At 47.5% G+C, this 144,179-nt stretch overlaps 1 protein-coding gene across 1 annotated transcript; it reads right to left on the bottom strand.

The window, feature by feature from the left end:
- Positions 1-106,581: 106,581 nt before the first annotated feature.
- LOC119405308 (pre-mRNA-splicing factor 38A) lies at positions 106,582-142,235 on the bottom strand. Its single transcript, XM_037672135.1, has 6 exons — positions 142,076-142,235; positions 141,849-142,008; positions 139,763-139,884; positions 122,856-122,941; positions 117,432-117,542; positions 106,582-107,286 (listed from the first exon to the last, which is right to left on the bottom strand). The coding sequence occupies exons 1-6, from the start codon at positions 142,203-142,205 to the stop codon at positions 106,657-106,659; spliced, it is 1,239 nt and encodes a 412-aa protein (XP_037528063.1). The 5' UTR covers positions 142,206-142,235; the 3' UTR covers positions 106,582-106,656.
- Positions 142,236-144,179: the final 1,944 nt, after the last annotated feature.

Below are 144,179 nucleotides of genomic sequence, written 5' to 3'. Positions count from 1 at the left end.
GTGTGTGGAGAGGGTATGCGCACGCGCAGTAAGGGTGGTCACGCCGCACACCACCACCACCACCACCACCACCGGATTGAGCTCCGCCTTAAGATACTTCGCATCTAAAATATCAGGCATGGCGTGGTTGGTCGTCTGTAACAGATTCATGTCTAATACGTGGACGCTTCCCCTGTATTTCTCATTTTACGTTTAGCTATAATTCCTGGGGCTCAATCTATAGAATGCAGAATGTACAATACTATTCGCCTGGCGCATTCAAACCCTATCGAGTCGCGGCTATATTTACACGATGCTTTCACGTAGATGATGGGGCGTCATGTGTCGAACAATGTTAGTCACGCTGCTTTCCCGCTGTACAAGTGGACAGTTTAAGGCTGTTGGTGTTCTTGATCCGATTTCACTCGACGTAGTGTCTACCGCTTCTCTAAATACAAAAGCTTCGTCTAAAAGATTTGGTGTCCGATATCTAGCGCTGCTGCGTTGCCATGTGTGACCTAGTTAGGAGTGGAAACTATTTCGTGCCTGTTTCGATCCTGTTAAAGAAATCCTGAATTTTGATGATGTCGGGTTGATGGTGCCACGTTAATTAAAAGTAGTCCTATTTTTACGCATTCATCAACTTATCATGGCATCATTGCACTGGCATGAGAAGTTCCCCATAACTACCAGGCGTATCGGTATCAACTTTTTTCGTGTTTTATGGCTCACCAAATCGCCTCATATCTGATAACACCAGATTTCCACCATTGAAAAAAAAAACGTCGCCCGAAATTAAAATGTACGCAGTCTGATAGACCACTGGGCTACTCAACGAAGGTACGCATGCGCATTTTCTAGAAGCTGAAGGATAACAGGAAAAAGCAGAAGCAGTCTAAAATACTTACGCATTCTAAAGTCAATGGATTCACTGCGCTTGAGAAATAGGCGTTTATATGAATCGGATAATGGCGCGATGCAATGAACGCCACGTAGGTTGTAGTTATACCGACTCTATGTACAGTTCTGTCAAAACTCGCAGTGACGATTGATTCTGTATTCGTGATGCGGACGGTGTACTGCAGCAGTGTCCCGTTGGGCAGGCTTCCGTGGCTGAACTGTAGTGAATATACCTTTTCCGAATAGTCAGGGCTTAGGTAGATTACATTTCTGAAAGAAAGAAAAAAAACGGTGAGTATTTTGTATCGGCTTGAATAAAATATGATTACTGTGGTGTGCCACGACTGCGGTGAATGCCGACTCACTCGGTAATAGATCTTACTGTTCATTGCGAAAAAAGTATTCATGACTACATATTTTTCCGCAAGCCAATTTAGCTTCGATATATGACGCGTTGTGCCAAGGTTTCGACCTGGGCCTACTGGTGCATGAGTAGCACGCGTAACATGGCGCCTAAAACTCGCGGACAGATTATAACACGAACATACGTATCCAGCCCTAGCTATCGGCAGTGTTTTTACACCGGAGCTGTTATGCTTTTCGTTATGCTGCGTGACGAAAGCAGAAAATTATCATCATCATGAACCGGCACGCGCTGTCTTCGACCTCTACTTTGTCTTGTGCTTTGCTCTCAGAACACGTGCGCTGATGTTATCTGCGTGTGATGCAATAACTCTGACCGGCGACAGAAGGAGTACGGAGTGAGGGAGAGAAACAAGGAGAAAGAGAAAAATGGAAAGCCAAAAAGGAAAGTAAGAGAGGAAAAGACAGAAAGTGAGAGAATGATCGCAGAGAGAGAGCGAGAAGGAAGGAGAGAGGGAGAAATAGAGAGAAAGAGAAGAAACAGAGAAAAAGTTAGGAACGCAAAGAAAGAAATGGTCACAGAGAGAAAGAGATAGAAAGAAACGAACACAAAGAAGCGCAGATATAGTTATGTATAGCACAGCATAAAAAAGAGTAGAAAAGGAAGCTCAGCATGAGGATGAGGGACAGTAGGAGGTGAGAGGGTAAAGCATAGCATAGTCTTGTATAGTAATGTATAGCAAGAGGTGGGAAAGGAAAGTGAGGTGAGGAGCGGTGATAGGTGGAGGGTGCCGCCACCAGCTCCTCTGCTTCGTCAGTATTTGCACCACTAGTTGTCGCCGCCCCTATTTTTTTTGCAAAAGCGTCGTTTCATGTTCGTACTTTGCCGTTAATCTTATACATTCACTGTTAAAAGTCTTTCCGTACTATGGCCTGTTCGTGTGCCATTGGTGCGCGCAAATTTGCGCGTAAATTTCACGGATGCATGTACCAAACAAGGGGAATCGTTCGGGGGTCTTCGTTTCATTGTTAGAGCCAACCAATGAAACCAACAAACAATTCAGCCAAGGAATGTGCAGGGGATGTCGGAAGTTGCGCGCGGCGCGGACAGAAAGACGAATAAGAGGGGTAGTGGAGTGCTGGCTGGACTGGGCTTTTTAACGGTTCGATATCAACTTTAATTGTGTGAATAAATTTTGAAGTTTGATCGCAATACTCATTATTATGTGTACGCCTACGACACACTGCTCTTTGGGCAGCCCCTATACGTTCTTGCAGGATCAACCATTCGGAAGAATGGAAAAGCTGCGCCTCTACTTACGCTGGTATATTTAGTGACGTTCGGCCTAGCATATTATCACTGGGCCAATAAGCAAACTAAATGATGTAATATTGGAATCAACGGAAACACATGAGGTCTGCACTGCTGTGCGCGTTGAAACGATTTCAGTCTATTCTTTTTTAATTATTGTTATCACCATCATTCTCAGTCTATTTATGTACACTGCTGGACGGAGGCTTCTCCCAATCATCTGTAGTTTACCCCCTCACATGCGAGCTTATTCCATTTTATCCCTGCGAACACATGGGACTCTTAATTTCGTCACTCCATCTGTCTCTCTGCCTCCCTCGACTGCATTTCCCATCCCTTTGTAACCATTCTGTTGCTCTTACTGTCCACCCTTTGTCTGTGGTACGCATTACGTAGCGAGCCCAGGTCCATTTTTTTTTGCTTGATGTCAGCTAGGATATTGTCACGAGGTCATGACGCCGACGAAGCCCGCAGTCGGCGTATCCAAGATGAAACCCTTTATTTGGCCGATCTTGTGGCCAGGAAACGGAAAGTCAAACTACAACAATACATATTGTACAGTGATCGCGGCGAACAGAGCGTCGGCCATCGATAAAAACTGAACTGCGGCAAGGCCTGTCGGCATTTATACATGCGGCATCGATCATTCGAGCCTTATCGCTGGTGCCGCGTAAGTTCGAGAATGAACCCATCTGTTCGCGGTTGCGCGCTCAAGCATAATAGACGATCCTAATACAATGTCGAATGTTCTCAGACATTCTGGCGCAGTTTGCGCAAGACAGCAGCTACACGTGCCGTTGGCCGGATGCATAAAACATACAAAGAAAGGGGCATGTGTGGCAATATACGCTACACCTGTTCGTTCGCTGACCCATAGAGTTTCCTACAATACTTACTAGAGGGAACTCTGGCGCTAGTGTCTATGGGAGCTGCAATGCATCGCGCTTCAGCCAGCATGGGAATCATGGGTAGTACACGGATTTGTCTAAACTTCGTTCTTTCGGCTCCGTTTGGCTCCGCGTCGCCTGCATCCGCTTTGTCGCAAAACGAAGTTTAGCAAAAATCAGCAGTTTCACTTCACCACTTTAACTTCTTTAGGCTCACCGATTCAAATCTGGTCACGAAGTTCACAACGATCCATTCTTTTATCCGAAAGAAAACCAAAACATAGCAATAAACAAAGCCACAAGTGCGTTCGAAGCCCACAAGCACGAAGACTAGGCAAATCCGTGTACTACCCATCATTCCCATGGTGGCTGAACGATCGCAGCGCCAGAGTTCCCTCTAGGTCATTTTAGGAAACTCTATGCGCTGACCCGTAGTGGCGTCATCTTGTTTCTTCATGTTACTCCTATATTTTTTTTTATTCCATTGCACGCTGTTTGGACTTCAACTTTTTCACCATTTGCTTTGTTTTCCTCCATGCTTCAGTCCCATGTGTTAAAACTGGCAGTTTGCAGTGAAAGCAGACATTTTGCTTTAATGGAAGTGGCGGATTTCGTGACATCATTTGGGAGTATGCGCCGAATGCACAATAGCCCATTCTTATTCCTCAGTGAGTTTGGTTTTCGTGTTTAGTCTTTTCCGTGAATACTTGACCTAGGTATACATATCCTTGTTTACACCCAAATACATGGTTTTCAATGAACTTTCTTTCGCCAGACTATTCGGCCTTCTCTCTGTCTTCACCATATTCATATTTAGTGGACTTCAATGCTTTCTCGGTTTAATTCCACAATCATTTTTTTTTTCAATTTGTCACCTTCATTAGTGAAGAGTACAACGTCACCTGCAGATCGTAGGTTGCTGAGATTTTGTCTGTTAACTTTAAGTCCTAATTTTTCCCAGTCTTGCTGTTTATATACTTCCTTTAAACATGCAGTGAATAACATTATGGATATTTTATCTCTTTGACTACTCCTTTTCAATCGTAATTGTGTCGTTTCTTTGTGGAGAAGTAACCTAGCTGTGGAGTCTGTAGATGTCGGCTTAGGTATAAGTTTTAGCTACTCCTTGTCCACTTAGTGCTTTAAGACCGGTCGTATCTCTTTTGAGTCGAATGCCATTTCGTAGTTTACGAAAACTAAATAAAGGGGTATGTTGTATTAACCTCTCTCCATTACCTGATTGATGACACGAATGTAATCCATCGTAGAGTGCCCTTTCCTGAAACCGGTTTGTTCTTTAGCTTGGTTGTAGTCAAGTGTTTCTCTTACCCTATTTGACATTACCTTTGAAAATATTTTGTATGTCGGCGAAATTAAGCTGGTGGGCCTGTAATTATTTAAGTCTTGTATGTCTTCTTTCTTGTGTATTAGCCTAATGTCGGCATTTCTCCAGCTCACACGAAATGTTTTGTTCAGGCAGTGAGTGTAAAGGGTGGCGAGTTTCTTCCAAATAAATTCTCCTTCGTTATTAAACAAAGCGGCTGCTATTCCGCCATCGCCAGCCACTTTTCCTATTGCACATCACGTATGGCCTTTAAAACTTTATTGTAGTTATACATGGCTCTTCTGTATCGTCGTAACTATCGCTCGAGGATAAAGGTTATATTTTCGAACTATACAGTCCAGCGTAGAATTTTTCTGCCATCCGAGCCATGACATTGAGATTATTTATTCTTTTTCCCTGCTTATCTTATTATAGCGTGTATTTTATTACTTCCTAAACACTTTCCTTTGCGCTGTTCTGATGTTACATCCTTTGTTTGGTGCTACCTCTATCGGTATGAAGCTGTCGTTCCTTATGTCTTGAATATGAACGGCGATGTAGACGAGTTACCTAATGTGCATTTTAAAGAGCTTGCACAAAAGCAGGTTAGTGCTGAAAGAAAAGCGACCCAGTGAGCTAAGGAAGGCAAAGACGGATGAACACGACCACTGCGTGCATCCCGCTTTGCTTTCCTTACTTCACTGTGTCGCTGTTCTTTCAGAATTTACGTGCTTGCGTTGCAAACTCTTCAAAACGTTCCTTGTGTCACTGACTTGCTTCTCGTTGATCAACTTTGTTAGCTCAGCGATCTCTATTTTAGATCTTCTGTCAGTCTCCTTCATGTGTTGCCATTTCTTCATAAATTTTTCCGTCGATTGCGGTACCTTTCCTACTTCTTGCCTAGGCGTTTTACCTCCGGCTATGTTTCCTGCTTCAGCGATAAGTCTAGTTACTGCTAGGTTCATTTCCTCAATGCCAGTACTCACCTTTATTCCTGAAAGACTGCCTACTTGTTCTCGATCGTAATCCTAAAATAGTTTATTCTCGCTACGTCAACGGTGGGTTTCACTTTGGTGGTCAATTTTCCTCGAGACCTCCTTAGGTTAGGCGCCATCCTCGCCCTCCCTCACCTATGGTCACTGCACTTTACCTTGCTTATAACATCAACGTACTGTACTATACCGGGGTTGCCGCGCAAAATAAAAATATCTTTCGCTCTTTGTTTGTCCGTTAGGGCTCTTCCAGGCCCACTTCTTATTTCTACGCTTGCGGAAGAAGGTGTTCATTATGCGGAGCCTACTCCGCGCAGTTAAATCTGCTAACATTATTTTCTGTTATTTTGAGAGTCACCATTATGGTTCCCACTTGCTTCTTCCCCTGTTTTTGTTTCTACTTTTTAATCGAAGTCTGTCATGGTTATGGTGTACTCGGTACTTCCTTTTAAAGACGATAGTGTTTCTTGGAATGCTTGAATGCAGAAATTTTGATCTGTCCTTGTCTGTCTGTCTGTCTGTCTGTCTGTCTGTCTGTCTGTCTGTCTGTCTGTCTGTCTGTCTGTCTGTCTGTCTGTCTGTCTGTCTGTCTTTCTGTCTGTCTGTCTGTCTGTCTGTCTGTCTGTCTGTCTGTCTGTCTGTCTGTCTGTCTGTCTGTCTGTCTGTCTGTCTGTCTGTCTGTCTGTCTGTCACATGATTCAGCCACCCGGCCAAAGTTTAAGCACTTGCTGAACGCCCAGAAATCTTGAACTGGTAGCTGCGTTCATACTTGTGCACATTCTCGATCAAAGCTGTTATCGAACAGCTTGCCTCGTTTCTTGGTGAACACGTCTGCACCTACGCTAAATAGGCGCTCGACGGACACGCTTAGTGGTGCTCCTGTATTCACTTTAAGAAAAAGCTGGTGAACGCGCGGGTTTTCCTTGAACCCACTCAGCGCGATGTAACCATGCACCAGAGGTACCGAAACAGTCGTTCATCTACAGTAGGCGATGTTGTTGGAATGCATTTTCGAAGATGTCATCGTTGAGCTACGGTAGGCCGCTATAGCCAAGTCGAGAAAATCTCGACAGCTCGCATTTGACGGTTACGAGGACCGCATTTCTCTTCGATTCATCGACGATCAACGAAACTTGAATCTCGATAGCACGGTAGCCGAAACTAACAGATCCATTAGAAAAATTTCGAAAATTTGCTGTCAAATGCAATCTTCCCCGCGCATCGAAGGACTCCGCGCGTTGTCGCTTTGTCAACGGTTTGCGGGCCAAACAGTCCGCCACTGCCATCAAATAACATTGTGGAGAGCTCTGGTTAAGTAGCTCCTACGAGACGAAAAAATTTTGTGTAAAGGTTTTGCGATCAGTGCAATAAAAGTAACGAGTAAGGTCACACCTCGCTTTACCGAAAAATGGTAACTAAGTACGTTACCCGTTACAGTTCCGAAATAGTAACGAGTACGTTACTAAGCTACTGGAAAAAGTAACGCGTTACCGTTAACGTCGTTCCTTGTAACGCGTTACCGCCAACACTGCATATAACCTACCTACCTAAAGGTAAACTCGTCGATGGGGCGCGTCAGGGAGCAGCGTCGCAGCTGCTTCCGGCGGCCATAATGCAACCATATTACATATTATCCACGTAAATCATTGGCCACAGTTATACCAGATCATCACTCATGGTGATCTTTGGCCAAACCTGACCTTTGCACCGCTAAAAACTAAGCCATCACCATAATCAGAATTCTTCAACGTTATTTGCAAGGTCTTCGTGAATTAAAAAAACCACGCCACATTATTTCCGATCAGCGAGTCCTCAAAAGCAGAGGACGTGACCGTTAGTTAGCACTGTATGTACTTCTGCGGCTCTTCTTATCTCACTAAGGCAACTAATATACCAGTTAGCTTTTCTAACTCCTCAAGTAACTCTGCTTGTCTAGCTTCGTTTGAGAAGGTAGAAATAGAGGTTCAGGGGAAGGCAGAGGCTTGGAGCGAGGACATTTTTTTTTTTTTTTTTAACACGGAATGTCGCTAAAGCCAACGTTTGGACAAGTGGACTTGTAATTTGTTAGGGTAGAAACTGCCTTCCTTAGTATTGTGCATGTGTACGCCTAGTAACCTCGTTTCCTAATCGAAAAAGTGGAGGAGGAGAGAACAAGTGCCAAAAAAGGAGAATAGAAGGGAAATAAACTGCAGTAGACTATTGAGATAGGTCGCCTCCTTGACAAAGACAAGTCCACTAATCAAAACGCTGGCTCCAACCATATTGCCTGTCCAACGAATTCACACTGACGTATAGACCAGAACACAGCGAATTCCATGCGCATCGCCATATTTGCATCGCGCGTCTCGCCATCTATCGCACACACGACGAAACAACATGCGCGGGCTGCCACGCCAGCAGACGCTACACAGAGCAAACGTGAAACTCCCGAAACTCAGCCCGTCGGAGAGCGTGTTTCGCGTCTTTTCTAGCCTGGACATTTTCGCTGATTTTATTGGAACATCAAGAACAACTTGCTCATGCAAGTCCGCAATGTATACAGTAAGTGCTGAGTGGGCTGCGGAAGCAACCTCGTCAGATACGTACGCTGTTACAATTGTAAAAAAAACGTTGTGGCTGTAGAACGCGTGAATCGTAATTGCAGTGCAGCTCGCGAAAGAGTGAAACGATGTTTTGTTGCCCCATATTACAAGTTGTGCACAAAGTTTTGTGAAAGCTCATTATTTCAGCATGCATCGCGTAATAATTAGAGTACGCTTTACGGGTAGTTTCGCGGAACGTAATTTTTGTTTCACGAGCGCTCTTACAACAATGCGTCCTGCTCACAAAAGCGGGCTATCAGAGAGTATAACTTGCAGTATCGTTCAGCGATCCCTTTTGGAAGCTACCTGCGCGATTTTATTCTTGTAAGGATGGTGCTTTACAAGCGAAACTGTGCTACTCTTAGTTAAGCCGGTTAGGTACGCCTGCGACGTAAAGGACACTGGCTCCAGTACTGCTTACTTACGTGCCAATATATGTATTATGTGCAGCTGAATGCCTCGTGTCCAGATAAATTCGGGGACATCAAACATTGAAATGAAAGCGCGAAATTATGGCCAGCTGTTGAGGAGCACCGTGCCATTTATTACCTTTTGAAGACGAAATCTCGAAGGCGTGGATGCCATCAAAAGCACTAAAGTTTAATACTACGTTGAAAATGGCAAAGCATGCTGATTGCTTGTGCATGAAAGCGCTACCTTGCACTAGATTCTCGTCAAAGGAAACGCTCAAAGGTATGAAGTGCACCCCCACACAAAGCTCGCGGCTGCCTTCAACCCAGCTGCGTGTCACGCAAATTAGATTCGCAAAATAAAATAGGTGGGCATCACACTGCAGAATACACGCAGTTAGTGTACTTACTCGCGCATTTTTACTCGGCTCCTAGTTTTTTTTTTTTTTGCTTGAATCGCAGTAATCCACTCCCGGCGAAGCTGAAAACACCGCACCGGCACTATTTCCGTGGCACGTCGTAATCGTCGCAGACAACGCTAATATCCTCTTGTTGCGCTGCTTGTTTTGGCATCCAAAGACGACGCAGTAGTGCCCAGACGAGCTCTTACACGCTGAAGCGGCGTGAACGAGTACTTTTTCGCACTTTAAAGCCTCAGAACTGCAGCTTGCCCTATTTACTTGGTGCAGCCCGCGCGCGCCTTGGCAGCCCCGTCAGCCCGGCGTCTGGGTGCGAGAGTATCCGCTCGGCTCACCAGCAGCCTGGGTGCGAGACAGGCGTGCTCTGGTGTACAGTAATAAACAACCCTATTGAAAATCCTGGATTCGCGGATGCCGGTTTTCTTTTTTATTGCTATAGCAATTATATGGACAGTCTCGGCTGAGTTTTGCCGTCGCCGCCGGCATGCACCGTATATGTATATGTCTCTCTCTTTATATATATATATATATATATATATATATATATATATATATATATATTGTAGAGAAGCCTTGGGACATGGTAATGGGTTACCCTCTCCAGCGCCTTCTAGTGGGTCGTCCTCTGGTTGCTTGAAGAAGAACGCCGCTCGCGCAGGGAGTTCGTGCCTTGCCGTGACTGTCGCCATTACTCATTGTCGTTGAGTGCTGTCTATTAAACACCTTAACAATTTGGTGGAGAGTGCTCTGCTCTCATTCAATGCCCCTGGAGCTCCGATCCCGTACCCTGCCATCTACCATGCCTCAAGACGCCGCCCAGCAAACGCCTCCTCTCGCAACGAGCACATGTCCCGGTGTCCCCCGTATACGCGATCCACCTATCTTCACTGGCGCCAATAGCACCGACGTGGAGGACTGGCTCGCAATTTACGAGCGCGTCAGCATCCCCAACAAATGGGACGAGGAAGGCAAGTTAAGCAACTTGGTATTCTACCTCGCGGGCGTAGCAAGCTTGTGGTACAACAACCACGCGTCCGATTTTGCGACTTGGTCCGATTTCAAGACCGCCGTCATCAGCGTTTTTGGCCGCCCAGCAGTTCGTAAGCTGCAAGCCGAACAGCGCTTACGTGAACGATCTCAGCAGGCCGGTGAATCGTTCACAAGTTATATGGAAGACGTCTTAGACTTGTGTAAGAAGGCCAACGGAACCATGTCTGAGTCTGACAAGATCCGGAACGTGATGAAAGGCATTGACGACGATGCCTTCACCATGCTGCTCGCCAAAAACCCTGGCACAGTGGCCGAGGTCATAACGCTATGCCAGAGCTACGAGGAGCTCCGCCGGCAGCGTTCGATGACCCGTCGCTCCCCATCACGCGACGCAGAGCTTGCTGGCTTGTCGGCATTATCTGACCAGGCCGCGTTGCTGGCAGAAGTCAAGTCGTTCGTGCGCGAGGAAATTGCACGCCAGGTCTCTCTCCTCGCCTTTGCCCACCCGCCGCACGTTCAACAGTCGTCGACCACCCTTCTTCCTCCTCTCCGCCGAGCAATTGAACAGGAAATTGCGGAGGTCATGCCTGAGTACCACCCGCAACCTCCGGCTCCTGCGCCCCAGAGTTACGCTCAAGTTGTCGCCAGGACGCCCCAAGTAATTCCTGCGGCTGCCCCAATGAGTTACGCCGAAGCCGCCGCTAGACCACCGTTCTTTGAGGCGGGTGTGCCGGCTACATATGCTGACGCCATCCCTCGGCCCCGACTGCAGCCCGCCATGCAGTCATTTCAGCAGCCGACCAGTCAATCGCGTCCTGCGACATGAGCGGGACCTACCCCGACGAACCGATGGCGCACCCCCGACAACCGGCCCATCTGCTTTGCTTGCGGTTACGCCGGTCACGTGGCACGTTATTGTCAACGCGTGCAGCCGCCTCGAGTCGCGTCACCTGTCACCAGCCAGTCAAGCCGCGCATTCTACGACCCACCTCCACCTATGTCGCCGACGTCACGCCCACCGCCAGCTACTCGCCGCTCTCCGTCTCCACGACGTCGATCACTGTCACCCATGCGGCCACGTTCGGTCGCACGAGAGCAGGAAAACTAGTCGTCGCAGTCCAGGAGGCAAGGGCTGCGACGCTATCGAACTGTGAAAGCCCTCAGCGAAGTCCATCGAATGTAATCGACGTGCTTGTGGACGGTGTTCGCGCATCAGCCCTTATCGATACTGGAGCCGCTGTATCCGTTATGGACGCAAAACTTTGCCGCTTACTTCGAAAAGTGATGACGCCACTTTCTGGGATGTCCCTCCGTACCGCGAGCTCCCAGAGTATCCATCCTACAGCAGTATGCACTGCTCGCGTCGTCATTCAGGACGTTCTGTACGACGTCGAGTTCATCGTAATTGCGGCATGCTCTCATGACGTCATCCTGGGATGGGATTTCCTCTCCCGCCACGACGCCGTAATTCGTTGCGCACAAGCCGAAATCGAACTCTCACCATTCTCACATTTGACGCCGACAGACAGTCCATCGGCAGTGAGCAAGATCCTCGTCAAAGACGATACGAAAGTGCCTCCAAACTCGTCAACGGCTGTGTCGGTCTACTGCGCCGGTCTCTCCGACACCATTGCACTCCTTTCGCCGTCTGCCCGCGTCTGCACTAGGAAAGGGTTGCTGGTACCTTTCGCGACCGTACGAGTCACTCAGGGCAGCACCGCTATTTTTGTTACCAACCCATCCCCGTGCATTGTTACGTTGGTTCGAGGGGAATGTCTCGGCAAAGTGGAACCCGTTGAAGACGCACAAGTTCTGAACGCACCCGATGACTCGCACTGTACCAGTTCCCGCACCATCAGTGCTGTTTCCACGTCTGATTCGTCACCTACTGATGTATTTGGTTCCTCAATTGCTGACAACCTTACGTCGGTCCAGCGTTCGCAGCTTCTGTGCTTGTTGGATGAATTTCGTCATTCTTTCGATGTCGGGCAACCATCCCTCGGCCGCACGTCCGCTGTTACGCATCGCATCGACACTGGCGCCCAACCACCACTGCGGCAACGTCCATATCGCGTGTCTCCTACAGAACGCCGGGTAATTAACGAGCAAGTGGACGATATGCTTCGACGCGATGTAATTCGGCCCTCCGACAGCCCATGGGCGTCTCCTGTTGTTCTCGTTGCGAAGAAGGACGGTTCTGTGCGGTTCTGTGTGGACTACCGACGGCTCAACAAGGTCACCCGCAAGGATGTTTATCCACTGCCGCGAATCGACGACGCGATTGACAGCCTCCAAGGAGCAGAATTCTTTTCATCTCTCGATTTGCGCTCGGGGTACTGGCAAGTACCCATGGCTGATGACGCTCGACCAAAGACAGCCTTTGTCACGCCCGACGGCTTGTACGAGTTCAACGTCATGCCGTTCGGTCTGTGTAATGCGCCCGTGACCTTCGAGCGCATGATGGACACCGTTCTGCGCAACTTGAAATGGCACACGTGCCTGTGTTACCTGGACGACGTCGTCGTCTTCGCTCCGGACTTCTCCACGCACCTCCAACGTTTGCGGCATGTCTTGACCCGTTTGAGCAACGCCGGCCTCCAACTGAATCTGAAGAAGTGCCGATTTGCGGCACGGCAGCTGACAATCCTCGGCTACGTCGTGTCCAAAGACGGAATCCTTCCCGATCCGGCCAAGCTTCGGGCCGTGGCCGAATTTCCCAAACCTACGTCCGTCAAAGAACTGCGCAGTTTCGTCGGACTGTGTTCATACTTTCGACGCTTCATACGAAACTTTGCCGCCATCATATCGCCGCTGACGAAGCTCCTTGGAAGTAACGGACCCCTAAATTCGTGGTCGTCCGAGTGTGACGACGCGTTCGCAAAGCTCCGTCGTTTGTTGACGTCTCCTCCCATACTACGCCACTACGACCCTACGGCCCCAACGGAGGTACACACGGACGCCAGCGGTGTAGGCCTCGGCGCTGTCCTCGCGCAACGCAAACCAGGGTTCCCCGAATATGTCGTGGCATACGCAAGCCGTACGCTTACCAGAGCCGAGACCAATTACTCAGTCACGGAAAAAGAGTGCCTGGCGATCATATGGGCCCTTACAAAGTTTCGACCTTATTTGTATGGTCGCCCATTTGATGTCGTCACCGACCATCATGCACTATGCTGGCTGTCGTCATTGAAGGATCCCTCAGGCCGTCTCGCCCGCTGGGCACTTCGCCTGCAGGACTACGACATCCGCGTGCTGTACCGCAACGGACGCCAGCATGCTGACGCCGACGCCCTCTCGCGCTCTCCCTTGCCTGACGACAATGCCCCCTGCTCAGTATCTCACATAGCTGTTGCTTCGATCAGCGTTCACACTATCGCTACCGAACAGCGCAAGGATAAATGGATCACCTCGCTGATCGACTTGCTCACTGATCCGACGGCAACACCATCCACTCGCGCGTTGCGTCGTCAAGCCCACCATTTCGCCGTTCGTGACGACCTCCTGCACCGACGCAATTACAACGCCGACGGCCGCCAGTGGCTACTAGTGATACCCCGCAGTCTGCGTTCTGAAATATGCGAGGCCTTCCACTCTGACCCGCAATGCGCGCACTCTGGGGTATCCAAAACTTACCACCGCATTCGACAACGATACTTCTGGCGTGGGATGTACCGCTACGTGCAGAAGTTCGTTCGCTCCTGCCTCGATTGCCAACGCCGAAAACCTGCAACGCACGTGTCGCCAGCAGGTCTACAGCCATTACCTTGCCCTAACCGTCCGTTCGGGCGCGTGGGCATCGATTTGTATGGACCACTTCCTCTGACTTCGGCTGGTAACCGCTGGGTCATCGTCGCTGTTGACCATCTAACGCGATACGCCGAAACCGCCGCCCTCCCAGCGGCTACTGCGCGCGACGTTGCCTCCTTCCTACTACGCCGATTCATCCTGCGTCACGGTCCACCCCAAGAGCTTCTCAGCGATCGAGGCCGTGTCTTCTTATCGGAAGTCGTGGAAGCCATTCTGAAAGAGTGCCATGCTGTTCACCGCAAAACTACTGCTTACCACCCGCAGACGAATGGCCTAACCGAACGCTTTAACCGAACGCTCGGCGACATGCTGTCAATGTACGTCGCCGCCGATCACACCAATTGGGATGCCATTCTGCCCTTCGTCACCTACGCCTATAACACCGCCCCTCAGAGCACTACTGGTTTTTCACCGTTCTTCTTACTGTACGGAAGGCACCCGTCGCACACCATCGACACGATACTTCCATACAAGCCGGATCCATCTGAGTGTGCGCCTATTTCTGACACAGCCAGGCTCGCTGAAGAGTGTCGCGAGCTTGCCAAGACATTTACGACGCAGGAACAAGAGCTGCAGAAGAGCATTCGCGATGGCACGACTACTTCTGAACCCACGTTCGTCCCTGGAGCGCTCGTATGGCTCTCGGTCCCTACCACTGCAAGTGGCCTTTCTTCAAAACTACTGCCGAAATACGAAGGCCCATACCGGGTCGTCGAGCGCACATCCCCGGTCAACTACTTGATCGAACCCATCGAACCAGCTTCGGACATGCGCCGTCGAGGGCGCGACATTGTCAACGTGGAGCGCCTCAAGGCCTACTATGACCCACTCATAGTGACGAGTTGTTAGGTCGCCGGACGGCTCCCTTTTCGTACCCGGGGTAATTGTAGAGAAGCCTTGGGACATGGTAATGGGTTACCCTCTCCAGCGCCTTCTAGTGGGTCGTCCTCTGGTTGCTTGAAGAAGAACGCCGCTCGCGCAGGGAGTTCGTGCCTTGCCGTGACTGTCGCCATTACTCATTGTCGTTGAGTGCTGTCTATTAAACACCTTAACAATATATATATATATATATATATATATATATATATATATATTGTTAAGGTATATATATATATATATATATATATATATATATATATATATATATATATATATATTGTAAGGAAGAAGAGACACAGAAACAAGAGACAACGCCCCGTTCGTAGGCCGGTTGTTCTTATTCTGCCCTTCGTTCTTCTCTTCCTCGCACTCGTTGGGCATGCGCCCGTGCCCGAGCGCCGCTGTCTTCATTACACTCGGCCACGCTGCGAGCATCGAGTCCTGTCCAAAAGAGGCCCTTCTCTGGAATTGGTCATTTCCTCGCTGGTGAAAACATTCAGAGGTCCTGGGTGCTGTACCACCATAGGTAGCACTAATGCTTCTGGCGGGCGGCATTGGCTGCCTCGCAGAGGCTGGTCAAGGCCACGCTGCGACACTGCATGGACAGCTGCTGAAACTATCTCTGGCGGTCGGCATTGACTGTACCGCGGTGGTTGGTCTTGCGAACGTCGCGACTTGTCTTGCAGAGCTGCCGAACATTCTGGGGGGCGATGCTGGCTGTGTCGGGGGGGGGGGGGGGGGGGGGGTGTCGCAGAAGGCATCGGTCGCGATGTGGCCTAACTTGGTGAGCGGCGGAAGACGACCCGAGCGGCTGGCAGTTTGATCGAAGTGGCATGCCATCGATGTCTGCAGCCGTGTTGGTCTCTCCGGCCTCCATCAGAGTGACATCCTTGAAAGGGATGGGAACGTCCCTGCAAGCACTTCCCTGTGCGCGTCTGCGATGTGGTAGAAGCGTCGGCTGCAGAGTCATGGATGTGACAGCATCGCTGCGGACGCCATCGGCGCACACGGGCTGTACTGGTCGGTCTCTTTTACCAGCGGCTTGGCCCTTACTCAGGGAAAGGTGACTATCTGCGCACTCGGCCAATGACTGCGCTGAACTTCGCGTACGCAGCTCCGGTGGGTCTGAGAGCACATTAATATCGACTGCTGGAATTGGCTCGTCCAGCTTGTCAACGGGTATCGTGTTGACAAATCGAGGAGCCGGCTTCTCCACGTGCCAAGGTGAAGATAAGCCTGGGGCTCGCGTAATCGACTTCTGTGACTTGGACGCAATCTTGGTCACGAGAAAGGAAGGTCGTGAGGAGGGTCGCGACAATGAGTTTGAGTTCTCCACCACGAAGTGTACCTGGCAGCCTGTGTCGGTGTCTGTCACCGACACAGACAACGCCCCGTTCGTAGGGTGGTTGTTCTTATTCTGCCCTTCGTTCTTCTCTTCCTCGCACTCGCTGGGCATGCGCCCGTGCCCGAGCGCCGCTGTCTTCATTACAATATATATATATATATATATATATATATATATATATATATATATATATATATATATATATATATATATATATATATATATATATATATATATCAATACCACATGAAAAAATAATTCAGATAAACTTTCCGATGCACGGAATCCAACGGGCGAACTCCTGCTTTCAAGCGCGCGGCGTTAGACGGTTAGGCCACCAAGAGCACCGTCTTTCAGCCTGTTAACGGCGAGCTATTTATATACACCACTTACATCAGCTTGTTTTCTTAGTTACCACATAGATGGCGCGATGTGCACGCGTGGCGCGCTTTAGAGATCGTCGCCCCGTTCCCGCGAATGCCGTTGCTCTTCGACCTACAGGGCATGGTCGCCTTCGTGCACTTATCTTGAGGAAAGAAGGGGGCGGCTGGCGGGGGCGGGGAGAGCGGGGGGTTGTATGTCTTGTGCTTTCCCCGCGATGTCCGCGCTGAAGTCACAGAACGTACGAAGCTCGTTTCGCTCGCTGCAGCGGCCGCGTTTGCAAAAGGAGCGCGCTGTTCAAACAGAAATAAGTAACAACTGGGACAGTTAGTTCGCGCTCATCCCGTGTATACCTCTTCGTTCGTTTCGTGCGTCCTGCTTTATGTTTGAGCAGTGCGCTTCCAGTGTCGAGCTGTGACGCATGATAGTTCGCGCTCGTCCTGTGTGCGTTATTTTCGTGCGTCCTTTGGGCTCGAGCAACACGCTGGCAATTTCGAGCTGCTTTCCGTTCTTCGCGTTACATTCCAATTTATTGTTATCGCATTCATTGCTTCGCCGTTACGGCGAAACTCTGACTTTTTTTCATACGATTTTTTCTTTAATCTTGTAAAATGCTTTATACGTCGTCTTCTATACACATATTTCTGTGTGGGAGCTAAACACAATGATTTTGATGCTAAGAGGTCTTTTGCACTCCGTCGGCATTCTTCAGCATGCATCATATGCCAGCACACTACAGCATGCACAATATGCCACCGTCCATTACCATAATCTATATTAATGATGACTGTCGAGTCCAGCATTCAGCATGATGAACGCACTGTAAACAGGGAAAGATACTCTTATTTAAAATTGCTCAGTACAAGGACACTCACTGTACTGTGTTGTCTACCAACTTCACGGTGTAAACGCCAATCGTTCCAATGGGCAAATATATATGTTTGACATAGAACTTGCTGCCCTGTAATAGATGCGAAATAACAAATGAGTGTATGTCCCTTAACACTGGCACTGCCAAGTCACGAACCGGATATATGCATATGTGACACCTGTTCTCAAGCCTGACGACAGCTGGTGACAAGTTTCTTTGGCAGTACAGCCATAGCTACTTGGCCGGATATTCAGCACCTGTGTTACAAGGCCAATTCGTCCGTTGGCATGCGGTGTTGCTTTTGGTCTTGCACACGTAGCACGTCTTTCTTTAGGTGCGCGCGTTTATATGAATACCTTCGGGTCGCGATGCTATTTATCAGCGTTACAGTGTTAAAGGAAATTAGTTTTCCATAACAATAATCAAAAGTCACCACAAGCACTGATATATTTACGGATGCAGCAGTCAAGTAAGATATAGCTGGAATTATTACTCAGCCCTTCTGCAAAAAAAAAATGTTACGCCACCTCCTAAAGGGCCAGAAATCAGCCCGCCGGTCCAAAATTTGTGGTGAATTTGTGATGAAGTGCGCAATTGTACGATGTGGAGATGCTGCCAGAATAATTTTTGCGAGTAAGCGCTGTAATAAACAGTTGCAGCACAGAACACTTATGCCCACTTTAGAGCATGGCAGGGGCGGGTAGCGAGCTCTAGTACTCGAAGGAACGTGAGGCTCCGAGTATTGCCATCATCATTTTAGAAAAATTACAGCGCGAAAACGGGTGGGTTGTAAAAGAGGATATAAAAGACGCCTCGTCCGTTTCTTACATCCCGTGCGTTTGACTCCTGTATTTTCCGACAGTGCTTTACCAGCTCGCCAAACTTTCAGTGTCTAGCATTGATAAGGAAAGCGCATTCTTGATATTTCGCGTACGTCTTGCGACTCCTTTACTCTGAATAATTCGTTTATGCTTGTCAGTTTCCTGCAAGCTTGCGGGCGCTTGCCAGGTCGTGTTGATGTTGAGGCGGGTGCGCGGTGTGCAATTGAGAACCTGGGCAACGCTGACGCGCATATATGGTACGGTAACAGCAATGTCGTTTTGTTAAGCTTGCTACCTAGATCACCGTAGATGCGCACGATGCTACATCGCTACAATGCTAATGTTTTTATCAATACATTAAAAAGAAACAATACTGCACTGGTTCGGCAGGATCAACAGGATAGGCACAAATTGTAATTGTTATGGACGAGCCCATGTTCTAGGTGTGTAGATGATATGTGAAAAAATAAAGTTAGCAGCCTTTGCCCTCTAGGGAGAATTGGGGGCGAAGGTTGGCATGTACGTACCTGACGCACTACTTCTCTTCCTTTCTTTTTTCTTTCTTTCTCCCTTTCTTCCTTCCTTTCTATCTCAATGCGCAATGATTCCTCCTACACTCTAAGAAAAAAAAGAGTATGCGTGACTCTTTTCGGAGAGTTCTGACTTGCCACGTATACGACTCTCTTTAAATAGTCACGGTGACTCTCTTGGTGGGTCAGGGTCGGCTCGCTCTAGGAGAGTCCCCTGACCCTCTAGGAAGAGTGCAAAGACTCTCATCGGGAGGATCACGTTATCACTCATAGGGAGTCAGACGACTCTTGCCGGTAACGCTCCTAGGGGGGTCAAGGGACCCACACCAAAGCATCAAGCGACTCCACAAGTATTTTAAGCTACTCATTTGATCCTTGCTCTATTTTTGCGCGACTACTGTTGAAAATAGTGGAGTATTCATTTTAAGCAAGTCCAATAATACTTGCCGTTCTGCCCAGCGACTGTAAAAAAAGAATAGTTCAGTTTTATAATTATTTTTAAAAAACTCGTCAAACAACACATATTTTCCAACAAAGTTATATAGAAAGCGCGAAAAGATGGTCTGTGATTTCCAATTAAGAAGTTTGGGTATTCCTCATTTACATGCTTCTATGAGTATAGCCAAATAAATGTGTGACTGTGATGTGCACAGTGTCATATGGTGCTAAATGAACAGCAGAAATCGCCATCATGTTTCCATATTTATTCCTTGTGATTAAGAATAAATCAAAAAGTGGTGACGGCTGGAAGCATCAGACTTGTGGCTTGCTAGGTTGTCGCTCCTGTCCAGCGTGAGCACCATGAAAAACGGTATCTGAAAAGCAGAACGTGATATTATGATGAGAAAATGAAATTGCAGTAAACGTTTGCACAACCTACACAATATAAGTGGTTCACACAGACATATAAAGGCTAACAACAAAACAACAAAGCACATCCTCCGGCAGCCAGAGGCATGCCGTGAGCGGTTATTGACCGCACGTTTTACAAACGTAACCCATCCTTAAATACTCAGATAAACAGATGCGAGTACTAGGGCCCGAACGACACCCAGCGCGTGCGTACGCCGTCTACGTCGAGATCAGACATGTCATATGCTAGAATTAGCGCACATAACTCCCACAATCACGTACACTCACTCGATTCTGTTATAGCGCCCAACGTCATCGCACTGTATGCAAACCACGAAAACAGCAAACAGAAACGAGGGAAAAGAGTGCACGCCGGCGGCCGCAACAACGCGCGCCGTCGAAAGTCTAGAGCTTTTTCACTTTCACCGGCGAGGCGTGTCCAACTTTAATGACTACCGCATACTTTCTGGAAGCCACCGTACTATATCTGCACCTCAAACTACCGTCTTTAAGCCAACAAAAACCATTACATATAGTGCGTCTAAGGGTTCTGTACACAGGCTCTTTTTTTTCACGTTCCCACGCGTGGAAGCACGCTGCACACTCAAGGTAGATAGAAATGTTATGATGAAGTAGACTTAAGTGCTTCTCAAAACGACATCTTGCACCTTCAGTAGTGCAGACACGACGTGCGATCAGCAAGAAATGACTCTCGATTATTGTTTGCATCGCTCACTTTATGGGAGCTTGTACAGCAACGCGCATAACGGTGGGAACTCGTTAACTGACAGCTATAGTTGGCCATCCGCAACAGCCCCGCGGGCACAGGCTGCTGTTGGAAATGGCTGGCAGATAACTTCCGCAGAGCTGCTGCAGACGCCCAGCTAAAGCTGTATAATTAGTGCCTACGAAAGCAGTACACTCACCGTTAACTGGCGCCCGTTGTCCGTATCCACAGCTCCATGAATATTCCGCCCTCCAAGCGTCACTTCGTGCACGGAGCCGGCGTCAATACCACCGAAGACGCGCAACCAACTCATCCACGCAACGCATTCCAATAGACCAGGAGACTGAGACGACTGAGAGAGGAGAGCGGCGCGCCACCCCGGCGCCAACCCCGTCTGCGTCGCCGAGCAATGCGCCACAACGGCGCCAAAGGGCGAGCGTGCGATATGTATGGCGTATACGGCGGCTCTTCCGTATACCGAAGCCAATCGAAACGCGCTTCAGGAGGGTCCAGTGACTCCTTCCCAAATGCGAACTCTTTTTTTCTGCCTGTACCTTCCAAAAGGGGTCAGATGGACACCCGAGGAGAGTCACGGTTCCATGACCCTCTTTTGACTCTCTTTTTTCTTAGAGTGTAACAGCTTCATTCCTCCACACTTGGAATCGAACCTTCATCATCGTGCTCAGCAGCGCAACACTTTAGCTGCTGCAGGCAACAGAAAATGTCATGCGTTCATATCCAGGCAACAATGAAATGTGGTTAATGTGCAAACACAAGTAACCACCATAAAATATCAGGCTGCCACATCAGAAACGGCCGACCGCCCACAAGCCCGCGATCGACAGAGAATCAATAAGGGATATTCAAACTGTAAAGCGCCACATGTCGCCAAGCCCGTAAACTCATGTACTAATAATAATATTACGTGGGTTTTACTTTCCCGACACCATGGTATGACGGGCGCCGTAGTGCAGCGTTCCGGAAGTTTCGACCATCAGGAGTTCTTTAACTGTACAGCTAAATGTAAGCAAGCGGGCGTCTCTTATTTCGCCTCCATCAAGCCCGCCAGCTCGATTCGCCATGCTTTTATGGGCGCAGAAATTAAACCAGTAGCATATCACAGCATTTTACGTGCTACCTGCTGGTTTGCCGTCTTCGTTCTGCGATGACTGCCGAACGCTTCGTGCTCCGTGCAAGCAACGAGGGAGCCGTTCAGATGTCGGGAACAAGGCAACACTGATTGTAGTCGATTATACTTGGTTACCTGAACGAAGAAAAAGAAACAACCGACGCGAACTGGTTTCATCCACAAGATCGTGACCGTTGATGTTCGTAAATGGCTGGCGCGAGCAAAATCGCCTATCATCTCGCTTCTTATTTCACGGTGCAATTCAGTTGCCTTGTCTGCAATATTAGGTAAGTCGGTGACAGCCTAGCAATAAAAAGTAAAATATACCACTGCCCGCGCGTAAAATGAGCGTCCAATGGCGGCCGCTGTTTTCTACGAGGTAAAGGTCAAGAACCAATCAAAACTGCAGCATCGAGTCGGGTACTGAGACGAGAAGCAAGGCACCGCTCCACCGGCAGCCGCCATTCGGATTTTCTTGTCATGTTCGGTACTTCCAAGAGGTCTTTGGCACTGTCATTCGCGCGTACGTCATCGTCACTCTCGCCAGTCGCCATTCAATGCAGTAGAAGCTTGTGATTGTCGCTCTTGAAGTACGCCGAAGGAGCAGGCGCTCGGATTGTTTATCAGGCACCAATGTTTCGGCAGCGGTAAGTTGTAACGCGGCACGTGGTTCTTGTATCACTCGGATACACCATGCATATCGCCTAATGATCACACACCTGCCGATTTTCCTTGAATTTTCCTCGAGATTACGATGACTTGGGCAAGATTTGAGCGACTTAGCGTGGCGCTAGTTGGAATGGGTGATGTGGAGAATTTTTTTTTTTTTTTGCTGACGGAAAAGTGGCACGTATGTGTCCTGCTGTCGCACAAAGATTTACGTTTAACAGCGGTATGTGCTACAATAGTGACATCTTCATATATTCACAGGCAGCAGAAGTAGGTATCTCCACGCATAAATAACAAATTTTCTGCGGCATACGCCCCTCCCCCCCCTGCTACTGTGTCCTATGACTGGAATCTCGCTTATAATGGCAACGCAAAGATGCTTGATGCAACTATCCTGCAAGTAGTGCTCACCACATTTACAATTTGTTGTTTTCAGCAGTTACTACTCCGCAAGATCGCATTCAACATATATACAAAAGGTAATTCAATCGAGTACAGCGTTCTATAGCTGTCGCTTATGTTGTAGGCTTGTAGAATATAAAAAGTCTTATGGCAAAAATGTTCCCATCATACTGTGTATATCGTCTCAAAAGGCATAACAGATTGCAGAAATTGGTTGCAAAGTAACTACTTGCAACTTGCATCCACATTGTACGCAGAAGCAGAAGCAAAGTGCGCAGGAGCATGATTCCACTCTAGGCGTGTGTGTTGGATGAATCACCTAAAAAGATATATATATCTACGTGACGAAGTACCCTGCTAATGACGAGGGCGTAGCTTGAGTGGTAGCAATCGTAAAGTTCTCAACAATAGTTGATAGAGGGAACTACGGCGCTGTGATCGTTACGCTAACGTAGGAATCGCGGAATTGTTCTCGAGTTGGTCCGTTACTTATGCCAGTGGATTCAAACTTTCTCCTGACTGTGTTCTTAGCTGTTTCCTAGCATCAGTGACGCCAGTGTTATTATTAAAGCTGTTCACGTCGCGAACGAAGCGGCGGCTTAACATTAGTAGAGCATCAGAAGCGGCCGTGGATTCACAGCAGGTGGTACCGCTAAGAATTTGGCGCGGGTTCTGTTGCCGGCCACGGCAGCCACATTTCGAGGTGGTCAGAATGCAAGAATCACCTTGTACTTGTTGCTGCGTCTTAACGAACCGCAGGTGGTATAATTTAATCCTCAGTCCACAACTGTGGCACATCTCAGAATCATATCGTGGAAGTAGCACCAAGAATTTCAGAAATTAAATATGCTGATACGCTTCATTATCTGTTAGTATTTTGTACAGTTCCTGGAAGCCGCAATTGTTTGCCACGTTTGGCCAAACTTGACGCATGTTTGCTCACGTTTCAAAAAACTTAGCGGTGGCCCTGGCTCCTCATTTCATTTCTTTTGTCAACGAAAGAGCCCATATGTGGCCTATTTTGTGGGTAATATTCATTCCGTGTACTGAAAACGCTGAAAATTACATTTGGTACTTCATTTTCTCAGGCTATCTGTTTAATTCAACACCAAGCTAGCGCACCTACATAGTTTTTAGAGGGAGATGAGTGCTATCGTCCTGCCTTACACCCTTCTTTAGTGAAATTTTATTTATTTCTTTATGGGGGACTACGGTGGCTGTGGGGCTGTCGTAAATATTGTCACGGTGTCGCGACGGGGACGAAGGCAGCAGTCGGCGTGTCAGAGAAGAAACTTTATTTGGCCGAGAAACGGAAAGTCAAACTACAGCGACACGACTGTACACTGATAGTCGTCTTTTATACATCATGCATCGAACTTTTCAGCCTTCATTGTTTAAACAGCGCAAACAGACGAAGACAAGACAAGGAGGACTACACAGGACAGGAGCTGACTAACAACTGTATAGTCCTCCTTCTCTTGCCTTCGTCTATTTGCGCTGTTTAAACAATGAAGTTAAACCAACTAGCCCTATTTTGCACACTGTTTCCAGCCTTATCACTGGTAGTCGTGCAAACTCTGCAATAATCTTGACTATTCGCGTCATGTGCGCAATCTTAACAAAATGATCTGCTACAATAGCGAAGCTTCTCGAACACTGCGGCTCGGTCTGCGTCGAGCGTTGCTAACCGTCCTTGCGGGTCAAACCCGAATACATCAAAATAAAACAAGAAGCTAGTGTGGCAGTGCCCCCCCCCCCTGAAAAAGCATTGTCCCGATGCATAAAACAGAACGTGGCAGTAAAAAGAATATGCATGTAACTCGAAAGACCAACAATGGAGCTAGCAAAAGCAGTGTCCTCAGGTTCCTCAACGCGCATAAAATGGCTTGGGGCGCACTCCGTGAGCGACTTGACGTCATGCGCTGAGCCGCTGAGAGTTTGCGATGTCGTCCGGTACAACCTCTTAGTCCAGTGCACCGAGACGTCGTAGCTCCCTCTATGGCCCGAAGTATCGCCGAAAAAGCTTTTCATTGAGTTCACGTCGCCGTATCGGTGTCCAGACCCAAACATGGTCACCGGGCTGGTATTCCATGTGGCATCGCCGAAGCGTATAGCGACGGCTGTGGATCCTCTGCTGGCTCTTGATACGCAGCCAGCTTCTTCAGCGCGTTGCAAATCAGTGGTGACATCGACATTGTCTTCGTCGGTGGTAGCTGGGCTCCCTCCGTAGACAAGCTTGTACGGCGACAGCTGCGTCACTTCTTGTACTGCCGTGTTGTATGCGAAGGTCACGTACGGAAGGATGACATCCCACGTCGTGCTAGACGTCGACGTGCATGGCCAGCATGTCGGGGATGGTCTTGTTTAGACGCTCTGTGAGACGATTGGCCTGAGGGTGGTAGGCCGTGGTCCGCGGGTTGCTTGCCTGGCTGTATCTCAAGATTGCCTGAGTTAGCTCCGCAGTAAAGGCCGCACCTCTTTCGGTGATGAGGACCTGTGGAGCGTCATGACGCAGGACGATGTCTTCAACGAAGTACTTCACTACCTCGGCGGCACTGCCTCCAGATAAGGCCCTTGTTTCGGCGTATCGGGTGAAGTAGTCGGTAGCGACGACGATCCATTTATTTCCGCACGACGACGTAGGGAACGGCCCCAGTAGGCCTATACTGATTTGCTGGAATGGTCGGCGAGGTAGTTCGATCGGATGAAGAAAGCCTGCTGGTCTTGTCGGTGGTGTCTTGCGTCGCTGGCAGTCTGGACATGTCCTTACGTAGCGACTGTTGGCGACAAGGCGCGGCCAGTAGTATTTTTCATGTGATCTTGCCAGCGTGTGGGAAACACCGACGTGTCCAGCCGTCGGGTCATCGACGTGTCCAACCGTCGGGCCTGGAGAATTTCTGCTCTCCATGCTGAAGGCGCGAGACGGTAGTTCGTTCGAAGGAGTGATAAGTTCTTCTTTAAGAGAACGCCGTTTCGCAAGAAAAACGACGCCAGTCCTCGCTTCAAAAGCTTCAGAACAACGGCGCTTCTGCCCTCGAAGTATTTCGCAAGGCCCCTGAGTTCTGGGTTCGCTCGCTCTCGTTCGGCAAAGTCGTCGGCACTTATAGTTCCCAAGAAAGTCATCCTCATGGTCGTCCTGCAGTGGCGGGTGGACGGGAGCGCGAGACAGGCAGTCAGCGTCGGAGTGTTTGTTTCCAGACTTCTAGACGGCGCTAATGTCGATTCTTGAAGTCGCAGGCTCCACCGTGCCAGGCGACCTCAAGTGGCCTTCAAGTTAGCTAGCCAACAGAAGGCGTGATGGTCGCTCACAACTTTGAAGGTCCGGCCGTAGAGGTAGGGGCGAAACTGCGATGTGGCCCAGATGATGGCCAGCCACTCCTTTTCTGTTGTGGAATAGTTGCTTTCTGCCTTTGATAGCGACCGGCTAGCATAACTGATGACCCTTGCCAGCCCGGCAGTCTTCTGCACAGCGACGGCGCCGAGTCCCACGCTGCTTGCGTCGGTGTGGATTTGAGTATCGGCGTATTCATCGAAATTTGCTAGTATCAGAGGCATTTGAAGGCGTAGTTTCAGTTCTTGAAATGCTTCAATTTCCGCCGTTTCCCACTTGAATGGTACGTCGTTCTTAGTGAGCTGCGTTAGCGGCTCGCCTATTTGCGAAAATTCCTTCACGAAGCGTCTGCAGTAGGCGCACAAGCCGAGAAAAGAAGGCGTACGGCCTTCCTGTCGGTGCGTGGCGGGAAGGCAGTGATGGCAGCTGTTGTACGCGGGTCTGGACGAACACCATTCGTGCTGATCACGTGACCCAAAAACAAGAGCTCCTCGTACGCGAAGCGGCAGTTTTCAGGCTTCAAGGTCAGTCCGGAGGTCTTGTTTGCCTGAAGTACAGCTTCAAGGCGCCGGAGGTGTTCGTCGAAGCTTGAGGCAAATACAACGACGTCATCCAGGTATATGAGGCACGTCTCCCACTTCAAGCTGGCCAATCCATAGCTATCCATAATCTATCCATAACGCGTTGAAAAGTCGCTGGTGCCGAGCAAAGACAAAGGGCATGACCTTGAAATGGAACAGGCCATCTGGTGGTATAAAGGCTTCATTTTCTCGGTCTCTGTCGTCCACTTCTATTTGCCAGTAGCCGGTCTTGAGGTCCATAGACGAAAAGTACTTCGCGTTGTAGAGTCGATCTAGGGTGTCGTCTATTCGTGGGAGAGGGTACACGTCCTTCTTTGTGACATTGTCCAAACGACGATAGTCGAAGCAGAAACGTAGGAATCCATCCTTCTTCCTCACTGACACCACAGGTGACGCCCACGGACTCTTGGACGGCTGAATGATGTCACGTAACATTTCGTCGACCTGTTTCTTAACGGCCTCGCGTTTTCGCGTCGAAACTCGGTACGGGCACTTAGGGATTGGTCGGGCACATTCTTCTGTTATGATGGGTCTGTCAAATTCTTGACGACGACGAGAAGCAGTCCTTGAATTGCAGGGCTTTAAGCTGGTCTTTCTTCTGTTTTGGGAGGCTCGGGCTGACGTCGAAATCTGGTTGGGGACCTCGATCCATCGAAGCAGGTTCGGTAGCATCGAAGAGGGTGAAAGCACTGCTGGTGTCCACGAATTCGTCGATGTAGGCGACTGTCGTACCAATGTTGCGGTGCCTATATTCGTGGCTGAAATTTGTCAGCACTACCTTTGCTTTGCCATCACGCAGCTCGGCTATGCCTCTAGCGGCGCAAATTTGACGGTTCAGAAGCAGATGCTGATCGCCCTCTATGACGCCTTCAAGGTCCGCTGGTTCTTCGATGCCGACGGAAATGGTGACGCTGGAGAGAGGCGGAATGGTGACGTGCTCTTCTATCACGTTCAAAGTAGGGGCTCCTGGCGTCGTGTGCGGCGGCAGCGCCTTTTCTAAGGTTAGTGTTATTGACTCGGACCTCAGATCAACGACGGCGCCGTGGTGACTTAGGAAGTCCATCCCAAGTATCACATCCCTGGAGCAATGTTGTAAGATTACAAAGCTAGCAGGATTAGGCCGGCTATCGATGGTGACTCTTGTGGTGCAGACTCCAGCTAGCGTTATTAGATCGCCTTCAGCGGTCCAGATTTCGGGGCCTTGCCAAGCAGTCCTAACTTTCTTCACTTTTGTGGCGAACGGTCCACTGACGACGGAATAGTCGGCTCCAGTGTCGACGAGAGCGGTGACGGAATAGTACGTCGAGGTCGCTAGTCCATCGCCTTGCATTCCGGGTAGGTCGCGGCGTCGGATCACGGCTACGTCGGTTTGCTCCGCTGCTTTCACGTTGCGTCGTCAGGTCTTCTTCGGGGCGCGAAGTTTCGACGTCAGGGCTCTGTTTGGCTTCCGGCGTGTTCTTTAGATTTTGTCGCGGTGTCGTCGACGGCGGCGGGTGATCTTCGATGTTTCGTCGTACAGCAACCGCACCTCCATCGGTTGCTTCCCTTAGTTTTCCGGACACGAGCTAAGCGACCGGCCCCGAGTTGGGCCTGTGTACTGGCGACGGCGAACGGGAAGGCTGTCGGGGTGTTCACTTCGCTCCTGCTAAGTAGTCGGCGATGTCACCTGGTCGTTACCCCGCTGTGGACGCGGCGCGTCAATGGCGTAACCACGCAGTCCCATCTGTCAGTACTGGCAACGGCGGTTGGTGTGGCCAGCTTCTCCGCAATGTTGGCATAGTGGGCGGTGGTCGGGGGCGCGCCAAACCTCGGTCTTCCCGGCGTGTATCGCTGGCCGGCTGGCGGGCGGTTTGACGTCTCCGGTGGCGGTGGTGGTGCCTGGCGGCGCGGCGTCTTGACGTGGACGAGGAGCAGGGGCGTTGCGTCGGGCTGCAGTACGTAGCTCATTGCTTGCAGCTGCGGCTGCGCTGACTCGGGGATGCCCAGCGACTGCTGGAATTCCACTCGGACGATGTCTGTGATCGGGTCAGCTTGAGGCTGGCACGACGGGAACATTCGACAAATTTCTTCACGCACTGCGGCCCTTATGGTCTAGCGCAGATCGTCGGAGCCGACGGCTTGAACTGCTGCGCTGTGTCGGATCAAGTGGCGGTTGTACTCGCGGGTTCGCATTTCCAGCGTCTTCTCTATTGTTGTAGCCTCCGAAAGAAATTCCTGGACGGTAATCGGTGCACTCCTCATAGGTATAGAGAAGAGCTGTTCCTTTACTCCACGCATAAGGAAACGAACCTTCTTCGCTTCAGGCATGTTGAGGTCTGCGTGGCGTAAAATACGGGTCATTTCTTCCGTGAAGATCGTGACGCTTTCGTTGAAGAGCTCGACGCGAGTTTCAAGCAGACCTTCGGGCCTCCCTTTGGGACAACGCTTGTGAATGTCGTCAAGAACTTGGTTCGGAAAATGCCCATGATGTTAGAGTGGACTCTTGGGGTGCTATCGCGGACAGGGGTGCTATCGCGGAACGATTCTATTTTTTATTCCAATGCTTTTCGTGCTTTTCGCGCCTGGTCATTGGTCAGAACAACGGTCCGTCCGCGATATCAACGCGATCAGCCAGCCGCGAGTGGTGGATGATAAGAAAAGCATAGAATATGGCATAGAATCGGAAATAGCATCGTTCCGCGATTGCACCCTTGGTTCTCGAACCACGTCCTAGCGGCGTCTTCTAAGCCGGAGTAGACATGCCGCAGCTTGTCTTCATTGCTCCAATAGTTGAAAACGGCGACTCGGTCGTATGTTTTCAGCTATCTTTGAGGGTCCTCTCGCAATGACCGACATAATTTCGGGGGCTTCCTGGGCTGCTGAAGCAGGAGTGGCGTAGGCTGCACAGGTGGTGTCGTCGTGGCCGCTTGCTTGTAATGTCTTGGCTCTTCCAATGTCAGGTAGGGATCAGAACTAGGGTTGTAGTCCTAGCTGCCTGCGGCTAGCTGGACGATCCGAGATGTCTTTTGGGTCTTCTTGTTGACGACGTTGACTTGGACGACGTTGACTTGGTCTTGCGGGGGCGTCCGGAATATGAACGAAGCAGCACCTCCACCAGATGTCACGGGGTTGTGACGGGTACGAAGGCAGCAGTCGGCGTGTCCAAGAAGAAACTCTTTATTTGGCCGAGCTTGTGGCGAGGAAACGGAAAGCCAAACTAACGACAGCGATACACAACGTACACTGATAGCGGTGTCGGCCGTCAAAAACTGATGATCGCTGGGAAGAGCCGTCCTTTATACAGCATGCATCGACCTTTCCAGCCTTATCAATGGTGGTCCTGCAAGCTCTGGAATAATCTTGACTATTCGCGCCATGTGCGCAATCTTAACAAAACGATCTTCTACAATCACGAAGCTTCTCGTACACTGTGGCGCGGTCAGCGTCGAGCGTCGCTAACTGTCCTTGCGGGTGAAACCCGAATACATCAAAATAAAACAACAAGCGGGCGTGGCATTATTGGGGTTATCACTGTAGATATCTTCCACTATTTCTTGTGCGGATTTTCTATACAGCCATTCGGTAATCCCTGCATGACGGTTGAGGTTTCGACTGAATCAAATTATTTCTCTTCACCTCTGAACGTTATATATAAGGCTAACAGAGGCGCCACTAAACGAATGTACGACTGTGCCCAGCTAAGAATGCCGCACGCATCCAGTATTGTCAAAGCACAAAGAATTAGGAACACTCCTCATTGTTCAGCCCGGTCCCTACATAGTTGACGACGTTTCTAAAGATGGAGCAAGCTGTCTTGGGCTGGTTGTGAGGCAGTCTGTTGATTCCCTGCTGCATCATTTGCAGCGACACTGGGCTCACATGTCCAAAGGGGCCCCCGTCTGCAGATCAACACATGCGCTTTACAGGTTGAATACGTGGCAAAAGCCCCTCAAGAGACCTGCTTAATCTTAGTAATGCCGGTATAGCGAAGAAACAAATCAGAGAGAACAGTACGCAAACGTTCATTCGCACTGACGATGCAGCTCTGAGGAAAACTAAGAGAATGCAAAAGCTTCAATGAGTACAAAGTGGGGATGCGATAAACGAAAACAACGGTAAATTTCCCGTTTACATTCGGCTTCATGGTTCTAGCACATCATCGAATAGAAGCAAAAGAACCTTAAGCGTTACAAAAAAAAAATAACGCGGACTCTCCACTTAGATTGCTATTCAAAAGAACCTGCATATTTGAAGTACAAACTAAACAAAAAACTCAATGTTTGTGTGATCCGCGGGACGTTCTTTATACACGTGGTACACATGATTTGGCCCAAGTAGTGAACGGTACTGTCCATTGTCAAGGTAATATACTTTTCTTCTATCGGCATCGAGGAATAATTAATGCTACTCTTTTTTGCTTTCTTGATATGGTAGGGTTCAATCATAGATACGGTCATATCGTCTTCATGTCTTCCGATCATCCTGTTATTGTCGTCCGGCATTCGCCTACGTGTGTGGCAGTTTCAACGGGCACATGCTGTAACGGTTCTGCCATAAAACTCGTGGGCGCACTTGTGCAATAAATGCGACTAAAACGTTTTATTGGACAGCTAAATGACACCAGACCGAGCATGGGAAATAACTGCCATCACGCACTTGATTGGGTCAAAGTCAAGAACAGAAGCCGTTCTTTAGTTGAACTGCGCAACAACGCTTGTATATTTTTAACGTGAGTCTTGCAAGATTACAAAACCGTTGGATAAAACCTCCTTAAGAGAGCTGTTTTTTGTACGAATCCTTTTGTCAGGGCAACCGCACTTGTATCGGCTCTTTCGCGGACGTGTTTAATGGCCCAGAGTAGTAATACATATCATTTCTGAAATAAAATGAAAACTTACCCAGTAGTTGTAAGGGAAAGGCTCCGTTTCACGGGTAATGTGCATGGACAGCGTCGGACAATATCCAGAGACCCCTACATTCCAGGAAGTGTCTGGAATAATGGCAAAATGGTGAGGCTGGTGTAAAGGGAAAGCAACACTGTGTTTGATATCGTAAGGAATACAAAGCTTAGAGCTTGACGCGCTTTCGCGGTGCACGGATTGAAGGGGTACACACAGGACAGAGCAGGGTAAAGCTACCTTTCAGCAAGAACGTGACCCCCTGTAAGCGCGTCACTGCAGGACTGGAGTAAAGGAAGCCGCTGAGAGGGTGGGCATAACGAGTCTTCGGTTTTCCAGTATTGCTGGCCCGGAACTTCGTTAAGGCTATCTTCCCTTAGGAGTGAGCTACTTTACTACCAACACAAATCCCGGCCACATCGCCTGGCGGCGGCGTCTCTGATGGGAATTTCACGAATAAGGAGAAAGAGAACAATTGGTTGTGTGGACAGGAGCAGCGTCCTCAAGAAAGTTGCGACGCTGTTTCCCGATTTTACTTTACGGAATAGCCCACCGACATAGTCACAAAACAAATGGCGCTATGAGGAAGGTGACAATTTACAACGCATGAAAACAAGTCAAAAAGGAAACTACAACCTTATTCCTAGCCTCAAAAATCACCAGAGAATACGACCAGCTCATGTCTTTGTGGACAGAGCATCGCCACGGTGACGCGGCGTAGCATTGACTTGGCAGGGAAGAGTGCAGCCGTTGAATGAATGCTTGTACGGTGTCGGCCGGTAACATAAACCACTGATCCCGAAGCGGCACGCTCTTCCACTCCTAGTCATGGCCCTGACTTAACAGAGAAACATTCGGGAATACTCCCGATTGTGTTACTGGCTGTGCCTGTCTTCCTAGTCTTCCCGGATGGAGATGCTGAAGGCGGAGGCTACTCGAAGTCGTGCGCTTCACCTCGGGGCTCCCGTCCGGTGGAACGACACTCCGGCGTACACCCGAGAGTGTTTCTGCTGAACGGAGAACCATAGGTTCGCCGTCGAAACTTGAGAGCTAGCGCAGCACGTCATTCCGACACTTGATGTCCACCAAACACTCTGGAATACACCCGAGCGTGGCGCTGGCAGCAACGATCTTCATCTTCGACGAGGTCCATCTGTCCGCTCTATGTACAGCGGCTTTGTCGGGACACCTTACAGGACACTGGCGCACTTCTTCATCAGTGTCCAAACGCTCTCGGTTGCTTCAGGATTCTAACTGAACGGCACTACGTTAAAACTACTAGCGAAGGGCGTCAGCTGGCTCCTTCTATACACTAACATCGTTCATCAAATCGCATAGACTTGTAGTCCCGTAGTCTCTCGACATGAGATCCAGTAATCTATCCAATACCCTTTTTTGGTGATGAATCTTAGTGCCATCTTTAGCGGCCACTTGATCATCTGCAAACGTAGGCACTGACCCTTTAAAGACCGTCTCTTCTACGGCACCGCATCCTACACTCCTTGCGACGGTGTGAATTTCGGTTTTGGGTGATTCGTCGTAATGCATATGACCCTGCGGCGACTCTTGGCATCGTTCTGAACCTTTAAATTGTTCGATGTATGGCATTTCCTATTCGAAATTGACGTCAGATTTCATCAGACCCGTCATAGGTGCGGCGATTTGGGAGAAATTTTTCATGAAGAATTCATAAAAGACGCACGAATTATGACACCGGTATATTGTGTTTTTGTCCACAGGTTGAGAGACGTTCACGATGGCAGCAGCCTTCTGGAGGTCTGAGCGATCTCCAAAGTGGATGACGATAAGCTCCAACTAAAGTAGGTCTTCGTATGCGCAATGGCACTTTTTAGGTTTCGGTGCAAACCGGCATAACCTACTGAGCCTGCCTAAAGCCACTCAGGGTGACCTTCAAAGTTTGCTGCAAAGTTTGCAGCACTTTAGACCTGCCCATGGTTGGTTCATTACACGTTGGAATGCCACATGTGCCGAGCAAAACCTAAGCTGCAAGTCCATAAGGTCGAACGGACTGTATGGCGCGATGGACGCGGTTTTTTCTCGATCCTTCTCGTGGGTCGTTGCTCGTCTTCAACTCAATCGATTAAGTCTACCTTAGGTTGCAGAGCCGGTAAGCGTATCGTCTACCCACGGGAGGGGCTACACGTCCTTTGTGATTTTGTTCAAATGGCAATAATTGAAGGAAAAGTGCATAATTGATTCTTCTTCTGCGCTAATGCTACACAGGTGATGCCCATGAACTCTTGAACAGCGTTGCAATTTAATCGCACATAATTTCGTTAACTGGTAGGGTTACGGCTTCACTTTCGCGTGCACAAACTTGATACGGTGTCTGATGGAGTAGACGGGCGTACTCTTCCGTCACAATGCGGCGCATAACAAGAGGGCCTTGCGGAATTCTGGAGGAATAGGAGAAGTAGTCCTTGCATAGCCGAATGGGGTGCTGGAGCTGCTCTTGGATATAACTGAGAAGACTCCAATTGAAGTCTAAAGCTGTTTCCTAAACTCGGATCATCAGTGAATGTTCACTAGTATCTCGGAGGGCAAAATCATTGCGGTCTTCCATGATTTCGTCTCTGTAGGCAACTATCGTGCTTTTATTAGTGCGCTTTTGATCGCGGCTGAATTGTTTCATTACCGCCCTCGCTTCCTCATCCATGCAGCTCAGTTATTGCTCTTGCGACGCAGTCATGACGGTTGAGTAATGGGGGCCCGCCACCGTCGATGACGCCCTCGAAATCTCGAGTTTTTCCGGTACCGATACCAAGAATCTCCTCTCACGAGTATGTTTTTTAGATAACTAATTTGACAGGGTACTAAGTTCATGAACAGTGACTCTTGCCGTGTAGATTCCACTAGATCTTACTGTGTCCTCCAGCTATTTGGATTAGTGGGCCTTAAGAAGCAATCGTAACTTTTTTTATCTTGGCAGCGAAGGATCGACTCATGATGGTGTAGTCGGATGCAACATCCATTACGCTTTAGTCGAACCCGGTGACCATCGTGAGGCACGTGGAAGTCGCTGGTTCATCGACATACTTTACACTTATTTCACAGTGTCGGATCAATCCTGCGTCGGCTTGTCTTGGTGATTTCACCTCGTTGCTTCATCGTAGCATGGAGCAGTCCCTAATTAGTCGCTTTTTCTAGATGTCCTCGAGTCCCAGTTACGGTCTAGATCACGGGTTGGCAACCTTTTAGGCGGAGGGCCAATTTGCATAAGGTAGACACAGTGGAGGTCACAGGAAAAATGCGGGGGGGGGGGGGGGGGGGAGGAGGGAGCTTTGCAGGCAAACAGAAAATTTTGGCGAATTCACAATAATTATGTACAAGTCTAGAAAAAAAATTTGTCTATTTTAACCAGGCGTATCACAAGGTTGCAATTTATCAAAATAGGTAAGAAGCGATAAAAACACTCTTTCAACGCGACTTTTTGTGCTGAACATTCTTTGCCAACTCGCCAATGTCTACATCAAGGTTGCTACCGACAGACGCTGAAAGTTGTGGAGGTGTTCTTCAGTTAGTTAGGGCGGGAGAGGTCCTGACGTCGCGCCGTGGCCGCATAATACTTCCCTGCGGGCCACATGCGGATCTTCACGTTTTCAAAGAAAGAGAGAGAGACACACAACATTTATTTTAAAAAAGTGAATCGCAACCGCACCTACAACAGCTGCTGCGTTTCGTTTTGCGGGTACGGGTTAACTGAGAAGCCCCGGGGTTGGGGCAGTGTAGGGTCGGTACCTGGGACACCGGTAGCTTCTTTCGACGGTGAACCCGAGAGCCTTCGAGTTGTGCACTCAGTTACAGCAGAGTGTATTCTGCGATGTCGTGTGGACGTTCACCGCACTGTCGACGATGTGCGTTGACGGCGAAACCGTGGAGTTATATGTCGTGGTACTGCCGACGGCCGCATTTGTCCTGGGCTTATTCGCAGTGGCAGTAGCGCAGGCGATGGTAGGGGACTCGCCACACGTCGGTGTTCTTTGGCTCGTATTGTCGGCCTACAGGTGGCCCGTAATTCGCGTCCGGTGGGTAATCTTAATGAAATGAGCTAAAACACTCGCGAAGCTTCTGAAACATCGCGGGGCGGTCTGCGCGGAGCGTTGCAAACAGTCTTTGTGGGTGAATCCCGAACACATCGAAACGACATGCGTGGCAATATGTGCTATATAGATATCACAGGAATTACTGGTCTGCGTCACGAAGTGCGCCATAAAGACGAGATACGCCAGGAGAGAATCTTTCGCTCGTTTTTTTTTTTTTGTATTTTCAGAGGCTGACGAGGGGCCCTTTAAGTGACCATTAAAGTCGCCTAAGTTTGTGTGAGGGAAACCCGGCTTCCTGAAAATACAGAGAGCAACGCGCGTGCAATGTGCAATATAATAGTGATGGAATCGCTTCCCGGGGCTGTGAAGCGAACTGCCGCATGTTGTTCAGACTTACTGCACCGACCTTTTAGCATTCTTTTCATATTAGCCAATGAAATAAAAGCGGGAGAAGTATCAACAACGAAGGTGTCAAATCCAAGCAGAGTACAGTACACGCCCATATAGATATCCTACGTTAATTACCCGAACCTGATTACATTCTACAACTAAATCTAAAGTACAGGTTGGAAGGCAAGGATGAAAACACAGTGCGCGATAGAATTTTTCTGAACACAAGGGGCTCATAAAAGGTGGCTGTCGTTTCGATAGGTGGACCGATATTCGTTAAAGGGGAGCTCCGGGGATTTTTCGAAATTCACCAATTTCAATTACACTCTCAACGTATACCCTCCCCCCTCCCCGTTATTTTCTTGTTTTTTAATGCAATACCGCTTCCATTTTTGATTCCCCAATTCGTCACGGCCGCCTCTCCCCGACCGCTTTCGAAGTTGTTCTCTCCTCCGCCGTTGCTTCGATTAAATAGAGGGTATGAATCATATACACAAGCGCTAAGGAAATCAGTTCCAGCCTTGCATAGGACAAGTCCGCTTGTCGAAACAACGGCTCGAGCACCCACCCACTGTTTACGATTTTTTTTTTCAATGTTAAACGAAGTAAACCTGATTTCTGTGGGATCCGATCTCGCGTAACTAAACGAAACGCTGGTTTAAGAGAATACGGCCGCTCTAGGGTGTGACGTGGTTCTTCTGCTCTCAGTTCTCTAAACGCAAAGAAAGCATTGAGAGCACAGCAAGTTTACAAGATGTCTCTTCATGCCCGTCGAGACAGCGTGCGCGCCACGGACCGCGCCCTTCCAGCGACTCCGCTGCCCTCCTCCTCTCCCCGGACGTCCCTTCATGCTCCATACGAAACACGGGCGAGGCGTTTCCCCGCTGCTTGATGAGAAATCGAAGCACGCCTCGCATTCACGGTGATGTTATCGCATGCGCCCTCCGTGCGACGAATACGGCCGGCTGGTTTCCTCTCTTCTTGATGAGTAATCGAGGACCGGCCTCGCACGCGGTCTGATATTATCGCAGGCACCCTCAGTGTGACAGAGACGGCCGGCTAGTTTCATCTGCGTTTCAACGGGGCTTGTCTCCAGCGCTCCAGTAGAACCTACCGTGCACGGGGTGATGTTATCGGTTCGTACTTGATACGGAAAATGACGGTGACGCCGACGGCAAAAACCCGCTGAGAGTGTTCAGATATAATTGCTATCACAACAAATGTTATCCAGGACCAACTGTAAGTTTTCGCGTTCAAAACTCATCAGAACTCACAATCTGCAATGCATTACTTCCAAACTAGGATATGTATTGTCACTCTGGTATGCATGTCGTCCATGATCAACTCGCTTTTTACAAGGACGGTTCGGTTCATTGTGTTTATTTTAAATGCGAAGCATTTCTTAGCGAACCTTTGGCACTTTGAGCGTTTCTATCTATCTATCTATCTATCTATCTATCTATCTATCTATCTATCTATCTATCTATCTATCTATCTATCTATCTATCTATCTATCTATCTATCTATCTATCTATCTATCTATCCGCCTACGTCTGGGTGCTCTCATGATCGCCTCCTTAACTTGCTGTAGACCAACTTTGGCGTGGCAGGGTAAGAGCATTTGACGAATATCGCTGTCGGGTCATGACATGAATAATGTGAAATCCTGTCGCGTACGTCGTCATACCCTTTCCTAATGACACGAGTGGCACATACCCGTTTACCACGGGCCGTGGTGTACGGGTATGTGCCACAGGTGATTGACAGTCTATATCTACCCAGGAACGGCGGGAAGAGATATTGATAATTTAAATGCGTGATCGTTAAGAAAAACCGACATCGGCAGCGTTGACCCGTCGGTTGCAAAGAATAAAACTTTGTAATCCAGCAGCAATCGAACCCAAGCATGCTTCGTGGCATTCAGGTAGTCTACCACAGAGCCACGCCGGGTCTAGAAACTACTTTGCAATAACACCCTGTGCAGGCGTAATGTCGGTGCCACGTCACTTGCGGTTGTGGTGCTGGCTATCTAATTTTACAAGAAAGCAATAAACACTACATATGTACTCCTACGATACAGGCGTCATATCAGAGTAAGGTCTTTGCTTCCAGTGTTGGCTCCCCTTTTATAGCAGTCTAATAAATATTACATTTGCATTCCTATGATTCGGCAAGCTATATGGAAGCGTTGCGCGACCCCGGAGGAATACTTTAACGAAAGTTACGTATGATATTGACATTATTGCACCATAATATGCACTTAGTTTCGATAACACTGACGCATGTACTCTAATGTGACGGCTGACGTTACGTCGCACCGTAAGTTACCCTTTAAACGCCAGTGTTGTCGGCGTGCCTCGTAGGTCCACGATGTGCACACCGCTACTACACTTTCAAACACACGTCGATCCAACTCGTAACGATTGGCTCAAAGCCATGAAATACAGCATAGAAGTACTTGTTGACTGCTTCGCATGAAACCGATCCCCACAACGCGTGGGATTTGCCGAATTTTCTATCTATGTATCTACCTATCTATCTTGCCCCGTACGTCTGGGGCTGTCGTGATGACCTCCTTAACTTCGTGTAGACCAAAACTGGCATAGAAGGGTAACCGGCAAGCTATATTCAAGCGTTGCCCGACCCCGGAGGAATACGCTAACGAATGTTCCGTACGATATTCACATCATCGCACCATAAAGTGCACTTCGTTTGATAATACTGACCTCTGAGCTCTAACGTGAGTGCTGACGTTACGTGAGACAATAACTTACGCTTCAAACGACAGTGTAGTCGACGTTCCTGGTGAGGTCACGATGTGGACAAAAGTACCAAACTTACAAAAACCCGTCAATCCACCTGGTAACGCTTAGCTCAAAGCCAAAACAAAAATGCAGCCTAGACAACTACTCGCATACTGCTTCACATGAAACCGATTCCCGCAAGGCATGGGATCTGCCGATTTTTTTTTACTCGATGAGTTCTCGTGCTGACATCGTCTCTGTAATGAAGTCTTTCCTTTATCCTTACTTGCGTTCCAGAAGAGTATCTACCCGTCTCTGCAATTTAAAAAAAAAAAACATTTCCCTCACGAGTATCTCAAAAACCCTCTTTCAAAGCGGATCTGTTGTGCGCCCCTTCGTGTTTACCGTCGCTTCATGCACAGGAAACGATAAAAGAAGCCAGACAACGCAGGCCGCTGAAAGCAGAGCGAGGGATGCCACACACGTTTTCTTCACTTGCAACATACACCGAACCAGAGATTTACAGGAGAGACAGCATTTAAATGCTATGTCAAAGGGATCAAACGCGATCTGACTGTCCACTAAAAATCTTTCTTCAGTTTTTAGTTTCGAGTGACCTTCTTCTATTATAATTTTGTGCTTCAAATATTTTTTTCGATAGATAAGAAATCAGCTGCGGCTTTATCCCCTTCACTATTATCTTTACCACGTAGGTAAATCGAACTCGTGCACAAGACATCTAGACCTTGCTGGCTACTGCTGTTTTATAAAATATAATTCAATACTTACTGACAGCATCTTTCATCCATGCGAAGTTGAACTCGTACCTATTATAGAACACCTGAAATAATTGTCAGAATATCACCCGCAGTGCAATTACAACAGGGAAACATTAGATTTCCGAAGTGCGTTTGTTTTCACGAGAAATACTTGAAAGCAGCAACACATGGTCATATAATAAAGAGTTGAACGAGAAAGCAATACACTGCAAACCGTTTCACACCCTTATAGGTGTATTTGCGATAAAACACCTATCGTACACCCTTCTTTCCTGTCAACATTATCCGAAAGGGTGTAATGTCTTCTTCGCACACCCTTCGCACACCCTTCGCACACCCTTCGCACACCCTTTTTTCATTTTTGGGTGTACAATGGGTGTATGGTCTGTTAAACACCCATGGGTGTTCTTTGGATTTTACACCTATGGGTCAATTCACGCAGTGAATTGACCCATAGGTGTAAACAGGTATCGTTGTACTGCTGAATGCAATTAACTGAGACATTGAACACCACGGGCAACGCCTCCTGAAACCACGGGTCACCACCCTGCTCGACAGAGCGTCTTGGCACAGGATACTGTTTCACGAGGCACCTGAGTGTGAAGCTACCTGTTCGTGAATCAGTAATGGTTCACCTTGGTCTGCTAATCTTGACACTCAATTTTCATTCTTTTAGTTGTGCATCACAAGTCTGCTGTAATTGCAAATACGCATGAAGTTTGCCTACTTTATTAGGCAAGTGGTAGTGAAAATAAAATATAGCATTGTCGTGCCTGAGGTTCTGAATGCAGTGAGTCAACTGATGTTACTTATTTTCAGCTCACATATATTTAAGCCTTTACATCCAGATTTATTTTTGAGAAATCATTTCCAAAATAATTTCATTTATTGCTTGATTGGATTGACACGCTGAATGAATGCCCGAAATACATTCGGAATAATATATGCATTTGTTTAGCATTCATAAGCATTTGTTCAGTTTAGAGACAGTTGGCTTCACTGCTCTGTGATCATCGCAAACGCCTCTCCTAACGCTTAATCTATAGTATACATATACAGTGAAATCTCGTTGACACGATTCTGCATAATACGTTTTTTAGCCTAATGCGTTTTCGTTTTTATTTCCTGCCAACATCCCTTGAAAATAATGCATTTTCATGAGTTTAATACCATCACATTTTTGCCAAAATTGGATAATACGACCGCGAAAGTGGATCTTGACCGATATATCGAGAAATCCTGCGTTTATTCTTCGCTATGACAGCTCGCACCGCGTTCCAACAAGCCACGATCTGCGCGTAGCAGAGCCGCTGAGACCACAGCAGCATCAGTTTGGCGGCGAAAAGATCGCTGCTAGGCGATCTTTTCTTTGAGATTGTATATATACATATATATTGCCGCTTTGTGAGGGCCTCCCCTCCAGTGAAGGGAGACTTTAAGTCCTGCTTGTAGTCAAGCAGCCCTTACTGTGTCGTCGCAATGCTTACTGCGATTCGAATACACTGTGTAAAGCATAACAAAACATAACACTGCCGCACAAAGAAAGCTGCGCCCATGCGACCCAACAACGGCCGGGGCGCCAGGGGCGCCACCTCCTCGGCCGGCGCAGCCGCCGCGCGTGCGCAGCGCGCGGAACAGCTCTATCACCACGTGACTTAAGCAACGCGCTCAGACACGCCGCCGGACTCCATCGTTTTCTGCGTGTGTTGTGCATCGCCTCCCGATCGGTCGAGTTTTGCAATCGGTGTGTTTCGGTTGTTTGAAGTGTGCGTGCGCTGTGTGCTCGTCCTTTACCTTCTGCCAGTGCTGCTTATTACGAAGATGCACTATACTCAAAGGGAGACCTGCAGCTTCATGTCGTGGAGCACTCGAACTGAAACGGTATGTACCACTATCACGTTGCTACGGCCAGCGCTTTGTTAACTCCGAGAGCGCGATCTAATGCCGTTAACTAAGCTTTTCTTAACTGGTTGACGATCGGTGAGCATTTGTTAACGTAGCGAGCATATGTGAGTGTATTGTTTCATCGGAATGAAGGCAAAGTTGTGTGACATTAGGCGCGGGCAAGCTTTGCTTTGTTTGGTGTTGAAAGCAGTGTGCGCATGCGCGGCTGTGATTCGGAGGGGGATTTGAACGCAGTTGTGGCGGTGCCCTCCTGTTGGCGGTGGTGTTGGAAGGGGGCCCCGCTCTCGATGAACCACTATTTTGATTTAAGAATAGTTGGGTTGTGACGGCGCCTGTTACCTCTAAGTCTCAAGCGTGTCTAAGGCGCGTATGCTTCGGCCTGTTGGTAATTCAAGTGCATTTTTTTTCGCACAAGAAAAAAAAAACAGGACAGAAAACAACGACGTGGTGTCCGCGTTGTTCTTTTCCGTCCGTGTTCGTTTTGTGCGCCAAAACTACCGTGATGCTCGGGTTGTTGCGTGTGGGTCATTTTAACGAAACATGTTGCTTCGTTTTAGGTACGCCGCGCGAAGCTCGCCTAAGTGCTAACACATTCCGTTTCGTTAAATTCGTACCGACGTTTTAATTCATCCGTAACATAGGTTTCCTGATAATGCCGGCACCCGTGCACGGGGAGCCGTTCGTTAAACTTGACTTGTGTTCGAATGAATTTTTCATGTCTGTGTGTGGCCGAATCGCCTTAACTACCTGAACTGTGCAAGCGCTAGTTCGAGTATCAGTGTGCACTTAGACGTGCGCAGGGTTCCCCATCAGGGGGGAGGGAAGTAGGAAGTTTAATCGCTGCCCCCCTCCCCCCGCCTTACTGAAAAGTCAAAGTATGGGGGCAGACTTTGCGCCCCCCCCCCCCTCTGTCTGAATAGGTGGATAGCAAAATGACGTCTTCCGGTTCGATGCCTAGCTCTTCGCTGTTTCAAGGTGTGTGCCGTTCAGTGTAATCGGGGAGAAAACGCGCACTTTCTGCGACGCAGTTGTTACCAGTTACCTTGCCTCCTCCCCGATTACACTGAACCGCACACAACTTGAAGCAGCGACGAGCTGAGACTTGACGGTTCCTAGAACCGGAAGTGCTGTAGCAGACGACGCGCCGTTTTGTTGTCCACCTATTGACTAGGGGGTGCACCCCCCCCCCCTTCGTGCGTACGCCTGAGTGCCCGCGTTCGAGCACAATTTATTTTATTCTATTTGTTTCCATTATGTTTAGTTTCATTATTTTGTTGTGGTTATTAAGAGTTATATGCGCCTCGCCTCGCTTTGGCGTTGCAACTTCGCTAAATACTTTTACGTGTACAAACATTAAAAAGCGCAGTTTGTATGACCACCTCCAATGATATTATTTGGTAAAAGACAAGCCTAATGATTTATAAGACATTTTAAATTCTCCAATCATCTTCAAGGCTGCAAGTTGCAGCCTTGAAGAGAAGTCCTTGTGCAGAGTTTTGTTTTAGATGCTTTTTATCGCTGTGCAGGAGTCCTTCATGCCACTAAAGAATGCTCCTTTTTCTTTAAAAATGCGGATGATATTTGTCAAATATTACTTTCCCAAACAAGCTAATTTCACGTAGAAAAGCTGTTAATTCTCTCCAGTTCCATATGGGCCGTGTTATGAGCTTCATTTTTGGATGGTACTATCGTGAACAATATGAGCTCAAACACGCGAGCGCGTGGCGAACAGCCTTGAACCTTACGTCGGCTGATTCGCAGCGGCGGCTGTCGGAAACAAAGCGGAAAGGGCGCCGCGCTTCCACTAGCTGTTGACCCTCCCGCTTCGATATTGTTGATGCGAAACAGCATCTTAGAGAGTGTCAGTGGCCGCTAGCGGTGATATGAATTCCCATCAACGCGAACAGCCACATCAGACTAGGTAGCTGCTGAGATATCGGCTGTGACGTAGCCTGCCACGACGCGCAGGCCATGCTTGCGCATCGGTATCTCGGTGGTGTCGGCTGAGGATTTTGCTGCGCCTCATTTATTTATTTTGTTATCATTGCTAGCGGTCATTCGCACGCAATCAGCCGACATCTCGCAGCAACGCTAGCGAGGCGGGAGTACCAACAGTCAGCGGAACAGCGCCCCCCCCCCCCCCTCTCCCCTCCACTTTCGGCAGCGCCATCCACGTATCACCCTATCTCAGTTTTAAGGCTATTTTCCACGTGCTCTGATGTTCGAGCTCATATTACTCACGATAGTACACGGTACAGAAACTGTTATTTACTGAAACAAATAATTCAAGTCTGCGTAGCGCTTTCCAGACAATGATCTTTTTATTTTTTATCATGCAGGGAGCGAGCGTTCCAATAACACCTTGCATTGTGTACGATGGCCCCGATCTTCCCTATGCAAGCAAGCTTTTCCTCCATGTGGACAAAGAACTGCTCTTCAGTGGGTCCAATGCCGAAGAATGAGTAGCTGCACTCATGGCAGCACATCGGCTGTTAAATATCGACTGCCATCACAAGGCGTTCAACGTTCTCGTCGCTGTTGAATGGATCCTTCTTGGCCAGTGGGTAATGACTCCGAGGACACAAGTAGTAAAGCTCGTGAACATTTTCAAGAAAGCCTAGAAAATAGGCCTTAGCTTCTGCTTAAAGTATGTCGCCACCTGTGATTAACTCGAGCTTAAGCCATAAAGTTATATTTTCATATGGTAATGAGTAGTTATTTGTTTTACATTGTACAGAAACGAATGCAATGGCGGCACTAGTATTTCATTTCAATTTCTTGCTCATTTTCTTGTCACATTTTAATACAAGCCATATTGTCTCTGCCGATTTCAACATGTTCTCACAGGTCATTCCACTTTGTGGTTATTGGCTTAGTTTTTATATTCAAAGGACTTTGTGACTTTTTTGCAGTAGTTTTATTAATTGAGATCTTTTGCTATTGAAACTTTTGCTTAATAAAACTGCCAGTACTTGTCAGTGAAATCAGTGCATCGAATATTGTTTTAAAATTTATTTTTGAGCTATATGACAAGCTTTAAGTTTTCTCAATATTTTTAAAGGAAATAAATACTCGTTTTATTCAGTTACCAATGATTCTGTTGTCTTTGCTTGGAAAGGGATAATCTTTAAATTTCTCTGAACATGCCCGTGTAAAATTTGATTGAACTGTTGTTATGTAGGTAATGCTTCTGCAGGGCTGCCGTGGTCATAACGTCTCTATTCCCATGCATTTCCTGCATATTACCGCATTCAGCATGCGCTGCATCGTGCGCGTCATGGCCCGATTGCTCACTTTTTTGTGTTGGAGCCACAATCCATTGCTTTTGAGAAAGTGGAAAATATTTCATAATTCCAGCAATGTGCACAGTTTTCTACTTCACTCATATACTTTCCCAGAAAAGAGATAATATGGAGGCCTGCTGTGGAAAACGACATTCTGAGTCCTTAAAATGTTGCATGAGTTGCCACGGAGCATTGATACCCTGCTCGTGTATCAGCTACAGCTGTGTGATGACAGTGTTTACCCTACTAAGAAAGTCGACAACAGGCACAATGGTGTGGGCACTGCTGGAATTTTGAAACTTTATCAATCCACATTCTCATCAAGGAATTGCACATTTCTGAACTATCTCTTTAACAGGAGAACGACCAGACCGTACCTTGTGTGTTCCAGTTGATTTCAAACACATACACTGATGTTATGCAGCCCATTTAAGACGATGGCACCTTATTTTATCAACTGCATAAGTGCAGGTATAAGAAGTGGCACCAATATTTCCCTTCTTGGGAAGGGCAACTACAGCGGGAAAATTCATTCTGGGGTGCGCCCAAAGGGACCAGGTGTCTGTAGGGCCCCAAGGGGGCTGACAGGGTAGAAGGTTCATTTGTGCTTCTCCCTGTAACTGCTACCTTTTCGAGGGCGGTTTCATCTATTACACCCCACTCGCACGGATGTAGCTTGTTCTAAGACCCATACTGCACTATACGCCTGTGTTACAATGAAGCATGTTAAATTTAATTCCTCATTATGAAGTGGAAATAACGCCCTTGCTTCATATTTTGACACAAACGCCTTGGTCATTTGTGCTCCATGTCATTTGTGCTCCTTGTTTGGCGGCATACGCGATGCCGCTCTGCACACTCGAGAAAGGTCATTGAATACCGTAGAATTTGTCTCTGATGTACGAGCTTTGTGTTTATAAAAGCTTGACTTTATTTTGTACTCTTGGGTAACTGTGTGAACATCTTGCAATATGTGTCAACACATTTTAGGTAATGACTTTGTATTCAGTCACGATTGCACTGTATATGTAAGGGTCATATATGCCGTGCTTCATATGCACCATAAGATCAGTGCTGCTGCCAGCATTTTCCTTCTGTGGCAGGAGCCACTATAATAGGTCATGCGCCCTTGAAAGGACTGGCTAAAGGGTAAGCTTTCTAGCGTTTCAATGGGAGCCAACTGGGAGGGGGGAACCACTCGAATTATGGAAATTTTTGCCTGGGTGTTTGGGTGTAATTGTGCATAAGCACCCTAACGCCCTTTTTCTCGTTTGGGTGTAATGTGCTTTTACACCCTACACCCTTTTTTTCATTTGGGTGTAATATGCTTTTACACCCAACCACACCCATTGGGTGAAAGTATGAAATTACACCCATTGTATGGGTGTAATCCTGCTTGGTACACCTATTTTTTGGGGTGTAGGGGTGTGAGTTATAGACACCAAGTTACACCCATACGGGTGTAAAGTGGTTTACAGTGTATCCTGCCCCTAGTGCGCACTTCGAACACCACGAGTGTTTAACAGAATGCGCGCAATAAGGTGTGTGCCTTATGTAATGGGTAGCATGCTTTAAACCAGGAGCAATTATGCACGAGAACCTTTTTCGAAGTTGCGATGCACCCACTACGTGGTCTTAAGGGAATACGCGCAGTAATGTGTGTGCCTTTTGTAATGGGTGGCTGTCTTTAAACCACCAAGTCGTTATGATATTGACGTGGTGTGACGCCCGATGGCAATGAACGCTTGTACCACGCAATATTACTGCCATATTACATCTCGTACTGTGACACCGGTATACAGGACGCGTATTTTTGGGATGCATGAAAGTTACTTTCGGTGCAGCTCCAAGCAGAGGCGTGGCTGTGCGGTAGAACACCTGCTTGACACGCAGACGGCCTGGGTTCGATTTTCACTAGGACCAAACATTTTTATTATTTGTTTTATTTGCAGCTTTTTCGATTTTTCGGTCACGGACAAGATGATGATTTTTCGCTCACAACCAACGGTGCCGACGCCGACGGCGGAATTTCTGCGATACGAGCTCTTTAACGCTATCGCGTTAATACTTGAAAGCAGCAACACATGGTCATATAATAATAATATCTGGGGTTTAACGTCCCAAAACCGCCATATGATTATGAGAGACGCCGTAGTGGAGGGCGCCGGAAATTTCGACCACCTGGGGTTCTTTAACGTGCACCTAAATCTAAGTACACGGGCCTCGAACATTTTCGCCTCCATCGAAAATGCAGCCGCCGTGGCCGGGATTCGATCGCGCGACCTTCGGGTCAGCAGTCGAGCGCCATAACCACTAGACCACCGTGGCGGGGCACACATGGTCATATCAGAACAATTCTTGCCGGCAATCTGTCAAGAAAGACGCCTTCAACGACAGTTTTCATAAAAGAACTAAAGATTAAAATTAAAGCGACGTGGCTACGCAGGTAAAGCATCATTATACCTGATGACAGTGACTGTTACTCTATGAAAGTCATGTTTGCTGCTTTAGTGGCAAAAATTAGGTTTTCTTTATCTGTTTCCCTTTTCAAAGAACTTTTCCACTGAACTAAACGGACCACGTCATCTGCCGTAGAATTTGTTGCTAACCGGGAGTCGATAGTATTCCTTCCTCCACCATAGCTGGACGAGATTATGCAATGTCATACCTAGTCTTCAAACCAGCGATTGCGTCGTGAGAGAATCCCCGTATTATACTTTATTACAATTGCAGAGTATCTTCACGTTGCTACGAAAATTGGCGACCATGTTACATTCCAGAAGATACCTGCACACCATGACTTGATGGGAAATTCTTCACGAGGCGGGATTCGAACCCGCGTACCCTCTATAGGGAGCCATAGAAATTAGTTGTCTAAATTGCGGTACCTTCCAGACAAAGGCATTGTTTCTTTCTTGTTTCGGCCTCTTGGTACTTCAGCTGGCTATGTGCTGCTTGCAACACTTCCTCTTGTTGGAGAATTTACTCGTAAATGTCGCGCTTCTCGCCGGAGTTCCCAAAGAAGTAAAGCCTCTCGCAGCCACCGCTAGCCATCGCAACAATGGTTCTTGCGTGTCATTCGTGAGAACTTCGTGTTCCGTAGCGTGACGCCTGTTGACGGCGCGCGTTAGATCACATAAAAATTTCCAAGTGCACAGCCCGGAATAAATCCGAGACAGCTGTCCCGACTAGCACGCCGTGGGACTCAGGACGGTGTATGAAAAGTCGGGAAAGTGCCGCCAAATTCGGGACGGTTGGCAACCCTATTTGTAGCCCGGCCGCGATTTTTTCGGAGCAAGCGTAAGCGGGGAACGCGATGTTACAGGTGAGCCAGGTATGCGTCGCAGAGCTATGTTTGATATGGATGGATGCCACGAGCGAGGCCGACGCTTGGTCTAAGGTCGCTACCTCGCGGTGTGTTAAGACGTTGACAAAATTGCACTTCTCCTATTGGAAACGCCCCGAATTGGACGGACGCGTAGCAACGACGCGTTGCAGGAGCTAATCGCGAAGCCACGGTCATGATGCATTACTTCACTTCACCTTTCCCAGAGGTCAACACCACCTCGCCGACGAAGAGCACTGTGAGAGGAAAGTGTTATATATAAAACGCGCGTTTAGTAAAGCCTCCAGAGGGTGTGACAGTGCCGCAGTGCATATCGTGCCCGGCATCTGTTGTCGCGGACCGAGAGGTCGTGGGCTCCACTTCCGTTGAGGGACTTTTCTTATTTGCCATTATGTTCATTTTTTATGTGTGCATTTTTTTCGGCGTCACTTCCGTCACGGAAATACGTAACTTCAGTCTTGGTTTATCCGGCATAAAACACTTTCGCGTTAAAAAGAGAGACAGTGGGAACATCAGCGAAAGGGAGAGAAATAAGTAGAGAGAGGAAAAAAAACATGGCTGATCCCTCTGTCATAGGAATCGGTATAACACGAAAGTGAAAAGTGTCTTCACAGATGTAGATGAGCGTTCGTTGTGCATTCTTTCGCCCCAAGGGCGAAAGAGAAAATGCAGCTCGAAAGTAGCAACGCGCTGCTCAAGTAGAAAGGACGCACTAAACGAACAAACACAGGATGAGCGCGAACTAACTGTCACAGTTGTAACTTATTTCTGTGTGAGCAGAGCGCTCCTTTCGCAAAAGCGGCCGCTGCAATGAGCGAAGTGACTCCGTGCTCTCAACGCAAGCATGCGGTGAGAGCACACGACGTAAAAGCCTCTCGCATCACGAGATAAGCGCGCGCACGAGCGACCATGCCCTGTAGAGCGCGCTCATCGCAACGCGTGGGGCGACGACCTTTAAAGCGAGCTCTTCGAGCCCCTCGCACCATCTCGCTAGTGATAACGAAAACACGCTGATGTGCCACCGATCTCCGAGTACCGCCACTGGCAAATGGTGTATATAAATAACTTTCAGTAACACTGAGAGTTGGGCAAGTTGGTATGGGTTCATGATTAATAGAGGCTTTGAGATAATAGAGGCTTTGAACATTCCTAACAGCAACTCATGTATCAGCGTTCCGTTCGTCGCCCTGCAGCAAAAATAAATTTCGTATTTGAGGAGGCAAGCCTGATCAAAACCCTGTATGTTTTATCACCTTCACGCTTTTCTTTATTACCACGTGCATGTATATAAGTTGTGTCGACGTGAATAAAGATCACTTGAGAGTCTGGCGCCTGTCCTTGTGTATTCTTCGTTTATATCTCGTGTCCGCCGTTAGCATGGCGAAGAACGTGTCGTCTGTGGCCGAATCATTTCGCGCCGCGCATTACGGAGCGAAGGGTCGTAAGTTCGAATCCCGGTGACGGAAATTTTTCTTCTAGTTTGTTTCTTTGATGTATGTTAGTCTTTAAGTTTTACAACGTCATATTCGTGACGGAAATACGTCAGTTGAGCCGTGGCGGACCCCGGAATAAAATACTTTCGTGTTAAAAGATAGAAAGAAAAAGAAAGCAAGCATCGCATCGTCTAGCGACCAGATACTGCACCAGATGACAAAGCCGTGCGTGCGCAGCAGCTCAGCCACGCCCACCGACGGAGTCATCGCGAGCGACCTCCACTCTATAAGCACAGCCTGACTACGTACTCACGAGAAGAAAGCGGTGCATCTCGAAGCTAGACGTGTCGGTCGAAGGGGAGTACGAGCGGCAACGGGTCCGTGCATCGCTTTGGCAAGCTTTGCGCGTCTTAGTTCAAACTGCCCACAAGTCTTTAGTCGCCCGTCGCAGATAGTCACGCGAACAGCGCCAGTGTGTATGTCAACGAGCCTTTATGAGGTTTAGGCTGATGTTAAGAGAAAACTTGCTCTGTAACATTTTTAAAGACGATATCTTTCCACGACATTTGCAGCGAAGCACGCAGATACCCGGCCAATTTTTTCACAAAGACTTTGCTTGCCAAGCCACGCTGCATGACGTAATATATGTCTAGTGTATTGGAAAGAAGGAAAATCTCTCGACTGTTACGGTTGAAGCACTACTTGGGATTCAAGAAAAAGTTCGACACCATAAACCCCGTTTCCCTCGCACACCTTGCGGCCGCCGCGCCGTCGAAGCCGCTGCTCTGTCTAAGCATTCTTTTATGCAATTTCATATTTTTCGCATTACTTCTGTAAATCAATAATTCAGAAAGGTTTAATAAAATTTCAGTTCGCGCTGCAGTTCGCGCTTGCGAAAGACAAGCTCAAAGCCGCCGCCGATAGAGCCGCTCTTTGGTACTTTTGAACAATGTACAATGCAACCGGCGGAGGTCGGTTGGATTACTCTGCAACATTTGACCAGTCTGGAGGGCCTGCCGTTGGCGCCGCCGAAACACAAGCTCATCGCCGCCACTGAAAAACACCAGTATATTTTCATCTGAGAACTTAAACTGCGCCGGGGACACGACGACAGGGTAGAAGGAGGCAGGGCGAGCGCATTATATTTTCGCCAGTTCTTTTCGCCACGCACGTACGGTGAAACTGGCGCTTTCAACCTTTCGGCTCTTCCACAAGCGATTCATTTTTGGCATGACCTACCAGATGATCTCGCATCAGAGCTAGAGCACGCAAAGATCTTAAGCAACCTCAAAGAAACATTTATGCACTGAAATTGGATGTATGGCGTCTTCACATGCACCCGTGCCTACAATACTGTTACCGGTATGTGTTTTTTTTTCTTTTTTTTCACCTGTTTTTATTTTATCCTGTGAGGTCAAGTATTTGCGAGAAACTCTTTCAGCAGTTTTCATTTCTTATTAAACTGTTGGTGTTTAAATAGTTACGTTTATGTTATCTTTCGTGTAACGCCTTCACACACTACACTTTGCTTTTTTAGTATATTAGGCGTTTCTATGTTCATCTGTTCACTTACATCTTCGGTAATAAGCAATATTTCAACTATGTATATTGATCTCTTTTGTACATGCTGTATTGTCCCCTTATACAATGTCCCACGAGGGCGCTGTAAGGTACTCATTAATAAATAAATAAATAAATAGTGACAATACCTGTGGAAGCGCTCTATCTGGCCCACCTGCTAAGCGAGCTATCCGAGTAGATGCTCAGCGGTGCCAACTTTAGAATCCTCAATTTCGCGCCTTCGAAGCACTAGTTGGGCACCGTCGTTCAAAAAAAAAAAAGAAACCGACAAGTGCGCGCCGTAGCAGCAATTGAGCATTACTGTGTAAGTGTATACGTACAGCCATCAGCATGCTTAACTCGAACGCTGCGCCGCGTTTCCTCGAGCCGCTTCGACTGACGCCAGCGCCGCCAAGCGTTGGACACGGTAGGTTTCCTGTAGCTAGCGATACATAGTGCACAGGTCGATTTCACAAGTAAATTTCTGTTTCACGTTTTTCTGACCGGCGCGTCGAATGTACTGACCTGACAGGCCCGTCTACGCCACGTTTCGCTTCCGGCTACGTTCACACTCGCGCCCCTAAATTCGTTGCTGACGTACGCGATGGTTCATTGCGTATACTACTGGCAGGGTCAAGTATATGCGTTGGCAGTTCAAAAGCATTGCGTGTTTGAAATAAGCTACTTCCTCCTGTCTCGTCTTCGTTAAGGCATGTCAGGCGGCGTTCATGAATAAGGAAAAAAAGTCACAGTTTCGCCGCAAGGGCGAAGCAACGAATGCGATAGCAAGAAAAGTGGCCCGTGATGACGCGCTCCTACACATCTGCCCCCCGGCCACAACTACCACGCGAGCAGACAGCAGAAGGGCAAGGGTCTCCCTGCGCAATTATTAGAAGAAGCGAGCGAGCTGCCGACGACTTTTAAAAGCGCCCGTTGCGCTCCTCGCGCCATCTCGCTGGTAATGAAGAAACGCTTATAAGCGCCTGCCGTATCCGAGTCCTGCCAGCGGTAAAGGGTGTGTATATTACGCTCACCCTTAGCGACCTGAACGATCTGCGCTTTGTGGCGTGGTGGCTAGAGCCGCGCGCTGCGGATTGAGAGGTCGCTGGTTCGATTCCGCGCTTCGGAAGCATTTTTCTGGGTAATTTTTCTTCGGGACTTTTACCTATATATACATACTTATACATATACGGTGCATGACGGCGGCAAAAACCAGCCGAGGCTGTCCATATAATTGCTATCGCAATAAAAGAACGCCGCGCTCTCATGGAGCTTTTTTCTGGGATTAGAGAACTTACCGATAAATGTTGCTGATCCTTAATACGCACGGCAAGAGAAAAATAGGTGCCATCCTCAACTTTAATGTTCGATTTTTCTGTCATCTTTCCGGTGTGTTTCTGATATTTCATGGTGACGTATTCGTCTTCAAGGCCGACGTCTGTTGAGTAAGCGGCAAGGAAGTAATCTCTCCAGGAAAAGGTAATTACTGGTGCACATCTGAAAAAAAAATTGAAGCAACTTATTAGGTACACGTATCACTGAACTTTGGTTGGTGCGTAACAGTGATATTTTTAAAGCCATATAACGGGAAAAACGCAACTGATTATTTGTTATTTGAACATACAAAGTACCCTTCGGTAATTCTGAGCGACAGCAACAGTACAATTGTTAAAGGAGTGCATGTTGATTAAACACACATAATGCTTTCAAAAAGTGTCGATGGATGGCGTTTATTTCGGTAGCGTAAGGTTCTTGTTAGCCATCTATAGCATAGCCACCTATAGCATGAATAGCAAGTGGGCCTCAAAGGGAAATGACGCTGAGGAGAAGCGATGTGAGTATGAGGAGAAAGTAGAGGAATGTAGTGGGAGGAGGAAGGTAATATGCTGTCATTGTGTGCTGTGATCTTATGTCGCCGCTTGGCGTCACGCACGCAAAACAATGTATAGCATAGCCATGTATATCTAGGGGGCCGGAAAGGAAAGCGTAGGAGCGTTATGAGGTTGAGGAGGATGGAAAGGAGGAAGGTAGAAGGTAAAGCATAGCATAGTCATGTATGCCATTTGGCAGGACTCTGTATAGCAAAGGATTGGAAAGGAAATTGAGGATGAGGTGGAGTTATGCAAGGATGGGGAAGACAGAAAGAAGGAAGGGAAAGGGTAAAGCTTAACATAGTCATCGTTACCGAGTAGCGCGCTCTGACGACGGAGACAACGAAACAACAGCCCGACAGAAGCGCTCACTTTCAACTAAAGTTAAATTAAGGAAAACAGAAGAAAATAACACACAGAGTGTCACGCATGCGTCGCCACACACAATACATAACTCAACGACATACGTCACACATTGCTTAAAAATCAGCCTCAGCTCCGTTTAAGAGCTCATTGATATCGCCCATAAGCTTTGTCGCTTGTTCTCTGGGTGTCCTCCGCGTCTTCGAAAGAACTTCTCTATCCATGCTGCGATCAATAGCGCGCTCACTCCGCGATAATCGACTACGCGGACGCACGATACCTTCGAACAAATACCCAGAACTGGAGAAATGCCCACTTCTGGGCAGCTGAAATTTCTTACTCACGAAAGCCTCTTCTCGCAAATGGACGGAGCGTTCAGTTCAACGTCTCGGCCGTCATTGACATACGGAGGCATCGGCCAGCAGAACGAGCTGAAAACTCAAGCATTGCGACATGATGCCCGATTATTGCGAGAAAAAAAAAATCTTTTGAGCTCGTTCAACCGAAGAACGTGCTACGAAGTTTTTTTTTTTTTTCAGATTACGCTTAGAGCAAGGATACGATTACGTTTCAAATAAATACTCAGAAGACGCTTAGAGCAAATGTGACAATGCTTAAGTGGGTTAAGAAGAAGATAGAGGAAGACGCCTATAGTGCGCAGCTATAACCCTTGTAAAACATATGATGAGTGTCACAGAAGTTAAACCATGCCAACGACCAGATTGAGAAGCTCATCAAACGGGAAGACTTTGAAATAGAACCTGAAATACTTCTGCAATATGAAATGAAGATTGTCCCAGCGACGACCAAACTGAAGCAGTGACTACGAGAGTTAGAGAATAGTTAACAATAGTTACAGACGAAGTTGGCAGAGTTCAAGTTAACAACTACATCTCGGAAACGCAACAGTTGGTTAAATTGCCACTGCTTGAGGTAATCAAATCTGATGGGGAAAGAACAGCATGACCTAGGTATTAACATCAGTTGGAGGCATCGGTGCAAAACAAAATGAAGACGCTGAAGTATCACATCTCTAAGTGCCTTCTTGCAGCATTCAACGGGGGCGGCGCCTCTAGTAGAAGGCTTACAGTTATCTAATAAGAATTACGTGGCTGCAGTCACTCTTCCGAAAGTAAGTATCGGGCAGCGAGAAAATTTAGGAGAGACATACCCGAAAAAGCTAGCGAACATCAATGCAATGAAGAGTTCCGAACGTGTGGATGGGCTAAAGAAAATAATCGAGAAGCTGCAAGTAAACACAATATTGCAGACATTAGGATGAAAGAAATCACCGACAATTACGATACTGCCTAATGCGAATTCTCAGCGCAGCTGTTTGGGTGTTGCTCATTGTTCAAAGAGAACTGGCTGCGAGTATTTTGTATATAGGTACACAGTTTACCTTAAGTACAGGAGGTCGTGAGTAGCGTGACTGGCGCGGGCAATTTCGTGCAGCCCATTTGACATCAACCGCCGTAGACGGAGCGTAGCGCGACTGCTTCGCTAACCGGGAGACCGCGGAAGGCAGCGCGTGGGTGCGTCCCACAACAGCCGCCGAAAACAGGCCTCCGTTGATGCAGCGCTCTATTTTCATATATGGTACTGGTGTACGTCATCGGCGAACGCATGACGGCGCGCACTACTGTGGCGCCGCGGAACTTGTCTCGCCACTGTCGTTTCATCCTCCTCGGGCTCTCCTCGTTATCGCCGTCTTTCATTTTCTGCTGCGCTCCGCGTTCGCTCTCTTTCGGCACAGTGATAACGCCTGCCATGAAATCTGCACTACCGGGTGGACATAAGGATTGAGATGAAGGCGAAAAAAAGGCATGCGGAACATACAGCCATGCCGAAGTCTGACTAAAAGTCAAGAGAGAGAGCGCCTATTTTGAAACAAATTACGGCGTTTTTAGGCATTCAAGAAAAAAAAAAAAACGCCAGGCCTGCGTGGAACACGCAGCACAGTCACAATGAAAGCATTAAGAGCGGTCTTTCTAGAGCCCGCTGTAAACCTCCTGGGTCACTACTACAAGCAAACTTCCCAAGTGTCTACAAGCGCTCAGTGCCCGATAAATAATCATAATTTTTGCTCCTAGTTTTCATAATTTTTTCTATCCTGGTTATTTTTTTATCATTTCTCGTGATTACGTTCGTGGAGACCGGCACAGCATCAAAATCGGCTGTTGTTGTGACCTCATAACGTCTTTCACTGTAAAACACTCAATGAGAAATGCAACCAATCACGAGCGTCGTGACAGGGCTCGTATAAGAACTGTCATGCTTCAATGCACCCTGTTGAAAACGTGCATTTTATGTGAAGAGGCATAACGCTAGAGGTATACGTATGCACGAAACCCTGCCACACGGCGAAGATATGCCGCACCACAATGCGGTGCAAGACATGCATGCCAAGGCATTCAACATTTGTCCACCACGTACATTTGGACCAATAGCTGAACAGCCAAACAGCGGTGGGAGACGCCTCCACATAAGTGATCAAGTTCAGCAGTCAGACGTCAGCAAATCACGCCACATGTATGCACAGCGGTCCGATGAATCCATTATCCATGTGCAAACTGTGCAGGCAGCTTTGTCATGGACTGAGGCAGAAGAGTGCTGTTAATATGCAGCTATTATGCTGGAAAAGGGAAGCCCAAATACATTTATCTTCAAAAGATTGTGGACAAAACTAGGGTGCAAAGTGAAAACACCTGAAAAGATCACCGCTGGATCACTGTTGGAGGACAGGGTGAAAATGACCTGGAAACATCTAGGAAAAATAAAGACCGATCCTTCATAGTAGCACATCATTGTTGTGGCGCTCGAAGTAGAAGCAATATCAGGCGCCGTTTTACCGTATTCACCGTTGGCAATACAAGTAAGTGCAAGGTTTCTTTGAGTTTCTTTGATTGGTGAAACTACAAAGCGGGCAATGAAGGCGCAGCTCTAGAAATATAAACACTAATTCAATCCAGTTATTACCGCAGAGTAGTCAGAGGCCAAAGTCGCGAGATTCCAGCAAAAGTAATCGAAATACGAACGATTTTTCGGATGGACGAATGGACCTCTAGATACAACACGGAAATATTCAAATGCTGTGGTACTCAAAGTCACTGCCAACTCAACACGATGGTCGATGAGCTGCCGAAGTTGTAAAATTTCGGAACCGTTGAGCGCCGCGGAGAAACCAACAACAGAGCCATTCCATCACTGTGTGCTACAATATGTCAGAGAACCAATGGAGTTGACGGCAGGAAGATATAAAGTCGTCTACCATCGAAAGAGGCGTAACTGTGGTTGACAACAAGACAATTAATTGCAAAGAGCAAGTGTATGCAGCCAACAAAAATTATACAGGGAGCGAGATAACTTTGAACCTTATGATAAAACTATTCTTGAATATTTTGGCAAAGAAGCTGCGCAAAACTTCGAAGAAACTACCGCACGGAACATGCAGAACAAATTTCTTGGTTTTATTTCAAACCAGCATGTGTACAAAATTTAGAGTCATTCCACTTGTCTGTAAATAGGGAAGACATTTACAGCTGAGGAATCGTCCTGAGAGTCAGGCATCGCGCACGTGTTTGGCTTCACTTGCCCGATCGTCTTTGGCGGCATTGGCTCGACGGTGACGCGTTGTGACAGGTTCGGTTATCGAAGCAAGCTAAAGTAAACCAGAAATACTATTTCAAACGAGAGAAGGAGGTGAGCGTTTCATTTATACAGATACGAAAAATCTCTTTGCCCCCCCCCCCTCCCCAAAAAAAAAACCGGTAAGAAAACATCAGAATTCGCAAAGGGAAAGCAAACAAGCCTCACCACGACTACAAATATAGTTCATATTAACAAGAAAAAGAAACTGCATTTTATTCCGCGGCAAATCCCTGAGCGTCGTCCATGCATAAAACGTCCTTAACAAACAAAAAAAAAAGACACCGTAGTAGGCTTGTGTTGAGGGAATAATTGCATGCTCACAGTCGCGTCAAAAATACGCAGCAACATCTTTAGAGCCTTAAGTGTGTTCCACCCGAACTGAATATTCTTGCAATGCAACGCTCCACCATAACACCTTGGCATTAGGTGTTTCAATACTAGGGCGTACTGCAGTAGCTGGTGCTCGGTTTCTACGACGAATGATGTTCCATGGAGAAAGACATAATGCTTCTCGATCTGTCAAACCAGCACCAAGCATTCCCGCTCAACTGCGGAGTAACTCTTTTCGCGAAGCTGGCGTTAACGACTGGCATACGACACAGGGTAGATGATACCATCATATTCTTGCATGAGGATAGCACCTATACAGGAATCTGAGGCGTGGGACAGCAACACACATTTTATCAGAATATCACGCTCGCACAATTTTAACCTACATCGGCCCGATGTAGTCACCATTGGCCCGACATTGGTCAGCCGCATTTCGGCTGATGTAAGGTGGCAGTTGTTCGCGTAGCGTCGGGTAGTATCGCGAAGTTTGTTTCGAAGCTATAAACCGCATGAAGGTCACTTCGCTAGCATCAGCTGACCTGTGTGCTAAGACAGTGAGTGGCTAGCTTTTCTTCGTATGACATTCAAATTTGTTGCTAGCGCATTCATTGCTTCGCCCTCGCGGCGTAACTGTGACCTTTTAGGCAGGTACACCAATCCACGCAGCGGCTTTCTGCAGCTTAGGCGATGAACAATTAAACGTCTAATGCTCAATAGCATCAAAGGTTCAGGGGCCTGTAACATATTGTGGCGCTAGAGTTACTGGGACCTTTATTAGGCTACGAAGAGACGGCGAAGCGACCGCACCCAAGGCACAGATAACTGTCAAGATGAGTCCCCATAGACGATGACGATGAACACCACACATCGATGAGCATGTGTGAAGAACGAAGATGTTCAGTCGAGCGTGATTTGAAGGTTATCGCGCGAACATCGACCAAGAAGTACGAGAGCGCCACGTCCCAGAATCATCTTTCGAGGTGAGCGAGGTATCAGGAAAGCTTCACTCACTCTTTCAGCTGTTCCTTAAGCTGCGATCACCCCGTCTGAGGAAGGCGCATTTTCATTCTTCTTTTTTTTATGACAACCCAATATAGTTTGTTCAACTTAGCAAGCCGTTCAAACGAAGCAGTTCCAAGCGCCAGTGTTACCTTATCTTTCCCAGCAATTTTGTTATCGTCCGCGGAAATAAGAGCCAACGAAGAAAGTGCTTGATCGCAACGAATTGAAAGCTTAAAACAGAAGTCACAGCTTCGCCGCAAGGGCGAAGCAATGAATGCGATAGCAAGAAACTAATGATATACGAAATGAGGCTCGCCAATGGATACTCTCAGTTTGAACAGCGCTCCTGTTGCAAAGGCGGCCAAAGCATCGAAGAAGACTAGAGTGCTTCAAGTGTCGAGCTGTGACACTTGATAGTTCGCGCTCATCTTCTGTTTGTTCATTTAGCGGCGTCCCTTGAGCTCGAGTGACTTTCGTACGCTCCGTAACATGAGCGCGGACATCACGGTGAGAGCGTGAAACATCCCTCTTCCCCTCAGCACGAGAAAACCGCGCGAGCAGACAGCGGAAGGTCAAGGTTCTCCCTGCGTAAATATAAGAAGAAGCGGTCGAGCTCTCCGACGACTTTTAAATCCGCCCGTCGCGCTCCTAGCGCCATCTCGCTGGTAATGAAGAAGCACTTATAAGCGCCTAGCGTCTCTGAGTTCGTCCAGCGGTAAAGGGTGTGTATATAACGCTCGCCGTTAGCTAGGTGGAGGATCTGCGTTTCGTGGCGTAGTGGTTTCGTGGCCACTCGCTGCGTTTCGTGGCCACTCGCTGCGGAGCAAGAGGTCCCTGGTTCGATTCCGCGCTTCGGAAGCATTTCTCTGAATTATTTTTCTTTGGGGCTTTTACAAATATATACTGTCACGTGGTCGTGACGTCGACGAAGACAGCAGTCGGCGTTTGCAAAATGAAACTGTTTATTTGGCCGAACTTGTGGCCAGGGAAATGAGAACTAGAACTACAGCAATACACGCTGTACAATGATAGCGGCGAACAGGGCGTCGTCCGTCGATCAACTGACAAGCAGACAAGCGCGTCGGCTTTTATACAGGCGCTATCGAACTTTCCAGCGATATCGCTGGTGGCGGCGTTATCTCTCGACAAAGCTGGAACATTCTCGTGCGGCGCGCAATCTTAACAGATTGTTCCAAAACAATCGCGAAGCTTCTTACATCACGGCGAGGCCTGCGCAGCGCGTTGCCCACAGTCTTCGTGGGTGAAGCTTACACTCATGAAATATAAGACTCGCGGCAATACATACTTATACATATACGGTGCATGGCGACGGCCAAATTCAGCCGAGACTGTCCATATAATTGCTATCGCAATAAAAAAAAAGATGTAGTGTTCGTCGTAGGGGCGATTGTTATAGCATGGAACAGCACACCAGCGCAAGAAGAATACGTAATTTTGATTTTCACAGTTCAGAAACGTGCCGCTAGGCCTCTGGGACGCTAGGCCGGTCGACGCCCAAGCGATAACCTTCAAAACGCGCTCGACTGTACCTATAAAACGCGCACACTAATTTTCTCTAAGGCGAGAGCAGCGATCCTGGCTGCAGCTTAAAGCTAAGAAAAACGCCTTGAGGAAGCCTTCATTCTAGATGCCTGAACAATCTCGACTGCGCGGCACCAGTGTTCCGTTGGAACAAGAGCAGGTGCCACGCGATAACTGACGGGACATGTCTGTTCCAATGTGGTCTAGGAGCCAATCTAGCGCAATTGGATCATGTGGCACAAGCCAAGAGTGCGAAATGGTTCACAGAGCAGCACTTCGTCGCGAGGGCTGCATCATAGTGGACCCTGTGGTCTTCGGCGTTGATGAAGCTGGCGTCAGTGAAGTAGGCTACACACGTATTCACGAGAATTTGCGTCGTGCCCTTCGCCTTCTAGCGCCTTTCTGTTCTCAATCTCCTTCCCCTATACAGAGTAGCATATAGGCACCTTTATACACGCCGGCAGAATTTTCTGTTTTTCAATAAAGACCTTTCCCTCTCTATCTAGCTATCTGCAGGATGGATATGAGTGGACAGGCACAGAGAAGAAAGAGTCGTGAAGAAAAAAATTACAGCATATCCACGGGTGAATGATGAAGAGCATGGGCGAAGCTCCTGAAGCAATCATGGTCTCGGGATTCGCTTCTCGTTGAGCCCGTTTCGCAGCGGCGTCCTTGGCACCGTCACGAGATCCGCCTGGCTGCCGCCAAGCGAGCGCCCGCCGCTGCGCATCGTCCATGCTCCGCCAACGATCCGACACGTACGGCGACGATCCAAGAGAATGAGAGAGGCGCTCGCTCCCCGCGCATCCCCGCGCAGCCCGCGCAGCAGCCAATCGGAGAGCAGCGGCACTTCCAGCGCCATCTAGTGTTGATTCACACATGCGCCATATTGCACACAATTCTATTGGACCAACGCCATCTAGGAAATGAGACGAGAAATGGTGATGACGACACATTGTGTACAGCGCCATCTAGAATATCGTCCCTGAACTGCAGTTTGTATGTACTTCTATGAGACAGCGCCATCTGTTGCATCATACGGGGGATCCGTTCACGCCGGACAACGGAGACGTGACAAGGTTAGACTAAGAGGAGCTGCGCCCCTAATACGCCCCTAAAAACGCCAGGCCTGCGCGGAAAGCGCAGCAGAGTCACAGCGAAAGCTGGAGAACCGGAATTTCTAGAGCCCATTATGAACTCTCTTGTGGCTACTAATACAAGTACACTAGCAACGTACCCACTACGCCAAAATTCATAATTTTGGAACGAGATTATTCCTCATTCTCCGGAGATGCGAGGTACTGTCTGTAAGGCATTATGCGCACTTTGTTGATGCGACGGCTGATGACGATAAAGAATTATGGCAGAGGGCTTTGTAATAGGTTGGAAGCATTCAACAACCCACTCGTTGCGCAATTCGCATTGTGTGGCACCTGGTTACAGAATTCGCGTTGTGTGACACCTGGTTGTTATGTCACTGTTCTACCATATTACATTACATGTTAATGTAGTCCCTTCCCGATATGAAGCCTGAACAGAATCTTTTTGAAAAGCAGTTTCAAGCACCCGCATGGCTCCGAGGTAGAATACAGCGCTCCCACGCAGAGGACTCAGGTTCGAACCTCGTTCAGGCCTGGCGTTTTTTTTTTTTCTTATTTCACGCAATAGTGGTTACGGACACCGGCGGCGGCAGACAACTACGGCGCCAAAAACGGTGCTGGTGGTGATCTCATAACAGCTTTCGCTGTAAACAATCCGGATAATCCCAACGCAATGTAGGAATCGACTTCATGCGAAGCAGAAAGTGAGTAGCAGCCTATGCTAGCTTTTTTCGCTTAGGACCAAGCGTTAGGATGTGGAGCGACGTCTTTGTGTAAATTCAGTAGTTTCCAGCATATCGTAGGTTTGCCAGGCACATCGGCTACACTGGCGCGTAGAGGGTAGCTCATGGTTCGGCATAACCTCAGCACTCACGCTCGAGCAGAGACGCAAGTTTTTTGCAACGAAGTGCATGCTACGGTCAGATTATGTGCATCTGACCGTAGCATCTCCATCCAGCCCCCAGCACCTGCACCAGTTGTCACGTGCAAGTGGACATACATAAGCAGAAAGACCAAACGAGCACAGTGTGGGCACTTCGTAAAAAAAAGTGAGAAGGCCGAGGCACAGTCTCACTAACGCGTGAAGTACGGCTTGAGTCGTACAACGTGAACAATCTCTGGGTAGTGCTTTCGACGTTGAGGCTACATTGTTCCATCTGGGACAGCCTCATAGATCACATCACTCATGCGACGCACCACTTTGTACGGTCCAAAGTAGCGAGTCAGGAGCTTTTCGGACAACCCTTGGCGGCGAACCGGAGTCCGTACGCAAACTTGGTCTCCTGGGTGGTATTCGACTTGTCGATGGCGAAAATTATAGCGGCGTGCATCTGCAGTTTGCTGTTGCGTGATGTGGAGTCGTGCCAACTGGCGAGCTTCTTCGGCGTATTGTGTAAGCTGCTCATCTTCAGGTGTAAGCGAAGCGTCGTAGTCGTGTGGCAGCATTGCGTCCAGCATGGTTTGGACCTCACGCAGGTAGACGAGACGGAACGGCGGGAATCGTGTTGTTTTCTGGATGGCAGTGTTGTACGCAAATGTTACGTACGACAGAGCCTGATCCCACGTCTTGTGCTGAACGTCCGCATACATGGATAACATGTCGGGGATGGTTTTGTTCAATTGTTCCGTCAAGTCGTTAGTCTGCGGCTGATACGCCGTCGTCTTGCGATGGTTGGTGTAGGTGAGTTTGAATACGTCGTCAGTAAGCTGGGCCGTGAAAGCTTTTCCTGTATCAGTGATTACGCACGACGGGGCGCCATGCCGAAGAACGATCTGGTCGATGAAAAACTGGGCGACATCGGAAGCTGTAGCTCCGATGTCGCCCTTGTCTCGGCGTATCTCGTTAGGTAACCTGTCGCCACGACGATCCACTTGTTACCGGCAGATGACAGCGGAAATGGCCCCAGTAAATCCATTCCTATTCAATCGAACGGCGCCCTAGGGGGTGTGATTGGTTGCAGAAGGCCTGCAGGCTTCAGTGACGGAGATTTGCGGCGTTGGCACTCATGGCAGCTTTTTGCATAGCGCTTCATGTATGCAGATAGTTTGGGCCAGTAGTACGCCTGTTGAACTTTGGCGAGGGTTCGTGAAGAACCTAAGTGACCGGCTGTGGGCTCGTCATGGCAGGCAAGAAGGTCGTCTCGCATACCAGAAGGGACGACTAACAGGTAGGCTTTCCCGTCGCCGTTCGAGTTTTTCTTGTACAAGACACCACTTCGCAGGCAGAATGACAAGAGATTGCGAGAAAGGTGTCGTGGTACGGGAGTGTTGCGTCCTTCTAGATTGTCGATGATTGCGCGAATCTCGGCATCCTCGTGTTGTCGTGCGATCAAGTCAGTTGCAGTGAGAACTCCGAGGAAGCCGCTGTCATCCTCAGTGTCGGGATCACAAACTTCAGTAGGTGCACGGGACAACGAATCAGCATCTTCGTGCTTGCGGCCTGATTTGTAGACGATGGTAAGGTCGAACTCTTGTAAACGAAGGCTCCATCGTGCCAACCGCCCAGACGGGTCTCGTAAATTGGCTAACCAGCACAATAAATGATGGATGGCCACTACCTTGAACGGACGACCGTAGAGGTAAGGCCTGAATTTCATGGTGGCCTATACAACTGCGAGGCACTCCTTCTCTGAGGTAGAATAGTTTGTCTCGGCGCGAGAGAGGGTACGGCTGGCGTAAGCTATTACTCGCTCAGTGAAGCAGAGATCAAACGAGCCGGCCCATTTCCGTCGCTCGCAGGGTGCATGCGATGACATCACCCCGCTCGTGCGGCCTGCCGTCGAAGCAGACAGGAAACGCCCCGCCCTTCTTTAACTACCATTAAAAGACGCGAGGTGAGAAGGGGGGGGGGGGAGTCGTGCGAGCAGCCACTTTGAATTTTGAATCTAAGGGCGCGGTCGCGATCGCTGGCGCGCGCGCTATCTCGACAGCCATCACAGCGGGCGACTCGTATAACTTTCTGCGTGCTGCGCTCTCAACGCGAAGTGACTATGCGGAGAGCGTCTCTCCCAGGAGCGGCCGTATTCTCTTACACCAGCGTTTTGTAGTTTACGCGAGATCGGATACAAAACAGTTAGCTGCCAGCCTTGCTTCGTGTAACTACAATTTCTTGCTATCGCATTCATTGCTTCACCCTTGCGGTGAAACTGTAACTTCTTCTCCCATGGCGGTCGTCATAACAAGCGGACATTCTGCTCCTCATCCGCGCCCCCTCTCTCCACTAAAGGGGCTTTACTCTCCACCGGTGGGAAAACCCGCTAGACGGTGGGCGCACGCGCCTCAGCAGATTTTCACTCTCGTCACGTGACTCTCGCGTCGGCAATGTGTCTCTGCTTGCCAAGCAGAGGCGTCGACGTGCGGGACACTGCCGCAGCATGCTATCCGCCTGTGTCCACGTACACATTTGTACGCAGCAGCTCGCTGCCAAGTGGCGGTGAGCGCTGCAGCAGTCACGTGACAGCACGTAAATTCCACCTCCTTTCTAATCTTCGGGCCGGTTGCGCCATTTAGCTATAGTCTGCTGGCAAACAGACGCTGCGTAGTTTCGTTTGCGATTGTGGGCGCTTTTAATGCGAGTCATGTCAGGTCATGATGACGATGTCGCTACTGATGCGACCATATTTATTCATCTGCGCTCGCTCTTGGTGCGGCGCAGCCGCGTTCGGAAGACGAAAAGGCGGCACCGGGTGAGACCATGATGGGAACACTTTCTTTTCGTACAATTACCCGGGATTACCAAGGATGACATTGCTGTCTCGGCAGTGCACTTTTGGGGGGTAAAACGTATTTTACAACAGTGTAGAGATGATCAGCTCGGCCCCAAAAGCTTTTGTTCAAAGGGTGTAGAGTTTTGCTGCCCGGTTGCGCGTCCGAGACGATGCTTACTTGTAGAGAATAAGATATGCACGCAAGCGTACAGAATACATGCAAGTAATGCAGCAAGCACAATATACCTTCCCCTCGCTACACCTCAGTTTCAACACATGTCTGAAAGACAATACGTGCTGACCAAGGTGAAAGTGTGCTGAAGAGAAACGAGCCTTCGCATTAGTACGAAACGCGAGTCCTGGCAGGTACGCATGACACGGCTATACCGAGCGCGTACATCACTGAAAGTGCCACTCTGATCGCTCTTCTCTGAAGACTGAAAGCGGCACGTGGCGCGCAGCGAGTAATCCCGCATGGACCCACCTTTCTAGCGGGACGAGAATGCCGAAGCGTCGCAGCTCTAGGGGATCGCGTCTGCCGCAGGCGGCGTGCCACGGGGGCTTTGCCGCTATTGTGTTCGCGCAGTTCCAAGAAGTAGCTTGGAGGCGCCGCCATACAAACACGTACCCCAACCACGCAGCTTACTGAGCAAGTGGCTGAAGGCCTGCCACTACCGCTACTCTTACACAGACCTATATCGAATAACAGGTAAGCATTTCCTGCAAAAAGCAAATATTTCACATTATGTGGTCGTTGCCAGCAGCAGGCAATAGGAATCAGGAAGTTCATAACTGAGCAGTGGGAAACCGTAGTACAGAGCTCTGTACCTGGCCTGCCAGCCACGTTGATCATCAAAGCAGAAGATGTCGACCGAACCACCCACCTAAATATATTCTTTTAAAACAAAGTTCTCACTCACTCCCTCACTCCCACCAGTCTTTTGAGACTAGCGATAACAACAGCGTGACATGTACGACGCGCCTCCTTAAATATAAGGAGGTTTGCGCAAACGCGGTCACGTTATCCATAAGTACTGTATACTTACCCTTTGCGGTCCTTGAAGCAAAAAATACGCACGGTGAAACCGACGGCACCTGGTTCTGGGGTTTTAAAACCCGGAAAATAGCAGTGTTGACCAGGCTGCAATAAAGAATAAGGCATTCTCATCACATTTAGTCAATTTACTGCGCAACATTCACAATATATGCAGACAAAAGAAGTGGCGCAGCTTGCGCTAGTGGCGCGAGGCTCCTGGAACCGACATCGGAGCTGGGCGGCCTTTCTTGTTTCCCGTCACTCGACTTTCTGGTCTTACGTCACCGAAATCAATCGTGAACTTCACGCCAAAATCATGACCACACGGAAATATGAAGGAACCAATAGGCAGCACGGGCGCTCACGTATAGAAGTTGTGAGCGAGCGCCCGTCCTGTCTTCGTGTTCCTCCCCGTCCCGTCGTGGGAGTGGCCCACCGGTGTCACCCCCTAAAGGGAGTCGAGCGCCGCCTCCGGATAATAATAAAGTTCTTTGCCTGCCTGCCTGCTTCGTGTTTCTGTGTGGTCGCGATTTTCGCGCGAAGTTGACTCAAGTCAAGTTTTTCCTCAAGTTATGAACCAACTAGCTCAGCAACAAGCCCTGTTGACTATTGACTTCAGACATGCAACAACTAGCCCTACAGCGAGTAGTGCTGGAGCACATCTCTCTTTATTTATTTCGCGTTTTCTTTCTCTACTCTCTCTTTCTTTCTCTCTCTTTTCCTCTGTCTTTCTGCTTCTGTCTTAGTCATTATTTTTTCTATTCATTTTTGTGTATGTTTCTCTGTCTTTCTCTCTCTTGTCTACTTCTGTCACTGCGTTTGCTTCTTTTTTTTTCGCCTTCTTCTCTTTCTTTCTCTCAATGTCTTTCTTTCTTTCTCTATCTCTCTTCCTATCTGTCTGTATTCGTTCTCTCGCTTATCCGATATATTGCATCCCGTGCCGGGCAGATCGGTGCAGCGGGAGAGCGCGCGCCGTGCACACGCGTTCGCTGAGCTAAGCAGAAGATCACGAAGAGGACGAAGAGAGTGCGCGTTGGCATGAGGATTATAGTTTTCGCGAAGCTCCACGGGGGATTACCGACCGTAAATAGCTCCGCCGTTGGAAATTTATTTTGGTGAAAATCATGAAATGCTTGTGAGAACGACCCCTCAGCGAAAATCAGGCTAGTGGCAAAAAAAAAAAAGATGGTTGATCCCTCCGTCATAGGAATCGGAATAACGCGAAAGTAAAGCGTGTCCATACAGAAGTAACTGAATGTTTATTGTACATTGATATAAGAGAGTTTGTACATTGTATATTGAAGTCTGGCAGCTAGAGCACCATTTAGGGTGTATCCACACGACGGACCGAATCCGTCTTTCCCGCGGCGGACGGCGCATCACGTGACCCCGCGTCACGGATTTGTGCCATCCGTGGCCCGTCCGCGGACGTCGCGGACGGAAAATGCCAAGCTCTTTTTCGCATTCGGATTCGCGCGGAATAACACAACAGATTTAGCCGAAGGTGTCCGCGGATAAGTCCGTCGTGTGGATACACGCTTAACGTGGATGCACCCACTTTGATGATAGGTGGTACATCTCCACCCCGACGGCTAACGTCCATGTTGAATGATTAAACAAACCTTTGTGGTAGCTGTAGTAGTTAACGGTGAAAGCGTAATCAGAGAACGAGGTGTGATAGCCAGAAGAGCGTCACATATTGGACGCAGAACTTGGTCGCCATCCCCCGGCATGTCAAAATGTGATTGAACACCACGGCCGGACTAGAGGGAAGCGTGAAGCGCGTCGTGCCGCCCCAGTAGCCCCGCCGCGATTTTTCTCGCGGCGAGCGCGTGAGTGGGGAACGCGGTGTTACAACCAGGTGAGGCAGGCGCTCGTCGCAGTGCTATTTTTGGTTTGGATTAGCGTGATGCTATGACAGACAGACAGACAGACAGACAGACAGACAGACAGACAGACAGACAGACAGACAGACAGACAGACAGACAGACAGACAGACAGACAGACAGACAGACACAGACAGACAGGCAGACAGACAGACAGACAGAACTTTATTGGGTCCTGAGAAACGCTACTCTTAGAGCAACGCCGCGGGCCGCTCCCACATGGGGACGGGGAGGCCTAGCCTCACCGCCGCATCATGGGCTCTCTGGACAGCCCGTAGTTGTGGTAAAAACTCTGAACTTCGTAAGGCAGAATCCCAATCCTGTTCTGTGAGCCGACTTAGACCTCGTAACGAGGGGCACGGCCAGAGCATATGTTCAACGTTACTGATCTCCCCGCAGTCAGGGCAGCTAGACTCGAAAGCCTCTGAAGAGACGATGCTGAGGAAAGATAGACTAGGATAAGACCTAGTTTGTAGCATTCTAAACGTGATGGTCTGGGGTCTAGACAACTTGCGGTGCGGAGGAGGAAAAGACCGTCTACTAAACTGGTAGTGTTTAGTGACTTCATTGAAAGTAAGTAAAGCGTCCCTAAACACCCCACAGTCAACCTGCGGACCTACGTCCACCCCAGCGCGGAGGGTTAGTGCGCGCGCCCAGAAGTGAGCAGTGTCGTTGAGGTTTGCGAGGGAGTCCAGTCGGGGTTCGAGATGTGTAGGAAACCAGGTAATGGTATGTGGAGAAAGTGTCCTATTTTCAAGTATTTTCAATGCCTCGGCAGAGACTGAACCAGAGGCAAAAGCCCTGACCGCCAACCTGGAGTCGGTGAAGATTTGCGACCTACTGTCGTCCAAAAGGGGCAAGGGCTATAGCCACCTGCTCGGCTCTCGAGGGAGTAGAGTCCCTAAGCGATGCAGCGTTTATAGTAGAACCCATGTGATTGACGGAGATAACAGAAAACCTAGCCGAGTGACCGTACTGAGTGGTGTCGATAAAACACACTGAACTAGAATCGTTCCTGATGTTCTTAAGAAGCGTGATGGCCCTCGCCCTGCGCCTGCCTACATTGTGCTGCGGATGGACGTTACGTGGGAAGGGAGAGACATGAATGGTAGTACGCTGTTCATCTGGAAGTTGAGGACGGCGCTCCTCTACAAGCGCAGGACTGAGACCTAGCACGGACAGAATCTGCCTACCAGCCGGCGTAGACGACAGACGCACCAGCTGTGCAGTTTCTTGGGCTTCAATGATCTTCTCTAGGATGTTGTGGACACCCACCTGCATGAGCCGTTCAGTGCTGGTCCGCTCGGTGATGCCGAGCACCCTCTTTTCGAAACCGCACCATGCGTGCATGGCAGCAACATACGCAATATGACTCATCAAGAATGCGCGAAAGAGCCTCAGGAGGTTGTCCTCTCTGAGTCCCCCTCTGCTGTTCGAAACCCTATTAACCAACCTGATCATGTTCTCGGTCTAGATGGAAATCTTGGCAATTGTCCGCCCATTGTACCCGTTGGACTTAATTACCATGCCCATCACTCTAATAGCATCCACCCTGGGAATGGGAGCACCACTGCCAGTGTGAAGTACAATGTCCACCTCTGATAAAGGCTTCCAGTCCTTCGGCTTAGCTCCCTTTCTTTTGGGCCTGTATAAAAGCAGTTCCGATTTATTCGAAGAGCATCTCAGCCCTGTGCCGGCGAATGCTATGAGCGAGGCCGACGCTTTTACGACGCTTAGGCTAAGATTACCACCTCGCGGTGTGTTAAGGCATTGACAAAATTGAACTTCTATTGAAAACGCGCCGGATGGGACGGACGTGTAACGCGTTGCGGGTGCTAATCGCGGAGTCTGCAGTAATGACGAATTACTTTACCGCTTTCAGAGGGCAACAGCACCCCGCGGACCGAGAGAGTGGTAGGTATAAAAGGCGCGTTTGTAAAGCCGCAAGAGTCTGTGACCATGGCGCAGTGGATAGCGTGCCCGGCATCTGTTGCGGACCGAGCGGTCGTGGGTTCGATGCCCGTTGACGTAACTTTTAAATGCGAATGCATTTCTTAGTCGGGGGTTGTCCTGCATCCCTGGCCGGCGTGCGCACAGGTGTTATCTCTCCGCGCGCGCTCCTCCTCGCCCCTAGCAACAGCTGCGTCGCGCCTAGCAACCTGAGTAGGTGGTGAGCGGCGGAGGTTAAGGGAGAGGAGGAGTGCACCCGGTGAGGGCGCTCGCATCGCGGAGCTTGCTCGGCGGAGAGAGAGCTCGGGCGCTCCTCCTCTCCGCGCTCGGACCTATATATATCATGCAGGAAGCGCGCGCTTTGGTGTCTTGATAGCGATGGAAGTCGGTGAAGTCGAATCTCTCGCGGCAACGATACCACTAAGACGAAGTGTAATTCAATGCAACTCGAGCATTACGCCTCTACGTGCACACTCTCGTCTCCCTTCATTAATTAATCGCACACTCATCGGGTGCACCCAAATGCATTCGCATTTCCTCACGATCCCCTTCGGGGAGGTGCGGCTTTTTTTCTTTGCCATTTGATCGTGTCAATTTTTTCGACGTCATTTCCGTGACGGAAATACGTCACTGAAGTCTTGGTGGACACCGGCATAAAACTCTTTCGTGTTAAAAAAAAAGATTACATGACCATCCGGTCACCTCTTCGAACGAGACGCGCTGGCTGCGAGTTCACTTCTTTCAGGCAATTGCGTGATTAAGAAAAAATAAAACAAAAACTGGCGTTTGCGTAAAAGTCAACGACCAACCACGCGCCTCAATCCACAAGGCGCGTGGTGGTCATGTGGCTTCGTTTACTACTCTCCGCTGAATGTGAAAATGAGTCAGAAACAGCGGCAGTTTAAGGGGGCAGGAGGTTTGAGCAGGCAAGTAGGACTGCTTGAACATCACTAGGATTCAATGCTTGGTGAACTAATTACTGTCAAGCAGTCTAAATAAGCAAGAAAAGATTACACTACACGAAGGAAAAGTCAGTTAGCCAGTACAATATATCGATATAGCTGTTGGGTACATGCCAGGGGTGCCACTCTAGTGACCCTTAGTACCGAGAGTAGCGTTGCATTCCGCAGGCAATTCCGGCTACCACCCTTTGCGCGGTTTGACAATAAACCAGTCTGAATCTTCTATTCTGTCCCGAGTTCATCGCCATGCCCTTCACCTAGGGAACGGTGCCAGCAGTACACAACAGTGACAATAGTGGAACTGTATCGTCAAGCGCTTACGTTCAAACATTGTACAAATTCATCGGGAGAATGACGTCCACGTTAGGCCTGATCGAGCCTTTTGATACGTCCACGCCGGTCAAATGGAATTCGTACGTATGGAGGTTCACCTTCTTTCTGAATGCAAATGCAGTGGCGAGAAAGAAGCGTCGGCTGGCGGTGTTCTTCAGCGTGTGTGGCGCGGGCATGTTTGAGTTACTGCAGTCACTCGTAGCCCCGGTGACGCCGCAATCCTAAACGCTTGACGAGGTGTGCGAAGTGCTGAGGATTCATTTTTCACCTCAGCTATTCGAAATAATCCGCAGACATACGTTTTAAAAGCGGAACCAAAGCCCGGAGGAAAGAGTATCTTCTCTACTCGCAATTCTGTCAGATCTTGGAACTCGTGCAGAATATGTACTGTTCTGTTCTCCGCTTATGGTGCCCACTGGTGTGTTTCTTCTGCTTTGCTTCCAGGGTGGCAAGACCTAGTAGGGCAATTTCTCAGCCTTCAGTCGTGTCTCCCAAGGCAATTTAGCAACAATATTGCCTTGAATAAACCAAACCTTAAACCTTAACTTTTCGTCGCCGAGCTCTGGCGCCTGGCCCAGCACTGCAATTTTGCCAACCTGCAAGAAACGCTCAGGGATCGTCTCGTGTGCGGACTCCACGACGGCCATCCGCAGAACCAACTGTTCGCAAAGAAACAGCTGCCTTTTGCCGTAACCCAGCAGGAGGCTCTGCCGCGAACAGCACGAGGGTTGTCCGACAGTCTCAAAAAAGTGACCCTTCTGCGACCGCTACCGCAACGAACCAAGTCACGTGTCAGGAACCGGCTGCACTCGGCCAGATGGACCGGCAGGATACGAGTTACGGCTCCTGCTACGGATGTGCTGGTGGAAACCTCCCCGCCGACTGCCGATTCGAGAACACGGGGTTAAGGGTTTGCACGAAACCCGGCCACATCGAACGACCCTGCCACGCCGGCGGCTCATGTAGCTGACAGTAAATCCTGCCACCTCAAAAGCCAATTCCAGAGGAACATAAAACGAAACCGCTTTGCCTCCTGACGAGTGCTAGTGCAGCAACCACGCCGGCGCAGAAGGATCGCGGGTGCCTCGAAAGCTACAATCAAAGCTTGCCACTGAGGGCCAGGCTTGCCAAGTGGACGTGGACTCTGGATCGGATTTGTCAATACTCACCGACGAAACATTCTGCCGCCTCCGGCAGTGCGGTGTAGCACTGGCGTTCACTGACTTCTCTTCGACAGTGGACGATTATCATCTGAACCCAGGGGATGTTCTGGGGGCCTGCAGCGTGCATTCGGAGTACAAGGAGATTGTGGGTCGGGTACCGATAGCAAGATCCACCCGCATAAGCCTGCTGGGAGTTGACTGGTTTCGACCATTGGCCATTGTCCTGACCGGTGTCTCCCAGGTAGAGAAATTGACAGCCGGCACTGTGCTCTCACAATTCAGAGAGGTCTTTAAAAAGGGCCTTTTGAACTATGTAAGCCCACCAGTCTTCGTGCACCTTTACTCCAGCATTGAACCAGTGTGCCTCAAAACACGAACACTGCCTTTTGCAATCCTGCATGAAGGTGGAGAAGTTGGAGCACCTCGTTTAGCAGGAAGTGCTGGAGCTTGCGACGCAGCCGACGTGGGGGACCCCCATAGTTACCGTACTCAAGAGCAACAGTAACTTTAGGATATGCGGGGACTACAACTCCATATTTATCAAGGCTCTGAAGCAACACCCGTATCTGGTTCACTCTGCGAGTCAGTTGCTGTCGTCATTGCCAGGGGAAAGTCATTTGTGATATTAGACCTTGCAGAGGCCTATCAACAACTGTCGGTCGACAAAATGTCAGCTGATGGTTAGGCAATCTTCACGCAACGTGGAGCAGGCATGGAGTAGGCAGTGCTTCTGGAATTTTCCACATGTTGATAGATGGCCTCCACAAGAACACTGCAGGAGTAGCTCCTTATTTCATAACACTTTACCCTGATCCCTGCTGCTACACCACAGGCGCTTCCATCGCGAGTTCGCGAGGTATTTCAGCGCTTTAAAGACACTGGCCTCCGGTTCAAGAGAGGAAAATACGCAATCAATACACTTGAGGTCGACTTCCTGGGTTAGTGAGGTATGCTGCCGGCATCCTCCCCACAGATGTTAAAGTCGCAGCAATCTACGAGGCACCTTGTCCTAAGCACAAGCAAGAGCTGCAAGCCTTCCTCGGCTTGTTAAATTTTTACCATAGCTTCTGGAAAGTCAAGACCACAGTATCGGAGCCCGTCAACAGTGTCCAGCGTGAAGGCATTTCACCACTACCTTTGCTGCCGTGAACTTGCGATAGTAACAGATCACAAGCCTGTCCTGGGGAATCTGATAGTCCAATCCGATAGTCCATTGTTTTGAATACCTGCAGTTACGCACTGGATCATTTTCTGGAGAAAGAGGTTGTCAATGCTGACACGATCAGGAGAGTGCCTTCGCGTGCGACTGTCTGTGCACCGCCACCTTTACTCGAGGTCTTCATGCTGGAGTTAACTACGAAGCATCCTCTGCAGGTCACTGACATTGCTGCTTTGACGCGGCGTGACCCCGTGCTGTCTCGTGTTCTAAGCTGGGTTGGCGGATGGCCCTCACAGCATCTGGGTGCCGAGTATCAGGCCTATGTGCCGATACAGCGCGAGAACTCAGTGTACAAATGGTACGAACCAACATTCAATTCACTCTAGGGTTCATCACCCTGCCTTTCCTCTAAGTGACCGTGCTAGCAGTACACAACAACAGCTTCCAATAAAGAACAGAATAACGAGCGATGACGCAACGCTGTAGCGCGATAGGCCTTGCAAAAACTCATTGGGCCCCTTGTGCGTTCGTCTACGACGACTCTTAAGTTGAAACCAATGCGATGGGGCTATTTTATTGAGCACTTTGTATAGACGTCCAACATTCACTAATTGCCTATCAGTAATTAACTATTTCTTTCTCGAATAAATATCGATAAAACATTATAAAACTTTACTTCTAATAAAACAGAAAGATGTGTGCAGCGTTATAACGCCGAATTGCGGAATAATTTATTTCTACATTCAAGATACAAGCCGTTCCAAGGAAAACACTGGATATCTAATTGAACTTTCCACGCTTGTTACTACCAACAATTGTAATATAGCCATGAACCGTGCTGATCTTGAGGTTTGTAATTCACATGTTCAAAGCCTATCTTCAGTAAGCGTTTCTCTTGTTATCAATTTTGATTATTAGCTTATTTCTGCGTCATCTCTCCGGATACACCACGAGGGTTTAAGGCCGGCAGTGTAGCATTAGAAAACGAACTTCTTATCAGCTAACTAACTAGCCACACTAAGTTAGTATATACGACTTCTTACCGGTAAATAATAGTGGAGCCCGTCCTTTGAGCCGACCTCATGCTGAAACGCGAGGAAATCAGTAGGAATGCTCGAAAAGGCATAAAATGGCAGAGGCTCCTTTTTAGACATTTTGTCGTAGCCGACCCAATAAGGTAGATAGACCACTTTCAACTACTGCGCGTCTACCTACCCACCGAGCTGCCTGGCTGGTGGAAGAACGACTGACAATGTTCTCGAACGGGCAACAGTTACTCCTGGTCAATATAGGCATTCTTCTTTCTTTGATTGGCACGACCAATTCATGGTTTCTGGCAGCACCGCCTGAGAGGCACATAACTTTTCTTACTTTCTCTTCGAAACTCCTCTCTTTTTGAATAAAGCCCACAAATTCTGCTACTCTCCTCGCGCCATCTGCGACAGCAGGCCTACATTTCAACCGGTGGCGAATAAGCCTTCCCGAAAGCGGCTCAACGGTTTCATGGCGAGAACGTGACCAATAAAAATGACCACAGTAAGTGTGCATGGCGGAATCGCTAACGTGGGATCGCAAATACCTCGGAACGAGAGAGATGGCTTCCCTAACTGGAGCAAGATTTCGTTCGCTAATTTGTTTCAAACGCAGAATTCTATGTTTTGAGATCGCGTACCCCACAAGATGCACAGTTACGCATGAACCTCCTGATTTAGTGAACGCTCGGTGTGCGGCGCGTCAGCACTCCGGGCACAAATTAAGGGTAGGTGAGACAAAGAAACTTTGGTACATATTGCACCGCTTGTAATGTGGGCCACTTCGCAATGTTACAGTTTAATTAGAACATGTCTATAGAACACGTTACGGGATCGAGGCGGGCTTTAGAGATAAGCTAAGGTTGCCGCTTCGAAATGTTCCCATCAGAAACATGACTACGGTACCACACTAGAATTTGGCCAACCATGTCTCCATGTTGAGTAGCATTGGCATCCGTATTGGCTCGACGTCCACCTTCGGGCAATGTGCAACCCTTATCTTCTGCTGGTTAAAACTTTAAGCCGGTATTCGGCGAGCATATTAGCAATGTAGCAATCATAGTGCGGGCCCGTATTGGTGCCGTTATCTATTTGATAATCGGAAACATCACTGTTAAATGAAAATACCTTTCTTCTACGCTATCTTGAGAGCACTGAACTGTTATGCACTTTAAACTCGATTTAACGAAGTGAGGACCACGCCCGAATTATTTCCATAAAGCGGGAAGTTCGTAAAATTGAGTAAAGCATTTCACGACCTTGGGGAACTTAAGATGGTAACGTAAGGCATTGATGTTATAATGCCGTTAGGGACCCTTTAACAATTTTGTTGGGTCCCTAAAAGTGTAAATACATGTACCATAAAAATAATGAAATAAACTTCAAACCGCAAACTTCGAAAAGCTACCATGGCGGTTTTTTTTCCCGTTTTTGGCTGCGTACCCACATCTGCGCGTGTAAAAAACCACGAAGGTGGCCTGGTCATGCATCCTGCCAAGTTGCCCGGACATATGGGACACCGTGCCAGGGCGATGCCGGCTAGGTAGAGGGTCACGTGTAGCTACGACAGGGTACCAATATGCGAAGACGCGGAGAACGTATGCAGTCGTTGTGCTGGCTGGCCGCGTGAGATAATTGTACGGAAACGATCAGTACCATCGGTCACAGAAACCATGAAATAACGAAAGCAGTCATCGCGGCCCCTAGCACCATCTGGTATAAAAGCACTACCGAAGGACGATACCGTTGTTCCGTGCATGAACACTTGGTGCCTAGATGTTTCAGTGCGATAGCGTTAATGCGCACGCTCGAAGAAAGACCCGTCTCTGACAACATTAGAAGGAAATCAGTGCTTTTTATATTCAGCTTTTTTCGGGACAAACTTCGATAAGTCGGGCTTGGTGCCCGAGATCGCTCATTCGGGTTCATGACAATACTGAACCCCATGGGTATTTGCCGGGAAATGGAAATTGGTTCGTTAGATCGGGAACTTGTAAAATCAGATTTCGTTCTACCGAGTTATATCTGCACCACAATATTGGACAAAATTGCCCTCTTTACTGACTACATTAGTTGGTAACTCAGTGGGCGTATTATACTAACGCAGGGATTAAATGTTGCACACACATGCAATCTAATACTGACAGGAATAATGCCCATATAGCGTCATACAATTTCTTTTTTTATTACATCGGAGCTCTTTAAGCCGACCGTTATTCAGTAAATATCGAACAAAAAACTATCATCATCATGAACAAGCACGCGCTCTCATCGTCCTCTTGTTCCTCTTTGTCCTCTTCATCGCTGACAGAACATGTGCGCCGGTTTGTCCGGCGTGGGATGCAATAAATCTGATGGGCGAGAGAATTACTCCATAGAGACAAAGAGGTATACAGAGAAAGAAGAAGACAGAAAGAAATACAACGAAAGAAACTGTCGACAAAAAAAAAACGTCTCGGCGAGGTGCGATTCGAACCCACGATCCGAAGGAGAGCGTCATAGCCACTCGGCTATCCAGGTACGCGAGCGCAGCAGGACACAGCCTTGTATAGTATAGTATGAGAGAGGGTGGTAAAGGAATTTGTGGGTGAGGAGGCCAGATGTGACGGCGAGGAGGCATGAAAAAAGGAAAGGAGAGAGCAAAGCATGACATATAAAGAAAGAGAAAGAGAGAAATAAGAGAAAGGGGGAGAAGGACGCAAAGAGAAAGAAATAGAGAGAGAGAGATAGAAAGAAAAAGGAAGCAAGAAATAGACAGAAAGAGTCAGAAAAAGAACTGAAAAATCAGAGGAATGACAGAAAAATAAAGAAAAAGAGGAAGAAAGGAAGAGAAAATTCAAAAGCGACAAAAAAGGCTGCAAAGGTCCGCACTTCCTTCAGACTTGGCACCACTGGTGCGAAGTTCCTTTAGTTTTTAGCAAGGTAATATGATGGGCTAGGAAGTTCTCCGAGGATGTCTACGGAACAGTAGACTGATAGAGCGAACGGAAAAATCTACGAATAATCGAGTTCTCCGGCCTACCTGCTACCGCTCTGGTTAAAAGCCGTTGAGTCTAGCCTTCCCATGAAGCCCTGCCTTTGAAGCCCTCCCACGCGTCCTTCGCGAAATGCATCAACACCAAAAAATGTGAAGGGAACAATTCGTTCATTCATTTTTGTTAGTTCGTCCGTTCTATTATTCTTTAAAGTGCCTATCAAGAGTGAAAGGCCGTAGTATTAGTGAACTTTACCAACAGAAAGAATAGAAAACCCGAAGACACAGTGATACAAGACAACGGCAAAAGAGAAAACAAATCAATCATGAACAGAAATTTCATCGAAAATAAATATAAGAGCTAAAATTCTTATTATCATAGCGCGACGTATCGAAAGTGTTACTTTGTGCGTGTCACAAGAGTTAGTCGGTAGAAGCTTTCTGTGGCGTAGTGGTTAGGGTATCGGCTTTCGGTACTTGTGGTCATGAGTTCCATTCCTGTATCGTGTGAGATTCCTGTATCGTGTGTTGTCGTATGTGCATGTTTACATTGATGTCCATTTTCTAATCATCCCTAGAGATAGGCTTCCCAAGCAACGCTTAGCGGCGCTGCTGCTCTTGACAGGCAGCGCCATCTCTGGCAGAAAAAGAGAAACTGGGCTGTTAACAGCGCTCGTTTTCCCTTCTCTCCACCGCGTTGCTGCTCGCTTCTGTGCACGTGCAGAGCTCTCGCGGTGCACTTTCGGCGCCTCGCAATGTACCGCTTGCAGTGCGGCTTCAAAAGGATTTTCAAGCTTGACTGGCACTTCCGAAAAGCGAACTTGATAAAATGAGAAAGGCTCGTCAATCACGTTAACGGTGAAGAGCAGACGATCGACGACAACCACGCCCGACTCAAAGCGAAATTCATTTCCCAAGTCGCGATTACACCGTGTAGGACGTATAACTCGAGGTAAGTCTCATTCTATCATGTTAAAGATGAATAATGGTCCACATGCACTCCGAAATGAAGCCGTACACGCTATCGATGTTCTGCGGCGTGGACTACGAATCATATGATTGTTGTTTTGATATGGCATGCTTACAGTAGCAGCCGTGTACTTTCGTGAACAAACGTTTGCGGCGTGCGAAAAAAAGATTATACGGCCATGGCACTGCTTCCTGAGAAGGTTATAGTCAAGTCCTCCGTGCCGCTGGAGAATCGCCCGCCGATTAAGACGCGAGGCAGCTAGCTGAGCTTCAACCACTGTGAAGCAAGATGAACTGCTCGCCCCGTTTTTTCGGCTCTCGCGTCATGCTTGCAGTCTCTTTTTATGATATCGACTTGACAGGCGTATAAAACCTGTTGCGTGAACGCGGCTAGAAAATCGCACAAAGTCAGAAGGTGATTACTGCAAGGTTGCAGTTGCAAAGCATGTATGAAGTGCCAGTCATATTTAGCGGCTTAAATATATATCACCCCAATAAAGTGACAAAAACAAAGCAAACCTGCAGAACGATGTCAAAGCTTGCTGAAAATGCACAGACGTCCGTTCCGGCGTGACAAAGCAGCCTTCCCGACGCGTGAAATGCAGGCGCCGAACTTCTGACAATGTGCGGAGTTCACTTGAATTCAACCAACCGCGCAACGCTAACGGTATAACGCGAATGTGAACGTTCAACAACGACGGGTAGGTCTCACGAGCACGGGGAATCAAAACACAAAGTTGCTTCACCTACAACCGTAACTGGACTTTAACAATGCGAGAAGACAGCGAGTAATCATTACTGTAGTCGCTGCGTGCATGCGCCCCGTTACTTACCGATTCAGGTAGTTGGAACGAACAAAAGCGATGAACTCAGACAGCCAAAATAGAAGGCGAGACAGCGCTGTCAGCTATCCAAGCTTGCCGCCTTTATTTCTCATGCGACACGCCCGGGAACCGATACAGTTTAACACATGAATCGTGTGCCCTGTCTGCACTGTTGTGGCTGGCCACTAAACCGCAATACTTCGGACCACGCTTGCGCTTACGCGGGGTCGCTTCTGCTATCGTGGAAATGCGCAGCGTCGCACAGCAAGCCTCTCGGTTCAACGTACCCAGCTTACGGCCTCCCAGTTACCCGCACCGAGAGAAGAACGCGTGCGCACGTGCGCTACCGCTACCGTGAAAGGGGCTGAGTCGGTCGCGCACAAGGTTCAGAGCTTTCCGACAGAGCCGCAGCGTGGCTGGCGCGGCGCTGTCGTCGCGCCGCAAACTTGAGCTTGGGTTCCTTATGGATATTACAGAAATTATTCCTGAAACGCTGTTTGAATGCCAAAATTTCTATTTTTTCGCAGCCGCTTTACGGCCGCCTATTGACAGGACGCCACGCGAAAGCGCTGCAGGCCGTACCTAGCCAGGAAAAATGTGAACTAAAATCCTGCAAAAGCCACGTCAAGGCTATTGTGTTGCTTTCTTTGGGAGCCGCCTAAGGAGTCGCACAACTTGACTAATAATAATAATATGTGGGGTTTTACGTCCCAAAACCACGATATGATTATGAGAGACGCCGTAGTGGAGGGCTCCGGAAATTTCGACCATCTGGTGTTCTTTAACGTGCACCTAAATCTAAGTACACGGGCCTCTACCATTTCGCCTCCATCGAAATGCGACCGCCGCGGCCGGGATCGAACCCACAACTTGACTAGCAGCGGCCGTAATTTGAACGGATTTCCTGCCTGCAGGCGTGGATTCTGATTTTTTGTTTATTTGACAAAATAAAAAAAATACAAGAACGTAAACCTATACTTGCACATTCGGAGGTCCCGAAGTAAAAACTGTCGGGAAGACCTCCTAGCAAAAACTAAATGGAGGTTACAAGAATCTCGGCAAACAGTGAGTCATATATTTTAAATAACTTCTAGTGCGTCCGTAATAGAAGAGAAGATTAATCATAAATAAAAGTATCATTATTATAATCACAAATGATCAAATGAGATATTTAAAAAGTCAAATGAAGAAAATTACAAATTCACATAAATTCAAACAACGTTAAATGCCACGTGCAACCTGCAATGTAAACAAGCATAAATAACGGCAAAATTCAAACACTTAACGAATAGACCATAGTACATTTTCAAATTGTGCTGTAGAAAAAAAAATCACAGCATATTCACGGAGTGAATGATGATGAGTGGGCGAAGCTGCGGAGGTTCATCGGTAAACCGTGAATCTTCCGTGAATTCTGCCCACTACATCATCACCGACGTGAGATCGGGCGCGTTTATACTAAACGTTCGATGAGTTATGACGACTTGCAGCTCACTTTAATTTTACATGTACGCTGTGAATTTTCATTGTTTAGAAAACCATTGCTTTAGAAAACATCTGGCGTCTTTCGTTAAGCAGCTGGCGTCTTTTCGTTTTGCTTTAGAAACATCTGGCGTTCTTTCGTTTTGCTTTTACAAAACATCTGGCGTCTTTCGTTGGTTTATTTCATCTATCAACGGCGTTTTGAACAAAATTTTTATTGTTTAATCACGCACAGGAGAAATCTCACCAGGCACTACCTTGGAGGTAAAGAATGGCTGCTAATGGGAATGAGAGACAGAAGAAGTCGGCTTTTAGCTAACGCTGCGAATTTTTTATTGTTCAACAACGCACAGGAAAAATCTCCCACCGGCACCACCTTGGAGGTCAAAGCGTAAGACTGGTTACGCACTACGACTACTACGACTACGACTACGACTACGAGGGACGAACGGGTGCCGCCTTAAGGAGCTTCGCCCCTAAAAACGTAATGAATTCTATGTGTGTGACAAAATGCTAATGAAACGCTCCTTAGTTCTACGTTTGAATGATAATAATGAAGATGACTTGATATCTGATGGTAATGAATTCCAAAGTGAAATCCCTGAAAATGCAATGGTAAATTTCCCATAATTCATTCTGACTTTAGGAAGAAGTAGATTAAGTTGTTTTGAAAAACTTGTAATATTCTTATTAATGAGGCTGGGGTAAGAAAAATACGGAATATTAGGTAGGAAACCTTAGTAGTAACACCTTGTGATGGAACAACATGCGCAAAGGTAAAACATTTAGGAAACTGAATATGGGAGCAGAGGGAGATGTATGCGGCTGAAATGTAATTACTCGTAATGCCTGCTTTTGCATAATTTCAAGCTGATGAAGATGTGTGCCATGCATTACCCCAAGCTGAAAGGCTAAAGCAAACGTGACTATGTATGTACGCGTAATATGAAGACATGAGGTTGTTTCGATGAAAGTAAGAGTGAGTTTTTATGATGTTGTGTATACCAAATTAGATTTCTTAATAAGCAATTCAGTATAGCAGTGTAACTTTCATTTCTCATCTAGAACAACATCAAATGTAGTACACGGAGATCTGGCAATTACATCATTATTTAAGGAAAGTGCAATAGAATGAGTGAGCAATTTTTTTTTTTTTGGAATGGAATATCATAAACGTTGTCTTAGATGGATTGATTGTTAGTTTATTCTTTATGCACCAGGAATGAACATTTGCTAAGTCTGCGTTAAGTTTATCCTGCAATGCACCAGAACTTTTATCGGTTGTGAAAATGGTGGTATCATCAGCACAAAGAAGATAATGAGCATCCCTATTGAAAATTTAACCACCATGTGGAATGGTGAATTCCACCATCCATCATTGTGGTGGATTATACTGCTGGAAGATGGTGGCACATGGTGTATGCTGGATGCTGGCGTATGATGGATGCTGGAGAATGACGGAGCGTAAAACGGCTCCACAGCGTCGGAGCCATCGTGCCTAGCTGTCATACATAAATAAATGTATAGAAGGCGATGTATAAGGCATTAGTACAAAAAAAAAGAAAAAAAAGCCGTATGAAGAAAAAAAAACTTCCGCCACCGGGAGTCGAACGTGCGACCTCCGGATCCCGAGCAGAGTACTCTACCACTACGCCACGCTGACTTTTTTTTTATTTCATGGCATTTATTCAACACAGACATGGCACTTGAACGCAATACAATACAAAGAACTAATATGTTGAATATGCTCTTATCGCGACATAATGACTCACAGACGGCACTATCGAATTCGGAATCATCTCTATAGCGAATACATCAAGTAACGCTATAGCAACGGCCTTTTCCAATTGTATGCTGGAACAGCGGTAAGGATAAGCGCCTCACCAATACCGGATACCATTCTGGCTGACTTTTGATTTGCTCGTATACATCTCTTAGCTGAGTGGCCATCCTAATGAAGTGGGCTGTTGAGGAAATTATCGGCTCTGCGTTTCTCACATTCCGTGCGATATCTGTTGCCAGCGAGCTGTAATGACGTACCATTTGACATGTTTCTTCTCATTGGAATGCATAGTCTGTGGAAGACGCGCATGTTGCAGAGAAACTACGCCACGCTGACACTTGCTTTGAGTCCTGCAAAATGTCTAGTCAACGTACTAATACACCGTTTAGCTTCAGCTTTGTATGTCTCATACTGGAGAAAGACGCGATCTTCACATCCTGCTAAAATTTGCATAGTTATTAAACGCAAACAAACTGTTGCCGGTAACGAATGGCACGTCGATAATAGCAACAGCGCTAACTTTCTTTTAGAATTCACAACGTAACTCCAAAAAGAATGTCAAGTGGACCGAGGAGCGGGTATAGTTAACCGGATGTTACTGCGAAGTTTAACAGCCGTTTCTCGCTTTTTCCAAAGGGCGACATGTGCAGAGGCTTTATGTCGACTCAAATCTCATTCGATAAATACGCGCGTACAGTTGATTGAGTATTGTGATGCTTTTTTCGCGCAACCTACAGCGCAGCCGTGCCAGCGCACTGATCTGACGCTGTATCATTAGCTACAACTGCAGAACAGCTCGGCCAAACGCAAGTGCAGTGCGCGGGAAAAATATGCCATCATATTGGTTCAGTAAGGCGTACGAATTGACAAGTCTATGTTCTCGCATACGTGTCAGAGAAGCGCCGGCGAGTGCGACAGGCGGCGGTTGGTGACCGGAGGAGTTTGCTGGAAGCGCGTCGCATCTATGCTCATCGCTTCTTGTGCGGACACCGTACACAAGAAAGAAATGCTTCATTTAGGTTAGCCGATGCCACAGCTGTGCAGTAAAGTCATTCGTGCTCATTGGAATCGTGTATCTTGAAACCCAGAAGTGCCGATAACGCGTAGACGGACTCGGTCGGTACGCTATGCCGAACCTTTGGTGGCAATCATGGTGGTAGAATATGATGGTGGAAGTCATACTTGGTGCGGCTTATCTCGACGCAGGACGAAGGTAAAAGTTTGTGCATTTTAGCTTCGCATGCATTTTCGCTGTTACCTTAAAGTGCCGCTGAAGTAAGTGATTGTGCAAGAATTGCCAGAGTTGCGTTTCTAGCGTGGCAGTATCTAGCGACGGCTGTTTTCTGGTCTCCCCGCTGGAAGGGCTCATTTACTTCTCGGCAAATGCGCGGCGATGTAACACAGTTACTGTCGCTGTTCACACCGACTCTTCTAGACTTGTAAACATCACAATGCATCGCGGATGTAAACCTGATAAGTGCGTGCGTAAAATGTAAACATTCTCGGCTGCTGTGCTCCACAAAACTTGAGGCGGTTATTGACGCCGCATGAATAAAAAACAGCGTGCTGGAAAGCTTAATGATCGGCGTTGGCTTCTTTCAACTGTAAACATATTTTTCTGCACATTCAACAGAAAAACATTGGAACTGACAGTGATTTCACATAATGTCACGTGCACTTTCATCACGCCACCGTTATCCAGCTTGTCCATTAAGCCATCCACCAAAACATGTTTTGCTCGCCACCATCAGCCAGCATTTTCCACTTAACACCAAAAGAAGCTCGCCACCACCACCACCATCTGCCACCATATTTTCCACTCTCGCCATCATCAGCCATTATGACCACCACAGCTTCCACCACATCCACTATTCTTTCCATCTTGTCCACTATTGTTTCCACCTTATCAACCAAGAATTCCAGCATCCACCAACCCACGATTTTCAATAGGGATGTGTTAATATTTGCGGCAAATCATTGATGAATATGAGAAATAAAAGCGGCGCAAGTGTTGATCCTTGAGGAACACCTATATTTAAAATTTTTGATGACGAAAGAACACCATCAACTTGGACTCTATATGATCTGTCTGTTAAATAGTTACGAATTAATTGAAAGGCGGCCCAGAAATGCCGTAAGATCCAAGTTTGCTTAATTAAAGAATGCAACGGTCGATACAGTCAAATGCCTTGGTGAAATCAATAAAAAGAGCACCGACTAAAAGGCCTTGGCCGATGGCTAATTTAACCCTTTCAGCAAAAGTAATAGGCGCTAGTTCAGTAGACAGATTCTCGCGAAAACCAAATTGATCATGAGTTAAAAGATTAAATTTGGACAGGTATTTACTTAGACAATCGCAAATTAGCTTTTCGATCACTTTACTAAAGAAAGACGAAGTGCAGATAGGAGATAATTACTCATGCACTTATGGTCACCATTTTTTTAAACACAGGAATACGTTTTCCTATTTTGAGGCTATTAGGATAGATCCCATCTTTAAATAATTTGATTATTACATGTGCTAATGCAGCTGAGATTTCCTTACACAAAAGCTTAATGCTTGATGGATGTATAAGGTCATGACCTGGACCAATTCTTTTAAGAAATTTGATGATATTGCATACTTCTTGCGGCGTTGTTGGGAATAAGTAAAAGGAATGAAAACATCGAGGAAGACTAACTAACGTCGAATTCGGCTGATCGGTGCCTGTAATACTGAAATGCTCACTGAAAGCATTAGCAATATTTTGAGCGTCAGTAATATTAGAAGAATTGCGGCTTACATACAATATGCTATTTTCAGTTGTACTGATGTTCAGGAATTGCTTAATTACCTGCCAGTTTCGTCTAGTGTGACTTCCGTTTTTCCTTATTTTATTTTCGTAGTATTTACGCTTGGCATCTTTTAAAGTGGCTGGTAGAACATTCGAATACGAGTTGAAGCGCGACCGCAAGGTATTATTAAACGGCTGGACTTTAAGTTTCTTACGAAGTTTATCTCTTTTTTTAATAGACCGCAATAAAGAATCACTAATCCAAGGCTTTCTTGGCGAACTAAACCATCGCGTCATAGTTGTGATACTTGTGCATGAATTAGAACATTCTGATAATTTCGCAGAGAAACATTCAAAAGCCTTATTACAACATTCTTCTTCAAGCACGTCAGCCCAGTCAATCGCACGAACCATATCAATGAATTTCTTAGAATCGAAGAAAGTCCTCACCTATTTTCCTGGTTCAGGACGTGTTGAAGGACCTATGCAAAGAAGAGTAGGGTAATGCTATGGTGCGGCATATTCCACAATTGCAGCAGTGCTACGATCTGTAGGTACGCTAGAAAGTAGATGGTCAATTAAAGTTTTGGCCCACCAATTTCACACCTTGTAGGAACATAAATTAGTGATGAGAGACCGCAGCTGAGATAAGTGCGTAAATATTCGGAGCAAGACTCACAATTAGGGTCGATAATGTTGATGTTGATATCACCACATATAACGATATCCTCGTTTTTATCAATCAGTATGTTAAGCAACTGCTCACGTTCTCTACAAAACTCGATGTAAGAGGATGAGGGTGAACGATAAATGCACGCAATTTTGATGTAACGTTTGGAGGGCAGCTGCAGATTAGTACTCTCGATTTCTAACCGTACTTATTTACACAGACAATGACGAAAAAAAGGTCATGACAACTATTATATGACAATGCTGATTTCACTAAAATGGCTGAACGCCACTACGGCAACCTTCGCTATGGCAATATTTGGACGTGTAACCTGAAAGACCGTGTAAGTTCCCGTCATGGGATGATAACCACGTTCAGAAAGGCATATAAAAGAAAAAAAACATGATCCAAAATGCAAAGAAGAGCGATGAGATCATCATGATGCTTACGAATACTGCGTATTTTTAAACACATTAAGGATAACGTGGGTTGTTTTTTCTTTAGCAGAGTTTTGGCTTCATCGAGGGAAATACCCGATTCACCCATGATGATTGAGCGAGTATTTGACTAACAGTGTAGCGAAACGCTCACTAACGTCACACCTGCGTTCACGTCTCACCATAAAAGAGCCGGAAGGTTCTGTTTTAATGTACGCGTTTTGCTTGCGAGCGTTCTACGTCTTTCGGTTGCGTGGATGTGTCCGCATATAAATGTGCCATTTTTGTGTTCTATTACGTTTATTTCAAAGATGTTTCAATGTGATAGTTTTACTCCTGCTGAGGAGCGCTTTCACTTTACCGCAGGAGTAGCACTGTACTCCATCAGGAGGCGTTCGATCACTCTCTGTCTAGAGAGAGATGTTTCACCCCGGAAAAAAGGAGCACCCAGCGAGAGAAGCCAAAACTCTCGTAAAGGGTATCGGGGCGCTCGCTTTGTTTTAAGAGTGTATGTTACGTTACGCAAAACCCAGATTTTAGGCACGTTCTTATTATTTAACCATCCCTCGAACGAAGTCTCAACAATGTGACAATAATTTTAGCGCTGATAACAAGTTTAGCCTTCTTTCTAGAAATTCTATTTATATGCCTAATTCATCCAACGGTTGCTCCTCGTCACTAGAGGCATTCTTCCTTTATGATTAGCAAGAGCAATTCATCATTTCTGGCAACATCGCATGAATCGCAAATAATTTTTCTTACTTCCTCTTGGAAACTCATCGCTTGTTGAATAAGGTTGGGAGCACACGAATTATGCTACTCTCCTTGCGCCATCTTTTACAGCAGGCCTACATTTCAACCGGCGCTGAATGAGCCTTCCCGAAAGCGGCGCAATGGTTTTATTGCGAAAACCCGACCAATAAAAATGACTTCTAGATATATTCGTGGCAGAATAGCTAACGTGGGATTGTGAATAACTCGGAACGATAGAGATGGCTTCCCTAACTGGTGCAAAATTTCGTTTGTAAACTTTCTTCAAACACGGAATTCTAGGTTTGTAGATCTCGCACAGCATAAGATCCACAGCAACCTATAATTCTGCCGAAGTAGTGAATGTTGGGCGGTGCATAAAGCACTTAAAGCATAACCAGACCGGGAATCACAATTACATGTCTACAATTTACAAGTTCCAAAGCACTTGCCAATGAAATGGTGCGTGCGTGTTTTATGTCGCAACACCCTCAACTTGATTGTGAGTTTAGCTTAGACGAACTCAAGAGTGATCTTGAGTTATGTCGTACAAAGACAGCTGCGGGACTAGATGGCGTTACGCATATGATGCTGAAAAACCTTGGACCAGCAGGTAGAATGCCACTGCTAGAGCTATTTAACGAGATGTGGATATTTAAGACTCCTCCTGATTCATGCATATTAGTTCGTGTAATTCCAGTCCTAAAACCAGGAAAGACCCCTCTATGTCTTGAATCACTCCGCCCGGTCTGTCTCACAAGCTGTCTCTGTAAGTTGATGGAGATAATGGTAAACAGTAGACTTCAATGGTGATGTGAACATACAAAAGTGCTGTCAGACTACATGACAGGTTTTCGGCAAAGGCGATGCACAATGGATGCGGTATTAGATATTGTCGCATGCGTTGAGCATGAACGCACATGTGGAAACGTCACAATTGCGGCATTTCTCGACATTCAAAGGGCATTCGACTCTGTTAGTCACATTCACGTGCTGGCTGGGATGTTAGAACTTGGGTTATGTGGTCGATCGCTGCGATGGATTTCAAATTTTTTTAGTGAAAGGAAAATATACATGGTAACAATGGCGGAACAAAGTAATTACAGTAAAACCTCGGTGATACGAATCTCGCAGGGTTACCAAAAATATACGTATGATCCGAAATTCGTAACACCAGAAAACATGAAAAATTAGTATGCGACAAACGAAAGTTGGCATACGTTTTGATTCAGTGTTTCCCAGGGCCGCAGCGACGTCGTGAACAGCTCTGAATGATTGCCAGTAAAGCTTTTAGACGCCAACGATCATTTTTGTACTCGTAAATGTACAGTGCATGCGTGAGTGTGTAATTAATGAACTAGACCGGATATGTTAATTGTGCCCTGTGACCGCTAGTAGCCCGTTCCTAATCTTACGACGCTTTTCTGCATGACACCAGAGTACTGCGGCGAAAGTTACTTAAGAAGCGCTTTGCACACGACAGATAGACGCCAAGCTCCTTCGCCCAGACCGTCCGCTTCGTCTCTTGGGGTCTTCGTCCACCTTTAATGGGACTTCATGACGGACCCGCAGCCTAAGTTTCAGTCTTGTTTCATATAGAACGTCTGATTGCGAGGACATAGCTTGCATCGACGTGGCAGGCACGTGTTACTGCTGCCTCGAGCATAGAAGCACACGTCAACGCATCGGAAAAAAAAAAGCGCGACGTCAACGTCATCTGTAATCTAAACGCGAAGGCGACTAAAGGCCTATAAGATTCGCGCGCACTATCTGGGAGGCAACGAGGCACCGTTGATGGTCGCGCAGCGCGCATACCCGCGACCGCGCGTGACTGCCGCGTCTTCAGCGACCGCGCGGGCAGCACCTGTTCGTACATGTGCGCTAGCGTACGTTCGTATCAAACGTCGCGGGGTGCAAATCGGTTCGCAACAACCGTACTCCAATACACTGCAGGCTAATGGGCCTTGGCCGGGACCACAGATAAATTCGTATGACCCCGAAATTCGTACGAGCCGTGATCGTATCACCGACGTTTTACTGTACCGTTCCGTCACACAGGCAGTTCCACAAGGGAGTGTTCTCAGCCCACTCTTCTTCAACTGTGTAGTGGCGGCGTTACCGGGAAAGTTGCCAGCTGGACTGCGGTATTCACTCTACGCAGATGACACCTGAATATGGGCCTCAGGATCAGATATACCCGAAGTTCAAACAGTGCGGCAACAGTGTCCTAACATTATCGACAATTTTTTTGAAGGAAACAGGTATGACTCTCTCGTACGCGAAGAAAGCGGTATTACCTTTCACTAGACGACAGATGAATAATTTCAAACTTACGCTGGAAGGACAAACGTTGACGTTGGTGAAAGAACATAAATTTCTTGGCGTTATCCGTGACAGAGAGCTGCCGTGGGCGTCGAACGTTCGCGCACCAGAAAAGCAAGTCAACATAGTTGTAAACGTACTCCGTCGGCTCGTTGGCACAACATGAGGGGATCAGTCTCTTCACTAATGCAAGTGCGTAACGCAGTAATAAAGTAAGAGATTGCTTATTCGGCACCCATTCTCCAGGGGTTATCTCAAACTCCCGAGGAGCGTCTTCAGAGGTTCCTGGCAAAGGGGCTAAGGGTGTGTCCAGGAGTCTCACAGACAACCTCGAGCCGTAATCGCCGAAGCTCGTCATCCGCCATTTTCCGTGATACGAACAGTCGAAACTTGTAGACATGTTTACCTAATTTTAACTCAGCACGAAACGCATCCATTGAACGCCGCATTTATAGAAAGAAATAAATGTAAGCTTCACAATATCGTTCAAGAACATAAAGCACTATTACCGAGATATGAGTTAAGCAAAGTAGATAATAATTTCCCTCCTTGGATGCTGCCAAGATCAAAAATACAGTTGTCGGTGGGGGAATAGTATCTAAAAGGGACATGTTCATGATATTCGCGCAGCAGCTGGCACTATTCCAGATTTATACCCCCATATCCGCAGTATCGTCACGTGTATACAGACGGTTCTTGCCATGCAAATTCCGTCTCTTCAGCTTTTGTCATTCCACATTTGGCAGTAGAGCAGATATTTAAATGATTTAGAGTGAAGTCTTCTACTGTTGCGGAACTCTTTGCAATTCTATCCGCGTAGCGCTTTATAACATTAGTAAAAAAGGAGCAAAATTGGGTCATTTTTAGCGGGTCACAGGCCAATCTAGCGTCGCTGCAAAGAAATAGAAAAGATTCTCGAAACTGTTTCCTATTATATGAAACCCTAAAAAAACACGCAAAGGCAAAAGCAATGAATCAGGTGATCGCATTCCAATAAGTACTAGCTCACTGGAGCATTCCAGCAAACCCTGCAGCGGACGCCGCGGCAAATCGGGCGCACAATAACGAAGGGACAATTAGTCTTCCCATTTCGCGCAATGAAATCCGCCTACTTCTGAGACAGATAACCTGTAGCTTCACCAAAAACAAATGCTTCGATGAATATAGTCTAAATTTTCGGACTTATATTTAATAGACCCTTGCATAAAAATACGCATTCCATCAGACTTGAGAGAAAATAGGAAATTTGAAACATTAGCCCACCACCTATGGTTTGGCACAGCATTTACGCGACACTTCCTACACAGGATAAAACGTGCTTCTAGTACAGAATGTTCCTGCGGCCACCGTGACGAAGGTGTACATCACCTACTTATCCGGGGCAAAAAATATGAATGACAAGGAAAAGTATTACGAGCAAGTCTACTACTTTTTGATAGAAGGTGTTTCACACTGAAGAAAATACTAGGTCCATGGCCAATCGAAAGTCTCCAGAAAAGAGCGCTTGTCGCCTTCAAGAAGTTTCTTGAAGAATCTAATATTTTATGGAACTATTGACCTACTGTAGACGATGTCGACCTCCCCTTCATACTAAAGGAAATATGTAATATTGTGATAGTGCGTTTGATTTTATGTGTAATCATTTGCGTCAGTGTGTTTTTCCTGTGTATGTCAACCAATACAGAATATTTGAGTTTGAACGTCTACATGTGAACTGACTTTTTCTATTTGAACTTGTGATACACTAACTATTAGAAGTATCTGAACTGCCATGCGATGTTGGGCTGTGCATTTTCACATTGTGTGTTCTACTGTATTGCATTTTGTGCCCTTATTTTTTTCTTACTGCATGTTTTGTCTGCTAAGCGAGAAGGAGTAGCCGGTGCCACCATAACGGCATCAACCTCACCTATTTCATCATTTCAATAAAGTGCCACGCCCACTTCTTGTCTTGTTTTGATGTATTCGGGTTTGACCGGCAGGGACGGTTATCAACGCTCGACGCTGTCCGCGAAGTAGTGTTCTAGAAGCGTCGCGATTGTAGTAGATCGGTTTGTTAAGATTGCGCCCCGCACGCGAATGTTCCAGTTTCATCCTACAAACGCCGACTGCTGTGTTCGTCGACGTGACGACCACGTGACATCTGGTGGAGGTGCTGGGTATACGTCCTTCTTTGTGATTTTGTTCAGGCGACGATAATCGATGCAGAAACGTAGGGTCCCATCCTTCTTCTTCACTAACACCACGGGAGACGCCCACGGGCTGTTGGACGGCTGGATGATGTCGTCGCGTAGCATTTCATCGACTTGTTTCTTAACGACCTCCCGTTCCCGCGTCGAAACCCGGTAGGGACTCTGACGGAGTGGTCGAGAATTTTCTTCTGTTATGATGCGGTGCTTAGCAAGGGGCGTTTGTCGGACCCGCGACGACGACGAGAAACAGTCCCTGTATTCCTGCAGAAGGCGTCGAAGCTGTTGCTGTTGGCGAGCGGGAAGTCTTGGGTTTACGTCGAAGGGTGGCTCAGGGATCGTCGTCGTAGCTTCGTCAGAATCTGAAAAGGCAAACGCATCACTGACGGCCAAGATTTCTTCGATGTATGCAATCGTCGTGCCCCTGCTCAGGTGTCTGTATTCCTGGCTGAAATTCGTTAGCATCACGCTTCCTTTCCCTTCATACAGCCGAGCAATGCCTCTTGCGACGCAAATGTCACGGTCTAGCAGCAAACCCTGATCGCTCTCTATGACACCTTCGATGCATTCAGCCGTTTCGGTGCCGACGGGAATTATGATGCTGGATCTAGGAGGAATGGTGACTTGATCCTCGAGCACGTTGAGGGCAGGTTGACATGGGTTCGTATCCGGTGGTGTCGCTTTCTCCGACGATAGGGTTATCGACTTGGTTCTTAAGTCGATGACGGCGCCGTGGTCACTTAGGAAGTCCATTCCAAGTATCACATCCCTGGAGCAGTTTTGTAGGATTACAAAACTCGCAGGATAAGTCCGGTTGTTGATAGTGACTCTCGCCGTGCAGACACCAATCGGCGTTATTAGATGGCCTCCAGCGGTACGGATCTCGGGGCCTTCCCAAGCAGTACTAACTTTCTTCAACTTTGCTGCGAACGGCCCACTGATGACGGAATAGTCGGCTCCAGTATCGACGAGAGCGGTGACGTTGTGGTCGTCGATCAGAACGTCGAGGTCGCTAGTCCGCCGTCTTGCGTTGCGGTTACGTCGCGGCGTCGGGTCACGGCTACGCCGGTTTGCACCGCTGCTTCCGCGTTGCGTCGTCAGGTCTGCTTCCGGTCGCAAAGTTTCGTCTTCGGGACGTCGACGTCGTTCGGCGTGCGGCGGGGGCTCGGAACTTCGTCGCGGTGTCGTCGTCGACGGCGGAGGATCTTCAGCATTTCGTCGTTCAGCAACCGCACCTCCATCGGTTGCTGCCCTTAGTTTTCCGGATACGGGCTAGGCGACCGGCCCCGGTTTGGGCCAGTGTACTGCCGGCGGTGCGGTGACATGCAGCGGCCGGGCGACGGTGAGCGGGAAGGTCGTCGTTCTTGCCACTGTGTGCCTGTGAGGTAGTCGTCGATGTCGCGAGGCCGTTCGCCTGGCTGCGGGCGCGGCGCGTTGACGGGAAATCAGCGTAGCCCCATCTGACGGTACTGGCAGCGGCGGTACGTGTGGTCGGCCTCCCCGCGTAACCAGCTATGTTTACATGAAAACACTCTGGTTCCCGCCTCACGAGGTGCTCTCTGAAACCGAAATTGCGACTGGGGCTGCAAAACCGCCTCCAAATAATTAACCGTCGTGGGATCGAGCAAACGAGCTTTCACACCGTGATAAGCTGGTCGTTAGCTGCTTATTGCGACAGAAAAACACAAGATGCAAATTTTTTGTGTCAGTGCTCCCTTATGTTGGAAGACCGTTTGCTCTCTCTCCACCTCTAAGTGTGTAGTATTTTTAGAGCAATATAACCCTCGCCGTTGCTTAGGCTGCAATGTAAACTTAGAAGATCTATATTATTCCTTTCCGCATGCACAGCTATTTAAATATTGTAAAGATTGCGCCCACGGGCAAATGAATGACCTATAGGCTTCGTCAACAATTGCAAAATTCCGGTTGCTAGCTTCCTCGACTTACTAGACTTTTACATAATACCCGCGTCTTTTGAATAGGAAACATAAATGCAGTTATCCAAAGGGCGGGAGTTTGCATAGGTTCCTGCGTAGCGGCTCTATTGGTCAACATCTGTCTGAGTTTCCTTGACCATAAAATTAAAAGTAACCTGGGTGACCACCTGCTCATATGTTCTGTTATGTAGGTGACTATTTGGTTTTCGTCAGTAGGCGTAACTTCCACAGATAAATTGCCGATGTTGTGAAGGTGCGTAAGGGAGAAATGTAATGTCTCAGGTTCACTTCTTTAACGACTAGACAGGAAAGAGTCACAGTTTCTAGACCTTATTATCTCCTTCAAGGCAGATCATGTTTGTTCGTCTTATCAACCGAGGTCAGTGAAGTCTCTTCTCAATTTCAGGTCAGCGCACTCGAAATTGATAAAACTAGGTATCGTAACTTGCAATATATAGGCCACCCCCAACAAGTGCAGTCCCCGTATTATGTCTGATATCGTTCAAAAACACATGGAAAGGCTGCGTGAAGCAGATTATTCTAGTTACGTTATTTGCATGATCTTCGATACGTTTCTTCGGGAAATCAAGGGGCGGCCATCACGATTGAGTGACAAAGAAGAATATTTTAGACGTTTTGTCCTTATCCCATCTGTTCATCCCTTTTTACATAGATTAAAGAAATCCCCGATTAAGTTTAGAATAAACGTTGGTGTATTCATGTGGGAGATTCCGCAGGCACTGCGGAATCAAGGCATCGACGAAGCCTATATAAACATAATGGAAGAAATCTACAGCGGATCCACAGCCACTATAGTCCTCCATAAAGAAAGCGACAGAATCCCAATAAAGAAGGGCGTACGGCAGGGAGACACGATCTCTCCAATGTTATTCACCGCGTGTTTACAGGAGGTTTTCAGGGCCCTAGATTGGGAAGAGCTAGGGATAAGAGTTAATGGAGAGTATCTCAGTAACCTACGATTCGCTGATGACATTGCATTGATGAGTAACGCGGGAGACGAATTGCAGCTCATGATTACTGAACTGGATACGGAAAGTAGAAGAGTAGGTCTGAAAATTAATATGCATAAAACTAAAGTAATGTGGAACAATCTTGGTAGAGAACAGCGCTTTGCGATAGGTGGCGAGACACTGGAAGTTGTAAAGGAGTACGTCTACTTAGGACAGGTAGTAACCGCGGAGCCGAACCATGAGAGTGAAATAACTAGAAGAATAAAGATGGGTTGGGGCTCATTCGGCAAGCATTATCAAATCATGAATGGTAATCTACCACTATCCCTCAAGAGGAAGGTATATAACAGCTGCATCTTACCGGTACTTACCTACGGAGCAGAAACCTGGAGACTTACAAAGAGGGTTCAACTTAAATTGAGGACGACGCAGCGAGCGATGGAAAGGAAAATGATAGGTGTAACCTTAAGAGACAGGAAGAGAGCAGAGTGGGTCAGGGAACAAACGGGGGTTAATGACATCATAGTTGAAATCAAGAAGAAGAAATGGATATGGGCCGGGCACGTAGCACGTCGGCAGGATAACCGGTGGTCATTAAGGGTAACTGACTGGATTCCAAGAGATGGCAAACGCGTGAGGGGGAGACAGAAAATTAGGTGGGTAGATGAGATTAAGAAGTTTGCAGGTGTTACGTGGCAGCAGAAAGCACAGGACCGGGTTGATTGGCGGAACATGGGAGAGGCCTTTGCCCTGCAGTGGGCGTAGACAGGCTGATGATGAAACGTTGGTGATTTCAAGTAACACCAAGGTAAATGCAATTGCCAGGTAATAAATAGGCGTATAGACGGCAAAGGGAGCAGGCCCGATAAGCGCTGCAGTATGAAAAGTGCTGTGAAATTTGTTCCTTGCACCCAGATTCCGCTATATTTGATCCCTTTTTCATGCGGTCATCAGTATATAGCTCAAACAGGGCGTTGCCTGAACATTACGTTGAGGGAACACCCCAGTTCATTGAAAGATTTGCGCATTCGCACTTGTCTATGCACTGTCAAGATTGTGAGTGTCGCCCGCTTTTTGATAAAACCAACGCGCTCTTCAGGCACCCTGAAATGTACCCAAGAGGCAATAAGGAGGCGTTTTTTTATAAATTAGAAATGATCTCAATGTGTCAGCCAGCTATCCATTGTCATAATGGATAAAAAAATTTCCTTTTATGTAGTGTATAATGATCTGCTGCCACCCTGTGCCTGGTATAATGCTTACGTTTTACTTTTGCAGTCTGTATGTCTACTATGGAAATGCTTCTTTGCGCAGAGCATTCCTAGTTGATTGCCCATAACGCGTCAAGGTCTGGTTGGTCACGACTTGCTCAGTTGGTGTTTTTGTGTTCTCGTTTTTATTGCGATAGCTATTATATGGACAGTCTCGGCTGGATTTTGCCGTCGCCGTCGCCGCCGTCATGCACCGTATATGTATAAGTATGTATATATATATATATCAAAGTCCCAAAGAAAAGTAATTCAGAAAAATGCTTCCAAAGCGCGGAATCGAACAAGCGACCTCTCGTTTCGCAGCGCGTGACGCTAACCACTACGCCAGAAAGCGCAGATCCTTCAGGTAGCAAACGGCGAGCGTTATATACACACCCTTTACCGCTGGCAGGACTCAGAGACAGCAGGCGCTTATAAGCGTTTCTTCATTACCAGCGAGATGGCTCGAGGAGCCGACGGGAGGATTTAAAAGTCGTTGGCGAGCTCGCTCGCTGCTTCTTATATTTGCGCAGGCAGAACCTTGCCCTTCCGCTGTCTGCTCGCGCGGTTTTCTCGTGGTCAGGGGAAGAGGGATGTTTCGAATTTCACCGTGATGTCCGCGCTCATGTTACGGAGCGTACGAAAGTCACTCGAGCTCAAGGGACGCCGCTAAACGAACAAACAGAAGATGAGCGCGAACTATCAAGTTCGCGACACTTGAAGCACGCTAGTTTCCTTCGTTGCTTCGGCCGCCTTTGCAACAGGAGCGCTGTTCAAACTGAGAGTATCCATTGGCGAGCCTCACTTCGTATAGCATTAGTTTCTTGCTAATTAGTCCCCTTTATAACGGGGCGGTGATATGTGTGCCACCAGGCTCGATGAAAAAAAAACGCGCCGTTGCTACGACCATCTCATTCGGCGAGTTTTCTATAGAAGTGTAATTTCGTCAACGCTTTAACACACGGCGAGGTGGCGACTTTAGCCCAAGCCTCGCTCATAGCATCCATCCATATCCATAGGTCTCCGACGCTCGTCGGCTGTCGCACCGCGTTCCCCACTCGCCCTGTGAAAATGAACGGCCAGGCTAGAGGGAAGACAAGACGCGCGTAGCGTTGCTCTTCGCGTATCACGACGCTTTGAAGGAGTGCATATCGAGTATCAGTGTTTACTAATTGCTTGTTGATTCCATCTTTACGTGGGATTCACCATATGCCGTGCCCACGTGCATGTTAAGAACTTCAGCTAACGCAAGGGTTAAATCATGATCATAGGCGTTAGTCGTCGGTACCGGAGATGTGCCACTAGGCGTCAAAGTGAGTGCGTCCTAGTGATGCAGAACTATCGGTAAATTGACTATCGATAGTATTGATAGTTCCTTGGAAACTATCGATAGTGTAAACAAACTATCGATAGTACTACTATCGATCAACTATCGATAGTCGAATTGGTAGTACTATCGGTAATATTACCAGAGATATTACTGCCACGCGTGTTTATTGCTTTGTTTTGATGTATTCGGGTTTCATCCACAGACTTAGCAGCGTTTGATGCAGACCACGCCGCAATGTTTGAGAAGCTTCGCGATTGTTTACCATCATAAGACTTAAGATTACGCGCCGGGCGCGAATATTCAAGTTTATTCGAGAGCTTACGCGAGCACCAGCGATAACGCTGGAAGGTTTGATGACTGATGAATAAAAGACGAAGCGTTTCATCAATTATCAGATTACTCGACGGCCGGCGACTGTTCTCGCCACTATCAGTGCGCGGCGTGTATCGCTTGTATTCTGAGTTTTGATTTTCTGGGCATAAGTTCGACCAAATAAAGCGCTTCGTATTTCCCAGTCTTGCTGCAGCATTCTTCGCCGTCACAACCACTTGACAATACTATCGATACTGGTGTGAATAATTATGCGGTTACTGGCCGGCCATATTGCCAAAATATTTGCGATAGCCTACTATCAGCTTCACTTAATTTATGAGCAAATTTTTGACGAGAGAAATTATTTGCGCAGTGAAAATGGCGGCATATATGTCCATCAATAAATTCATATTTAAAAGCAACCAGTTACATCTTACAATTAACAAACTTAGTTCTTGATATTTTTTTTTTTAAATCATAAAATGCAATAGAAATCAGCAGCGGCGCAGTTCCACCCCATGTAACGGCTTCGTTTCCGCTACAGCTGAATAGTGTGACTTTAAGATAATATGTCATCGAAGCACTCTGGTGAAGAACACAAGCACGTCAACTTTCTTGCCTTTCAGCCTGCTCCTCCGGCTCTACTATGTACCACGCGCGCGGGGAACCAAGTTTATTCTGCAATGAGTTCGCGCTGTTGATTTTAAACTATCAGTAGTACTTGCTATCGATAGCGCTATCGATAGTATCTTTTACCATCGATAGTTCGATCGTGACTCAGCTATCGATAGTATCGATAGTGCCATCGATAGTTCTGCATCACCAGTGCGTCCACACTAAGCGGTGCTATATCTGCCAAACAAGAGTAGACATTCTACAAGATCTGATGTACCAATGCACTATAAACAATCAACTACTTCTTTGACGACACGTTTCACTGTCGTGTTATACCGATTGCTATGACGGAGGGATCAGCCATCTTTTTTTTTTGTTCTCTCTCTCTCATCTTTCTGTTCCCCTTCCCAAATCTCTCGTGCGGGATAGCCAAGCGGAAGCTTTTCTGTTCGACCTCCCTGCCTTCTACCTTTCTATTTCCTTACTTGCTTCCGCACCGCTATGCTTATTCTAAGAACTGAGCGTCATTTTGTAGAAGTTTAGGGGAAGATGAAATCTCGAAGCGATGAAAAAATCCGGGCAACACGGGATGTGGCTGGAGACAACGTTTCGACAAGCGGACTTGAAGAAGACGCGCCCGCTGGTCGAAACATTGGCTGCAGTGACATCCCGTCCGTGTTCCTAGGATTTTTCAGCGCTGTAGAAGAGCTGCACAGGAGTATTGGTAAAGGCCCCAGCCTCAGCTCCGTTCCACACAGTGGGAGGCCATTTAAACTTCGTTTTCTTTTCTGGAGGTGCAACACATAGGACACTAAAACTAACTTCCCCTCCTTTTTCCTGCTGTTTATGGTCACTGGCGGATGCATGGCGAGAGAGAAAAAAAAAAGAGAAAGAAAACAACATGACTGCTATTGATTGGGATTCATGGATTTAGGTGAAGCGCCTATTCAGTGCTGCACGGGCCTCTGCGGAAGCAAAAAATTGGCCGCGTATCTGCGTGCTTCGCTGCAAATGTCGTCTAAAGACGATAGAAGAGGCGCTGCGTGAGATACGAACGCCATCTGGCAATACGTCGGGAAACGCGAATGCTGTGTTGCGGGCTGGTACTCGGCACATCTGTCTTTGCAATCAGGCATACAGCATAGATAGAGCTCAGGATTCGTTTCAATAAAGAAAACCGCAAAACAATCATCAAAACCACATGATGGATGATAAGGCGCCTGCGAACAATGGGAACACCCGCCCACGCGTTCCCGGTAAAGATTAAGTTGCAGCTGCTTTGCACTTCACACGAGGGCTTCGAATGACGTCAAATGAACCTTCCTTCTCTCCGTGCGTGCTTCCCGCTTTCATATAAAAAAGGGAGACCCGTCTCTAGCAACTCATTTAGTCCATTCTAAGACTGCATTGGGTAGACCACGGAAATTTGACACCAGAAGAATAGCGTGAATACAATGCTCGAAGAAAGGAACACATTCGTCTTGCTGAAAATGGGCGCGGAACCAATCATGGTCTACCACAGCGACCACAAAGCGATTATCGCTTCCATGATTCTAAAGTAATAATAACCCCTCCCCCCCCCCCCCCCCCCCCATTCAGCATGTGTGGTGTTTGATACAGCGTCGCCGGGCATTCACGTTCGCAGGGTGGGTTGGGGGCCAATTTTTTTTAGTGTAGGTGTCAATGACTGCACCTTAACGTTTCCGTGATTAGTACAACACATTCTTGCACGTATTCAGGCTTGCATGTCATATTTTGCACTGTTTGTTCCTAGTTGAAATGGTGTTTCTAGCGGGTTATTATTATTATTATTCACTTGTCAACCACAAGTTCCCTTTAAAAAAGTTATAATTTGTGGTATTAGACGCATAGCACAATTATACTCATCGTATTTGCAACATGGAACATTGACTGTATGTTTTTACAGGTGCAATGTATTCTTCGTGGTCGAAACAAAACTTGAACCGACAGTCTGGCTAGTTGGTTTTCATTCATCTTGAATGGACTTGTACAGTACAAAATACAACTCGGACGGAAAAGAGGTACACATGCACAGCGCTCTCTTCACTGAACTTATTGCATACAGTATAAATGCCACCCCATACATGCACGCGCAATGGAAATTCGTTAACAAGCAAAGAGATAACACAAAAGCTACCCCCATCTGTTTATCACTTGTGCACAACTCTGAGGAAATCTCTATCGTTTAGGGAGACTGACATGCTATCTGATGCACAGCGTACCGTTTTTGTTAATGCGGTAGGTCTCTACCAGGCCCGTAGCCAGGGAGGGGACCCCCCCCCCGAAATTTTTATGATACATGGTGTTTTACCGAAAATAAATAATGAAAATAGGCATTTTTCTCAAATAGTGAAGGCTTTCACTAAGTGCCCCCCCCCCCCCCCCGACAAAAATTCCTGGCTACGGGCCTGGTCTCTACGATAACCTTTATTTTTTTCCTTTTTTTGTGCAGTGGTATGTGCTGATGCTTCGTGCAATGTACGAACAGGTTTGATAATCAGTCATTAGTTTCGTATTTTCTGCGGTGCTCCCGATAATCTCGTACTGGAGCACCGTCCAGTTTGTCCGATACAAGTATTGCCACATGGCAGAGGCATGTGGTACACTACATAACCACTAACATGCGCACACTTGCATTTATATTGCATGCAATAAACTGTCACTTGAGAGTCAGTGCTGTCGATGTACACTTCTTTGCCGTCCGAGTTGTATTTTACGCTGTACAAGTCAATTACACGGTACCTCCCGAGCTTCAGTATGGTACTTTTAAGTGGTATTCATTCATACTAGTTGTACGAATTAGGTCCTCATTAGTTCTTGCGACTAAATCCGTATTTAAATTTGCCACGAAAGGTAAGCTGGTATCACTTGCATGGCTTATTGATTTAGCACTGCCATCAATGCCTGCAATCTCGTCAATGACAATTACAAACAGAAAAGATCCCGAAATGCTTTCCCGGAGCATGTCGCATTTAACTTGTTCCTGTTTTTCATCTGTGCACTCCACCTCCACACTTGACAGTCCCAGTTGGGCCTTGTAAATATGATGAAAATTAAAAATGTGCTATGCTTCTAATATCTTAAATTTTACCATTTTTAAACAAAACATGTGGTTGTCAAAGCAGAGTTCTTACGAATATCTCGAGCGCCGATTGTTTACTGTAAGAGCTTTCTAATATTGTCTTTCTGAGTTCTCTTGATTTAGCTTTGTAGAAACCACACTGAACGGGTTCTATAACAATACGAATGACTACGAATATACATCTAGCTGTCGTTCTTTGCCCGCCTATTTTTCGCAGTGAAAGGGAGCAAAAAGAGTGCAAGCGTGCCTTTAGTCCTCCCCTCCGTCACCTCTGTTACGTTTGGCCGAGTTGGGCTCCAAGCCGGGAGAAGACGCCGCGAGAAGGAAGAACATACTTCTAATGCAGCATGCTTGCCGAAAGAAAGTGTACAAAAAAAAAAAAGGCGCCCACGGCGTGATCCGCAGTCCTTTATTAACGAATGCCGTGATCAAAGTGCGAGGGAAAACATATCAACGCACATGCGTGATAACAGATTATCCTCCGGAACAGATAAGCCAGACTTGGACGCCGGCCGATAGGAGGTGAGCGGTGCGCAAACGCAACAGCCCCTCCCCACGGAAGAGCACCAAGGGGGTAAAGAAGGCTCCACACGCACTGGTGTCAAATCTGCGAAAACTCGCGGCGTGAAAATGGTGTGTGAAAATGCATGTGCCGGCGTGAAAACGGCGCGAAAATGCAGGTGCCGCCCCCTCGGCCTTAGCAGCAGCGGGACTGCCTCTTTGACGCCTCCGACCGGTCACTTCTGCATGACATGCGTGGTCTTGTTAGATCAGCTCTTGTTTTCCTCCAGTTATATGCGCTCGCTTACATCACTACACCCTGGTGTTGCATGCCGCAGTACACCCATCATTACTCAAATCCTTTGAGCATGCATAATAATCATAACGAAGCTCTCATTTTATCTTAGCAGAATATTTGCACCATACTGTCCCTTGGCTTTTTTAAAAAAGATCCTGTCTGCAATACGCCATTTATAACATCTATAACAGTACCATTTATACTATTTGTGCAATACGATTTATAACAAGAAATAAGTAAATTGTTTGTAATCTTATTAAAATAAGCCACCATAGTCACGCTTAGGTAGCTTCGCAACACGAACATTTGTGTGTCAAGACACGTACTGCTGCCAAGGTCTATCCAAATAGGTCGCGAAGCTTCGGGCGAAAAGCGGTTCAGATCCTATTGTCAGCGACATCAGCATGGGGAGTTATGGGAGTAGCGATTGAAGCGCGACTAGGTGTGGTGGGAACAAACACTAATAACAAAAAACCTAATTTCATTCAACAACAAAATAATATTTATATTTTATGACCGAGATTTATTTCAGAATAACATTTATTTAGAGTCAGTGTACAAAGAATTCATGAAAATGTATATGCATTATCAAAAATCTTCTTATTAGCGCCCTCTAAAGAATGACACATGCCATTGCTCTGCGACGCAGTCCTTGTAGTGTTCGGAAAGGCGCGCGTAAAGTTCGTCTGCGGCGACACGCCCCCTCAGGTGTTCTGGTGTTTCGCACTTGCATGCGTTCTGTCAATTATTTGGTGAGAACTTTATTTTGGTGTGCGCGAAGTTGCGAGGTGCGTTTCATCGTTGGTGAACGTGTTGGCTACGGTGTTCAACGGACAACGGCACGAGGCGGCTAACATTTCACGCCGAGCGCTTTCCTCGGTACTCGCGGAAACGACGAAACGATGTGGTATTCCAAGGATGCAATAGCAACACGCGTACGCCTGGCGAGCCCTCGCTTCTAGATAAGACACCGGGGCAACGGTTCGGAGTAGTGCGCTTGCTGGACTTTCATGAATCAGTATTTCTGCTGCCCGGTTTCCTTCGTGAACACGCCGTGCGTATTATATTTCCTGTTATCGGTGAGCAGATCGCTAAGTTATTTGTCGCTCTACAATCACTATAATTCGCATGTCTTGATATGTTACACGTAAGGTTAATTTATCGGAACAAAAGGCAAAACATAGTGCACGTAGTCTACGCACTTTTTGTACATATTATGACATTCCTTGCTCATTGTGTAGAGTGTGTAATTGCGTTATTGTGGCCATTGAATAAAACTGAAATATCATTATTTTGGCGTGACCAGGCGTCATTTCTTCTCGTTGGAACTGAAGCACACATGCAATGCGCTCTTTAAGTCCCCTGCGCATGTGCGAAGCAAATAAGCAACGCTGCAGACATGAGAGGTACGCTGTTGCCTACATTATTCACGCTGCGGAAGATGACACGAACGCAGAATAAAAGCTCAAAGAATAAAGTTTCCTGGTAAAACCAAGGCGAACTGCATGACGGTACACTTAAACACCGCTGTTTAGTCACGGGTCGATATTAGTTTAGCTAGCGTTGACTTCAAGCGCATTCGCCAAGGGCTTGCCGGCTCGCCGTAGCGCGACCCCTTAGCGATCAGGGGCCTAAGAAGAATATTTTGAGGTCAAATTTCGCGCTAGGGCCAACAAAATGACGTCACTTTTTTACCGGATATTGCGTCACATCCGCTTTATTTTTTGTTCCGCCGGAAGTGTTCCCTCCTCACACAGATGGCGCTAAGCCCCATGAGCAGCTGATGAGCAGCCATTTTCTGAACGTATGGGTTTCTATGGAAGCTTCGCTACCATTTACATTTACCTTGCTGCTGCTGCTGAAATGTACAGAAGTGCTTTAAACGATTATTTTTGTATTTGAAATGCAGATTTATGAGGAAAATAAGTAGGCATTTAGCCTTATCGAAACTCGGTCGTTTCCAGCCGAAGAAAGAGGGTTCATTTTTAATGCAACAAAATCTACGTCAACCTCTAGCGCATAACAAATGCAGAGGCCGTCCGCTTATATAAAGTGTTCCCTTAATAAGCATTTAGGCAACAACAGCACAAAGTGCTGTCTAAACTTTAAAAAAAAAAAGCACACAAGCGTGTTCTATAGCTCGTTCCTTTCCTTCATCACGTTCTATAGCGTGTTTCGCACGCTACCCAGCTGCGATGGGCAAGTTTACTGGTGGCTGTCGTAGCAGACGATGCGGATGTCCTTACCCTCAGAGGAGCGCACTGGCATCGAGGCCCCTACCCCTACCGAAACGAAGTTATATTTCTTATTTAAACTGTGAGCGATATTGCCCCATGTATAAAAATCGTGCTTTAATTTTTCACCACCTGTGAACCTGCTCATGACGATTCTCTGTAAAAAGAAAAAAAAAATTCAGGAGCCCTTGCCTATTGCACTGATGCTACCGAGGACTTCTGATTTGGAGCAATTTTTGGAGCAGCAAAATTTCCGTTTTGGAGCACTTTGAAGCAGCAAAATTTTCATCTTGGAGCACTTTGGAGCAGATAATTTTGCATCTGGGAGCACTTTGGAGCAGCGAATTTTATATCCTGGAGTGCAATACAGAAGCATATTGCATTAACATTCAAGCACCTGAGTATTATTATGGGGCTCTTATGAAGGCCTGAAATATTTCGATTCATTGCAAATCTCATGGAAAAAATCATCTCAGGAGCATAGGCGTGCGCACAGGGGTGAGGGGGGGGGGGGCGCAAAATCTGACCCGTACATTGACCCTTGCGATAGCAATTATATGGACACTCTCGGCGGATTTTTGCCGTCGCCGTTGCCGTAATTTTCCGTATAAAGTCCAAAATAATAACATCACCACGCGCATTCTAGCCGCGGGTAAAAGCTCGCGAGCGCTGGCGACGAACGCGGCTGAAGCGGAGATTAACTAGCCGGCCGTCTGTCTCCGCCGCAGGGACAGCGCATGAGATAACATCTTCCCGCGTGCGGGCCTGCCGTCGATTGCTCATCAAACAGAGAGGAAACGCCCCGCCCGTCTTTCGTAAGGAGCATGAAGGGACGCCAGGGGAGCGGAAGGGGGGGGGAGGGGGGACCGCATCGTTCGAAGGGCGCAGTCGCTTGCGCGCGCGCTATCTCGAGGCATCAGGAGACGGCTCGTAAACTTGCTGTGCTCTCAACGCTTACTTCGCGTTTAGAGAACTCAGAGCAAGAAAACGCTTCGGTTCCTGGAGGGGTCATATTCCCTTAAACCAGCGTTTTGTTGAGTTACGCGAGATCGGATCCAAAAGAGTTAGCTGCTAGTCTTACTTCGTTTCACATTTTTTTGGTATCGCATTCATTGCTTCGCTCTTAAGCGAAACTTAGTTTTTTAAAATGCGAATGCATTTCTTAGTCGGGCTATGTGAGGCATCCGGCGTTGTCCGCGCGCCGGCAGGTGTTATCTCTCCGCTCTCACTCCCTCTCCCATAGCAAAAGATGCGGGCGCGCGCGCTTATCCTCGCCCCTATAGCAACGGAGCATGTGGTGCGAGAGAGTGTAGGAGAGGGTAGGTGCAGTGCTTCGCCGCTCCTTCTCTCGCCTTTCGCTCTCTCTCCTCCCTGCGCCACCGCCACAATGCAGTGCGTTTGAAACGCGTTTGTAGCGTTTGCGCTGCCTTGGCACAGCCTGAAAACAGCGCGTTCTAAACGCGTTTGTGCTGCATTGAAGGCGGTGGCAACATCCCTGAGGTGATTACGAACGCACGTAGGAAGCGTTCGTTGAAAGAGGCGCCCTAAAGGGAGACACTTGAGCGCGTCGATGTGTCCAGCTTTACGCCATTAAAATTACTACGCCATGTACTCTCGGCGCAAGAAATGCATTCGCATATCCTCACGATTCCCTTCGGGGAGGTGGGGGCATTTTTTTAACCGTTAGCTATTGACCCCCGAAAGCGAGGGGCGGACGTGTAACATGGCGTAGCCGCTTCACTGTGGGCCGTCAGCGACGGGCCCGCTACTGACAGCTGCGCATTTGCGGCTGCTCCGACCAGGGGATATGATTTTGCTAATAAGATGGCATTTTTAAAAAAGCAAGCAAAAAATTCGAATTGGAACCCTAGCACGTGAGCTCGAAAGGGCAGGGCCTTTTAGGGGGTACTTACCGCAGAGTGATTACAAACTCGGACGTGCTGGCGGAAGGAATTACGAAAAAGCGGTTCTGAATGAAGATCCATGGATAAAGTATATCTGAGGAAAAGTGTCAACGCGTTTCCACCGTTCGTGTGCTCTTTCCATAAACGCGAAGCAAGGAAAATTCGATATTGTCCCATATATCTACTGCGAACGATCCCAGATTTCATTCCGCGATGTCCGGAAACAGAAGTGACAGACATTTTAGCGGCACTCATGTGGTTATTACTGAACACTGCTTTCCTTACGTGCCGTGCGACGCTTGAAACGAGCTATCAGCAGCGTTTCTGGAACAGACGACGTCCGCCGATGAATCGCCGTCGCACTTTCTCGCTACCGATAGGCCTAGACGTCACGAGCCTCTGCGGAGAGCGCGTTTTGCTGTCGAGCCGACTTGCAGAACAGAAGCTGCGTCGGCGCCGTGCATGGCATGGTGGCTTACTCGGAACGCACGCGCGAGCGCTATTTATTCAGCGGATCAATTCTTGGTCCGTGATTGCGACTTTATTGGCAGCCCCAAGATCGAGCTGCAGATGTTCTGACGCGCCGGCGGTGCGATTGTCGGTGATAGACGCCCCCAAACCCGAGACTTTGGCGCAGTTTGGCGCAAATTTCGTCGATATTATCAGGATGGCGCAGTAAATACAATTTGGCGCAGTTTGGCGCAGTTGGCGCAGGAGTGGAACCACTGCTATTGGGAAAATAGGGGTTTTGCATGCCTGATGCATTTTCTTTCTGACGTATTCCCTAATGCTCTTTTCTGTTTCCTTCCTCCATGCCAGGAATTGGACCTTCAAACACATCCTTAGCAGCACCACCAAAATCTGTAACTTATAAAAGCTTCACTTAAACATTTAGCAAAACAATCTTACAAGTTCTCCTCATCAAACAGCGCTGACAGGTTGTTGCACCGTAGAAGCTCAGTAGCAACACTTAAATTGTTTGTTAACGAAGTCAATCTATGTACATTGAAAACAATAAAAGATCAGCCTTTAATGCATATGTACACAATGTCACTTTCACCCTCACCACCGGTGTTTTACTTGTTCGACTTTCGTTTCTCCCCTTGGTCACGGTGCCGGCGGCTGTGGTGGTCCCGGCTGTCCTTGTCCCGGTGGTCCTTCTCGCGATAGTCCTTGTCCCTGTAATCCTTGTCCTTCTCCCTATAGTCCTTGTCCTTTTCTCGATAGTCCTTATCGCGGTAATCTTTGTCCCTGTAATCCTTGTCCCTGTGATCGCGATGCTCCTTCTCTCGGTGTTCCCTGTAGTCCTTATCCCTAACATCCCGGGAGTCCCGACCGTCTCCTCGACCATCGCGAGAATCTCTAAACTCTCTCGGATCTCGGAACTCTCTCGAGTCCCGAAAGTCGCGCTGATCTCGGAAGTCGCGCTGGTCTCGGAAGTCGCGCTGGTCTCTGAAGTCACGCTGGTCTCTGAAGTCACGTTGATCTCTGAAGTCGCGTTGGTCCCGGAAGTCACGTGGATCTCGGAAGTCACGCTGATCTCTGAAGTCGCGTGGCTCGCGGAAGTCGCGGTGCTCTTTGGGTGCGCCTTTTTCCCGGTGTTCTCGATTGTGTGTCGAGCGACTAGTACTTTTGCTGCCAGCTGACTCATGCTGTGACTTCGACGAGCGATGCCTCTGTGCGTCCTTCTTGGGCTCGCTAGGTGCCTGCATGAAAAAAAAAGCAAAGAAAAAATCGGGAACCATTGGTGCTTTCGCTATAATGGCGGCAACAATTGAGCTTTGAGCATTAAAGGACCCCTGACAGAGAAATTTTTGTTTGTGACTTCTTTACTGCAATTTGTAGATCTGTGTCTGGTAATACCAAAACTGAATCGTAAATGCTCTAACGTATCGTATAATTAATGCCAGTGTCATTAGATGTGACCAATTTTGCGTCACTTCGAAATGCACGCCTAAAACCATAAGAAACTAGTGCCCCACAGCAGGGAGTGCATAAGGCCACGTGCACTCCAGCTTTGGTGTTGTTGAAAATGCCCGTTTTCAAATCAGGGCCCCACGCGCGGTAGAGAATGGAACGATGTGGGTGCTTCGGGGAAAAAGAAAAGGCGTTCCTGACCCAAGCAGCCAGAACTACCTCGTGAGCAGCCAGACAACAGAGCGAGAGGGGTGAGGAACAATAGTCCTCGCCGGGTGGCAGTCGCGGTAGTTTGTGCGGCCCACAAATCTTCTGAGACGTTGACAATACTCGCTTTACTCGTGGAACATCACACGGGGCCTCGATCTATGTCATTCCAGTGGCGACATCGCAAGGTGCTGCCAACTCAGATAAGCACTAACGCTTACTTTGAAACCAAATTAGATATCTTAAAGCGAACGTCTGCCGCTAATAATTGCTCAGACGTGCCCTCATATATAAAGGGCAATCAAACAACACAAACATTCTAAGGTTTCAATTGTGGTGTCAGGGGTCCTTTAGGACAGAATACAGGCACACAGGGATGCCATATTAATTAAGGGCTATGGATAACTATTTACCTAATATAGTCTGACCTGACCACAAATGTAGCTGAGAATTTCGAAACTTTGCATTTACTTTATTGCGGCAGCAATTATACAAACACTACACGGACCAAAAACTGAATGTTTGATTCTATCACCTTTTTGCACAGGAACTTGAGTCGCATTCCTTGCGCCTTGAAAAGTTTCTAAATGTTGACTATCTGCTGGGAGCACTCGTTTTCTTCATTAAATATTGGAATCCTCTGCGTACCTAAGTATTCCCCGCGCGATACCACACAAGTTTCTTTCCACTGCCTTGTCTACCCTGGACAAGAAAATGTGGTTCTGAGCTGGTGGCACCCTCTACCCTATGCACACTCCAGACCTCAGCCCAAAACATTACCGTCCCAAGGCACGAGTGATGATGATATGTGCTGTTTTGTGGCGCAAGGGCCAATGATGGCCAAAGAGTGCCAAAAGGTATTTGATGTGCAGGAGATGATGCGGTCAATGACAATGGCAGTGTGTAACGTTGGCTGTATATGGGCCTAAAAACGTTTGCTGTAACGTGCGTAAGACATAAATAGCTGTTAAAAGAATGTTATGATTTCTGAGACATACAATGAGTGTGCTAATATGGTGTGCATAAATGAACTTATCAAAGGAGATTTGTATGAAGGTAGCACTTCATACCTCGTCAGGGTCCTTGGAGACAAGCGCGACGAGTACGTGCTATAAGGTGTACAATCATCGCAGCAGCGGCCTCTTAAGGAAGGCCGTGCTACGTATTTTTAGGACTAATAATATGCAGTGTGGTAGTTCTATCAACAAAATTCAGGACTGTGTCTGTGTCAAATATTGGATCTCTTCCGAGGAACATTGCTGGGTGCAAGGGAATGTTTTCTCGGTAAGCCTGCTGAAAATACTTTTTTCTTTAAGGTTCAGCTTGCCGACACTCTAGGAGAGCGTGAAGAACTGTAAGCGCTTGACCACATTTGTTGCAGGTGGGAGGGTCCTCACCAGACAGCAAGTAGTTACGGGTAGTATAGGTATGACCTATTCTTAAGCAGCAGATCCAAACCTCACGTCTACGGGACTTCGTCGTTGATGGCCGGTTACCTAAGTAGGGTTTAATTAAGTGAAGTTTGTTTGATGTTTCTCTGTCCCACACGTTCTGCCAACAGCTTCTAAGTTTACTGCGAAGGAGTGGTTTCAAATCTGCAACAGGCACCGCTAAGGAAGTGTTGCCACCTTTCATCCCTGTTGATGTAGCAAGTTTGTCGGCAAGGACGTTTCCTTCAATCCCCCCGTGGCCTGGCACCCAACACAGAGTGACGTGCTGGTTTAACACGTACATGCCACATAAAACAGAGTACAGATTGTGAACTACTGCATTTTTGTGCTTTTGGACTTTTACTAAGGCTTTAACTACGCTTAGAGAGTCAGTAAATATTCTGCCTTTTTTAACTCAAGGCTTTTTATGTGCTTTGCGGCAGTTAATAGAGCGAAGGCCTCTGCTGTAAAGATGCTCGTTTCCGGGTGCATAACTACCGATTGTGAATATGACGGGCCAATCGCTGCATATGCTACACTGGCATGCGACTTGGACGCGTCAGTGTAAAATGCTCGGCAAGCATATTTCTCTTTAAGTTCAAGGAAATGCATGTGGATATGCGCCCTCTGGGGCATGTTTCGAAACTTCGACAAATGTCATATCACAGTCTATCTCTTGCCATGACCATAAGGCAGTAGAAGGTTCGCTGGTGCCATTAGCGCATGCGTAAAAAGTGGGACATCCATGTCTTCACAAAACCTCCTCACGCGCAATGAGAAGGGCTCTCTAGCTGTAGTGCGGTTATGAAAAAGGGCTGTGCATGTAGTGTCATTAATGACAGAGCGATAAGGATGATATATACAGTCGATGACCGATAATTCGGACTCCACGGGGAACGTAAACAAGTCCGAATTATCGAATGTCCGAAAAAACGAATGCGCCGAAAAAAATACTTTTATTGACACTTCAAGGTCCCGGTGGCCGAAGAAAGTTGTCAATGCGTTGCTGCCCGCACTTCCGCTTACGTGCAACCAAGTCCGCCTGTATCTCCGCCTGTGTGATGTGATCGCTGTACGATGACGAGCTGGTTTCGTTCGTGAAGGCAACGCGTCTGTGCGGCGCACTTAGCGGTCGCACAAAGAGGCAGCATGAATGGCGGCGCGGCGCGTTTGGGTTCTCGCCTGCATTACGCATGCAACTGCACCAAGCCACATGCACTATCGAGCAGTTGACTGAAGATGCTTATCGTAAGGCTTGTCAGCGATTGAGCCGTACGTTTGCGATTGCCACCTGCCGCCATCACACCTCCGTGCTTTTCCACTGCTTATCCTAAAGACATCGCCGCACTACGCCGTGATAGCGGCCCCTTTAAATTTCCGGTCCGCTTCACCCCATAACACTTCGGCATCGCGACAAAGCTGACTTTCGGACTCTGCTACTGTCGCAAACAGGTCGACTCGCGAAAGCGCTGGTTCGAACGTACGATGATAGACGCGGCAGAGGTGGGGGCTTCAATTATTGCCTTTCGAACCTGCAATTTGGGCAGAAAGTCCGAGAAATCGGACGCCGAAGAGTTTTAGCGTCCAAAATTTCCGACGTTCTTGACCATTGACGTCTATGGGGCTGGTGATGGTGCCGCGAAAGCGTCCGAATTTACGAGCATGTTCGGAAAATCGGGCGTCCGAAAAATCGGCAGTTGAATGTATCTGTCGCCTTTCGTTGTCGTCGGCGCGGCCTTCGGCGCTGGCTGTGAGGGCACCGTTGGCACCATTTAACTCAGATCTTTTGAGACAGCAGAGCGTAAAATAAAGCAAGTCTCAAGATAAAAATGAACGCGCGCGCAGAACGCTTTACCGCAGACGCATTCGACAAAATGGCGGCGATAGCACAGGAAACGGAATGTAGGATGTTCGCGATGTCGATACGATTTCCCACAATTGACCAGTGCCTCCAAGATCAGCATTTCCAATCGCAAATCTGGGGCATAAAGTAGCGATCGAAATAGAGCCTCACAGATCACCAATTAGCTTTCGTTTTGATCTCTGAGGCCAGACTTTGTATGGTACGGGTGCCGGAGGAGATAATGGCTGGCGATTCGGTGTGCGCGATGGTCTCGGACAGGGTCCGGATTATCGAATGTAGATCTCGCAGCTGTCCGAAATATCGGTCGTCTTTACACATTACTTCTATGGGATCATCGGCGGTGCCGCACGACTGTCCGAATTACCGAGCATGTCCGAATTATCGGTGTCCGATTTATCGGTCGGCGACTGTATTTGCATTCACCTTCCAAAAGTATGCAATGCTAAGGTATTGCCTCTGGAAATTGAGTGACCATTCGTTGGATTCAACACAGAGACTTTGGACAGGACTAGTCCTAAAAGCACCGGTGGCAAGGCGGATGCCCAGATGATGGACCGGATCCAATACCTTCAGGGCTCTTGGTGCTGCAGAGGCATACACAATACCACCGTAGTCCAAACGTGGTCTTACAAGGCTTTTGTGTAGATTCAGTAGACACTTTCTGTCACTGCCCCATGTCGTGTGTGAAAGTATTTTGATTATATTCATAGTTTTTGGACATTTAGCTTTAAGGTACTTAATGTGGGGAAGGAAGGCGAGTTTTGAGTCTAGTATTAGACCTAAAAATTTGTGTTCTGTGCTCACAGGTAGTAACTGCCCGTAAAGCTCAATGTGAGTCTCTGGAACTAGACCCCTCTTCTTTGTAAAAAGGAAGCAAGCGCTTTTCTGGGGGTTAAGCTTAAACCCGTTTTGATTAGCCCATTTTGACACTTTATTGAGGCCCAGTTGGATATGTCGTTCACAGATAGCGATATTACATGACTTAAACGCTATTTGCACATCGTCCACATATATGGAATAAAACATATTGGGTAGGATAAAATTGCGCAGGGAGTTCATTTTTACAATAAAGAGCGTACAACTTAGTACTCCACCTTGTAATACCCCAGTCTCCTGCACATATGGCTTAGATAACACGTTGCCGATTCTTACTCGGAACGTACGGTTGCTTAAGTAGCTTTCGATAACGTTTAACATATTTCCACGGATACCGATTGCTGACAGGTCCTGTAGAATTCCGAAGCGCCACGTGGTGTCATATGCCTTTTCGAGGTCAAGAAACACTGCCAAGAAGTACTGCTTATGAACAAATGCATTGCGTATGTTAGCCTCAATGTGAACAAGGTGGTCGGTGTTTGAACGACTCTCTCTGAAGCCACATTGGTGTGGATCAAGCAGATTGTTCGATTCAAGATAATGCAACAGACGGCGCTTTATCATTTTTTCAAATAGCTTGCATAAGCAACTGGTGAGCGCTGTCGGGCGGTAGCTTGTTAATACAGATGGGTCTTTGCCCTGTTTTAAAATGGGGACAATGATGACCTGTTTCCATGCGGCAGGAAGATATAGTGGCCCAAATATTGTTAAGTAGCGCAAGCAGTGTCATCTGAGTGTCTGCATGGAGGTTTTTAATCATGTCGTATACGACTCTGTCAGCTCCGGGTGCTGAGCTTTTACATGTATTTAACGCAGCTCTCAGCTTGGCCATCTTAAAAGGACGGTTATATGGCTCATTTTGCTGGCAGTTGCAGTTGAGTGCCTTGCATTTTTCGAGTTCTTTGTATTTGCGGAATGATTCGGTGTAGTGCATGGAACTAGAAATGCTCTCAAAATGAGCACCAAGGGCATCTGCCTGCTCTTCCAAACTGTTTCCTTGCTCATCTACCAAGGGCAACGGATAAGTTTCCTGTCCCTTCAGCCTTCTCAGCCCATTCCATACCTTTCTTTCCTGCGTATACGAATTTATGCCAGAGATAAATTTCTCCCAGCTTTGTCTCCTGGCTTGCCGTCGGGTACGTCTTCCTTGTGATTTAGCCAGTTTAAATTCAACGAGATTTTCAGCGTTCGGATAACGGCGTAGTATGCCCCAAGCCTTATTTTGCTTCTTTCGCGCCTTTCTGCAGTCTTCATTCCACCAGGGAACACGTCTTTTGGATGAATAACCATTTGTTTCGGGGATGAACATTTGTGCAGAGTCAATGATAAAAGCAGTAAAATAGGTGACTGCGTCATCTATGTTTAAATTCTTCGAGAAATCTTGAGACAAGCGAGATGATTCCTTAAAACCCTTCCAGTCAGCCGACGCTAGCTTCCATCGAGGAAACTGTGGCAGAGAGCTTTGTTGCTCCCTTAATTTTAACACTGCAGGGAAGTGGTCACTTCCATACGGATTTCTAATCACATCCCATTCTAGATGTGGAAAAAGTGTTGCAGAACCAAATGTCAAGTCTATTGAGGAGTAAGAGTTATGCTGCCTACTGTAGTAGGTCGGTTCCTTTTTATTAAAGAGACAGGCACCGGAACTAACTAGGAAGTTTTCTATCAATCTGCCTCTTCCGCCGCAACGGGAGTCTCCCCACAGGCTGTTGTGGGCATTAAAGTCACCGGCTAGAACGTACGGTTCCGGAAGCTGGTTAATTAAACTGTAAAATTCTGTCTTGCTCACTTGACAGTTTGGTGGGAGATATATTGAACAGATAGTAATTAATCAATTGAAGAGAATCCCTCGTATTGAGACTGCTTCAAGCTCGGCTTGAAGTGTGATTTGTTGGCAGGCAACGGACCTGTCTGCAATAATCACCACCCCACCGGACGAGGCATTAGCACTGTCACGGTCTTTGCGGAAAATAGCGAATTGTCGTAGAAAGTTGAACTGTTTCGGATTTAGATGTGCCTCCTGGACACAGAACACCTTAGGCTTATGGTTGCAGAGTAGTTCAGTTAATGTCATCGAGATTTTGAATAAGTCCTCTCACGTTCCATTGCATTCTCTGTGTAACCATGATGACAAAATAAAGGAGGGTGTTCTGCGTCTACTGGAGAACTTTGGGCTTATCAAGAGTCCTTTTCTGGACACTGGATTTTCTGCTTTCCTTTCGGGGCGCGCTCAATAGAGCTGCGCCGGTCTTTAAGGGGTATTCAGACGGAGGAGAAATGCTCGGGGGGGAAAGGCGGAGCCTAGTGACGTCAGCTCGCGAGGAGAAGTCTCCACAAATGCCCCCCACTCACACGGACGAGGCAAACGGAGGGGGAGACCAGTGTTACTAGACTACTCTGGTGGCTTGCACCACCCGTTTGACGAGCTGCAGACGACCATCCAGCTGCAGACTGGACACCCACTGCCGCTCTCTGCAGGAGCAAGTGCAACAATGTGGCCAAACAAGAGCCCGAAATTCCGCCACATCCCCCACCGCATGGGGATCGTTTGTCCTTTCGGGGAAAACGTCCCCGTCTCCTCCGAGGAGGCGCGGGGGGGTCACGCCCACTCGCTAATCCGTGACGTCGCGGTCACGTGATACGCAACCCCCCCGTCTCCCCCGAGCATTCCTCCCCCGTCTGAATACCCCTTTAGGCACCAGAGGTGCCGGTGTTGTGTCCATTGCCTCCCGCGAGGCGCTGGACGCCCGCGCACGCAGGCTGACGGTCCGGGCTTCAGACCTAGCCTCGCGAGGCGTGGTCTTGAGGCCCGACGACCCTGGAGTCGCGGGACTGTGTGACTGAGTCGGTGGAGCAGCCTTAGCTACTGCCACCACGGGGGCGGGCGCCACAGCCAGCGGCTCGCTACAGGCGGGTCGTGGGAGTGACGCAGGCTGGTTCGACGCTGCCCCCTTATGCGCCGCATCAGCAAAGCTTCCTTTATGAAAAATGGAGCACCTTCTTCTGGCATCTTTATACGATATGTTTTCTCTTATTTTCAGGGTGATTATTTCTTTTTCTTTCTTCCAGGTTTCACAGGATCGAGAATATGCGGGATGATCGCCATCACAGTTTGTGCAGTGGGTTTTGCCAGAACAGTTTTCCGAAGAGTGGTCTTTCTCTCCACACTTTGCGCACGTAAGGTGGCCTGGACAGCTTTGAGAGCCGTGGCCATACTTCTGACATTTGAAGCATCGGCGCGGGTTTGGAATATAGTGTCATACCCGGGTTTTTGCGTAGCCCGTTTCGAGGGTTTCTGGCAGGGTGCTTGAGGCAAAAGTGATGATTATATGCTTTGTTGGTATTTCGGTGTTATCTCGTCTGATCTTTATTCTTTCTACAGTGATGACATTCTGGTCCTTCCAGCCATCCAAAAGCTCTGCTTCTGAAAGTTCGAGCAAGTCAGTTTCAGAGACTACGCCTCGGACAGTGTTCAAAGATCGGTGGGGTGTTACTGTTACTGATGTGTCAGCAAAAGCTCTTATGTTAGCAAGTTTCTCATATTGTGCCTTGTCACACGGCTCCAGAAGGAGGTCGTTGCTTGCCATTTTGCTCGCCTTATATCCCGGTCCGATTGTTTGTGCCAGCGAATTCGCCATGAGGAATGGCGAGATCGCTCTTACTGGCTTCTCAGGTCTGTTGCTATGTATAACATGATAGCGGGGGAAAGACTCATTCTGCTTGAAAAAGAAGTTGACTTAAAAGATATAGAAGAAAACAAGAGCGTGAGTTATTTGAAGCATATGTCATCAACAAGTTGGGCAGCAGATGCATCAGCAAGCCGTCTCTTGACCTATTTTCATGTGAAATAGACTATCTCAATGATTAGTGCGGTAGGCCATTTTATCTGGTTTTATCTGGTTTTACTATGTGGCAGTGTTAGAGGTAACACGTGGTGCTTTTCATAGCTTTATATTTGCAATCGACGCAAAATAAAGTTCAGTTGCGAGTGCGCCTCTTTCCTGTCATCTTCTTTCTTACCAATTCGTACGCGGCACTACACCCAAAAACCTGCAATGAAATACCAACTAGCCTGCATTGACACCCTTGTCCAGTAAGTTGACGGAGGCTTCGGTGCGCGCCCACTTTGTGGCGGTGCGATCAGCTAGCAAGGGAAACACTTTATGCATGACATGTATATTTCTTTCGGCAACGATGGCGGCCACCCACCAAGGAGCCCAACGAGGGGATGGTACGAGTTTACGATTACTTGCACGCGTCAGCCGTACATCATTGCTATAACCTAATGCGTCTAGACCAACGTTGGCTATTTGCACAAGGTTAACCCTTGCCGCCAGGAAAGGTTAAAAGTGAGAGAGATAGACGAAGATGAAGGGAGAGAGAGACAGGAAAAGGCGACTGCCGATTTCCCCTGGGTGGGTCAGCCCAGGGGTGCCGTCTACGTGAAGCCAGGGCCAAAGGGGTGTGTTGCCTCTACGGGGGGCCTTAAAGGTCCAATCACCCGGCGTCGGCTCAACCCCCAGGATCCCCTTTTCCCCGGACACGGCAAAGCCACGCACGGCTAGGCGTGGGAGGGGGTCGAAACCCCCCCGTTAGCTCGGGTCCGTGGTGTCGCTACACACCAAACGCCTGCTTGCGCAGACGCCCCTGCGGGCCAAGGCACGAGTGTAAAAGGCACGAGTGTAAACCTAGCACTTGGAGGAAGGACTCGATAGAAGTCGCAGGGGCATTACAAAAAGACAGTTCATCACTGTCAACAGCTATTCAACAGGCATTCTTGAACACACTTTAGCAACTGTTCATGTGGGAACTTCAAGAGTTGTTATATTGCCGTACTTTCAACATGAACGCTTACACAAGAGCCCACATTGTTTATAGCGGCCAGATTAGTAGCTACATGACACAGTTATCTCAAGCAAGTACGCGTAATGTTTCAATGCATGAGCACTGTAGTTGGAATGAAATAAAAGTCCTGATGAGCAATCTGCATAAACTAGTGTTTCAGATAACCACTCACTCTCTACTGAAAGACCCATATATATGTGGGTTCACCTTTATATGCTAACACACTAAGCTTTTTCATACATATAACCACATTTTTCCAATTAACCACCGGTCCCTTTAATGACCTTGGCACCTTTGTCAGCGTTTACCACCAACCAACTTGCAGCATGTTAAGAATAACAAACCGAAATTCAAACATTTGTAAAATCATTAAACGACAAGCTCCTAAACAAAGCCAGAACTATGAGAGAGTTGTCAATCATTCATGCAAAATAGTCAGAAACCAACGATAGAGTCACAAGCAAAAGAAAGAATTAATGCCTTACATTAAAGACATGCTCACGCATGTAACTAGGACTAACCTATGACAGTTTAACATGAAAGACGTGACTGAAACGTGTGATTCGGCGCTGAAAGACGAAGCCAATGAAACAAACAGATAGCACAGCGCTTGTCCTGTGCCTTTCGTATCTTCGTGTTCGTCTTTGAACGCTGCATCAAACATATAGATACTCCAAATAGCCCAACTTTCCATCCTATAGAAGTGACTGACCTTGGGCACATCTTCGATTTCATCTTCGCCCGAGTCAACGTCGTCCAGGTCATCCTCGAGCGCACTCACTCGTGGCTCCAGCTCACCACTTTCCTCCAGCACTTGCCGCTTCTGCAATGTTCATTAAATTTGCTCTTCTTGAAAACATGTGAGAGTTTCTGAAGTCATGATGCGGACAGCTTAGCACTAACTGAAGGTTTCTCTCGCTTTACTTTCTCTGCACATGGCTTGGGAAGAGTATCGCATGACTCGTAGTGCTTTCCTGTAACCTATTTCTTATGTCCTGCAATGTTTTCGCATACAGTCTGCAAATGCAAATGCAGTAAAAGCTCGTTATTCACACCTCATTATTTCGTCGTTCTGGATAATTCGAACCAACAGTCCGGCCAAGCTCCATCAACTACTGGTGGACTGGTGTTGCGACACCTTTTTTCTATAAAATGAATACCTCAAGTTAATATGCATAAGCACGTTCAGAGAGAGATTAACTGCTTCGAGTGGACAGCATGCATATGGGTTTCACTTGATCAAAGTGACCCGACCAGACAACGGGACATGTAGGTCCCACTTTTTTCTCAGATGTAAAACACTTGTCGGCTTTCGAATTTATTTTTCTGTAATGAAGAAGTCATCAACAGCTAACTAGAAATGTTTCAAACAACACAACATTCGTTCCTTTGTTGTGCCCAACAGAGGGTTAACACCTCATCACAAAAGCTGATAGGGTCTCTCGTGCATTCGCCTAAAGCAACCTGAAGGCACATTTCAAGAACCTCACTCAAAGCTCGCTTATGAAAGTGCCACCTTTCTGGGTGCGTAATGCTCCCAAAAACAAGGCTTTTAGAAAACCTTTCATACTTATTTCATTAAATGATGCACAAATAATAGACTGCAACTATAACGAAACACTAGATTTAAATGTTGCACTCTTCAGAAAGGAACACAGCATAAGAAGCAAAATACCGAATGCTGTTGTCAGTTTATCAGCATTTACTTAGCCACAACTAGCAGCCGTTGCTCAATGACCTTCGTTATAGTACTGTGGCTATCACAACACGTGGTTATTTTGTTGTCTACAAGTGTGTTTGTTACTACAGTAAGACACCGCGTGCCTCACAAGCGGTTTATTCGTTCCTTGACGCGCATTTTTCTCCTAGCATTTCTTTTTCTTGCTTTCCAGAGTTTTGTGTACTTCAATAACATCCTTTAATTTGTTGAGCGTCTGCGTGCATTCCTCATTTTTCCTAGTGTGGGGACCGTTATCATATGAAAGGAACCAACAATACCTAACAAAACGTTTTTTACAGTGAGCTTCATTAGACAGTTTTTGCTCGGTATCCGCAACAGTTCTGCGGATGCATACTGCCAGCCATCTCCTATGAAAACCTGTATCCACAGAGCTGCTGTGTGCACACAACTAAAGTTGTGTAATGCGGCAAGTGAAAAGCTCAGAACTTAGAAGAATGGATTGTTGCACAAGTTGGTACGTCATATGAAAAAAAAAAAAACACCAAAAAATGAGGGCAGAGAGAGGAAGGTGATATCACGAGCCCCTGTTAAAAATATTGGGTACGTATCGTCTGCCTTTCCCTTTTGTCACTGCAGTGCAGGCGTAGCGTTCGAAGCACTTCAGCGCAGCATGCTTTCAAAAGCGGCATCTGTAGGTGAACTCAATGTCGCTGTAGCACTCCCCTGGGTTCTGCTGATCCCCGAGAACTGGCGGTGACACTCTCACATAAGTGTAGACAGAGCCTTCAGTCATCTCGTCGATGCAAGCAAAGGAATGCACAAACTGCGAGAATGTTGTCGTAGTAGCCGGCCATACTGCTCATATGTTCTGGTAGTTGCAATGCTACCTTCATGGCCGCTTAACCTTTCGGACTTCAGTGCTGAGAAAAGTTGCACTTAAAGGGGCCATGAAGCACCTCTTGGGCTTGTTGAAAAAACACAACCTGCGGAAAGCTGACACGGCTATGAACTGCTCTGTAAAATATTAGTCGTGTGCGCTGCGTAAAGGCCACAAGCGGAGCGCTAAGTTGCCGTTTCCTCAGGCGCCCTCTTTTCAAACAGAGGCCGGTTCTCGCTCTCGTCGGTGGGCGGGGCGCGTCTGCACGTTGACGTCGCGGAGACATAGCATGCTTATTGGCCGATAGCCGGATGAGATGCGCTTCTTGGCATGGGGTGCCACCACCTGCCCGTGCCGCACTCCTCAGTCTGCTAACTTTACACGGTAGCCGCACTCGCGCATGCGAATCACAGCGGGAGAGCGATCGCGTTTCATGACGCGCGCTGACGTAACTTCTTACCCCCGTGCCATCCCTCCCTGTCTAACTTCCAGTGCGCTCGTCGGCACGAGAAAAGAGAGAAAGCGCTGAGTGTGTGCGCCAAACCCCTGTAACTCCGCTGATTCTTGACGGATTCGAGATATTCTTGCGGCAATCGATTCGGGAGGCAGTAAACTCCGATACTAAGTTCATTAGATCATTACTTGGAAAAGTGGCTCATGACCCCTTTAAGTACAAGGCAGGTTCTTAAAAGGCATTAAGGTCAGTCACTTAAATCAAAAGTTCAGTATAAGCTTAATTCTTGAATACAGCTCAGACCACTTATAACGTAACCGCTTACAGTGCAGTACTGGCTATAATGCGGTTTTTTCTGACTCCCGTTTACTCTCCCATAGAACTCCCATGTATAAGCATACCGCTTATTGTGCAGACCCCCGAGATGAAAGACCGGTTATAATGCGGCTGCCGGAACATTCTCAGAGATGCGAGGGTGCGAGCGTGCTTCTCAGCGGAGATGCGCCGGCGGGGGAGAGAGCGGCGACGGCATTACAAAGGAGGAGGGGACGCGGAACGAATGAACAAGGAGCGGGGGGGGGGGGAGAAAAAAAAAGGGATGGCTGTAGGGGACAGCAGCCCGGCGCAGGTGCGTGGTGTGAGGAGGGGGAGCGGTTGCGCGGCCGACGGAGAAGCCTTTGCCCCCTTCGGCCGCTTGACATGCGCGCTTCGTCGTTGCTTCGTCGTAGAGCCGATTCCCCCGCAAGTAACAATGCTTTGAGACGCGATTGAGCTTTCGCCTTTGTCACCAACAGGCGGACTTACAAGCTTGAAAGACTCTTTCAGGATAGTTGCCGCAGCTGTTCTCCCGATCGCGAACCGAAACTTCGTTTCACGCGTGATGCCCTCGGTTTAGCTCGTGAGTGCGATCTCTTCTACTCCCGATCTCCGTGTTGCCTAGGGCAAGCTTCTCGCGGTGGCATGCCAAGTTTCAACGCGCACGCTAGGCCTAACGAGCGCTAACTGCCATGTCGGCGGCCGCGGACTACAGAACTTGCGGTTTGGTGCCGAGTCAATGAAACATTTTGCAAGTGTTGCATTTAGAAGGGGTGACTTACATCTTTTACGAAAACGCGGGCGTGCGTGTGAAACACTCGAGTGGTGGTTTGTGGTCGCCACCGTTTTCGACATCGCGGACGCGCAGTGTGTTACCGCGGCGACTTCCCGTGACGGCGCATTTTTTCCGCGTTCGTTATGTCGGCACCGCAGGTCCACGGACGCTAACAGTTCAACATTTTCAAATGTAAGCAGATGCAAACTTACGCCCCAGTCGCATGCCGCGATAGTCAGAATCGCGCGCCTGCCTGTTGGTCATGTTTTGTACACGTGCAACCTTTCAAAAATGTTGTTTTGGTTATAGTGCGGTACCGCTTATAGTGCGGATATTCGCGACTCCGGCGACTTACGTTATAAGCGGTCTATGCTGTATTGCGGTTAACCTTGGACAGCTTCATCCGTGTTTTCTTTAAATTTTTTTTCTTTTTTCATTATCTGCAGCCATAGGCCGCAGCACCTACGATAGCATTATTGCGGGGGCCACAAAATTCATCAAATGAATCCACAGTCTTGTGCCCAGCCAAATCTAGTGGGAACGAATTACAGTTGAACCCCGTTACAACGAACGCCGCTTCAACGAAATTTCTGGTACAACGAAGTATTCTCGGTTCCCCGTCAACAGTCCTAGGAGTCAATGCATAAATATGTTCGCCATAACAAACACTTTTTCTGCTACCGTTCCGCTTCAACGAAATTTCACGATGCAATTCTGGGCTCAAAAGTTTAATTTGCCGTGTAATAAACACAATCTCGAACATTTTGGTGCATTCTAGAACATAAAAATGTGTCTACAAAGTCTAAATCGCGTGTTGGCACCACGAAAACTGCCGCTGTTGACTGAGCATGGGGGCCACCCTTGCTTGATAGCAACGGTGATCAGACTGCCATGCTTTCTGAACTGGCTTGAGTTGCTTCTTAGTCGCAGACAATCCGAAGCCAAAGCTCAGTTGTCCACAATCGTGCAACCGCGGAACGATTCCTTTTCCGATGCTTTTCTAATGCTTTTAGTGCTTTTCGCGCTTCGCCAGTGGTCAGAGCGATGGTACATCCGCGTTATCAACGCGAGCAGCCCAGGGGTGCAATCGCGGAACGATGCCTTTTCCAGCGCCATTGCTTTCGTGATTTTCGTGCTTGGACAGTGCGACCGGTGGTCGGAGCAACAATTCGTCTGCGTTATCAACAGGTTCAGCCGGCCGTGAGTGGTGGATAATAAGAATAGCATAGAATAAGGCGCAAGTCATCGCTCCGCGATATCACGCCTGCATCTCGGCGTTGTCGGATACCCTGTTGTCGGCAAATAGCTAGTGTTAGCGAACTGTGCAGTTTGTGTTGCGCGTCCATGCCTGCGCTTGGTTCGTTCGCGGAAGCCATTGTTTCAGTGTGCTTTTCAACCTGGTGTCGCTATGCATATATGGGAATCGCGTCATGACGCTGCTGGGGAAACAAAGGAAGCAACCGACACTTTTTGAATTTTGGAAATAAAACTTTCTCTGTTCTACTAGCTCAGGTCAGCTATATTTTTTTCAATTTCACTACAACGAAATGTTCGCTTCAACGAGGTTTTTTCCTAGCACCGTCAGTTTCGTTGTAGCGGGGTTTGGCTGTACATACGGAAATCATTTCTGGGAAAAGAATTTCATAAATGATCGATCCTGCGGATACACGGCTGAACTTTATACTTGTGATTCAAACGGGAAACTGATAACGCGCTGGTTGTGACAATGTGCACTCCTTTCACCGAATCAAAACGGAACTAACGAGTACTGCGTCCACTGTGGATGGAACTCCGGTTGCTGTTCATAACTCCTGAACTTGCTTGTTGTGCTGGCAACACTGATGAAGTAAACAAGTGTTTAATTAAAGAGGTTTCGCTGCATTCATGTTCGATATATCAAGGTTCCCCCATGCATGCCCAAGTGCGAGAAAATTACTAGCACAAATTTCATGTATGTCTATAAAGTTGCCATGACAACATAAAGGTGCAATGTTCAGCTCTCGCAGAGTTGGAAATAATTCTTTATATCCTCACCTGTATTCGAGGAAGGATGATGTCCGCCACGCGCTCCTCTCGCAGCAGCTCATCGATGAACTCATCCATGTGAACGATTACGTACACTACATTAAAAAAAAAAGGAAATTTTTTAAGGAGACATCAAGGAAAACTCTCAGAAGAAATTCACAGCCATTAGTACTCATAAAAGGCAACAATCACAAAAACTTGGACTACACGAAAGGTTTAGTTCAAGAGGAACACTAGAAAGAAATTATTTTTCTCGCATTAGTAATGTACCCTTTGCAATATCAAAAGCACGACTTTTGCTGCAAAAAGACGTGCTTTTCAAATATGTGCAAAAAGAAAGTGCAGCTGGCGATGCCACCTTCAAGTTCCCGCACCAACTTGCTGCAACGTCATAGATTTCAACAGCGTTTACTAGGGCCCATGTAGTTCTTAATCAGTAAAACCGAAGTACATGGTCCTCTGAAGGGACCTGAAACTCAGTGTGCCAAAATACAAAGGAAAAAACACTCTTTGAAATCCATGACATCATGCTGACCTTCCTGTATGCAGATTTCAGCATGAAATTTAGGCATGAAACTTCAACCTTGACTTTCTCTTTTTCTATTAATAAACTTAGGATGGTGAAATAAATGGCAGTAGAGTTTTAGAACAGTAATTTATTAGCCTAAACTGATTCATTGTTTCACTTTCCTCAGTTTGCTGTCCGTTTCATCAACTATAGATATTGAGAAGCCTCTGTGAAAAATCTTGTTTCAAGCATGAGTGAAAGCATACTGAACAGCTCGCCATAACAGCCATTTTTGATAAGGAAAGTAAAAAAAAATTGCTGCCGCTTCAGCTCGCTGGCAGTGACGCATCACAAGGTCGTAACATAGAATGTGGGGCCCCTTGACATGACCTTTGAGATGATGGAACAGTGAACCGACATGTTGGAGATACTTCAAAAATGTATCTGGGATAAGTTATTGAGTTTTGTACAAAATAAGTATTTGAGCAGCGTACAATATACAGGATTTGTACAGGTTTCCAAAGCAAAATTCAAGAATATTCAAAGACTTTCTAGGAAGTGTTGCAGGTTTTTGAAGGACTCAAAATGGCATGCAAAGTTGAAATTTTTTTCAAAAATGACTGATTTCATTGCGCTTACAATAAATAAATGCATATCACAATTATAACGAAAAAACATAGCTTGTCAAGATCACAACACACAATGAACACTTACAAAAGCGGTTGGGATATTTATATTCAAAACATCCAGTATAGTGTTATTTCACTTATATAAAAATAAATAAATGTATATCGCAATGATGTTAATAATAACTCGGCTGGCTCACTTTGCAAGTTCTCAACAGTACAAAAAAAAAGCTCACAACACACAATGAACTCTTAAACAGCGGTTGAGATTTCTACGGTATAAGCCTGGTGAAGTTCACCAAACATATTCAAAACATTCAGCATAATGTTATGCCTCTTATATAAAAATAAATAAACGTATAGGAGGTATGCACTTGACGTCATCCGCGAGGAGCGCTAGTGGCGGGGCTGGTGGGGTCGCCATTTTGCAGGTCCGCGTACTCACTGTACCCGCAAGAAACTCGCAGCATGTGCTTGAGGGTTTTTTAAAATTTAGTTTGAAAGGGAAATGAAGGAAGCCATCAGGTGAGCACAAAGCATTGTGCTAGAGAGGCTGGAAAGCTATGGGAGCATAGATTTCGCCTTCGCCGCAGGTCTGTATGGCCATGCCAGACCTGGCAGCGGTGGCGACATCGCGAGATGAAAGCATGACTGATGCCGAGTGACAAGTTTGGTCGGTTCAGATAGCGCCCCTCTTCAGCGTGCGCTGGACCTTATTTCTCTGTGACGTGCTCATGCTGAGTGAACGGAGCGTTTGAGCGATTTCCTGCGTAGATGCGGTGCTGCCGTTCTGCACATCTGAGAGGAGCTTTCAATGTCACCGCTCTGCGCACGCCGTGTTACATGCACATCTGTTTCTGTGCCGTTTCGAACACGATTACCACTGCTGTACACTTTGAGCCGTCATTTGCAAGTCATGGGAAGATCACATAGTGGCGTAAAACCATTTTTCCCTCGCCTCATCGAAGCCGCATCAAAAGCGTGGTGGCTTCCCTGGCGCGTGTAAGCCCTCGGCGATGCCTCGGTGGCGAGCGCCGCAGTGCGGAAGAGGAGCCGGCCACGCCCACATCTGAAATTATGCACTCTCGTGCGACTAGGACGACCGGAGAGAAACCTGCCAGCGCGCAATCTCAGAAGTCATGCTCCACGTGCCGCAGTTTTCAAGAAAAAAATAGATATCTAAGTGTGTTGGATTGTGCACAGTCGACACTTGCAGCGCGCTGCTCAAACACAAAGAAATAACAACTGTGACAGTTGTTAGTTCACACTCGTCCTGTGTATACCTGTGCATTCTTTTCGAGCGTCCTTCTTTACATTTAAGCAGCACATTGCTAGTATTTAGTTGCTTGCCGTTCTTCGTGTGACATTCTAATTTCTGGCTATCGCATCCATTGCTTCGCCCTCGCCGTAAAAGTGCGACTTTTTCCTACGCAGTTGTGTAAAACGGAATCATGTGCGCTCGCACAGAACTACTGTTTGTGAAATGGGGAGCTTGTCAGGTCGACGCTGATCTGCCATATTAAGGAGGTCGCAATGTCTATATGAGAGTGCACTGCTCAGGAAATTCAAGCATTTTCAAGGATGGGAAAAAATTCCAGGACTTTCAAGGGCCTTGAAAATGCATTTTTCAATTTCAAGGGTTTTCAAGGATTTCAAGGACCTGTACGCACCCTCATTATATAGTACACTCTCGATAATTCAAACTCTGATAATTCAAACTTTTGGTTAATTAAAACAAATCTTAAATTTTTTAGTTGACCCGCTATGTTTTCAATGTATTTTAAAACACTTAATTCAAACTTCTCCACTGCACAAATTCGGTTAATTCAAACTTTTTGCGCTTGTCCATGCCAGGAAATAGCTGCTAACTTTGTTGCTTCTAGCTGGACATTTGCATTTTTATGTCACTAACAGCCACAAACAAAGCAGACTGCCTCCTAACGAAACAGCCAAACTAGCCAAACCACGCACACCAACAACCGCATGCTGACTGAGGAAGAAAAAAATGATAGAGACGGTCTGGCCTTGATCTATCACGTGCCGAACACTTTTTATTGTCACTTTCGCTGCAGTGACCGGTGTCATGCAGAAAAGCGTTCTAAGAATAAGAAGGGGCTACGAGTTGTCACAGGGCACAACACATCCTTAATCACATACGTGCGCGCAACGTTGCATAATAACGAGTACCAGGATGTTCGCTGACATCTAAAATGATTACTGACCATCATGCAGGGCTGTCTTGCATCATTGAGAAACAATGAACATCATAACTCTAGTTGGTATATGGTGCCCGAAGTTATATTTATGGTAATTTCTGATAATTCAAACTTCTAATAATTCAAACAAAATCCTGAGGTCCTCTTAAGTTTGAATTATACAGCGTCTACCGTATATACTAAATACAGAACAGTATCTGAACACAGCACCAAATACTCAGAAAAGGTACTTTGTTAAAAAGGTATGAACTTGAGCTTGTTCGCATGGCCTCATCACAGGAAACAGAGTGGGAAAACGGCACAAGAAAGACGGGCAGGACTTGGCGCTGGCTGACAACATGAGCGTTTATTTCGTAGGTACAAATATATACACTTTTTTGGAAGGAGAAATAACAGAAAGTTGGGGAAAGGGGAAGCGCTACACATGCGTCTCGACTAGTACATGAAAATGCAATGTTCAATTGCGGAGATAACCTTGTAGTCTGTTAGTAAAATGGAAGGTGCGCTTACACACGACGGCCCGATGGAATGAATTGTGAATGCTTCATCGATTTCCCGGGTGCGGCAATCATGACATCTGTGCAAGATGCACGTCTGTTTGAAACTAGCAGAGCGGCCATACACGGCACAATGAATTGCCAGACTGCTTCCAGTCTTGGCCTTAAGAGTATTCTTGTGCTCTTGCAGCCGGTCATTTCTGCAGCGACCCGTCTGCCTGACGTAGCGGCCACCGCAAGACGTTGGTATCCCATAGATAACTTCAGTCTTGCAGGGCACAAACGGCGTCGCATGTTGCTTCTTGCCAACAGAAAGATTTGGGCAAGGGGCATTCACTTTCCTGCCCAATGATCCCAGTTTGACTGGCGCCTAGAACACTACCCTTACGCTGGCACGTGCAGAAGCCTTCTTGATTTCGTGCCGTGCAGGTAGGGAATGACCGCCAATTTTGCCCTGTCATCTACAGCACGAGGTTTCACCGCCTTCCGGTGCTCCCTCGGATGACTTCCGCCAACCCCAACAAGGACTGGTCAGAGAAGCCAGCCTTCTTCAATTTGTAGACTTGATTGGTGAAGCTTGAAGTGATTTGGTGTGGACATGACCTGACAACTATAGTTCATAGTGGAAAGCGCAATAACCCGTTTGACAAGCTTAAAATGATGCTATGAACATGGAAGCAAGTCTTTCTTTGAACGAGGTGAGTACTCCCAACAAGTGCGCTGTGCACTGAACGCTATATTGAGGTCTAAGAGGTGTAGTTGACCGCCCTCGAGTTGCTACCTCGTGAACCTCGTGAACGGAAGTCCGGGAAAGTTCGCAAAGAAGCACTAAAAAATCTCATCCACCTTGCTGCGGCTCTCTACAGAGTTCTCACAATAAAATGTCGACAAAATCATGGACACGACGAAAGACCTTCACCCAAGCAGTCTCACCGACAGAATCTTACAGTTGCCTGTCAAAACGAGCCAGAAGAAGGTCGCTTAGAACTGACGTGATGCACGACCTGATACAACCGCCTTCTTTTTGCACGTACAAGTGTTCGCCTTGCCTGACGACGGTCGAGCTGAGGTACAGGGAAACCAAGTCCAAGAACTTGGAAATGCTTGTGCCGATAGCATTTTGGAAACATGTAGCTCCGTATCTTTCTATACCCTCTTGCACAGACACTGCCGGGCGGGTGGCGTAAAGAAGCACACATATTTGTATCTACGAAATAAACGCTCATGTTGTTAGCCAGCACCAAGTCCTGTCTGTGTTTCTTGTCCCATTTGCCTGCGCTGTTTCCTGTGATATAATTTGTTACTTTGAAAATAACCTCAAGATACACCTTGTGAAACTAGAAAAATAGTACTGACAACGAAACTGCCTACCAAAAAAAAGCCTCATTAACCCACAAGAGAAGTGTTTCTCCAACTCCTCATGAGCATTAAGCAGAGTGTTCTCAAAACAATCACATGATATATACTGTCTTGCTGAGGCTAACTTTCCTGCGTGTGTGGAGGATCCAGTCTGTTTAACGTGTCAACTGCTGAGTTGTCGCAGCGCTGGCCTTGTCAGTAACAAGGGAGCCTTATTTTTATTATATTTTTATTAAAGTTGTTTCTCTCTCAAGTTTTTGTGTACGCAAACCCAGGCAAGTTTTTGCGTACACAGCCGGACAGACTATTTACGTGGACCGATGCAACTGTGCCTGTAGCAGCCAGGTGAATTGGTCGTGCGCTCCCTTGCTAAGGGTTTGGATATTTCTTCAAGTTATTTGAACTGCTAGTACTACAAGACAGTCTGACATGTACTTAAGTTACCACAAAAATACTCCTCTCCAGGATTATTTATAAAATACCAAAATATTAAGAAAAGTATTTGAGTTAGAGTAACTTGGATAAAAGCATTCGGGATATGCACAGGTGCCCCAGAAAGTAAAAAGGGTGCATATGCACAGGCGGATCCAAGTCTCCCTGTGCTAGCCAACGTATACCAAGCTATGTAGCAAACGCACAGAAAATGTGCAATGTCTTTCGATACGCTTTTAAATCCCATCAGATTAACGGCTGAAACAAAGCACTTATTTCAGCTATTAATTTTTAGGGGAACCATTATGTGCTTGCCACAACCATTTGTTTTTGTATCACTGGCGGAAATACCGTTCTCACGGGACTGAAAAGAATGTCAGAATTAATCAGGTGTCTGAATTATCATGACGACGACCAAAACAACTAAAGAATGCTTTCTGTATATCATCACACTTTTATTTCTTGATAAAAGCAAGTGATCAATATTTGCCTCGAAGAAGTAATATGCAACGGAATCACAATATCGAAAAGTTCCTGGAGGTGGCTCACCCTGCACGCACTTTCTGGGGAACCCATGCATATGGCCTCCAGAACAGCCAACACATCCACAGAATCTTTCAGCATGAGGCTCGGATGTTTGCTGGAATCACCTGGGTCTTTGCCGGAATCACCTTCGGCATCCAAAACCTTGGCGATGATATCGTTGTTGTTGACTGTCGATTTCATTAATAGCAACATCACTGTCTATTGCAATGTACTCATAGAGGGGCATGTGAGGTGGCAAGACGTCATTAAAGCGCCCATCTTCCTCTTCACTGCTTTCAACATCAGCCACACCCAGGCTACCAGCGTCGTGCATGAAGCCACTACGCCCAAAGCAGTTGGCAATTATTTCAGGCACCATATTATTCCACACACACACACCAGCATGTGGATTGCACTGAGCAGTTAACCCACACTGCTTTCCTGCCTCCATGCTCAGCAATATTCGTTCAAGTACTCGTCTTCAGTAGCGGCTCCTCACGTACTGTATAATTCCCTGGTTCATCGGCTGCAGGGAAACGGCTGTATTCGGTAGCAGGAAAAGAAGTTTGATGTTTTCGAGGCCAGATACTTTTGTGGGTTGTGGGGGTGCTATATCACCTCTGTAAAGGCGACTGCCGTAACTTGGGCACGGCCGCTGTGTTTGGAACGCACGTGCTTGGCGTAAGCCGAGGCGTTGGTCCAAGGTCAGTGCTGCGCTGGCGCTGTAACCAGAGTTTAGCGCGGTGGCGCCGGCATCGCCGCCGCGAATTTGGGCCGGCGCATAGAAACGGCAGTGAGTCTCTCTTTCGGGGTGTGGCAGCGCGCGCGGATGGACGTCTCCTCGCGGTGGGTCCGGGGACGGTACCGCGGCTCGCTGCCCTCGGACCCTCGTGGTGAGTCATGCATCTGCGGCGCCGCATTTGTATTGTATTATGTTGTCTTATTGTATGTCTTATTGTATGTCTTATGTTATATTGCATTGCATGTCTTACATTATCTTGAGTGTGTGTGTTGTTTCCCAGTATTCATTGTCAGCGTATAAGTTTTAGCATGTTACATGTTTACTAATTCGGCCGGCAAGCTCGCCATATAATGTAAAGAAGTGTTTTAATAAACGTATACGTTTGTTGCCCGACCGCGTGAACTGTCTCCGTGTGTTCCGAGGGCGGCGGCGGTTATATCGCTAAGACCCCACAGGGTGCACAGCAGTTGTCCAACGCGAACAGCACTTTTTGAGCCTTGGCCGAAAAACTGCAGCCTAGCTGGTGCAGCCAAGCTTGAAATATCCCGGAGGTCGTCCAGCCCTTTCGATTGAAACGATAATCAACGGGCAGTTGCGTGACGTTCTTGAAACTTCTTGCTTCTGCAGCCTTTCTAATGACCAATGTAAAGAACAGAGACCGACGGCATGGCTGCCTTCTTCTTCTCCCTTTAATCCACCACCAATCCTAATGATGATTGCCAGCGCGCGGTGCGCGACCGTCATCGTCTTCCATTTTTAACATCTTCCCTGCCCGCGACAAAGAAGTGAAAAAGGAAAGGATGGCACAATACAACAAAACACTGCCGAGCCACCGCACTGGCTGGGCGGTAATTCGAATTCACGTCACTCGTAACATGTTGCGCTATCTTTTCGTTCACTGGCTGCAGAAATATCGATTCGCCGTGCACTCAACGTCCGGCACTACCCATCACTTAGCGCTCGCAGATTAGTCACGCACACCAGTAAAAAGTTCGGCGTAGTCTTTCACACGCAGTTCGCAATAGTCCCAGTTCATCGTCCTGGCCTCGCGAGCCTCGTGGTGCCGTGAAACCCGGGACTACGATTCCGGCCTGAACTGAGACCGAATCAGCGACTCATGGATCGATGAGACAGCGTCCGTCGCTTGGAGGTTCGCGAGGCGGGAGCCCTTCACGTGTACTTCGGCTCTGGTCTGCCCTTGCCCTTCAAGACGACGGCCCGAGGTTCGCAAGGCTAGGATGTCCTTGAAGAAAGAAGATTTACATCCTGTCAGCCCAGCCCTCGGAGCAGCTAACGGTATGTCTGCCCATCCACTACATTTTTGCTTCGGCGACAACTACGAGGCTCGCGAGGCCAGGCGATGACGCCAGTCCTGCAGGCCTAGCCCTCGAAGCTACCGAATGTTCCGTAGTCCATCCACAGTGCTCATGTGACGATAGTCATTTCAAGGGTCCCGAAGTCGAAATGCTGAAGCCTTTCAGTGAGAGTAGATGCGAATGCCCTGCCCTTGGAGCGGCTAGCGCCACGCCATCATCGTTGATATTGACGCGTACGAACTGTGGAATCACGAGTGCGGAGGAGAGAGAACGAGAAGAAGAGCAGGAGATGATGCAGCTTCAAGTTATGCGGAGATCATTGCGAGCAGATATTGAAGAAGTCATGAAAGAAAGTGACATAGTACTTTTGTCTAGATCACCCAAGATTGGCAAGCTGAAGGATTTACGCTTAAACCTCGAATTGATGAGAAACGACTTGAAGAAAGTAGACCACCAGATTTATGACACTGTACGTCTTGACGAACTGGAAAGCGACGTCGAAAATTGTGAAAAGTTTGACTGCGACATCTTAAGCGTAATATCAGACCTTGAAGTTCGATTAGCGGAATTCGAGAAAAGACCGTTGTGCGCGCTCGCACAACCAATACGAAGTTCACTGACGAGGTATAAGCCTAGCTTGACTTACTCGCAGGGCGAGACAATGACCGTCAACGACACTGCAGAAGAGACTGTCAGTTTAAGAAATCCTGGTACCGGTACGCAAAATGGCCTAAGCTACGAAACTGTAATAGCGACGGGTTCCAATGATGAAGCAATGACACCAGCTCCGACTGAGCAGAAGTTGCCCGAAAAGAGTTCCAACGATTGTACCAAAAATAACATCGTAGGACTTGATGCTGTATCGTCTGTCGGTTGTGGGAGCCTTGAAGACATTTCCAGTAATGCTTTAAGTGGCGCTCTTGACAGATCCGACACGACTGCGACACAAGCGTCAAACGTGTGTCACGAAGACAAAATGACCAAGCCAAAGAAAAATGGAAGTTCCCGAGAGAACAAGCACGGAAATACTGTTGGACATGACATGTGTGGATCACGATCAGCCGCACAAATCACGACCTCGGCTATCAAGACGTCAAGCCTGAAGGAGATTGAGCACTCCCGTGGGACGCGATTGAAGAGACGTTGCCATCATGCTCAAGGCGAACAGGACACAAGGACAAAACGAAAGCACCTTGCGGTTTGGAAAGACAAAATAATGTCATCGAAAGGAAAGAAATTGAGGAAAAGAAGGAAACGAAAGTCCACTCAGGTGAGAGCCAAAGAAGAACTGAAAGCAAAGAAAGCAAGAGCACGTAAAGACCTCCAAAGCCGACACTTTATACCAAGAACGCGCGAGGCACTGACTGACTTAACCACATGCAAGCAGCGACTTCATGCAGGAAGAGCGGCTGTAATTCGAGATCGTTGCAAACACTTCAAACATAGATGGAAGAGAAAAGGTCCTCAATAACAACCAGATAGCTTTGACTTGATTGCGCGACTACGGACTGAACAAGGACGATTGCGAACTGCCTTTGATTGACTACACCGAACTGAATGATCGCCAAAGTGCGTGCGGGACTAATCTGCGAACGCTAAGGGGGGTGAGTGCCGGACGCTGAGTGCATGGCGCAACGACCTATCGGCAGCTAGCGAACTAAAAGATGGCGCAACATGTTCAAGTGACGTGAATTCTAACTACCGCCCATTTATTGCTGTGGGTTGGCAGAGTTTTGTTGTATTGTGCCATCCTTTTCTGTTCGCTTATGTGCCATCCTTTCTTTTTCGTTTCTTTGTCGCGGGCGGGAAGATGTTGAAAATAGAAGACAATGACGGTCACGCTCTGCGTGGCTACAATCATCATTAGGATGAGTTGGGATTAAAAGGGGGGAAGAAGAAGGCCTCCATGCCGTCGGTCTCTGTTCTTTACAACCAACAATGGCAGCCACTCTGTGCTGATCATGGTAGCAGCCAGGCAAACGGTCACCCACTCTTCACCGTGCTCCTCGTCGATGCACAATGCACCCGTTTAACGTGACTGTCTTATCAGGCACAGCTTCGAAGAGAAGCACTGTCTCATCAGTCTTTGAAATGTCACACGGTTCGTACAAAGAAAGCCAAGTGGAAAGTCCCGACCGCCACTCTTGCACAAGAGTCGTCAAGGTGCCTTTTTCACCACACAGGTTGAGGAACACCTAAAACGGTCGAACCAGCCTTCTGACACACTGAATGAGTCAACGTTCTTGGCCAGTGCTAACTTTTCTAAAAGAATAGGTTCTTGGGTTAGCTGGTCATGTGTTACTAGTTGAGATAAATTAGTGGAAATAAAAAAATGCTACAAGGAACACAAGTCCTTGTCTGCTTCCTTGTGTTCCTTGTCATTTTATTTGTGCTAATTTATTTCAAGCAATTAACTTTTCTGCTTGTGTGAAGGGCTGGTTGGTAATGGAATTGACCATCCCAAATTTATTGTATTTACTCTAATCTAAGCTGATGTTTAAAAAAAAAAAACGATGTGCGAAAGTGGGGAAGTCGGCTTACCCTTACAAAAATGAATTCCAGTCTACAGACTTTCTAAACCCATTTTTAGAGAGTCTATAGACTCTACATACAATTTTGTAAGGGTAGATTCGAGTACCATGATTTGACCGCAGCCGCCACCTACCTAAAGGCCCGGCCGCGCTAGCGGCTCACCATGTGCCGATCTCGGGCTACTGTATGCAGACGGCTTTGCATGCGCATCCGAGGCTCATTTTCGCGACATCCTACAGTAGCTACATGGTGACGAGGCCGCTCAGGCTCAGCGGCAGAGTGGCGGTCCCAATGGCTACTCAGGCCGACCGCGTCGTCTGCTTTGTTCTGTCCATTGTTCCAAAATCTCGCAGTCCCACATTCATGCAGTGAGGGTCATCGAGCCGGCGAGATTTCACGCCAGCAAAGGTGAATCGGGTCATGTGCTTACGGCGCTGGCGAATGCCATGCACTTTGACACCCTCTCTTCTCCTGTCGCGTGACGCGGAGCTGGCAGAGGCGCCAGCGCGGAGTTGGTCAGTTTTCTGGAAGCGATCGTGCAGTGTAGTCGTGCCTTGAACATGTGCTTGCAGAACGCCTGCACCAACTGTTACTTTAGAAGCGATGGCACCAACCAAGCGGTGCCACTACAGCGTGGCCTTTAAGCGCGGCCCTTAATTCGGCCTGTATTCTAGGCAAGTTTTTTCTTTTTTCTGGCCTTGCGAATTTCGGGGGTTGGCCTGCAATCGACGGCGGCCTGGATTCGAGTAAATACGGTATGCAGACATGGCAGTGGAGGTCTCTGGATAATTTCGGCCACCTGGGTGTTCTTCGGCATGCATTGTCATCGCACAATATGTGGGCCTCCGGTATTTCACCTCCATCGAAATGTGACCTCCGTGATTGGGATCAAAACCATGTCTTTCGGGTCAGCAGCCGAGCACCGTAACCACTAGGCCACCACGGCAGCTGCTTGTGTGAAGACAATGGGACTGCTCAAGAGCAACTGCGCATTGCGCAATACTGCAAACGCAGCACAGCAGCGCTTCTGGTTTGGGGTGCACTGACATTCTAAGCTTTCTTCGGTCGTCACGAGACACGTCACCGTCATATGCTTGGATCACCTGGCCTTCGTTCATCACGTAAATGCTCAGCATGCTTCTCCTGTCGTTCAACTTCTCCATCACTTCTTTTCCACACGTTCCTGCTTTCAACACCGTCACTAGCAAATACTCTGCTTGGCACTTCACCCTTAAAGCTGGGGCAGAAGAAGTCATAACAGCGCGACCTGTGCACGGGTGACAAGCACGTACACAATGTAAAAAAATGAAAAAGTACTACAAACGAAATAAGAAACACTCACTTTTCAAAACAGACAAACAATAACCAACAAGGCTATACACTACACAGACTATGCGCAAGAGAAAAATGAAGAAGGAATAACAGCCCACCCTGGGACAACAAACCGATGACAGCAACACAAAAGTGTAGGTCGAAAAAAAAAGAAAAAAAAGAGGCAGATCTGACGGCTAGACAGATGACCATAACGATGCCCATAATGCTTTTCACACTGGTTGTGAACCAGAACAATGTGCGTTTTGGTGCAAACAAGATTTAAACGAGCTCTGACGTATCACATCCTGTAGTATTTCAGAGGCCACAAGTCCGAAATAACTGAAGCGCAGTTATGGTGTCATCCGATGCTGTTTTCCCACCACAACCCGATCACAATGAGGAGTTTGAATTAACCAATGCAAGGAATTAACCAATGAATTAACCATCACAAAACAATGCACATCTTCAATGGAGCCAGACAGCACATCCGAATTAACTGCAATTCTAAGTTAACGGGGGCCAAATTAATAAGGTTTCAATGCAGCTGCCTCTGTCAAGATGCAATGATTCTTGTTTTGACTTCCACACAAACAAATACAGATAAAAGGTGGAAAAGTGTACAAATAGATTGGATTCGCTTCGAAATCAAACTACAGCCGCCACGGCAATCATTGCATTCCCAAAGAAACAAACATCGGGCCTTGACCTGCATAACGCATGTGCCAAGCAAACACTTTTGGCAATAGCTACTTGCCGCTGACAAATAGTTGTCGCAAGCTCAGAAACCGCCCCTCGCCTAAACCATAGGAAGGAAGGCTCCTTCGCCAGAGCCGCCGATATGAAAAACATATCACATGACCACGACGATGTGAGTTTGCACATGTGATGTGAGTATGTATGCCCTGCTGTTGCTAGTAAATGAAAATGTGGTTTGACCTCTGCTTGTGCGTTCCATTTACTTTCTGGGGCACCTGTACATGCCTTCTGTTGAAACATATAAGAGGTGGCAGTCCCGGACATAAGACACTGCGACAACCACCACCATGTGCATGCATTGTCTACTTAGGCACTGTCTAGGGCTGCTAATAATAAAGCTATGTCATCACCAGCCGCGTGGAATCGCCAAGATTACTTCAGTAGTATGCATCACTGCCTCATAACAAATTTAGCCACATTAGAATTCGGTTGTGTTGGCCTCTGATGCAACAAATAGGTGAATGTTCACTCAAACCTGTAGTTTGGTAAGCAAGAAAGTAACCTAAAAATAAGATGGACGACAACGGCACCATCAAGAAATGATACAGTCACATCAGCCCTTAGTGTTGTGAAAAAGAGTGGTGATGACAGCAGTTAGAAATGAGTTGAAACAGATATGTGACAGCAATAACGAATCCACAAAAATGTTTGAAGCCCTTCGGTCTCTTTAGTACGAATAAAAACAGGACATTTCACAGCGCATCAATGTCGCCATTAGACCTTAAACACTTAGCATGCCTCAGATATAAACAAGAAGAACAAGGGAATCCAAGATATGTAAACTTTTTGTCAGCGACTACCATACTAAGGAGGGAATATGATTTATAGAAAGACAGAAAATGGAGTTGCAGTGCCCACTGGCACGAAGTTATCATTCGATCCCCTTTCATTTGCTTCTACTAGATTACTATTTTCACCTTTTGACGGAAGAACAGTGAAGTCTCCCAATGCTTTCTTGTTGTTTGAATATTGTGTCTCTTGGTAAGGCTATGGCATGCTACAGAGACAGCATATTAAACAGTTCAGGTTGATTTCGACAACTTGAGCTTCTCTAACGTGCACCTTACACTCCCTACACGAGAATTCTTGCAATCAGCCTGCAATAAATACAGTAGAACCCCGCTGTTACGTTCCTCACTGCTGCGTTTTCCCGGCTGTTACGTCGTTTTCCGCCGGTCCCGGCATAGCTCCCATAGGATACAATGTATTGGGAACCCCGCTGTTACGTCGTAACTGTCGGACCGTTCCCGTATGATACGTCGTGAAGTGCGCTCGGAGCCGACCGAGTGACTACCAAAGAGAGCAGCCATGGTGCATTTTCACGCAGCTTGGCCTCGTTTGACCGTAATATTAGCCGCATGAGAGGCGCAAGCAACAGAATCTTTCAATTGACGCAAACAAAAGCATAGCCTTCGAGATTCAAATTGCAAAGATGGCGTCTATGACGTAACTGCTCGCGAAAGCAAGGCCTTCGAGATTGGCATTTACTATTGACAAAAGCATAGCCTTTGAGATTTGTATTGCACAAACATGGCGTGTATGACGTAATTGCTTGCGAAAGCAAGGCCTTCGAGATAGGCATTCACTTCTGCCATCGCGTTGGCGTAGACTCATCATCATCGTTATTTGCCGGAGAGCGGGAGGAGTTCGAGCTGGTTGGAGCTCGCGTGGTCGTGCGTGCGGTTCGCGGTCGGACTCGCCGCGCCGGTCGTGATTGCGTGTGCTTAGTTCTTTCATGCCTACAGCTGTTGGTGTTAAAAAAATCACATACGTTGATTACATTTCTGTGGATGAGGCCGTCCTAAGCTCCGCGTTTCTATCCATCGACTAGATCGCGGCTGAGCGCGCCAATTTTCGTGCTGCTTGTAAGAATTTAAATAAAATTCTGTACCACTAAATATTTTGCCGTTTTTCCTGTTTTTCGGCTCTTACATTTCCCGTCTCTTACGTTTATTTCCTACGGTCCCTTCAAAAACGTATCAGCGGGGTTCTACTGTAGCAGCAACCAAGGCTGGGTACTGAGCCCATAAATGCTGTAGCTGCTGAGCCACCACTATGGCAGCTTTACTAATTAGTGATGTGCGCTTTGTTATTGACAGCCCTGAATGGTTTTCACTCACCGCACCTGGGCAGAAAAATCATCTCGTGGGAGCCCTGTTGCCATAAACATTACACCACTGTCACAGGGCACATGTACAGTCAACGTCCGATATTTAGGACTCCCTAGGGACCGTGAAATCATCCAAAAAAAAAAACTAATTCATGCTTATTTATCCCGCTCAAGCGGTCAAATCGCCACAGCCACGTCCGAAATAGCTTTAATGCCTCCCAGTGCAATTATCAGGCATTTTGGTGTGCGCCCAGGCTCTCGCAAATACATTCGGTACCCGCCGCGGACAACCCCACTTAACTACGTGCTAACCGCCACTTGCAAGTTTGCATCTCGTGATGAGCGCCGCTGATACCAGCAAAGCGCGGGATAGATTACGGCTCTCTCTCATGGAGCACTTGGAAACGATGACGTGGAACACAAGGACTGTGGCGGAAGAGCAGACGACTCGTCCGGCTTTCCCCGATGCGTGTGCGCACGTAAACGATGCGTGCGCACATGACCGAATCACCGCCGATATGCAGCATTTGCTGCCGTGTGAAGCTGATCGTTTCTAGTTGTGTGCAGCACATCGTCAACTAAGCTGACGCCATCACTGTACCGTTGCTGTATCGTACGCACGCATTTATCATGAAAGGGTTCGTGATGCGCACTTTGTTTCTGACCACACAAGGGCACAGAAATGGCGAGCTGCATTCGTTCATGAGGGCAAGGCGTCTGTGCGTCGCGCTTAGCGGTCTTGCGCAAAGAGGCAGCATGAATGGCGGTGCAGCGCGTTTGGGTTCTCACCTATTAAGTGCGTGCAGTATGCATGCAACTGCGCTAGGCCACATGCACTGCCGAGCTGTTAACTGAAGATGCTTATCATAAGGGTTGTCAGCGATTAAGCCGTACTGGCACGTTTGCAAGCTGACGCCATTACGCCTCCATGCATTTCCCCTGCTTATATGTAAAGATATCGCCGCACGACGCCGTGATAGCGACCCCTTTGAATTTCTGGTCTGCTTCACCCCATAACATTTCTGCGTTGCGGCAAAGCGGACTTTCAGACTCTGCTACTGTCGCAAACAGATCGACTCGCGGAAGCACTGGTTCGAACCTACGAGATAATAGACGCGGCAGAGGTGGGGGCTTCAAATAATGCCTTTCGCACCTGCAATTTGGGCAGAAAGTCCGAAAAATCAGACGCGGAAGAGTTTCAGCATCCGAAATTTCGGACGTTCTAATACATTGACGTCTATGGGGCTGGTGACGGTGCTACGAAAGCATCTGAATTTTCGAGCATGTCCGGAAAATCAGGCGTCCGAAAATTCGGCAGTTGACTGTAAATGTCATTCACAGTGAATGGGATCAGGTGTTAATGCCTTTTTTGTTGCTGCTACAAGGGCACAGCGACATTCACAGCTAATGACATTTGCCTATTGCGTGCGTTTCCCGAACTTACACGTGTGCAGCGTGTAATTTTGATGACAGGGGCTCGGCTAAAAATTACGAAGCTGATAACTTGAAGCAAAATGTAATCAGTGTTAACTTTTGTCATTTATGGCTGTTGTTAACTTTTTTACAACTTTCTGATGTACAGACGATAGTTGAAGCAATTTGCACAGCTTTATCATTTTTTCCCAACTCCAACTGGACGCCAACACCTCCTGTCAGCCATGTCACAAATACTCGTCTGTTCTTTCTTCTTTTTCCAATTCGCCATGCTGTTTTTATGGATTGGTGCCCAGGTAGCAAGGTCGGAATTTCGCACGCTATATTTATCTGCCAGCCATGGAAGCAAACTCCCGCAGTTTTGTCAGCGGAGAATAATAAGAAGCAGCACACTGAAGTGATGACAAACATCGACATCAATTGGGAATGCCATCTTGTATACCCACGTAGACAAGGAACACAAGACCACCACGACCTTCACTATGAATGTCATCAATGCGAATGACATTACATGTGTTGTGTGACACGCGCAGAAAGCAATTCACTCACCCCCATCCCGATTCTGACGCCGGAGCTTGCGATAATCGTTGTACAGGGGCTCCAGGTACTTGTAGCAGTCGAGCGAGCTGCCCACAAGACGCATGTAGTTGGCACCCAGGGCACGCACATATCTGTGCAAAAATTTACGCAAAATGACAAGGGCACACAATGAACGTAAAAGAGCAACACTGAGTTGAAAGAACAAAATTTGAGCTAGTTGCTAACATTCATCATAAAGCAAGATCTGGTGTGCAAATACAGACATTGACCTAGCTGCTGATATGATGAAAACTGATTTAGCTTATAATTGCAAATCATTTTTTAAAATTTGTTTATATTAATTTGATGTGAAAATGCTAATTGTTAGAGAAAGGAATGAAAACATAACTTCAGTTTTTCGCAAGCCACAGAGAAACGTCACTGAGAAATAATGGACTGCATGGAGCTTTCTTCTGGTCTGGGCATCTCAACGAATGAAAAGAACTCAAAACTGGCTACGATGGGTATTTTGTTCCTTCAGAGTGCATTACAGCGCTCCTCTTACATAAGTGAAACCACTTTTACTTTTAGTCGGACCACGACACTCATCATTCCATGGCACTTTCGCAAATCTGTATAAGTTTTTACAAATGAACTTTACTCAGGGGCTTGGTTTCTTAACAACTTCAGAACCTTCTTTCGGGTTGCTTCAACATCAAACTGTCAGGCAGAATGAGTTTGGCGTTGATGAAATAAAATTATGCAACTGCAAAGCACACATTCGTGCCCACTGAAAAACATAAACCATCCGGTTAACTTGAACTCGTTAATTACTCCTACCCGACCAATTTGGAAAACTGTCGCTCTTTATTTCACTGTTCGCATGGCAAGAATGTAGATCACGGCAATTGGACAGCAGGGTTGGTTTCGGGGCAGTGGAGGCCCTACACAAACTGACTTCACTAGATTTCTTGTATTTGCCTAATAGTAATGCAGAACAGGCCTCACACCGAATTTCAAGGAACTGTGCAAGAAACGACAGGACGTAGAGATGACGCACACAGTGCTGTACATGCGGTTGTTTCTTGCGTTGTTAGGTCGACAACACTTGTTAAGAACACTGGAACGGCGTGCTCCAGAGGGTACTGGTGACATTTGCAGATTACACCTGGTTTGAAAGAGCCCATATTTTAGCATGCATGGCTGCTTAGGATGAATGCTCGAGCGTAGGCTATCTCAAACAACTTGTTATCGGCATACACAGCGCTGGAGCATGCTGGAGCGTGCCGTTCCAGCCTTCTAGACTAGTGTGTTGACCTCTCATAACCAACAAGACCAAGTATCTATCTGCACTCACAGGTGATGAACACATTTAGAGAAGTGGTGGAACATGCAGAACACTCGTCAAAGGAAATTCCTGCGCAGTATCCAATACACATTGCAGATGAATCGGATGAATGCCGTCTCTAACATTTTGAAAAACAATTATAAAAGATCTGTTAAAGATCAGAACTGTCAACCACATGCACACACACTGTGTTATTAGATTAGAATAGTGCACGGAGTTCAACTCCTTAAAGAAGTAACTATGCATGAACGCAAATAGTGCATTTAGAAAGCCAGAACACCCAGAGCTCCCAAATATCGCTGTAATTAACGTGACTCCTAGTGTTGACCGTTGTATGGCTCGTACGCTTAATAACAACAACCTGCTGGCTCAGAATGGTGTGTAAATATGTTGTGCCGCCTGGTGCTACTGTTACCTGCTGGGCTTGCACAAGTGCAGCTACGGCACTGGCAAAGCTCGAATCATAGTCAGTACGGTAATCGCAAGGTTCGTAAGTCAAAACTACCAGCAATAATTCGATCTCAGGGATGTCTGGTGCACAAACGATCGCCGTAGTACCGGTAAACGATTACCCTGGACTGGGACACGTTTTCACAACTACGGAGATGTAGAATACAAATAGAAAATCGCTTTCGTGGCAATGATACTACGAATGCCATCCCGTAGAAACTAAAGCCCCTCCATCGCGTCTACTGCCGCTTTTACGGAAAACGCATGGAGGGGCTTTAGTAGAAACAGTGGACTCTGTGTACGCCGGATCGGCCTTACTTGAACTCATCCTGACGGATGAACTCGACAACGATGTCCTTCTCCGGTTGAATCTGCAGCATTTTGAGCAGTAGGCAGAGGAACGGTGCCGGCTTGACGTTGCCGCCGTAAACACCGCCGATGTAGCGCAACTCCATCGCCTTGTCGACCAGCAACTCGGCTGCAAAACGCCGGGAACACGAGTTGCAGTGCAACGCGCTGGGGTGAGCAACGGTCAACAAGCTTACCTGTAAGCGCGAAGCATTCTTCTTTCCAGTATCGGGAATCGTAGATGCGTGATCTGATGATCTTCTCAACTAAATACTGCGGGTTTGTGCCGCGCACCGAATGCGCGTCTTTCACCGTGCGGTTCGCCATTTTGTTTGGCGTGCGTTGTGTTGCGGCGATTGTCCGCTATGCCACTTGCGCGCGCCACTCGCTAGCGATGTGGATGGTGTCAATGGCACCATAGAGTTTCCTACAATACTAATGGCACTACTTCTTGTGGTGTAGCCAATTGCTTTCGGTTCCTGCAGCCCTCGGGAGCATCACATTTCAGATTCGTGCATTTGATACATTGCCGCAAGCATGCGGCAGGTATTACGCACGATCGGCGCCTTCGGCGCAGGTGTACTGGGACTTGCATTTTAGTGTGTAGGCATTATTTTACCACATTGCAATTAGAAAAGTACTACGCAGGGTGTTTCAGCTAAAAAAAAAAAAAACATAGGCGTTACGCGTCTCGAATTGGCGCACTATTGTTCAGGATATTTTTTCGAATCCGCCAACCTCGATAATTCGCATAGATTGGTTAATGAACTTTTTAAATAGTAACTCTAGCGAAAAATATTCAACAGAACAGTTGTAGCGCTTGCTCAGAAACATCGAATTTTTCAATCTGTGCTGAGATAACTCCCCTGATTAGTTTTTTTTTCAGCTTTTCTTTCTTTAAAGCGCGCGAATTTAAACAAAATACCGCGTGACTGCCGGCTAACGTGCGGCGCTTTTAGTGCCCTCAAATGTAAGTTAAGAGAATTATCAAAGGCTGCTTCGCGCACGGAGGTCGATTGAACAGGCTATCGGTGACTGCGATCGATCGAAGCATATCGTTTCAACAACAACAACAAAAAAAGCTCTTCAATGAAAAGTGGCAGCCCCGGAGCAAATGCCACACGAGACCGTAAGCAGCATTTGATGCAACATAACCATCTTTTTTCTTTTCTTTTTGCACTAATGAAGAAACACAGAAGGGGCGAGGGTGACGCCATGATGAAGGACCGAGATAAAAGATTCACTCACACGTGGCCGCCGCTCATTCATAGATTTTTTTTTTTTTTTCAGGCGGTACGCCCCTACCATCATTTAGCGTCCATCACAGTCACCGATAGCCTGCTCAATAGACATTCGTGCGCGGAGCAGCCTTTGATATTTCGTTGAACTTACATTTGAGGGCACTAAATTGCACCGCGCGTTTAGATGTCCCAGAAAAAATTCAGAGTATCGCATCTGTTTGCGAGTTGCACGTGATGCGAGTTAGCCAATCGCCGCCACCGAGGCGATTGGCTAACTCGCATCACGTGACCTCTCACCGCCATATACCTTCCAAGCGCCTTGGGTGCGTGCGCGTTGAAGGCACAGCCTAGCCGGGCATTTAGCAGTATACGGCGGTCCCTGGAAGTACTGCGTCGCTTTTCTAAACTCGTCATGCAAATGCCAGAGAGTAGCTCAGCAGCAACCGAAGGTAATCTGGGAATCTCGTTTATTTTTGCAATCTGTGGGGGGGGGGGGGACCTCAAAGAGCGACGTTATGCGTGGCGTGCATAGTTGGCCGCAAAGGATTCGCCTTTGAAGAACACCCGTTCCTGCAGTAACCTACAAAACCATTGCTGGAAAAGCTCTCATGCGACAGGGTACTTCACCTTTCTGGTTCGCTTTGTTCAGCGATACTAAAAAAAATACCTATTACGTACCTTTCTATTTTCTCGGCTCTTTATATCTCGATCTGTTGAACAGATTGTTCATGCACTTCGAGTAAGTGTGTCACGCACGATAGAGAAAGCGAAGATTTATTAAAGTATAATAACTGTTGAATGGGCAGACCTACGGCACGTGGCATGGTCATTTGTCATCGTGCAGCATTGAAGCGTGTGCGGTGAATGCGTGTATGGTGCTAGAGGCCTAGTCAGGTGACGTTTTTTTCAACGTCACCTTTTGTCACAAGCACCATGACAATCTTGTATTGTTGCACAAATGAAGAAATAAATTAATACTCTGGTGATAAACTTGGTATCAGGCAATGTTGTTAGGCGCATTAAAAAATGTTTCTTATGTTTTATTGCGCCGAGCGTACCC

Source organism: Rhipicephalus sanguineus, chromosome 9 (genome assembly GCF_013339695.2).
Source record: "Rhipicephalus sanguineus isolate Rsan-2018 chromosome 9, BIME_Rsan_1.4, whole genome shotgun sequence".
NCBI classification, from domain to species: Eukaryota; Metazoa; Arthropoda; class Arachnida; order Ixodida; family Ixodidae; genus Rhipicephalus; species Rhipicephalus sanguineus.
The sequence above is the reverse complement of the archived record's forward strand: the minus strand, read 5'-3'. Positions and strand labels throughout refer to the sequence as shown.

Coding starts and splice junctions, on each gene's coding strand:
- LOC119405308 (XM_037672135.1), bottom strand. CDS start 142,205: ATGGCGAACCGCACGGTGAAAGACGCGCATTCGGTGCGCGGCACAAAC. Junction 142,009..142,075: donor AGAATGCTTCGCGCTTACAG/GTAAGCTTGTTG, acceptor GGCGTTTTGCAG/CCGAGTTGCTGGTCGACAAG. Junction 122,942..139,762: donor GCGTCAGAATCGGGATGGGG/GTGAGTGAATTG, acceptor TTTTTAATGTAG/TGTACGTAATCGTTCACATG.